This window comes from Cervus canadensis, chromosome 11 (genome assembly GCF_019320065.1).
Source record: "Cervus canadensis isolate Bull #8, Minnesota chromosome 11, ASM1932006v1, whole genome shotgun sequence".
Lineage (NCBI taxonomy): Eukaryota > Metazoa > Chordata > Mammalia > Artiodactyla > Cervidae > Cervus > Cervus canadensis.
In genome coordinates this window covers 46,980,758-47,097,376 of record NC_057396.1, presented here as the reverse complement: position 1 = coordinate 47,097,376, position 116,619 = coordinate 46,980,758, and the positions used below count along the sequence as shown (strand labels likewise).

General features: G+C 47.1%; 6 protein-coding genes, 1 long non-coding RNA gene and 1 other non-coding gene across 18 annotated transcripts in view; 3 read left to right on the top strand and 5 right to left on the bottom strand.

The window, feature by feature from the left end:
* Window positions 1–16,391, top strand: part of CLPB (caseinolytic mitochondrial matrix peptidase chaperone subunit B) — a 152,811-nt gene extending 136,420 nt beyond the window's left edge. For both annotated transcript variants that reach the window (XM_043480973.1, XM_043480974.1), the window contains 5 exons: window positions 8,006–8,162; window positions 8,961–9,034; window positions 9,203–9,322; window positions 9,413–9,517; window positions 9,899–16,391. In XM_043480973.1, coding sequence (XP_043336908.1) covers window positions 8,006–8,162; window positions 8,961–9,034; window positions 9,203–9,322; window positions 9,413–9,517; window positions 9,899–10,147 — 705 coding nt within the window. In that variant the 3' untranslated portion in view covers window positions 10,148–16,391. The remainder of the gene's footprint in view (window positions 1–8,005; window positions 8,163–8,960; window positions 9,035–9,202; window positions 9,323–9,412; window positions 9,518–9,898) is intronic.
* Window positions 16,392–40,719: 24,328 nt separating this feature from the next.
* PHOX2A (paired like homeobox 2A) lies at window positions 40,720–46,138 on the top strand. Its single transcript, XM_043481614.1, has 3 exons — window positions 40,720–41,318; window positions 43,499–43,686; window positions 44,606–46,138. Exons 1-3 carry the CDS (start codon window positions 41,102–41,104, stop codon window positions 45,053–45,055), a joined length of 855 nt encoding a protein of 284 aa, XP_043337549.1. The 5' UTR covers window positions 40,720–41,101; the 3' UTR covers window positions 45,056–46,138.
* On the bottom strand, window positions 45,714–60,713 carry INPPL1 (inositol polyphosphate phosphatase like 1). 2 transcript variants are annotated; one of them, XM_043481612.1, is made up of 29 exons: window positions 60,575–60,713; window positions 59,358–59,759; window positions 56,581–56,644; window positions 56,338–56,488; window positions 55,981–56,101; window positions 55,611–55,751; window positions 55,272–55,365; window positions 55,075–55,164; window positions 54,806–54,904; window positions 54,543–54,693; window positions 54,346–54,452; window positions 53,926–54,028; window positions 53,647–53,843; window positions 53,221–53,338; window positions 52,579–52,675; window positions 52,145–52,283; window positions 51,930–52,029; window positions 51,742–51,830; window positions 51,427–51,508; window positions 51,205–51,294; window positions 50,529–50,642; window positions 50,303–50,391; window positions 49,799–49,886; window positions 49,551–49,706; window positions 49,229–49,307; window positions 48,994–49,134; window positions 47,030–47,702; window positions 46,629–46,762; window positions 45,714–46,523 (listed from the first exon to the last, which is right to left on the bottom strand). In XM_043481612.1, exons 2-29 carry the CDS (start codon window positions 59,552–59,554, stop codon window positions 46,433–46,435), a joined length of 3,795 nt encoding a protein of 1,264 aa, XP_043337547.1. In that variant the 5' UTR covers window positions 59,555–59,759; window positions 60,575–60,713; the 3' UTR covers window positions 45,714–46,432. The 2 variants fall into 2 exon arrangements, with proteins under 2 accessions (XP_043337547.1, XP_043337548.1); XM_043481613.1 differs by lacking the exon at window positions 60,575–60,713 and adding an exon at window positions 60,536–60,554.
* A 3,300-nt stretch (window positions 60,714–64,013) lies between these two features.
* LOC122450155 (folate receptor beta-like) lies at window positions 64,014–68,007 on the bottom strand. Of its 6 annotated transcripts, none has more exons than XM_043482349.1 (5): window positions 67,901–68,007; window positions 66,127–66,300; window positions 64,865–65,053; window positions 64,617–64,752; window positions 64,014–64,468 (listed from the first exon to the last, which is right to left on the bottom strand). In XM_043482349.1, the coding sequence occupies exons 2-5, from the start codon at window positions 66,274–66,276 to the stop codon at window positions 64,182–64,184; spliced, it is 762 nt and encodes a 253-aa protein (XP_043338284.1). In that variant the 5' UTR covers window positions 66,277–66,300; window positions 67,901–68,007; the 3' UTR covers window positions 64,014–64,181. The 6 variants fall into 6 exon arrangements, with proteins under 6 accessions (XP_043338284.1, XP_043338288.1, XP_043338286.1 ...); XM_043482353.1 differs by lacking the exon at window positions 67,901–68,007 and adding an exon at window positions 67,279–67,332; XM_043482351.1 differs by lacking the exon at window positions 67,901–68,007 and adding an exon at window positions 67,100–67,148.
* LOC122450157 lies at window positions 67,878–101,369 on the top strand. The gene is made up of 3 exons (XR_006272072.1): window positions 67,878–68,013; window positions 78,811–78,980; window positions 99,148–101,369. It is a non-coding gene; the product is annotated as an uncharacterized LOC122450157 (long non-coding RNA).
* LOC122450156 (folate receptor alpha-like) lies at window positions 85,480–106,125 on the bottom strand. Its single transcript, XM_043482356.1, has 5 exons — window positions 106,005–106,125; window positions 89,528–89,739; window positions 88,365–88,553; window positions 85,997–86,132; window positions 85,480–85,862 (listed from the first exon to the last, which is right to left on the bottom strand). Exons 2-5 carry the CDS (start codon window positions 89,675–89,677, stop codon window positions 85,582–85,584), a joined length of 756 nt encoding a protein of 251 aa, XP_043338291.1. The 5' UTR covers window positions 89,678–89,739; window positions 106,005–106,125; the 3' UTR covers window positions 85,480–85,581.
* Window positions 90,236–90,307, bottom strand: TRNAC-ACA. Its single transcript has one exon. It is a non-coding gene; the product is annotated as a tRNA-Cys (tRNA).
* Window positions 106,126–111,003: 4,878 nt separating the features above from the next.
* LOC122449724 (folate receptor alpha) lies at window positions 111,004–116,155 on the bottom strand. Of its 4 annotated transcripts, XM_043481658.1 has the most exons (6): window positions 116,080–116,155; window positions 115,126–115,207; window positions 114,872–115,048; window positions 111,949–112,137; window positions 111,613–111,748; window positions 111,004–111,479 (listed from the first exon to the last, which is right to left on the bottom strand). In XM_043481658.1, the coding sequence occupies exons 3-6, from the start codon at window positions 115,034–115,036 to the stop codon at window positions 111,193–111,195; spliced, it is 777 nt and encodes a 258-aa protein (XP_043337593.1). In that variant the 5' UTR covers window positions 115,037–115,048; window positions 115,126–115,207; window positions 116,080–116,155; the 3' UTR covers window positions 111,004–111,192. The 4 variants fall into 4 exon arrangements, with proteins under 4 accessions (XP_043337593.1, XP_043337591.1, XP_043337592.1 ...); XM_043481656.1 differs by lacking the exon at window positions 115,126–115,207 and having other exon boundaries at window positions 116,080–116,150; XM_043481657.1 differs by lacking the exon at window positions 116,080–116,155 and having other exon boundaries at window positions 115,135–115,390.
* Between the last annotated feature and the right edge of the window lie 464 nt (window positions 116,156–116,619).

The window sequence follows — 116,619 nt, the reverse complement described above, 5'->3', positions numbered from 1 at the left end:
GAGATCTAATCTTACTGCATTGTGGTCAGAAAAGATGACTGGAATGATTTCAATTTTTTGAATTTACCAAGGCTAGATTTATGGCCCAGGATGTGATCTATTCTGGAGAAGGTTCTGTGTGCACTTGAGAAAAAGGTGAAGTTGATTGTTTTGGGGTGAAATGTCCTATAGATATCAATTAGGTCTAGCTGGTCCATTGTGTCATTTAAGGTTTGTGTTTCCTTGTTAATTTTCTGTTTAGTTGATCTCTCCATGGCTGTGAGTGGGGTATTAAAATCTTCCACTATTACTGTGTTACTATTAATTTCCTCTTTCATACTCGTTAGCGTTTGCCATACATATTGCGGTGCTCCTATGTTGGGTGCATATATATTTATAATTGTTATATCTTCTTCTTGGATTGATCCTTTGATCATTATGTAGTGTCCTTCTTTGTCTCTTTTCACATCCTTTATTTGAAAGTCTATTTTATCTGATATGAGTATTGCAACTCCTGCTTTCTTTTGGTCTCCATTTGCGTGAAATATTTTTTTCCAGCCCTTCACTTTTAGTCTGTATGTGTCTCTTGTTTTGAGGTGGGTCTCTTGTAGACAGCATGTATAGGGGTCTTGTTTTTTTATCCATTCAGCCAATCTTTGTCTTTTGGTTGGGGCATTCAACCCATTTACATTTAAGGTAATTATTGATAGGTATGGTCCCATTAAAATTTACTTTGTTGTTTTGGGTTCACGTTTATACAACCTTTCTGCATTTCCTGTCTAGAGAAGATCCTTTAGCATTTGTTGAAGAGCTGGTTTGGTGGTGCCGAATTCTCTCAGCTTTTGCTTGTCTGTAAAGCTTTTGAATTCTCCTTCATATCTGAAATGAGATCCTGTTGGTACAGTAATCTAGGTTGTAGGTTGGTCTTTTCATTACTTTCAAGTATGTCCTGCCATTCCCTTCTGGCCTGGAGGGTTTCTATTGATAGATCAGCTGTTATCCTTATGGGAATCCCTTTGTGTGTTATTTGTTGTTTTTCCCTTGCTGCTTTTAATATTTGTTCTTTGTGTTTGATCTTTGTTAATTTGATTAATATGTGTCTTGGGGTGTTTCGCCTTGGGTTTATCCTGTTTGGGACTCTCTGGGTTTCTTGGACTTGGGTGGCTATTTCCTTCCCCATTTTAGGGAAGTTTTCAGCTATTATCTCCTCGAGTATTTTCTCATGGCCTTTCTTTTTGTCTTCTTCTTCTGGGACTCCTATGATTCGAATGTTGGGGCGTTTCACATTGTCCCAGAGGTCCCTGAGGTTGTCCTCATTTCTTTTGATTCTTTTTTCTTTTTTCCTCTCTGCTTCATTTATTTCCAACATTTTATCTTCTACCTCACTTATCCTATCTTCTGTCTCCGTTATTCTACTCTTGGTTCCCTCCAGAGTGTTTTTGATCTCATTCATTGCATTATTCATTTTTAATTGACTCTTTTTTATTTCTTCTAGGTCTTTATTAAAAATTTCTTGCATCTTTTCAATCTTTGTTTCCAGGCTATTTATCTGTAACTCCATTTTGTTTTCAAGATTTTGGATCATTTTTATTATCATTATTCTAAATTCTTTTTCAGGTAGATTCCCTATCTCCTCCTCTTTTGTTTGACTTGGTGGGCATTTTTCATGTTCCTTTACCTGTTGGGTATTTCTCTGCCTTTTCATCTTGTTTAGATTGCTGTGTCTGGAGTGGGCTTTCTGTATTCTGGAGGTCTGTGGTTCCTTTTTATTGTGGAGGTTTTACCCAGTGGGTGGGGTTGGACAATTGGCTTGTCAAGGTTTCCTGGTTAGGGAAGCTTGCGTCGGTATTCTGGTGCGTGGAACTGGATTTCTTCTCTCTGGAGTGCAATGGAGTGTCCAGTAATGAATTTTGAGATGGGTCTATGTGTTAGGTGTGACCCTGGGCAGCCTGTATGTTGACGTTCAGGTCAACCTGAACGTTCATAGGTCCCCTATGTTCCTGCTTTGCTGGAGAATTTGCGTGGTATGTCTTGCTCTAAAACTTATTGGCTCTTGGGTGGTGGTTGGTTTCAGTGTAGGTATGGAGGCTTTTAGACGGTCTCTTATTACTTAAAGTTCCATGTAGTCAGGAGTTTTCTGGTGTTCTCAGGTTTTGGGCTTAAGTCTCCTGCCTCTGGATTTCAGTTTTATTCTTCCAGTAGTCTCAAGACTTCTCCAACTATACAGCACTGATAATAAAACTTCTAGGTTAATGGCAAAAAAATTCTGTCCCGTGAGGGACACCCAGAGAGGTTCACAGAGTTACATGAAGAAGAGGAGAGGGAGGAGGGAGATAGAGATGAGCAGGAGGAGAAAAGGGGGGACTCGAGGAGAGAGACAGATCCACGCAGTTGTCTGTTCCCAGAGTGTTCTCCGTAGCCCAGACACCCACAGAGATTCAGAGAATTGGATTGGGAAGAGAAGGGGAAAGGAGGAAATAGAGGTGTTCTGAGGTAGAAAACGGAGAGTCAAGATTGGGAGAGAGTAATCAACACACTCCTGAATAAAAATGGGAACTGAATATTGGATTCTTAAATGTCCACAATTTATATCATATACTGAAAAACAAAGATTAAAAATCTAGAGTAGATGTTAGACTCTTAAAAATACAATATTAAAAACAAAAACCAAAACACAGAAAAAAAATTTTAGAAATATATATGAAGTTCGGTTTAAAAATAGGGCTTCTCTTTTTTTTTGTAAGGTTATAGTGTAATGAAAATGAAAATTAAGGAGTAGTAGAGGAGTAATAGAGGGCTTTAAAAGGAAATAAGAGAAAAAGAAAAATAGAAAATAGAAGAGAAAAAGAAAAAAAAAAACAAGAAAAAAAATTTTTCCTAATTAAAAAAATCGTAAAAATCTATGAAAATGAAAGTTAAGGAGTAATGGGGGAGTAATAGGGAATTTTAAAAAGAAAATAAAAGAAAAAAGAAAAAAAAATTTTTTTTTTTTTAACTTAAAAAAAAAAAAAAAGTAATATATCTAGGAATTTCTCTGGAGCTGTTGCGGTCAGTGTGGGTTCGGTTCAGTTTCAGATAGCTCCTCGTTCCAGCTTACGCTTCTCGATATCTACAGGCCCCTTCCAGTGTAGTTGGTGTTATCTACAGGGATTTTAATCTGTTGCACCGGTCCCTTCTGAAGCGGTTCCCTTTGTCTATTTGGCTTCTGTTTGCCGGTCTCTTCAGTGCCTAATTTCCGCCCTGACACAGGCGGTCGGAGGTGGACTCTTATTCAGGTAGCTAGTTCCGTCGCGCTGCGGGGAGGGGCTGGCGCTGCTTTCCCCGTCTACGCTGCTCAGGCTCCCGGATGTTATATATGGAGCGGGCCCTGCGCTGTGCGAGGTTCCAGCCCTCAGGTGTTCCACAAAAGCGCGGAATAAAAAGCTGCACCTGCTTTTTGTGCCTGTCCTCAGGCAGCCAGGAGCTTGACGGGCGCACTCTCCCCAGGTGCAGCGCGCCTTCTCCCCTCTGCGGTCCCAGTCTCAGTTTCCGCCCGCGCCAGTCGGGTGCGTGCGCCTTCTGCCCTCTGCGTCCCCAGCCCCAGTCCCCGCCTGCGCCAGTCGGGTGCCTGCGCCCTGTGTCTCACCGCGACCCTCCCGGAGGATGTCGACCATCCAGAATCTCAGGAGGTCTTTGATTAGAAACTGGAGGCCTGTTTGCAGTGCAGTAGGGGATGCGGTCCTTGGGGCCGAGGCTGCCCCTTTCCCCTCCCCCCTGCCTCCTGCGGGGCTGGGCCTGCGAGCTCTTCTCTGGACTTGCTCGGTCCCTTTGTTCTGCGAATGGCCGGCAGTGTGTTCGGGTCGGTTAATTATCTCTCTCTCTCTTGCCATCCCACAGTTTAAGTTGGTAACTCACAAAAGCTCCCTCCAATTGTCCTCAGGGCACTCAGGCCCAGTCCTTAACCCTAAGCAATGCCGCTGGCTCCTCTCCATTCTGCCCCCACTTGCTGGTGGCGGATGCAGGCGTCTGGGGTACTTTTCTGCTGGGAGTTGCTTTTAGGCACGTAATCTGTGGGTTTTATTTATTCTTCCCCTCCCAGTCAGGTTGCCCTCCGAGATTCAAAAACTTCCCCCAGACCCGCCAGTGCGAGGGTTTCCTGGTGTTTGGAAACTTCCTCTATTAAGACTCCCTTCCCCAGATGGATCTCCGTCCTTAGCTCTTTTGTCTCTCTTTTTATCTTTTATATTTTTTCCTACATCCTTTCGAAGACAATGGGTTGCTTTTCTGGGCGCCTGATGACCTCAGCTAGCGATCAGAAGTTGTTTTGTGAAGTTTGCTCTGCGTTCAATTACTCTTTTGATGAATTTGTAGGAGAGAAAGTGGTCTCCCCTTCCTATTCCTCCGCCATCTTGGCTCCTCCGAGCCCACAGCTTAAATAAAACTCCCAGACACCTAGTCTCTCCAGGCATTCTCAGAGCCCACAGCACCAGGGGAAACACCCCATCGACTAACTTAATTCAGTATGTTAGGGTTGGCAGTAGACACCTCGTGTGCAGGCGCAGAGAGGTGTGAGGCAGCCTGCTCCATCCAGAGGACTACAGCCTTTCAGTAACTGCAGAGGGAAGGTGAGAACAGAATGGTGGAGGTAGGTGGGTGAGATAGACAGGGGCAGGTTAGAATGCCAGGCAAAGGAGTGTGGATTTATTTGCTGGAGAGTAAGAAGCCTTCAAAGACTTTAGGCAAGAGAAAAGCATGATCAAGTTTTCCTTTTATAAAGCTCCTGTAGGCAGCAGTGAGCAAATGGACTAGAAGGAAGAAGAAGGACCAGCGATGAGACTGTTAAAAGAGTCCAAGTGAGGGCTGGGGAGACCTGCTCTACAGCAGGGCCATTGGATAGAGAGAACTACCAAGTGCGGAGACAGGGAGGGGACAAGGGTGACCAGCGGAAGCGTCTCTGGTCTGGTGACCCATGGGTTCTTCTGCTATCAGCTGAGGCAGGGAACACAGTGGGGTGAGCAACAGATTGAGGAAGGTGAGGAGCTAAGTTTTGGAAGTATTGAAAATGAAATGCCTGGGATACAGCCAGATGGAGATGTCCAGGAAGTTGCTTGTCGTAAGTGCAAGAGAGGTCTGCGCCCGAAGTAGGCTCAGGAGTGCTTCAGCACAGAGACAGTAACAGAAGCCACAGGAATGGACGAGATCTCTCCCTGATGAGAGTCTGGTAAGCAGAGAAGAGCCTTGGAACCTCTCCGCAAAGACTCAGAGAGGGAGTTGCCAGAGAGTAGGAGGCAAACAAGGAGAGTGGTTCAGTGAAGGAAGGGCAGAGGGGACACAGGCGGAACAGACACAGCCCCTGCCTCAGTGCTCGGGAGTGAGGGGGAGACGGGCAGCAAAAAACAGTTCGGCCACTGTGGTGAGTGCTGCCCTAGGATCAGTAGGACTAAGGGGCAAAGAGAAGCGTGCCCCCCCACCCCAGATCCACCCATTCCAGATCTCCCAAGCTTAGGCCCAGAAAAACGGGAGCCCTGGCAAAGCTCTCACCAAGCAGAGCTAATGTAGGTCAATTCCCAGTTGACCCCAGACCTATAGCACAAGGCAGAAGTCCCAGGAAGCCCACCCTCTGCTCCTCCCTTCAAGGAAAGAAACAGGGGGCCTGTGGGGGAGCAGCCCCTGTGACTCCGCAGTGAGCATTCACGTCTCACCCGCGTGCGTGCACTCCAGTTGGGAGGCGGGTCAGCCACAGCTCCCTCTTTGGGACACATTTTATTGCCAAGAACTCTGAGAAGGAGGTGCAAACATTGAAAGTCACCCTTGGGTCAGTCATGCACTGCACCTGCTCCCCTCGCCCATCCGGGACCCATCCTCAGGCCCCGTTATGAGCAGAGCTTTGATCTCTCAGAACGAAATGGCCGCTGGTTATTGCTCTGGCCAGTACAGCCGTGTGTGCGTTCAGTCCTCAGGGATGAGCACTGCGAACACAACGGGGTCATCCGCGCGCACTTGGGCACATCACGCACACACGCAGACCTGGTCCCCAAACTAGAATTGTCCTCAGTGGATCTGTCGTGTTGTAACCCGTAAGCAGGGGGTGAAGTGGCGAGCTAATGGCCAAGCTCAGGGACATCTGCTTGTACCCTTCCTTCTCCTCTTCCCACTCAAGGCTGGGACGGGGGAGTGACCAGGACTGGATCTCAAGGCCCCCTTTGAATAGACGCCCTTGGAGCTAACACTTCCTGAGAGGCCTGTGCCACAGGCCAGCATAAAGTGAGGCAGAAAAGCACTTGGTACCATGCCCAGAACACAGTAGGTGCTCAGTTAATGCACATGCCTTTCTTTTTTAGCTGTGAGAGCTAGGGCTAGTCTGCCTTTGCACCTGCTTTAGAAGCAAGGGCTGACCTTGAGTGAGGGCCTCACCACCAGGGAAAGGAATATACTTAAGAAGGAATGGTTACCTGAGGCTGCGGCAGGGCCCAGCATCGCTGGCTTGGGCAGGCCCCTACAGGCTGTCAGTGACCTTTCCCTAGAGCCATGTTCTCAGAATTGGCAGGAGCTATGCTTTATCTGCAACCCAGGTGAATTCCCAAGAAGGTCTACCTGTCCCCACACCTGACCCCAGTAGCTTAGCTTCTCTCCAGTCAGGATCAAAGGATGTAAACTGAATGTAGAAGAACTCTGAGAAGTTTTTATTTAGGAAAGAAAATTTCATGAAGCCTCCTTTATCCCACACTGTTGGTATGGCCCCAGGAGCCTGGTGTACAGTGAAAGGGGTGCTGGGGTCAGACCATTCAGTAGAGTCTCAGCTGGACTGTGTTCCAGCTGTGAGACCTTGTACAAACTAAGCTCTCGGAGCCTCAGTTTCTTTGTAGGGGTGGTGAGGATTCAAACAGTCTGCAGGCAAGTGCTGAGGACTGCTCTATGCCAGGCACTGTTCTAAGACCCAGTGAGAACAAGAACCAGACCCTGCCCTCACAGAAGGCAGTGAGCAGGGCACTGGGGGTGGACGTGGATGTGCCCATCACATCAGACTCCACCAGTTCCTCTCAGCAGGGCACTGATTATTGCTTTTATATGTCACTGTTGTTCTTTAGTTGCTAAGTCATGTCCAACACTTTTGCAGCCCTGTGGACTGTAGCCCACCAGGCTCTCTGTCCATGGGATTTCCCAGGCAAGAATACTTGAGTGGGTTGCCATTTTCTTTCCAAGGGATCTTCCCAACCCAGATCAAACTCACATCTCCTGTGTTGGCAGGCGGATTCTTTACCACTGAGCCACCAGGAAAGCCCCTATGCTTCTTTACAAGTGACTGCAAAGTGCTGTTGTACCATGAGAGCCTTGAGGTTTGCTGAGTGGGCGGAGTTCCTCACCCTTAAACTGAACGGCCCCGGACAACTACACTTTTCTAGTTCTTCTGTCTCTTCCCTCTACTGTTGCCCCTTTTCTTTTTCCTTGGTGCATTTGCCTCTAGTAAAGATGCTTTCTTCTAAGTCACTTCTAGAAAAAAAATGAAAGATTCCAAGGCAACTTCCCACGTTGATTAAAGGAAGGACATTATTTTTTATCCTAGGCCAGAGGATGGCTCCAAAGATGCAGAGATTATACCTGTTTCAATTCATTTATCTGGTCTTCAGAGTGGCCCCGTAGAATACGCTCTGACCTCCTGTAGCAGCCTGCCTTCCCTTTGTCATAATGCCTAACCCACTGAATTCTGACTGCTTGTTTCCTGGCCTCACTCCTCTAGACTGGAGCGTGTCAGTCTCTGCGAGTCCCCAGTGCCCCAGAGCTCCACCCGCAGCAGGCCTCCAGGAGAGTGTGCTGGATGGCTGCTCGTACAGTCAGGCTGGCTTCTGGGTGCCCTGAGAGATGCCAGGCAGTACATGCAGTCTCACCTGGTGGCTCTTGAGCACTGAAACCGAGGTGTGAGAACAGTGCTCAGAGACCCCAGAGGAGGGAGCGCTGACTGCCAGGGGGAGAGGGTTCTGGAGAGACCTCCTGGAAGAGGTGCCCAGCCTTACCACTCCCTGACCACGCAGCCGCTGCTCCTTCCCAGGGCCGGCTGACAGATGGAAAAGGCAAGACCATTGACTGCAAGGACGCCATCTTCATCATGACCTCAAACGTGGCCAGCGACGAGATAGCACAGCATGCACTGCAGCTGAGGCAGGAAGCTTTAGAGATGAGCCGTAACCGGATCGCCGAGAACCTTGGTATGACACGTGGCCCACACTCTCTGGGCAGACAGTCAAGTGACACAGCTGCCACACCACTCTGGGGAGAAGGATTGCATTGCGGTCCCAGGGCAAGATGAGGGTCCTGGCTGGCATCTGTCCCTCACTAGCCCTGACCAGACACCAAGCACCCAACTGGGTAGTGGAGGGAGGCCAACAGACAGTGTCCCTACTTCCTCAAGAAAGCCCCAGGCCTCTCGGGTGACAGGAGGTCTCCAGACAGAGGGAGGGACAGAGCCACCCAAATGTGTGGGGCCAGGAAGAGGCCAGGGTCTCAGGGGACTGAAGGGATGTGCACTTAACAGGGAGGGACACTTCAGTGCAGCAAGGGGATGGCAGGTCAGAAACCTGGAGGTGAGCACGGCCTTTTTCAGCCAGGGAGGCTTCCTGCATAGCTGGGCCCTGGAAAGTGCTGGAAAGGGGAGTGTGTCAGGGTGGACACTGTGTCTGTCAGCCTTCTGTCTAGGATTGAACTCTCAAGCCCCCTTCTTACAAGTTGGGGGTCAAGTCTCGGTCCTGACTCTTCTCCTCTCCGCTCCCCTCCTTCATACAATTCCTACCGAACGTGAGCACTGGAAGGGCCTGGAAAGTACGCAGTCCAGCCCTCTGATTGTGCAGGTGATGAGAAGGCCGAAGCCCAGAGGGCCTGAGATGTTGACCAGGATCACACAGACTGTCAGGGGCAAGACCAGGCTCTTTTTATGGAGCCAAGGTGCAGCACAGCTCCCAAAGGTCCCAGGTGTAGGGAGCAGGCAGTTTATGTTTCTCTCTCCACAGGGGACGTCCAGATCAGTGACAAGATCACCATCTCAAAGAACTTCAAGGAAAACGTGATTCGCCCCATCCTAAAAGTAAGAGTTCCTTGTCCTTCTTGCTGGAGCCTCGAGTTGGAGAGGATCACCTTAGCCATCGGGAAGATGTGGAAGCCCTCCCACCCCTTTCTTACCCAGTAGGGTCTACTAATTCCTTTACCCACTCTGGGTCACTAAGCTCACCTTATCCCTAACCTGGCCCTGCAGGCTCACTTCCGGAGAGATGAGTTTCTGGGACGAATCAATGAGATCGTCTACTTCCTCCCCTTCTGCCACTCGGAGCTCATCCAACTCGTCAACAAGGAGTTGAATTTCTGGGCCAAGAGAGTAAGAGCAGGGACTGCCCATGGGTTGGGGGCGGAACATCTGGAAAGCCCTGGGCCACATGCAGACATGCTGCTGTCTGACCTGTCCCAGGCCAAGCAAAGGCACAACATCACACTACTCTGGGACCGCGAGGTGGCGGACGTGTTGGTCGAAGGCTACAACGTGCACTATGGCGCCCGCTCCATCAAGCATGAGGTGAGTCCTGAGAGAAGTGAGGCACCTCCACACCTCTCTCCCTGGTGCCCCTAGACCCATTCGCTGGGCTCCCAGCCTGTCCAGGCAGGCTGGGGTTGTCCTTACCAGAGCAGACGCCCCTTCAGAACCAAAAACAATATAATCAAGTAAAACCCCTGTCCAAGAGGGTAAATGAGATTGAATCCTTACCAGCGTCAGGGAACCGGGGCTGGGAACCTCAGAACTGACAGTACTGACTTGTTAGTACTGTCCTGCAAGCTCGTGTTGTTAGCCCTTTGCAGATGAAAAAACTGAAGCTTTGAGTAAGTACTTGCCAAGGCAGGTGACAGAGCTGGGCCTCCAGGCTTTGGCAATGACGACAGCTTCCCCTACCGCCTGCAGGTGGAGCGCCGTGTGGTGAACCAGTTGGCGGCTGCCTATGAGCAGGACCTGCTGCCAGGGGGCTGCACCCTGCGCATCACTGTGGAGGACTCGGATAAGCATCTGCTCAAGAGTCCTGAACTGCCCTCACCCCAGGCCGAGAGGCGTTCCCCCAAGCTGCGGCTGGAGATCATCGATAAGGACAGCAAGACCCACAAATTGGACATCCAGGCACCACTCCACCCTGAGAAAGTGTGCCACACCCTCTAGCGTCTACCTACCTGCCCATACATGCCCTCAACACCTAATAAAGCCCCCTTGGCTGTGGCATGGTGACCGACCTACCTTCCCCTCCTGCTTCTCACCCCTCTCCATCTAGCCTAAGGCCTGTTACCTCCTCACAGCCCCTGGAAGATGCCTTCTCAGCCCCACCCTCGCCCCTTCGTTGTGGGCCGCACGTGTGCTCTCAGGTCTCTGGGAGGGGAGCTGCTCCTCTGTCTGCTTTATGGCAGGGAGAAGAGGGAGGTCCCTCATCTCTGTCCTTCAGCGTGATCCTCATGTCCCAGAGCCTCTGGAACTTTATCATGTTTTCTGGAAACTCAGAAGTATGGCAGCTGAGAACAGATCTGGCTGGAAGAAGACAGGGGCCAGGCTGTGACCTGCTACCCTCTGCTGGCTCTCATGCTACTGAGTCCCCAGAATGTCTCCACAGGGAGCAGAGAAGTCAGAGGCCCAGACACAGAGCTTCTGCATTTAAGCCATTGCTTCCTCTTTCCCATGCCCTAGAATTCCAAGGGGAAGGGACTCTCGGAACCCTTCCCCCTTCCACTGCCGTGTCATGGCTACTATTCCTCCCTGCCCCACGTTCAGGGGTCAGACCAGACCACGTCTCTCCAGCCTTAGAACTAGGCCAGCATAGGGCATCTTTAGGAAGAAGGCTGGGTCCTACCCAACCCTACACAGGGCCTGGACAGAAGAACCAAATGACCAAACAAGCTTAACTCTGTGAGGCCTCCTGCAGGAGACCAACAAAATAGACAGTGGAGAACTGTAGGGGGAGGGATCCTGGGGTCAGGCTGTACGCAGATGGCCATGGAGTCTGCCTCAGCCCCATGTCCTCAGTACCATGGTCCTAGCTAAGTGAACATGGGATGGACAGCTGCCTCATGCAGTCTGCAAGTTAGTCACTAAACAGAGGGACTGCACACCATCCCCCAAGGCTCTCCACACACCAGGCGTGTTCAGCCCCAGCTTAATTAGCAGGGCACAGCAAGGCTTGGTACATACATCCTTGAGAACCATCTGCAGTAGCCACCATTGAGGACCATGCCATCAGCCTCCCCTGAAGGGTCGCTTTGGAAACCCTCCTTTGGAGTCAGAAAGTCTCTTCCAGGAAGCAGAAAATGGGGACAGGAATCACAGTCCCTCGGGTGACGGAGGAATGTCGTGATATGGCAGGTGGGGGGCAGCCGGAAGCTGGAACTTGGGCTCCAGCAGATGCTGCAGCAGGCATCATCCAGCCCCTCAAGGAGCTGTCTGCCGCTTTGTACCTCAGTGACTGCCACTCTTTGTTTATTTATTAGCAGCAGTTTTTTTTTTTTTTACTTCTTGTTCTGAAATAATTTTAGACTTACAGGAAATTACCACAATAGTAGAGTTCCATGCACCCTTCACCAACTTCACCAACCATCTGTTAAAAATTATTAAATTATTAAAACCAGGAAATTAACATGATATGGTACTACCAGCTAATCTCTAGGCATTCAGATTTTGCCATTTTCCCCACTGATGTCCTTTTCCTGGTCCAGAATCCAGTTGAGGATCCCGTGTTCCATCTTGTTGTGTTTCCTTTATCTCCTTCAACCTGTGACAGTTCCTCCATCCTTCTTTGCCTTTTATGACCTTGACACTTTTGAAACCTCCAAGTCAGTTAAATTTGTAGAATGTCCCTTAATTTGGGTGTCTGCTGTTTTCACATGCTTAGATTGAGGGTCACCATTTTAGGTAAAACTAGCCCTCAAGTGATGCTGTGCCCATCCTTATAACCTAGAGCAGGTGATACATGCTGAGGTGGTGTATACCAGTTTCTCCACTGTAAGATTACTAATTTTCCCTTTGAAATGAATAAGAATCTCATGGAAAGATAGAAACTATACAGATGTCTTATTTATCCATAGAATTTTGCCTGTTGATTTTAGCATCCATCATGTAAATGTAAACATGTTAGTCACTCAGTCGTGTCCAACTCTTTGTGACTAGCCCGCCAGGCTCCTATGTCCTTGGGAATCTCCAAGCAAGAATACTGGAGTGGGTTGCCATTTCCTTCTCCAAGGGATCTTCCCAACCGGCTCTTGCTTTTAACAAACATTAATACTATATTTGCCTAATGATGACATTGTTTTCTTATTCCATCTATATGTATTAATTGGTATTCTTCTGTAAGAAACAGCTGTCTCTTTTCTCCCATTTATTTATTCAATAATTTACCTGTAAGTAAAACTAATGAATATTTGTTTTGGTCTATGGGTTGTAGCCTATCAATAATACTAATAGAGTTTATTTCGTTGCTCATATGGCCTAGATTTGGCCATTGGGAGCTCTTAAGTTGGCTCCTGTGTTGTCTCAGTGTTGCCCCATCATTTTTTTAGTATTACCCTATTTTCTGGCACCACAAGGTGTTCCAAGGTTACTTACACTTTTCTTGTACCAGCCCTGACTTCAGCCATTTCTCTAAGCAATTCCTGATTCCTCTTATTTGAGAATGGTACTTAGAAACTAAGGTGGTATATTCAGTGCTTCTGGAGTGTCATTGCTTCTAGGCCTTTTCAGCACACAAAGCTAGGAAATAAATATATGTGTATATGTTAACACATGTATCACACACAACTGAACTTATTACTGTATCTGTCCATCTGTATATTATTAAAAACCATGAGTCCATGTTGATGCCTACAGTTCTAACCCAATACCACAGGGAGGGCCTGTGACTTGCTGTTATTATTAGCACTTTACTATTCATTCTCTGCTTCTTCCTCTCCTGCTATCTCTGTTTCTTCTCTCCTTCTGTTTTCTGTTCAGACTCCCATAGAGGCTCTAATTAAGTCAGCCAGTGACCATCCTATATGGAGCACTCCTGTTGGTTAAAGTTCTTATGCCCGACTGTCAGTCTCTTGGTTTAGTCAGCTGTGGCCAGGACCAGCAGACATGTAACTGAAAACCAGATAGCTTTTATACAGGAAAACCCAGTGCCACCTTTCTGAGAAGAGAATAAGGGACAGAGTAGACCCTCCGATTCTGAGAAGCTTGAGGATCACTTCTAGAGACTCAGCTAGACCTTGTAGGTGATGTTGGACCCCTGCCTTATACTTTCATAGCATCCTCGACAGTATTCAGCTCAGTTGTGTTACTTGTTCTGTGTTTGCCTTTGTCATTAGAGTGTAAGATCCAGAAGGGCAGATACCCAATTCTACTCACTGTCCTGTTCATAGAAGTTGGCACAGAGCAATCACATGATGGCTGCTACAGGTGTTTGGATGGATGGGTGGGCCCTGGAGCAAGCACAGATCTTCACAGTCAGGCCCAGGACACAACAGTATCCTGTGTTCATGGAGCGAACATTTGTCATGTGCTTGTGGCCAGGCAGCAGAACTTGAGTGGATAGGGCAAAGTAAGACCCCAGATACCTTACTAAGTATCTAGAAATACATGAGGCTGGACTTGGAAGTGAAATATCTTCATTGTTCAAAAGGAAAAATTCAAAGGTACATAGTGATTGTTTTAGGAATTTAGGAAAAAAAAAAATTAAACCATAGGAGAAAAGATAAAACCTGAAGTTAAGTAGGAATGCAAAAAAAAAAAAAGGATAAGTAGAAAATGATTCTTTTTCTATATATCTATAAAATAGATAAAATCTTCTCAGCCTGATAAAGGGGAAAAGCGGAGGGGGACGAGATCAGACATAATCACATATGTGGAAGAGTTTTAAATAAATTTAGGATAAGTCTGTAGCCACAATTTTAAAAACAGCAGATAGATCATTTCCTAGAAAATACTGACCCAAGATATAGTTTGAATAAGCCAATTAATTACCAAAAGAACCCGATAAACTGCCAAAAAAGAATGCCATAGCTAGCGTATTCTCATCTATGACTATAGGTGCAAAAATTCCAGATAAAATTAAGTTGAACTTTACAACATGATTACATAAGGCTTATTTCAGCAATACAAGCTTCTATGTCAGGAAATTTACTAATACAATCCAATATATTAATCTAAAGAACATGAATATTATTTAAATGTAGATTAACATTTTCTTATTTTGATAATATTTCTTAAGATATCCTTGTTTTTAGAAAATATAACATTGAAATATTTAAAGATAAAGACAATTGGCAAATGTTTCAAGAAACTAAATTATACACATACACATGCACTTATGTATGTATACAAGTGTGTGTGCTAAGTTGTTCAGTCGTTTCCAACTCTTTGGAAACAACTAGAGCCTGCCGGGCTCCTCTGTCCATGGAATTTTCCAGGCACGAATACTAGAATGGGTTGCCATTCCCTTCACCGGGGGATCTTCCTGATCCAAGGATCAAACCCGAGTCTCCTGCATGGGCAGCCAGATTCTTTTACCACAGAGCCACCTACACTCATAAAAAAATTACAGAATGATTAAACACAAGTCTTGTCATTGAGGAAATCTGAGTGAAGGGTATACAGGAATTCTTTGTATTGTTTCTGCAACTTTTCTGTAAGTCTAAAATTATTTCAGAATGAAATTTTTTTTAATGAAAAACATTTTATCGATATGTACTGAAAAAACATTTGACAAAATTTTACAGCTTTAAGTATGATTTGATAAACCTCCAAGTAAAAGGAAAAGAAACTGTTCATCGAAAACCAATAGTAAAGTCTGAAATAAGAGTCAACATTTGAAAACTGATGTGAAAATTCAGTTGAAAATAATTAGGCAAGAAAAGTAAATAATTGATATATGTATTGGAAAATAATAAATTGTTTTGCTGATATGTGACTGTGTGTTTAGGAAATCTAAGAGGCTCTAAGTAAAACCTATTAGCATTATTGTGGAAATTTGGTAAGTGTCTGAATAAAAGATAAATGTACAAAAATCAATAGCTTTTTTCTATTCCAGCAGTAATCAACTAGGAACAACAACAAAAGTATTCCATTAACAGTTGAAATAAATAGGTATATGTATTTGCTCATATACACATAAAGTAACTCTGGAAGAGAGAATAATTGGATAGAGAGGAAACAGCAATGGAAGGGTAAATTAACTGTATTTTTTTTATAATTTTAAATTAAATTTTGAACCTTATTAATGTATTACCTGTTCACAGTTATAAAATACTAAGAATAAATTTAACAAAAAAGGAAAATCATATTGAAGGGCATAGAACATGATCTGACAAATGAAAAGACAAATCAGATTCTTGGAAAGAACCTATATAATTAATATACAATTCAGAACTACTGTTTTCTGGGTCTAGGAGATACGAGTAGTAGCCTGTCAATTACTTCAGTTTCACCTGGCGAGTGTGCAAACTAGAGGATAAGTAAATATAACTACTATCACTGTATACCCTAAATAGAATTATAAGAGAATGGAAAGAGATGCATTGGTATCTGTTTCTGGACTGCAGAGCCTGTATGTAACTGGAGAAAAGGAGAAAGTGGTGGGAAATGCTAGAGAGGCAAGTATCCTGACTTTGCAGTGCCTTGAATGCCATACTAAGGGAATGAAACAGCCATATTGGTATTTTTAAAAGAATCTTTTCATTGCAGTATGCAGAATGTTTTGGGGTGACTTCTAACCAATAGACAACAGAGTAGTCCCAGGCAAACTTCCTTCCCACATCAAATATAGAAATATTGAATATTATGTAGCCAAAAAAATTTTTGACACACAACTGAACTTGAAACTGAAAATGGGAAGTCCCAAGGTGCCAGAAATGAACGGGAACCCAAAAGTCAGAGGATGTGTGAGAGTCAAGGTCAAAGAGTTCATCGAGACTGGGGACCCACCTATTGGCTGAGTGCTGGGCCTTCACCACTGAAACAGGAGTCTCAAAGGACCACTTCCTTGTGAAATGAAGACCAGAAAAACACTGCTCCTTAACCTGGAGATCAGTACTGAAATACAAGAAAGTCTAACATCACTCAGGGTTATAAGTAGAAAGACTTATCTACAAACAAACTAATATATTTGCCATTTGTGAGAATGGTCCAAATTCACAGTACCCAAGTGTTACTACAATGTCAAGATGAAAAATTAACAAAAATGCAGTCCTGGGCTATAGTAGGATCCTTTGGAAGCAAACACAAAACTGTTCAGTAAGGATATTCTTGTAACCAAGTTTTCACAAAGGAACCTTTGGGAAGACAAGTCCTGTTGAAATGAGCATACAGGGAAAACACCCTCAAACAAAGGAGCAGAAGAGAAAGGAAAAAAAAAAAAAAAAAAGCAAACCACCATGAAGGAGAAGAAACTTAACAGATGCAACCAGTAGAAGAATCTGTGATTAGTGATTTTTGGGCTCCAAAATCACTGCAGATGGTGATTGCAGCCATGAAATTAAAAAGACGCTTACTCCTTGGAAGGAAAGTTATGACCAACCTAGACAGCATATTAAAAAGCAGAGACATTACTTTGACCACAAAGGTCTGTCTAGTCAAGGCTATGGTTTTTCCAGTAGTCATGTATGGATGTGAGAGTTGGACTATAAAGAAAGCTGAGCACCGAAGAATTGATGCTTTTGAACTGTGGTGTTGGAGAAGACTCTTGAGAGTCCCTTGGACTGCAAGGAGATCCAACCAGTCCATCCTAGAGGAGATCAGTCCTGGGTGTTCATTGGAAGGACTAATGTTGAAGCTGAAACTCCAATATTTTGGCCCCCTGATGGGAAGAGCCGACTCACTTGAAAAGACCCTGATGTTGGGAAAGATTGAAGGCAGGAGGAGAAGGGACAACAGAGGATGAGATGATTAGATGGCATCACTGACTCAATGGACATGAGTTTGGGTAAACTCCGGGAGTTGGTGATGGACAGAGAGGCCTGGTGTGCTGTGGTTCATGGGGTTGCAAAGAGTTGGACACGACTGAGTGACTGAACTAACTGTGTGATCCTAATTGATTTAGATATGAAATAACAGAACCATTAAGTACTGAATCTCTAAAGATCTGGGTCACCTGCTGGGCTCTAAGGAACTGCCCTTGGACAGGGGGAACACCCCTTCAGTGTGGGGTAAGAGGGCAGGTGCCAGTATATCACCTCCAGGGCCACAATCAGAAATAAGGAACGCACCCTCCATCACATTCCTGAAACTGCCCACCATCCTCCAAGAGTCATTCCATTCCAACCCCAGTATGCCTCACAGGTTTGTCACAGTAATTTCAAGAGTTCTGAACCTCAATGGTCATCTGTACCATCACCTCATCACATAGTGTTCCCTTTCCCAACACTTCCCTGTGCCCCCCCAGCTCTTCCTGCGATCAATAACTTTTTTTTATGTAAGCGTTTTGTTGGAATGTTTGTGCCATCTCTTCACCATTTCGTCGTCATTGTTACTGAAGTATAGTTGATTTACAATATTGTATTAGTTTCAGGTGAGCAGCAAAGTGATCTGTTTATACCTGTGTATACATTTTTTTCCAATTCTTTTCCATTATAGTCTATTACAGGATATTGAATATAGTTCCCTGTGCTATACAGTAAATCCTTGTTGTTTATTTTATACATGGTAATTTGCAATTGTTAATCCTGTACTCCCAATTTATCCCTTCCCATGCTTCCACTTTGGTAATCATAAGTTAATCATAAGTTATTTTCTATGTCTGTGAGTCTGTTTTTATTTTGTAAATAAGTTCGTTTGTACTTCTTATACTCCACATATGAGTGGTATAATATTTATCTCTGCCTGACTTACTTCACTTAGTGAGGTAATCTGTAGGTCCATCCATGTTACTGCGAATGACATCACTTCATTCTTTTTTATGGCCGAGTAATATTCAGTTGTATTTATATACCACATCTTCTTTATCCATTTCTCTGTTGATGGGCACTTAGGTTTCTTCCATGTCTTGGCTATTGTAGACAATACTGCTATGAACATTGGGGTGCGTATATCTTTTGAAATTAGAGTATGTCTTTTTCAGATGTATGGCCAAGAGTGGGATTGCTGGATCATATGGTAGTTCTATTTTTAGTATTTAAAGAACCCTCCATACTGTTCTTAGTGGCAGTATCAGTTTACCTTCCCACTAACAGTATAGAAGCGTTCCCATTCTAATAATTAGCAGTGTTGAGTACCTTGTCATGTGCCTGTTGGCCATCTGTATATCTTCTTTGGAGAAATGTCTGTCTGGATCTTCTGCCCATTATTTTTTATGATTTGTGTGTGTGTGTGTGTGTGTTATTGAGTTGTATGAGCTGTTTGTATATTTTGGAAATTAAGCCCCTGTCTGTCACATCATTTGCAAATACCTTCTTCCAATCCGTAGGTTGTCTTTTCATTTTGTTTATGGTTTCCTTTGCTATGCAAAAGCTAATAAGTTTGATTAAGTCTGATTTGTTTACTTTTGCTTTTATTTCTATTGCCTGGGAGACCTAAGCAAACACTGCTGTGATTTATGTCAGAGAATGTTTTTCACCTTGACTGTCCCCTGAAGATATTGTTTACTCTGGCTGTCCCTTAAGATGCTTCTTCCCCTGTCGCCCTCTTAGACAGAAGCTGCTTTGATGATCAGACAGGCAGCAAGTGAGCCCCCTCTGCTCCTCTGTGATTATTGCTCGTCCTTCTTCCTAGCTTTTTTTAATTCAGCAGGTGACTGTTCAAGCCCTTCTGTAATTGCCCTGTCTACTGATCTCTCAACAGCTGTCCCTCATACAAGGAAGATCTTGGGCCCCATATCACTTTCTCCCTTCCTCAACACATGCCATCATTCTTGGTGGCTTCAGCTTCCCATGAATGATTTATCCAAAACCCTACTTTACTCACATTTAGTGATTTTTTTATGCCCCTGCCCACCTCAGTCACTTGTATCATGGTCACATCTGAATTTTATCAACAGTAACTGTATTTCCTCCAAAGCCCCCATCCTTCTCCAGCCAATCTAGTATCCTAAGTAAATAAAGAACTCTTACAACTCAACAATAAAATGACAATTTAAAAATAGGAAAACAGACATCTGAATAGACATTTCTCCAAAGAAGGTACACAAATGGCCAATAAGCACATCATTAGCCATCAAGGAAATGCAAACCAAAACCATGAGAGATTTCTACATGCCGACTAGAATGGGTATAATCAAAAAGATAGACAATGACAGGTATTGGTGAGGAAATGTCTAGATAGACAAAAGAGACAGAAAGTAGACTAGTGGTCGCCTGGGGCTGAGGGAACAGGGGAAGGGGAATAACTGATAATGGGTACAGGATTTCTTTTGAAATAATGAAAATGTTAGGGAATTATATACTGGTGATGGTTGTACAACTTTGTGCAATCGCTGAATCATACGCTTTTTCAAAGGGTAAATTTTATGATGTGAGTTATCTCAATTTTTATATCAAAAGATTATACATTGATTTTTAAAAAGTCTTTTAAAATAATTTTGTTGTTTGTTTTTTGGCTGCGCTGGGCCTTTGTTGCTGCACACTGGCTTTTGCTAGTGGTGATGAGCAGGGGCTGCTCTTCACTGCAGTGCATGGGCTTCTCATTGCAATGGCTTCTCGTTGCGGAGCATGGGCCCTAGAGCACATGGGCTTAGTTGCTCCCTGGCATGTGGGATCTTTCCAGAACAGGATTGAACATGTGTCCCCTACATTGGCAGATAGATTCTTAACCACTGGACTACCAAGGAAGCCCCTAAAATAAGTATCTATAATGTATCAAAGTTAAAGGTCAAGAGAATGAGAAGACAAGCCAGAGACTGAAAGAAATATTTGCAAAACATATCTCTGATAAAGGACTGGTGTCAAAAATATACAAAGAACTCCTAAAAATCAACAGTAAGAAAATGAACAACCAGGTTACAAAATGGGCAGAAGATCTGAACAGATACCTCTCCAAAGAAGATATGTTAATGGCAAATAAAAATATAAAAAGATGCTTAACATCATATGTCATCAGGGAAATGCAAGTTAACCAGTGAGATACCACCACACACCTCTTAGAATGGCCAAAATCCAGAACACTGACAATACCAACTGCTGACGACAGGGGAGCAAAAGGAACTTTCACTCATTGCTGGTGGGAATCACAGGTGTACAGCCACTTTGGAAGACAGTGGCAGTTTCTTACAAAGCTTTACTTTTACCATACAATCCTATAATCATACTCATTGGTATTTGCCCAAAGGAGTTGAAAACTTTATAAAAACCTGCACACAAAGGTGTATAAAGCTTTATTCATAATTGCCAGAACTTGGAAACAGCCAAGATATTTTCAGTTGGCAGATGCATAAGCAAACTGTGGTACATCCAGACAGTGAAATATTATTTAGCACTACAAAGAAATGAGTTGTCAGAGGAGAGGGATAGATTGGGAGTTTGGGATTGACATGTATGCATTGTTTTATTTAAAAATACTTCTCCATGAAAAAAAAATTTATAGAAAATAAGCTATCAAGCCAGAAAAAGACATGGATTCATAAAACCCTAAATTCATATCACTAAGTGAAAGAAACCAATCTGAAACAGCTACATACTGTATAATTCCATTCTGGAAAAGGCAAAGCTACTGAGAGAGTAAAAAAACTTTAGGGTTGCCTGAAACTTGAGTGGGGAGCAGCGATGAACATGTAAACCCAGGGAGTTTTTAAAACAGTGAAATTATTCTGTATGATAATAATGGGTACTTGACATTAAACATTTATTTGTCAAAACCCGTGGAATGGACAAGAGTGAACCCTAATGTAAACTATGAAATTTGGTTGATAATGATGTGTCCATACTGGTTCATCAGTTGTAACAAATGTACCATTTTGATGGTGGTGTTGATAGTGGGGAGACTTTGGGGCAGGGCTGGGCAGGTGTGAAGTGTGGGAATTCTGTATTTTCCAGTCAGTTTTGCTGTGAATCTAAAGCTACTCTAAAAAGTAAAGTCTATTAATTTTGAAAAGCAAAACCACATGTTAATAGAGCTGTATCAAAGAAGTCAGGATTGATATTTTAAAACATCAAAATTACAAAACTGTCTTAGGGTCATCCTCCACTTGATTTCTGCGGCTTCTCTGGGCATACTTAGACACAGAATAGATGCTTACCTAGTGCTTGCTGGAACAGCAAATCACTCAATAAGCTTTCTATGGCATAATTTCATGATTTGAGATTTTATCTTTGGTAGCTTCTTCCCGTTATAATAACTACTTATTCAGTGGCCTTTTTCTGGCAATTAAATATGTAAAAGAAATATAATCTCCTGATGACTAAAGCATACAGCTTAGTCCTCACAGTGTGGCATTTAGCATCCTCAGAGCAGTCTGAGAGGCAGAAGCAGCACTGTCTTGTGTGACCTAGGTCTCAGAGGTACCACACCATTGTTTCTACCATAGTCTTGCCATTAAAAGTGAGCTTTCTATGGAAAACAGGATGGAGGGGCCTCAAAAAATTAAAAATAGAACTACCATATGACCCAGCAGTTCCACTTCAGGGTATTGATATTGAAAAGATATATGCATCTCCATGTTCACTGCAACATTATTTACAGTAGCCAAGGTTAGGAGATAACCTTCCTGAGTCTACTGATGGACAAATGAATAAAGAAAATGTGAGCTATAACCACACCCTGGAATATTAGTCAGCCATTTTTAAAAAATGAAATCTTGCCATCTGGGACATGAATGGACCTTGAGGATCTCACTTATATGTGGAATCTTTAAAAAACAATAACAACAACAACAAAAGTTATGGATACAATGGAACAATTTGGTGATTGCCAGAGGCATGCAAGATATGGGAGGTGGGTGAAATGAGTTAATGGGGTCAAAAGGTACAAAATTAGTTTCCAGTTAAAAAATAAGCCATGGGGATATAATATGAAAAAAAAATGTAACTCTTTATGGTGATGGATGTTAACTAGATATTATGATCACTTTTGCAATATATACAATTGAATCATTATGTTACACACCTGAAACTAACAATGTTATATGTCAATTAAACTTCAGTACAAAAAAAGCAAAAGAAAAAATTTTGAATTGCATCTTGTACCCAGAAAAGAAAGTAACATACCTCTACTTCTCTCCTGAACTTGAGAGGAGGGGAATTAAACTCCATCTTCTAAAACAGCAAAGAATTTCTATGCATATCTTTAAACTATTGTGCATGCCTGTCTGACTCTTTGTGACCCCATGAACCAGGCTTCTCTGTCCGTGGGATTCTCCAGACAAGAATACTGGAGTGGGTTGCTATTTTCTTCTCCAGGGGATCTTCCCAACCCAGGCATCAAACTCAGGTCTCCTGCTTGGCAGGCAGATTCTTTACCACTACGCCACCTTGGAAGCCCAGAAGGCAATAGAGTGACACCTTTATAAAGTGCTAAAAAAAGAAACTGTCAACTCAGCATTCTATACACAGTGAAAATGTCTCAACAATGAAAATTAAATACTTTTTCAGATAAATGCAGGTTAAGAGAATTCATTACCATTAGACTTGGATTACAAAAATATTACAGAAAGTTCTTCAGGAAGATGGAGTGTGATATCAGAGAGAAGCTTGGATCTACATAAAGAAATGTAGATCTCTGTAAGTGGTTAAAATGTCGGCAAGGTCTGGCCTTGTTTGGACAATAATTCCTACTGCTTTCCACTTTACTTGGAAGGACCACACAGCTTTGGAAGCCGAAACAGATGAGTGTGCTAATGGTCTCCAAACAGGTAAATGCATCTTTGATTGGGTAGGATCTCTTCTCTGTGACCCAGGGAACCTTTGGCATGGTAATTATAAAACCTCACTAGGGACTTGAATTCTCTTGGAATGATGGCGTCACTGAAATCATACCCCTTCCAAGAAGTCTCATCAAAGAATTAGAAGTTTCAGTAATGGCAGATCCCTAGGTGAAGCAGAAACAATATAGAAAACAATAGGAAAACTTTCCCCCCAATCTATGATATCTCGAGAGAGAAAAGAGAATATAGCCATGAAATGAAAACAAGATCCTTCTTTTAAAAGTAATAACAGAAGAGAATAACTTCTGGAATTTTAATTTTTTTAGTCCATAAAATAATTGGAAGATAAACTTGAGAAAATCTCCCAAAAAGTAAAACAAAAAGAAATGGAAAATGTGACAGGACATATAAAGTTAGAAAAAGCAATTAAGAATGCCCAATATCCGTCTAATAGGAGTTTTAAAAAGAAAGAAGAGATTAAGTGAGGCAGAGAATATTATCAAATAAATAGCACAAGAAACTGTCCATCGCTAAAGGGCATGAATTTTTAGGCTGAAAGGACCCACCAAGTGACCAATGGTTGAAAACAGATTCCTACACAAGCATATCACCATGAAATATCAAAACCCTTAGAGCATGAAGATTCTAAAAGATTCCAAAAGAAAAATAAATTCACATACAAAGAATAAGGAGCCATACTGACATCCCTCAAAAGCAACATAGGAAGCTAAAAGACAGTGGTGAAATTATGAGAGAAAATTATTTTCAACTTAGAAATACAAACCTAGCCAAATTATTAATCAAATGTAATGGTCCTGTAAACATGTTCAGATATGCATGGGTCTCAAAAAATATTCCTACCTTGCACCCATTCTCAGGAAGCTACTTGAGGAAGTGCTCCATTAAAACAAGGAAATAAGATAAAGAAAGTCAGAGAATTCAAAAAGCGGGGGAGCTGGCCCAATAGATACACAAAGGCATATCGCAGGACAAAGCTCTATAGAACAACAGCTAGTCCAGATTCATGCAGGAGGACAGAAGGTATATTAGCTTTTTCTATGTAATAAAACCTCTAAACCTCAGGGGTTTACAACAATATTTTTCATGTTCATGGCTCTGCATATTGGCTAGGGTTCAATCAATACAGCTGTGCTCAGGTGGGCTTACCTCTAGATTGAGGTTTAGGTTCAAATCTTCTCCCCATGTTTTCTCGTTCTCCTTGAACCAACAGCTATCCAAACCATGTCCTTTTCATGATGGTTTGCGAAAACTCAAGAAGCAAGCCACATTACACAAGCACGTTGAACTTTTCTGTTCCCCTCATGTCTATTAAAATTTGTGAGCTAAAGCAAGTCACAGGGCCAAGCTCAACATCAATGGGACAGGAAAAGATATTCCTCCTACTTTGCGAAAGATACTGCAAAGTCACATGGCAAAAGCAGAGGTGTATAATTCTCTAACTGGAAGGAAGTGAGGGACTGGGAACAGTAATCCAGTCTGCCCCAGAAAGCTCCAGGAGAGAGCTCTCCAGGAAAAATAATAATAATAATAATGGGATTGATAGAAGACTTGACATGTCTGACTGTGTGGAAAAGAGGATCTCCAAGAATTTGACAGTTTCTTAGGAGAGTGATAGTGATAGAGGCTTAGGAAGCTAAGCAAAAGAAAAACAGGTTATTATTGGGATTTCCCTGATGGTTCAGTGGCTAAGGTTTTGTACTTCCAGGGCAGGGGGCCCAGATTCCATCCCTGTAGATCTCACATGCACAACTAAGAGTTCACATGCAGCAGCTAAGATCCTGCATGTTGTAATGAAGAGCGAAGGTCCTGCATGCTGCAACTAACACCCAGAACAGCCAAATAAATAAAAATAAAATTTTTTTAAGTAGGCAATTATTACTTCTTGGAAAAGCGAAAATTCATACAAGGAAATTAATCATGGTACATATTTTATGCATACATAACAGATAAAAAGTTTAACCAGATGTTGACATAACTAAAATTTGTGTGCAAATGCATTTTTTTCAACTACAGTTTTTCATGTACTTCAAGACACATATGTTATAAAAACTGGAATCTGAAAATCTGAAATCAAGATCCTTCAAAATCACTACCAGCCAGGGAATGGTTGTGACATAGATGTTATTGCCATGTGCAAACATGGTAGCTGTTTCTAGTGGCATGACTGGATAGCTGCCACTCCTGGAGATTTCAGTCCACACAGCATGTCAGTATTATCTGAGGAAAGAATGTAAGTCCGAGTTTTCATTTATACTTTCTGGAAAAATCAAGAAAGCGCCAATATCAGAACTTGCAGAATGAAATGTCAATGGTTTGGAAGAAAATTACTGATGATTGTAGATCCCTCTCTTTAAAAATCCTATATCACCAATACTCTTGAATTTTCAGAGTATAATATTGTGTTAAAGTAATTGCATGTGGGCATTGACATATTTAAAGCAAAAAATGATTCAAGAAATGGGACTCTGACATAAAGAAGTGTTAGAAATACTTAAGCCAATTATTTTCTTATATTTTTCTTTTTATTGCTCGCAAGCACCAAAGTATATAATAAATTATACATCTAAAATGTAAAAGATCTCTTTCAATAAACATAAAAATTCTAAGGGGTAAGAAAACATTGTGGTTATTTTGGTTATTCTTTTTCTTTTTAGTGGTATATAAAGGTGTAACTTACAGTCAGTGGTGTCCTAGATTCCGTGAAATATGCCATATTGGAATGTTAGAGAGAGACTGGGGCCTTCGGTGGTGTAAGTTATAATTATTCATAGTAGGAAGCCAGTAGTCTAAAATCAAGACATCACAGAGTAAACATTATACTGGAAGAACGCACTGTCTGAGATAAAATCCCAGCTCTGGCATTTACTAACCATGTGACTTTATGTAATTACCGAATCCCTCTGTGACTCAATTTTTCTCATCTCTAAAATAGGAATAGAAATAGTGCCTACCATATAAGGTGATTATAAGGATTAGACAGTGCATGCAAAGCACTTAGGATCCAGCCCGACCCATTGCAAATGTTAGCTAAAATTGTTATTTATCTAAATGTATGGAGATCAATACCAAAAGATACAGCTAAAATGATTTAGACAGTGGGTTCTGGGTTCTGAGACTAGAAGTGGGGAGAGAAGAGAAGTTTTTCATTGTGTCTTGATTGGTTTTTAATTCTGTACTTTTAATTTGATTAAAATTTTTTTCTTTGTTTCAGTTTTTATAAAATAATTATTAAGAATACACATGTAAGTCGGTCACAGACCTAAATGTAAAATACAAAACTATATAACTCATAGAAGATAACATAGGAGAAAACTGAGGTGATCTGGAGTTTGGCAGTGACTATTTTTGTTTGTTTGATTGATTTTGGCCATTCTGTGCCACTTGCAGCATCTTAGTTCCCCAACCAGGGATTGAACATGGGCCCCTGAGTGAAAGTGCTGAGTCCTTACCACTGAGCCACCAGGGAGCTCTCAAATGACTTTTTGGATACAACACCAAAAGCACAATCCATGAAAAAAAAGAGGAAGGTAGACTTCATTAAAATTAGAAACTTATGCTCTGCAAAAGAATGGAAGAACAAGCCACAGCCTGGGAGAAAATATTTGCAAAACACATATCTGACCAGTATTTAAAATATGCAAATAACCCTTAATAATAATTTTTTAAAGCCTCATTTTAAAATAGGCAAAGGGTCTGAACAGACATCTCACCAAAGATGATGTATCAAATATCAAACACATGAAAAAATGCTCAACATCATGTTACTAGAGAATTGCAAAGTAAAACCATGAGTTACCACTACCCATGTACCAGAGTGACTAAAATCCCAAACACGGACACACCAACTCTCTAAGACATGCAGGGTACCTAATACTTCCTGCTGCCTAGATTCTGTCTGCATTTTATCATAACCATAGTGGACTGGTGTAATGTCTCATGGCATGCTAAGGTAATCAAAGTCTCTGTGGACTGAACTGTGGCCCAGAGGCAAAGTTAAGGTGGTCCTGAAGCAAAATGGTGAAGAGGTACTTCTGCCCTTGCCAGGTTGAAACTACTCTTCGCCTTCTTAGCTTATTGAAATAGGGGAAAAACATTTACAAGTTAATAACTTGTTTACAGGTGACAGAGGCTTTATTGCTAGGCTCTTTGCTCTAGTAAAGAAATCATACCTGGGACAGCAGTACAACTGGAGTCATCACGTGTCTTAACAGTTCAGTAACCCACTGTCAAGCGAGTTAGGTAGGAAGTAGGTAAGTAACAGAGATCACCACCTATGAATTTTCAGGTCTTGGATGGTTACTGAGTCTTGCATTTCCCCCAACAATGCATCATTACTTTTTGCTTATAGTTTTGATAGGAAGCCCCTTCTTTTTAATATTTATTTATTTGGTTGCCTAAGGTCTTAGTTGTGGCACACGGAATTTTTGTGGTGGTGTGAGGACTCTGTAGCTGTGGTGCCAGGGCACAGTAAGTTCAGTGTGTAGGCTTAGTTGCTGCATGGAATGTAAGATCTTAGATCTGTGACGAGGGATGGAGCTCACATCTCCTGCATTGCAAGGCAGATTCTTAACCACTGGACCATCAGGGAAGTCCGCCAGCCCTTTCAACCATAATAGCCATATTTAAAAAAAAAATAGCCATACTCCCTGAACTAGAGAGACATATTCTACCAACTTCTGTCCTTAGTCTATACACCCTGGAACTAGAGAAATCATGGGGCTTAAGGGCTTTACAGACTGAACAGATGGTGAAGTAAATGAGAATCAAGTCAATTTACCACTTGTCTCCACTCTGCACGGTAGGCCAGGGTGCCAACTACAGTCCCAAATAGCATTACAGCCAGCGTCAACAATCCCAGTGTCACAGTTTTTCTATTCATTTCCTAAGGCTGCCCTAATAAAGTAACACAAGCTCAGTGACTTAAAACAACAGAAATTTATTCTCCCACAGTTCTGGAGGACAGAAGTCCAAAGTCAAAGTGTCGGGAGGGCTGGTTCCTTCTGAGGCTCTGAGGGGCGTCTATTCCATGCCTCTCTCCTAGCTTCTGGGGGTCACCAGCAGTCCCTGATATTCCTGGGCTCACAGTTGCATCACTCCAACCTCTGCCTCCATCCTCACATGGTGTCCTCTCTGTGTGTCTCCAGAAGGACATCAGTCCTACAGATGTCCTCTTCCTAAAAGGACATCAGTCATTGAATTAGGGCCCACACTAATTCTATACGACCTCATCTTAACTTGATTACGTCTGGAAAGAACATATTTCCAAATAAAGTCACCTATTCCGAAGGTACCTGGGTGAAGTCTTCAACATACCTTTTTGGTGTGTTTTTTTTTTTTTTTTTTTAAGGAAAACTGTCTTTTACTGAATTGTCAGTCTTTGGGGTTTTTTTAATTTTTATTTATTTATTTGGCTGTGTCACGTCTTCTTTGTGGCAGGCAGGATCATCCTTGAGTCCAGTGGGATCTTTTGATGAAGCACATGGACTCTCCAGCTGTGGTGCCCGGGCTCAGTAGTGGCAGCACACAGGTGGGCTTAGTCCCTCTGCAGAATGCATGGTCTTACTTCCCCAACCAGGAATTGAACCCGAGTCCCCTGTGTTGCAAGGCAGATTCTTTACTACTGGACCACCAGGGAAGTCCCACGGTACATCTTTTTACCAGACATAGTTCAACCCATAATTTACCCGGAGAAATGATTACAGGTCCCACTAGGGAAATCTACAGGAATATATAGACAGATATTTATACATCTCACCTAAGCATATTTGCTTTCATTTCATTCAAGGGACTCTAAGGCTGTGAACTAACCCAGGCCTGGAAACTGGGTAAGAGATCATAACTCTCCATCTTGTCTTAAGCTGTCCCTCTGTTCACCAGTTCCACAGGACTTTTGGCTTTACAAATCAGAATATTAGTGAACTACCCATATTCTTTGGTCCTATATGTAGTGTCTCCCTCGAGCATCACAGGCCTGCAGAACCAGTTGTTGCAGCACTTTCCAAAGATGCCAACACTCTCATAAATGTATTTCTCAATACCTTGGTGAAGAGAATATCATCTGGGCCCTCCAGGGGATGGAATTGGGGGTAGATAACTTATAAACCTAGAAGCAGAGGATTATAAACCAACATTCCCGTCTCCCAAAGTGTTTGAATTCTTTCTTCTTCACTATATCAAAAGATTCCCAATTTCATTTAACTTCATCAGTGAATCCAGGTGTCAGTCAACCAACTAAAAAAAAAAAAAAAACACTACAACACCACAATTAAATCCATTATACATCCACCAGGATGGAAAATATTAAAAAAGACTAAGACTATCTGACTTTCAAGAGTATGTGGGGAAAAAAAAAAAAAAGTATGTGGTGCAACTGGGATTCTCATACACTATCAGTAAAAGTATAAAATGGCACAACTCCTTTAGGAAAAGCTTTGGCAGTTTCTTAGAAAACTAAATATACATCTACCCTATGACTCAACATTTCCATTTCAAGAGGAATGAAAAAATAGATCCACAAAAAAAAAACTGTACATAAATATTCATAGCAACATGATTGATAATAGTCCCAGACTATAAATAACCTATATGTCCATCAAAAGAGAATGGCTATACACAGTGCAGTATTATATTAGTTGGCTGCTGCTGTGTAACAAATAACCCCACCACTTAGCAGCTCAAAATAACATTCATTTCAGCTCACAAGTCTGTATTTCAAAGTCTGGCACAGTTCTCATCTGCCAGAATGTGGCTGGACTATCATTGGCTTTGGATTTCAGGGTGTCAGCTGAGTTGCATTCCTTTCGGGGGGCTCTGAGGAAGAATGCACTCTCAAGATTATTCAGGTTCTTACTGAATTCAGATTCTTGGGACTGAAGGACTGAGGTCCTGTTTTCTTACTGGCTGTCCGCTGGAAATCACTCTCAGCCCCTAGAGATCACTCACATTCTTTGCTATATGGTCCCTCCATCCATAAATGAAGAATCTTCCTCCTGTTATTAAGGGTCTCTCATGCTTCAAATCTCTCTGACTTCACTGTTTAAGACTTCTTGACCCAAGTGTAAAAGGTTCATGTCATTAGGTCAGATCCATCCATATAATCTCCCTTTTAAGAGTCAAATGTGCTGGGACTTCTCTGGTGGCCCAGTGGTTAAGAATCTGCTGAGCAATGCAGGCGATATGGGTTGGATCCCTGGCTGGGGAACTAAGATCCCACGTGCTGTGAAACAGCTAAGCACAAGTGCTGCATACAGTGAACCACACGCGCGGCAGCCCGTGTGCCACGACTGGAGTCCATGTGCTGAAACGAAAGATCCCCCGTGCCACAACTAAGACCCGACACAGCCAGACAACTCAATGTAAATATTTTTTAAGAAAAGGAAAGTAGGACATTCCTGGTGGTCCAGTGGTAAAGAACCTGCCTACCAATGCAGGGGACACAGAGTCGATCCCTGGTCCTGTGACATTCCACGTGCTGTGGGGCAACTAACCCACACACCACAACTACTAAAGTCACGGCTCTCTAGAGCCTGCACTCTACAACGAGAGGCCACCACGAGGAGAAACCCACTCACCGTGACTGAAGAGGCGCCTCTGCTCACTGCAACTAGAGAGAAGCCCACACAAAGCAACAAAGACCGAGTGCAGTCAAAAATAAATAAATAGCTTTTTTAAAAAAGTCAAATGTAAAAAAAAAAAGTCAAATGTGCTCTATGACAACCTAATCTTGGGGGTGCTATCGCATCATCTTCACCATACTAGAGACTGTACCAGGAGGCAGGAATCTTGGGAGACATCTTAGAATTCTACTTACACAGGAATTACACTACTCAGCAATGAACTGTCGATACACACAATGTGGATGAATCTCAAAAATACTATGCTGAGTAGAAGAAGATTTACACAAAGAGTACTCAGAGGAATTCAAGAACAAGCAACATTAATCTATAGTGGGAAAGAATCAGAAGAGTGACTGCCTCTGAGGGAGTGGGCTTGGGGTTGATTGGAAAGAGGCATGAAGTTTTCTGTGATGATGGTAAGGGATTGGGCTACACAGATGGATGCATGGGTCAAGCTCATTGAATGGTACACTTAGCTTTATGCATTTCATTATGTATGAAAATTTTATCAGAAAAATTAACAATATTTTATCTACTTAATGACACGCATGCTGAAGTGTTAAGGGCCAAATGTACAAATGTCTGTAACTTACTGTGAATGTATCAGAAAAATACAACAGATTGACAGATGGATAGAAGAATGGAGAGATGGGTGGACAGGTGATGTAATAAGATGTTGCTGCTGCTGCTGCTAAGTCACTTCAGTCGTGTCCGACTCTGTGCGACCCCATAGACGGCAGCCCACCAGGCTCCCCTGTCCCTGGGATTCTCCAGGCAAGAATACTGGAGTGGGTTGCCATTTCCTTCTCCAAATAAGATGTTAGACTCTAAGAAAAGATAAACTCATCTTTAAAAAAAGAAAAAAGGCAATTAGAGCTCCCAGCTGTTATAATCAGCCCATGGAATCCAGGCTCTCTGGTAAGTGCACTCATATTGGTCAGTTCAGCCTAATCTTAAATTAGGTTCACCCTTGGTCCTGTACTCTCAGAATCCATTCCTACATATATTCGCCAGATTTTATTGAAAAATCTTTAAATTCTTTTGGTGGGAAGGACTTCTTCCCACTAAATTTGACCTCATATGTGACTCTGATGCATGTCAGATCTGATTCTGATCATGAGTGTGGAGACAGTTAAGTCAGTGGGATGGGGCATGAGGAGACTTGGCTTCCTCTTACACATGATTCCCCACAGGGAAGTCTACATAGTCTTCAAACAAGTCAAATGATCCCATTAGACAGGGAGAGGGTGCTATAGTCTCTGGCTATCTTCAGCGGGAAGTTGGGGTTGTAACAGAGATCACTAGCTGCCTGCTGTGGCAGACGGCTTCGGACATGACTCCCTGAGATCCCTGCCTCCTGATGCTCAGGCCCTTGGGTAATCCCCACTCCTCACGTGTGAGCAGTAACTTGCATCTTAGGAAGAGAAATGGCCAAAGTGACAGTATGTCATTTCCAAGGGTAGGTTCTAAAAGGCTGGCTTCAGTCTTGCTGGCATTTCTCTGACTCTTACACGTTTGCCCGATGGAGAGGCTCACATGGCAAGGAAACAAGGGCAACTTCTGGCCAACACAAGTAAGGCCTCAGCTCTTCAGACCAGCATCCCTGGAGGAAATGGGTCCTGGTGACAACCATGTGAGTGAGCCTGGGAGAAATCATTCCTTAGTCAAATCTTCATTTGAGATTGCGAATCTGGCACTTAGATTGCAGCCGTGGAGGTGGCTCTGAAGCTGAAGACTCAGGTAAGCCATGCCCAGATCCCTGACCCACAGGAACTGTGACTTAATAAGTGTGTGTTGTTTTAAGCTAATAAGTTTGGCGTGATTTTTTAGGCAGCAATGGATAACTAATACAGTTGCCTAATACCCATTCTATCCTTACTTCTCAGCAATAAAGACTCTATTTTTATTTGTAATACTAATATACATAGCTAATATCATGCCTTTCCTAAATTCTCAGTAAGTATGATGTGACCATATGGCTGAGTTCAGGCAGAAAAGAAGCAGAAGTTTTGCATGGAACTTCTGGAAGGTTCCTTATAGGGAGATATCTCACTGAGAGATGTACTTTTTGCTTTCCTTCTTCCTCATTTTTTTTTTTTAAGAACAGCAGCCACTCATAATCCTGGGCAGGGGGATGTCTGGTATTTCTGTGGCTAGCAGAGTGCTCTTGGGGTTTTTTTGTTTGGTTTGTTGTTCTTTATCAATGAATTAATTTTTTGGTTGTGCTGGTCTTTGTTGCTTAGTGGGCTTTCTCTAGTTGCTGCAAGTGGGGGCTACTCTTCGTTGCTGTGCATGGGCTCTAGGCATGCAAGCTTCAGTAGTTGTGGCACACAGGCTTAGTTGCTCCACAGCATATGGATTCTTCCCGGACCAGGAATCAAACCCATGTCCCCTGCAATGACAGGTGAATTTTTTACCACTGTACCACCAGGGAAGTCCCTTCTTCCTCATTCTTGCTGCCTAGAAAGTGGATGTGATGACTGGAACTCCAGCAGCTATCTTAGAACATTTGAGGTTAGAAATCACACTCTAGGAAACAGAAAGGAAGGAGGAATATGAGTCCCTCATGCCCACTGAGCAACCACACCAGCAATGGCCCCACTGCACCTAGAACTAGATCTTGCTGCAACCCCATTTCCCCTGGAGAGGATTCTTATGGTCGCTGAGTCCTCAGTTCCTTAGCTACAGACTCTTTAGCTAAGTCTATGATCAATGTACAAGACTGGCTGAGCACAGTCAGGTGTCTGTAATCTGGTTTTTATTTATTTATTTTTAACTGAAGGATAATTGCTTTACAGAATTTTGTTGGTTTCTGTCAAACATCAACATGAATCAGCAATAGGTATACATATGTCCCCTCCTCTTGAACTTCCCTTTCATCTCCCTTCCCATCCCACCCCTCTACGTTGTTACAGAGACCCTGTTTGAGTTCCCATTGCTTATCTATGCAATCTTGTTTTCAAGGGAAGTTCAAAGAGTAAGTATCTGGGATCTATTAGGTGGGGAATTCCCCTAACTTAGACCGTGGCTTCAGAAGCTGGATATGGGGAAAAAGGCCAACTCTTTCCTACTGTCAGGACAGGGTGCCTAGAAGAACTGGGAGAATCATACTTCTCTAATTCCTCCGTGTGCTGTCACTTCAGTTGTGTTCAACTCTGCAACCCCATGAGCTGTAGCCCACCAGGCTCCTCTGTCCATGGGATTCTCCAGGCAAGAATACTAGAGTGGGTTGCCATGTCCTTCTCCAGAGGATATTCCTGATCCAGAGATCGAACCCGCATCTCTTATGTCTCCTGCACTGGCAAGTGGGTTCTTTACCACTAACCCCACCTAGGAAGCCCAATTCCCCTAGATCTTCCCAAATATTCCCATTTCATCTGTCAGTCACTGTTTCCTAACCAAATGCATTCACTCTAGAGTGTGGCAGAAAACTTGAGTATGGCCAATCTGCAGGTCACGTGATTATCCTGCTGTGGCAGCCTCAGACTGCTGGCCACAGAAGCTTCCTTATGAATTAGAATCATCCTGCTGTTCTTCATCTGTTTGTCTTCTCTCTCTCTCTCTCTTTTTTTAAATAATTTCATTTATTTATTTTTGGCTCTGCTGGGTCTTTGTTGCTGCTCGGGCTCTCTCTAGTTGCAGTGAGTGAGGGCTAATCTTCATTGCAGCGCACAGGCTTCTCATTGCAATGGCTTCTCTTGTTGTGGAGCATGGGCTCCAGAGCACAGGCTCAATAGTTGTGCCTCACAGGCTTACTTGCTCTGAGGCAGGTGGGATCTTCCCAGATCAAAGACCGAACCCTTGTCAACCGAACCCATGTCTCCTGAAGTGGCAGGTGGATTATTTACCACTGAGCCACTGGAGAAGACCCACTTGTCCTCTTAAAGCACCTTTTCGGTTGCCAAATACCATTTTTTAAATTTAATCCTCTGAAGTTGCAACCATAGGGCAATGGGGAAAGTTGAGATTAAGTTCTAAGAGAAAACATGCAGTAGTTTTCCCAGTTACTTCATTAATACCTAACAAGGACATCTCATTTCCAGGCTCAAAGTGGAGGGATTTCTCACTGCATCCCGCTCTGTATCAAACAAGGCTGGTTCCAGTTTTTAGGGTCTGCCGTTGGCCTCACTGCATACCTTATATCAATTGTTTTATTTGAATCTCTTTGTTTGGAAATGACAGAAATCCAACTTGAAATAGATTAAACATAAAGAAGACTGTATTGGATAACAAAATTCAATAAAAGGCTGAACAACTAATTTGCAAAAAAAAGTAAGGATGTCTCCAGAATAACTGGAACTAAGCTCTTAAATTCTAACATGAGCCTCAATAGCTTTTGTCTCAACTTTTTATTTATTCTCTCTTCACTGCAACCACTTTCCTTCCCTTCATGGGCGAATATGGCTGGAAACATTCCCTGAGCTTTATATCTATAGTGTTCATCATTCAAAAGAGAACGACTTAGGATTTCCTGGTGGCACAGTGAATAGGAATCCCCCTGCCAGTGCAGGGGACACGGGTTCAATCTCTGGTCCAGAAAGATTACACATGCCGCGGAATAACTAAGCCCATGTGCCACAACTACTGAGCCCTCACTCTAGAGCCTGCAAGCCACAATTACTGAGCCCACATGCTGCAGATACTGAAGCCTGAGTGCCAAGAACCTGTGCTCCACAAGAGAAGCCACTGCAATGAGAAGCCCGTACACCACAACTAGAGAGTAACCTCTGCTCACCACGACTAGAGAAAAACCTTCGTGCAGCAACAAAGACCCAGTGCAACTAAAAATAAATAAATAAGCAAAAAAAAAATTTTTTTTTAAAGAGAATGACTTGTTTCTCGATTCAAATAAGAAAAAATGATGAGAAAGGGTTTTATTGACCCATCTTCAAACAGGTAACCACACCTAGGATGTGGTTATGGCTGAGGGTTATGGCTGAGGGTAGGACTGTATGAGAACAATGGTTCCTTGGGTAGCCTTGTGGATAGAGGAGACAGGTCCCACGAGAAGAGTCATGCTGGGCTGACCACACCACAGATGACCACTATGGCAGTCCTCAGGCAGGTCCCTTCCCACATGCAAAAGTTTGAATAAGTTTGGCAAGGTATGGCATGTTTGATAAAATCAAACCCTTTTCTTCCCCCTTCCCTTTTTTAAAAAAAGAACCAACTCAGCTCAGCCTCTATGTGTCATTTTCTTGCCTAGACAACTAAGACATTTTAAGAAGAACCTCCCCATAAATAAGTGCCTTTGTGCCCACCAAATCAGAAGATCCCTAAAGAAAGCATCTAAGGGGATTCCCTAATAGTTCAGTAGTTAAGACTTGCTTCCACTGCAGGGGGTGCAGGTTTGATCCCTGGTCATGGAACTAAGGTCCTGCATGCTGCATGGCACAACCAAATAAATAAAAAAAAATTTTTTAAGTCTATCTGAAAAAAAACAAAGCATCCAAGATTAACTTATCCCCATGTGTCTCTCTAGTGCCCTCTGTTTCCATGGTAGATCAGATACTTGAGAAATATTTGTAGAACTGAGTTAAGATCTTTTCTCATTCTTCAGAGATCTCTGAAGGCTAAACATTTTGGATGTTTAGGATCCCTGGAAAGGCCTAATGCTAGAAGTTACAAATAAAAATGGAAATTAATAAAAGACTGGGTAGCCCATGGTACTAGTGAGAAAAAATAAATAGTCAATAAGGGAAAGGTTGTCCCCATTACAGAGAGATGAACAAGAAACTACAGGTTTTCTTTTTTTTTGTTTGGTTTTTTTTTGGCGGCGGGGCCGGGGGCGGGGGGCGGGGGGCGGGGGGTGGCAGGGAGGGGGCATGTTGCTTGGCTTGTGGGATCTTAGTTCCCCGACCAGGGGTGGAACCCAGGCCATTTCTGTTAAAGTGCCAAGTCCTAACCACTGAACTGCCAGGGAATTCTCAAGACTATAAGTCAGGTCCTGATAGACAGATTGGGAATATACAGTTAATATGTTTGCCTCCAACCTTCCCTGGACCAGAATTTATAGCAGGAGAGAACAGCAATTTGGAAGAAGGTTACTAATGGAGTTGATATTGATAAATGCTAGTGAAAGGAGTTCTAAGGTCCTTAAGCAGGACCAAAAATGTACTAACTTTTCACTAATAGATAAGCTCCGTCCCTTACTAGAAGGTAGACATGGAGGTCTGATCAAGCTTGGCTTCCAGTCACAGTTGTTCAGCAATGACACTGAGGCATTGCTTCAGAGGGTGAGCAGATGCGTGTCTAAGGTAGGAGGAGCCAGCGCTCTGTGCTCTCCCCCTAGAGGAGAGAAGGACTGACAGGAGTGCACTGTTGAATTAGCCTGCTGCCCACACTCTGAGCCCCGCAGAGCCTTGCTCAGAGTTCTGACGGAAGGTCAAGATCTGTGTTCGCTTGTAGAAGTAGCCTGGGAGTTCTCCAAATGACCACAGGCAGCAAGAGTTCTCCAGGGCATGGGTCGTTTCTGCTTTGCTCTCAAGGTAATTCCACTGTCCAAGCTCACAGAACTGGGATCAGAGCAGCAGAGAAGACAGTCCCCACTGTACCCTCTGATCAGGTTCCTTTTTGCATGCAGCTCTCTCTGTGGAGGGAATCCCCCATCACAACACATGCCCACTGTTTTCACTTTTCCTCCAGGACCCCTCACTAGGCATCAGTTGCCTCACCGGCAAAAAATTAAGGGATCCCGGCTAACTCCGCAGTGCCCTGGTGTCTTCTGAAATCTCAAAGGTAGAGGTGATGCTGTGGTGCAAAGACAGGGGTCCATGTCTGGATTACATGTCTAGGTATCAGGTGTAACAGATCAGAGATCAACCAGAGTGTGGTCTGGGTCTATCAGTCACGGGCCTTAGTCACTTGGTGAGAGAGAGAAGGGGTGGTGGTGGTGAGGCTAACTTATTTAATGTTTACTGTGTGCCAGGCACTATTCAAACACTTCAGATATTTTAATTCATTTAATCATTAAAGTAAACCAGGTTATAAATGAGAAAGGTAAGGCACAGAGAGGCTGAGTAACTCACCCTGTCATCCAGCTGGAAAGTGGCAGCGCCAGAGCTGGAACCCAGTGATCAGGCTTCAGAATCCATCATCAGTTATGGAAGTGAAGACATGCTCAGCAAGGAGGCTTTGTGGGGGGGTTGCTGGGACAATGTTTTCATTTCAGAGCATTTTTATTTCCCCAAGAGAGCACGCATTGGGGGGAGCGGAGTCTCAGTTAGGATGAGCGTCCACATCAGACCACAACCACTAGCCTCTCTGGTTTGAGGCCCTTGCAGAGCCCAGCCTGTCTCCTTCTTTTATGCTGAGTTCTCAGAAAGCCCTCGTGGATGTCCCCATATCTCACACACACACAGCCTGGCCTCCAAAGTCGCCCCACATACACCATCTGAAACACCTGAACCCAACAACAGGCAGGATTCAAACATTTTCTTGGACTTCACCTCAGGGTCAGTGCCACTCTCAGCACAAACAGCTCCTTGCAGAGAGAGGAGCCTCCAACTCCAGAGTCCTGAGTCTGGAGAAGGGCAGCTTCTGCCCAGTTAAGCCAGCAACAGGCACGTTACCACAAAACTTCCAATCATCACAGCCATTTCTTTGATTCCCTGTAAAGATGTCAAGCATTTGTGGATTATACTGGTCAGAGCTCTTGGCTGTGTCAGAAGCCCAACTTAAATCGGTTTAGAGGGGAAAAGGAACTTAATGGCTCCATGACCAAAGTGTAGACATGACAGGGATGGATCATGGAAACGGAGACAGATGGAACCAGGGCCTCACATCCCTGCTGGTCCCTGCACACAAGCCCCAGTTGCCCCTTTACTTCCGCTTGTGAAGGGGATATGGCCCCTTGAAAATTCCTCAGATGAGGAATTCTCCCAAGCAGAAGGCTGGCCCAGAGGGAGGGAGTTTCCTGTCCTTGGGGAGTGAGGGGATGAAGAAGGGAGGGTGATCCCTTTTCAAAGAGTGGGGAGTGGGAGTCCAGGATGGGATTCCTTCCCTGGACACAAGGCAGGATTCCCCAACACAAAGAGTTCAGCCTCGCCTTCAGGAATCATTCAACGAACAGATATGGGAAGACCTCCGATAGTACTGTGATGTGCTAGCCACTGTGGGAGGGAGGGCTCCAGAGACAGTGATCAACATGAAGACACAGTTCTGCCCTACACTGTACTGCAAATGCTTCAACAAGGTGAGTAACCAAGAGAAGGAGGTACACCCAACCTCGTCTAGGGGTATAAGGGAAGGCTTCCAGGAAGCAGTGACATCTAAGTTGAGACCTAATGACAAACAAGTGTCTCCCAGATTTCAGCTTTTTTTTTTTTTTTTTGGTGAGGGTAAGGGAGGGGGAGGGGTATGTGGTAGAGAGGAGACTGGAATGAACATTCCAACCACAGACAACAACTCTGAGCTAAAAGATCAATGTGTGAGGGCTGCAAAGAAAACCACGGTGAGGGGGAAGCAGGCTGCAGCACTGGCATGGAGGACCTTGTGGGCCAGAGTGAGAGCTTGGATTTGATCCTGAGGACAGTGGAGAGCCACGGGAGTTCTAAGGAAGAGAGCAGTGGCACTGTCTGATTTCTGATTCTGAGATCCTTTGGTTCTCAGAATCCTTGGGTCAAGGTGCACCTCCCACATGGGTGGAGAGAACATTCTGAGTCAGTTTTAGTTTAGACCTCCTAAAAAGTAATTAGAGAAAACACCTCAAGACCCCTACAAGCAGTAGTTACAGAAATGGGGGATAGGTGTTAAACAAAGAATGAGTGGCCGGGGAAGTGGATGATGAGGGTGGGCATGCTCCCCACTGTGTAACTAAGCTAGGGGGGAGGGAACTAGGGAGCCCTTCTTTCATTCCCCTAGGACTCTGGCTGGTACCGAGGGGTTGCCACTTCCTTGCCTTCTTGCTGGGTCTCCACTTTTTCATTGGCAGGATCTGCCAACACTGGGTGCAGGAGGCTAGGGGCTGGGTGAGGAAGCTGCTAGATCCTCCTCAGGTGAGCTGCAGGGGTTGAAGAGTTCTCTGTTCTGTTCTCCTGGGAAGAATTCTGTATCCTGTGGCCCCACAGTGTGGAGGCCAATGGCTAAGTCCGTGGAGCACACTGTGGCCAGGTCCAGACTGAATCTAGGTGGTTTTCCTGAAAAAGAAAAAGGCCTCTGGAGGAGGGGGTAGCAGCTGAGAGTGAAGGGGTTGTTTGGTTACTGCCCGGTCTTGACCTTCAACACACACGCACACACATGTACCCACATACACACATACTCTGTGCCCAGGGTTCTGGGAACCAGAGGTTCACACCCACAGTAATACGGGGAGGGACTGAGCTATGGGACCTGGGGGAGAGGAGAGGCAGGCTGGGCCTTGAAGGTGCAGGGCAGGGCTTTGTGGCCTTCAGGACAAGTCAGGATAGAGGCAGCCCTCCCCCTCAGTAGCTTCAGGTGGCGCCTTCACAGCAATCCTTCTGCTCACCAGGCGCTCCAGCCGGTGGGTCTCCGCTCTCCAAAGGCTCTTTCTCTCCGCCCCTTAGCTTCTGCTCCTCCGCGGTGTCTGTCCCTGGCCTTGTCTCAATAAGACTCACCCTCTGTGTGTCTGTCTCACTATCACGGCCCTGTTTTGTCTCATCTCTCTCTTGATCTCCATTGCAATCCTTGTTTCCGACCGTGTCTCCTCCATATGGCTTCTGTCTCCATGCCTGCCTCACTCGCTTTCTCCATCCCCGCTCTGTCTCTCTGTTATCTTTGTCTCCTCTGTCTCTCTGCCTTGTCCCCACCTCCATCCTCACCTTCCTGTTGTACATGTTTCACCCTGGTCGCCACCTCTGTTCCTGTCTCCCTTTTGCTTCCCCCGCCCCCCACCCCCAATCTAGCTCTCTCCTCCATGTCTCATCCTTGTCTCTGTGAACCCTTATCTCTTATTCCTTTCTCCATCTTTCTCCATCACTGTTTCTGTCCCTTTCTCTTCCTGCCTCCGACTGTCTCCACTCTTCATCCACATCCTCTATCCCCATCTCAGGTCCCATCTCTTTCTCGTTCTTGTCGCCATTCGCCCTCCTGAGCCGCCTCCGTGGTCCCCTCCGGGATAGGACCTCGATGGGGGCGGGGCCGAGGGACTGAATCAGAATAACTCGGTTAACTGGACGAATTGAATTAACTTCTTCACACGAGCGCCGCCAGGCCTGTTTCCCCTCCCTTCTGCGGGGCCGCAGGTGGGGAGGCCAGGGAGAGGGGTCGGGACCCTACGGCCTGGCACGATGCATAGACTGAAGGTCTGTTCCGGACTGGGGCGGGATGGGGACTCTAGGGATGGGGCCCCGGGCAGCCTGCCCTGCATCATCCGAGCCCTAAGAAGGCGGCGGCGACCCTTTGGGTGGGGGGGGGGAGGGGGTCGGGGAGACTGGGGCGGGGTCTTGGCCGTCTAGGCCCCGCCCCGACGAGCTCGCCCCGCCCCGCCCCCCTCCGCGGGGTCCTGCGCGTTAAAAGGCGCGCGGGCCGGGCTGGGCTGCACTTGCGTTGCACCAAAGCGGAGCGCGGCCGCGACGGGGCGGGCGGTCTCGCGGGCGCTCAGAACTGGCCTCGGGTCCTCAGCGCCCGGCGCTCCAAACCCCATCTTGACCCCAACCCGGCCTGGGACCCAGACTCCGACCCGGCCAGGCCCGGCCCCCGCCCCCGCCCCCCGGGCCGATGGACTACTCCTACCTCAATTCGTACGACTCGTGCGTGGCGGCCATGGAGGCGTCCGCCTACGGCGACTTCGGCGCCTGCAGCCAGCCCGGCGGCTTCCAGTACAGTCCCCTGCGACCCGCCTTCCCCGCGGCCGGGCCTCCCTGCCCCGCGCTCGGCTCCTCCAACTGCGCGCTTGGCGCTCTACGGGACCATCAGCCTGCGCCTTACTCGGCAGGTGAGCCCAGCCCCGGTCCAACCCTCCCTGCAAATCCTACGGCACCCCCAACCCCTGCCCACTCGGCAAGTGGTTGCGACGGTCCCCTACAGCCGCCACAATCTCTGCCCTAGCCAGATCCTCCAACTTCCCGCGGGACCTACAGCCTCCGGAGTAAGACGAGGTTCCCTAGGCAGAGTTGAGCCCCACCCTCTCATCCTTCCTGTTCCTCTTTCTCGCTGCTGTATTCCTATCCCGTGTTCTTCAGGTCAAGGAAATAAATAGATCCCCGGTCTAGCCCCAGACTCTTCATCAGGCCCTCCCCTGCCCACATGCAACGATTGACCACCAAACCTCTCCATACCCTGTATCCTTGGAAGATTTCTCCCGGCTCAGGCCAATCAGACCGCCCATCCTTATCATCACCACCCCACTTCATGCCTGGCCCCAGCATGGGCCCCGGCGGCAGATGAGCTGCCCAGCTGGGAGTCTTCCTAGAGTTCCAGCACCATCAAGCCCCTACTGCCTGGTTTCGAACCCATCCTACCTGTGCCCAAACCCTCTTGCACCACTGAAACCCATTCTGTGGCCAGAAGAAAAGGATGCTCAGGTCATTAAGCCACTTTCATTTCCCCATTCCCCTGGAGATTTTCCCAGCTAGAGTCCTGCAGAACCCAGAAGCAGCCCCATGAGATGCCCAAGCCTCCTTCATCCAAGTCTCTAACTGAACCTTCAACCTCATGAAGGCTCTTAGCCACCCTCATCTCTCCAGTTAAGAGTCCAAGCTGCCCCACCCAATCTCCTTATTTCCTTCCTTCCTGGGACCACAGGACCCAAGTAGAAGATTGGAACCTGTGTGATGGGGAGGGATAGTGAGAGAGACCTGAGCTTGGAGAAATGAGAACCAGGAAGATGGAGTCAGAAACTGGAATGGGGACAGGGAGATTGGGTACTCGGGGTCATATGCACATGGGGACTGTGGAGGTAGAAACAGAAAACGGGGAGATGGGCCCCAGAAAGATGGAAGTCTGAGATGAGGAAGATGGGGACAGATCCACAAAGACTGAGCAGAGATGGAAAGATCGGGGTCCCTGGGAGAAATGGGGACCCAGGGCTGGGGAGATGAAATAAATACCAGATGATGTGGACAGGAATTATGGGAGATGGGGACCAGGGAAGACTGAAAACAGAGATGAGGAAGATGGGGATAGGCATGAGGTGTTGGAGACAGGATTAGGGGAGATAGAGACTAGGGAGATATGACAAAGATAAGGATAATGGAGATCTCTGAAGAATGGGGAGAGCTTAACAGGGGCTGGAGACAAGAATGGGGAGGTAGTGTCAGAAATGCTGTCTGTGGAGCAATGGGAAGGGGAAGGGGTAGATGGGAGACTGGACAGAAAGAGTGAGGGGTAGGGTTGGGGCTGGTTTTTGGAGGAGTTGGTAGACAGAGGTTCCTGGGAGGAAGAAGAAGGGCGAAGAGAAGATGGAGGAAGCTGGGGAGGGAGAAATAACCCTTCACTATGGGCACAAAGAGAAGAATGTCCAGAAGGGGAAAGTTGCAGATCGATGAGGATGGAGAGAGATGAGGAAGAGGAGAGGGGGACACCTGGAGGAGAATGGGATGTGAAATGGGGCTGAAGAAATGAGGCCTGGGGAGAAGAAGGATGCAGGATGAAGATGGCCAAATTTTTAAATGTCCGAGAGTCCGTGGCAGGACTGAAGGTAGACCTAGGCAGGAGAGTGTCAGTCACCCAGCTGCAGTCTATGACTGCTTATTGGAGAGACAGGATTTTGATGAGACCTCACAGAAAGCCCAGGCTAGGAAGGATAGAACAGGATCAGAAGTCAGGTCGACAGGGAGAGACACGCTGAGGGTCGCAGGGGTGGGTAGACTGATGGGAGGTGGAAGGAACACTACGGAGGGCAAGGACAGGTCAAGAGTCTTGACCAGGGGATCAGATTTTGGTTCCCTCGCTGCAGCTTTTAGGTCCCAGGTCTCCCCGCGCCCTGTCCACCTTCATCCCTGCCGGCTCCATCCAGCGGTTGGGAAGCGATCTGAGATTGAGAGGGCCAAGCCCAGGGGCCAGGTCAGGGGCAGGGAACCGTAAGCGATCCCCCAGGGGCAGAACACAGCGGGCCGGGCTCGGCTCCTCACGTCCCCACCCTCGTTGATTCCCCCCTCCCGCACACATCTGTAGTGCCCTACAAGTTCTTCCCGGAGCCGTCGGGCCTGCACGAGAAGCGCAAGCAGCGGCGCATCCGCACCACGTTCACCAGCGCGCAGCTGAAGGAGCTGGAACGCGTCTTCGCCGAGACTCACTACCCCGACATTTACACGCGCGAGGAGCTGGCCCTCAAGATCGACCTCACGGAGGCTCGGGTGCAGGTGTGTTTTCGCGGATGTGTGCGGGGAGCGTGCGCGCGCGCAGCGGGGCGGGAAGTTAGTGTCTGACACCTGGGGGTCCGCGGGACAGAGGGGCCACACTCGGGCAGCCGGGGGGGTGCAGCCTGCTGGCAGAGAGCCAGGGCCAGGGGCCAGGGCGCAGGCTGGCGGTGAGAGGACCGGCAGCCCCGGGAGGCAGGCGGCGGGCAAACGGGGCCTGAGGCCTTCGGAAGAACTGAGCTATTCAGCGTCACTGTTTCCCCTCAGTCTCCCGCGTAGGGCTGAGCACGGCAGAGTGATGCTTGGGAAGCCAGGATGGAGGACGAGTGGGTAAAGGGTCAACTCCAGGTGGCCTCGGGGCCACACAAGACCGAACAGGGGGAAAGCCTGTCAGCGCCTCCAGGCCCCCTCAGCAGTTCTGCAGCTGTGAAACCTCTGAGCCTGGAACGCCCTGGGTTCAGGGTAGGCGCAGGAGCTGGGTCGGAGCAGACTTTTGTCGATCTTATAAATCTGAGTACAGATGTTCAGCTGGAGCGCATTTACTGAAGACCCTGAACAAAAGGTTTCCCAAGTGCCCTAACCCGCTCTCGACAGCCCTGGGCTTCTGGTGGGGAGGAACTGGGGCAAGGGCTTTGGGAGACGAGGAGAGCGAAGTCCGAGTCCGGTCCAAGAGACAGAACACCTGGAGGCGGCGGGGTCCGCGGGTGGGCAGATCCCAAGGGGAAGACGCTGAGGACCTGGGGGAAGGGACCAGTGGAGCAGGGGAGAGAGGCGAGAGATGAGGAGGACAGCGGGCAGTGGTGGAGGGCCGAGGGGCCAAGACTCGGAAGGCTGGTCGGTAGTAATCGTGACCCGGTCCCTTCCGGCCGGAGGTCTCACTCGCGCCTGGCGGCCCCGGGCTGATCGGTCCCTGTGCCCGCAGGTCTGGTTCCAGAACCGCCGGGCCAAGTTCCGCAAACAGGAGCGTGCGGCCAGCGCCAAGGGTGCGGCGGGCGCGGCGGGAGCCAAAAAGGGTGAGGCGCGCTGCTCGTCCGAGGACGACGACTCCAAGGAGTCCACGTGCAGCCCCACGCCCGACAGCACCGCGTCGCTGCCGCCGCCGCCCGCCCCCGGCCTGGCCAGCCCGCGCCTGAGCCCCAGCCCGCTGCCCGCCGCCCTGGGCTCCGGGCCCGGACCTGGGCCGGGGCCACAGCAGCTCAAGGGCCCGTTGTGGGCCGGCGTGGCGGGCGGTGGGGGCGGCGGGCCAGGCGCGGGCGCGGCGGAGCTGCTTAAGGCCTGGCAGCCGGCGGAACCCGGGCCCGGGCCCTTCTCGGGGGTTCTGTCCTCCTTCCACCGGAAGCCCGGCCCCGCCCTTAAGACCAATCTCTTCTAGCCGCCGGCCTCCAGAGGCTCCGGGCCTGCCTACCCCTGCCCCTCCAGGGCCTGACAGCCCCTCCCCATCCCAGGTCTGCCTGATGGCCCCACTCCCACTGTGTCTGACCCCTCCGTGTGCCCTCCCCAGCTTCGGAGACCAAGCCAGGGCTACTCTCGTCTCACCCACCCCCATTCCGCACCGTGGGGGTGGGGACGGGGGCGGATACTTTTCACTAGGATGCCCTCCAGGAGAGCTCAGAGCCACCGCATTTTAGCCTAGCTCTCTTTGAAAAAGGGATCAAACAATGCCTGCCCCAACAGTGCTCAAAGGTGAATCCTCAAATGGGAACAGCCCGGCTTCCTCCCCTGCCTCTGCAGCTGGTTGGGTCTTTCCTCAGCTTGGTGACCAGCCTGCTGCCCAGCCCTCGGGCCCACCCACACCGACCCCACCCGTGCAAAGGCTGGTCATCATTGGGATAATTAGCGGCGCAAAGGGTCCCACCTCCCTTTTGTCCCTCGCTCCTCCCTGCCCATCCTCAGCCGGTCTGGCACAGAGGGGAGGCCCTGAGATGAGTAGAGCTGCCAGGGCATCGGGACAGAGGGGCTTCCCCTTTCCTGTCTTTTTTGTTGTTGTTGCTTTTCTTTTCTTTGAAAAACTTGTAATTTATTGAGGTGAGTTTTGCTCAATCCAAATAAAACTTAATTTATTGACATCACACTGGAGCCCTTCGGTACCCATGAAGGGGACAGGCTGCCTGCAAGAGCCCAGTTCCCCTTATGACCAGCGAGGAACCCCCAGCTGCCACACAGCTGCAGCGCAGGTGGTATAGACCAGGAGACAAAACTAAGCAAACTGGCGCTTTGTGGCCAAGATTCTTTGCCCCCACCCAAACCAGCCCCAATAACATTAAAGTGCAAGCCCTCCCTAAACCCACACAGAAAAGCTTAAATAAACCCCAGCCCAGTTCTCGGGCTATTCCTTCATTTCCGGACGGACACCCCTGACCAGGGGTTGGGAGAGGTCCCAGCTGAGCCCCTCCACCAGTGGTTCAAGCTGGGTGGAGGGCAGCAGGAACAACGGTGAAAATGGGGACCCAAGACGTACCCATGTGGACCCCATGGCCCCCCTGGGGCTGGAGGAATGGCCCAGAAAGGGAGGACAGCACCAGAATAACCGAGGTCCTCGGTAACCATGGTAACTGACCTCCGCAGCCCTGGCTCTAAAAGGTAAGGGGTAGGATGTCCTAATTAGGACAATGATTGGGCAAATGATTGGGCAGTAGGGAACACAGGTCCCCAATAAATAGGCAGAGAAGTACTGCCCCGACCAGGGCTCTGGCTGGGCCTTCAAGGGCGGGTTTGGCGCTCAGTTCGCAGCTTCAAAATACCACCGCGGTCACTTGCTGAGCTGCAGGGTGTCCAGGAGGAGGCGCTTGTGAGCTGGGTCCTGCACCCCAGCTTCCTCCAGGTCTTCTTCAGTGATGTCGCTGTAAGGGTAAGAGACGCTTGGAGAAGGGCCAGGTGGTCCAGAGCGCCCCTAGCCCCGCCCCCAAGGCCAGCCCCACCCCATCCACCTCCAGCCCCGCCCCCACCTGAGAAACTCCAGGTCGTCCCAGCCATTGTGCACCAGTCCCTCCTCATAGCGTTCCAAGCCGATGGCCCTCAGCCAGGCTCCCATGCCTGCCTCACCCAGCCCACCAGCCCGCCCGACCTGCGGGCACGGAGCCTGAGGGAATAGAGCAGGTTAGAGGGAGCACTGAGGGGGGGCCTGCACACACAGGAGAACCTGCAGACAGCCATATTCTGCCACGTGCTCTGGGGTGGGGAGAGAGGCAGAGCAAGGGGTTGATTCCTGCGACCTTCACCTCCCCAGTGCCCAGCTCAGGGCAGAGGGGACACCTCTGAGTGCTGAACTGGTGAAGTAAAAGGATACCCCCATTCGTGGGCATGCACACACTGCAGACACACAGCCAGCCACCCGTGGCCCACCCACCTCCTCTGCCAGGTCCTCCTGGATGCTCTCTCGGATGCGAGGTGGAGGGAAGCTGAGAGGCCGGCCATAGTCCGAGGGCAGCCCCCGGGGTGGCTGTAGCTCCAGGGGGCCTGGCAGGAGCATGGAGCGGCCAGGCCCAGCAGGAGCATAGTCCACCTCACTCAGCGTCTTGGCCATCTGTAGCACGGAGCAGGAGCGATCATCCCCACTGGCTACCTCCCCCAGGAAAGCGCTGGTGGGCGAGGGGCCTGGCGGGAGTGGGGGTCTTGGATGGGCCTTGGGAGGTGGTGGGCCACGGGCCTCAGCCCCACTGCGGCCCCGGGTCACTGGCCCTGGCAGAGGATCCAGACTAGGGGGCAGGAAGATGGCTGAGTCCGGCAGTGGTGGTGGTGGAAAGTCTGGAGGGGGCAGTGTGCCCCCAGAGTCCTCATCTGATGAGCTCCCCTCCCCGGCACGAGGAGGCCGGTGACGCCCAAGCTGTGGGGCAGGCACTGTGATGGCCACTTTGTTCTTGGTGGCAGGTGGGACGGGAGCCCTGGCAGGTGAGGGTGGCTCCGGGGGCAGCAACTGGTGTGGTACCCCTTCAAGGACGTAGTAGGCAGGGTTATTGAAGCTGTTCTTGGGTGGGGGGGCCACCACCCCTTCCGGCTCTGGAGCCCCCTCTGGCTTCAACCTGGGTTTGGGAGCAGAATAAAATCAGGGCCCAGAATCAAGGGGAGAAGGGCAGTGGGTGCAGTGAAAGAAGCACTGGGCAGGCAGTCAGGAGTTGTAAGCCCCCACCCCTAGACTTGCATGTGACTGTGGGCATGTCACTTTCCCTCTCTGCCCCTTTGTGTCCTCATCTCTAAAACTGGCAAGACAACTGCATAACCCCCAATCTTCCTTGCCTCACTCACTAAGAGTCTCTGATCTTTTTTGATTTTGTAACTGTAAAAGCTGAGTGTAAAATGGGTGAAAACAGAGGCCAGAAGGCAGGGCAATAAAAGCCGTCAATGAGAATGACCAGCCAGATGTGGAAAGCCCTGGAGGCATCTGAAGTCAGTCTACTGAGGAATCTTACTCAAGGATTCAGGTTAGTTTTACTCAAGGCTGAAGATAAAACCAAGGTGACTGATAACAGCTGAAGATGACTGAAAATGCACCAGGAGTTTTTATTTATGTTCAAATGACAACTGGATATAATTAAAAAGCAAGCCTCACTTTCCCAAAGTATGATCCACAGAACACTATACTTGACCTTGACCCTTAAACAACATGGGCTTGAACTGCTCAGGTCCAACTCTATGCGGATTTTTTTTCACTACTACAGTACTGCACGATATATGAGCCACATTTGTTGAACCTCAGATACACAGGAACTGGGGATCCAGAGGGATGACTATGAGTTATACACCCCTAACCCCTGCCATGTTCAAGGGTCAACTGTAGTTCCCCAGGATATTAATAGTTACTGCATGGAAAAGTTTCCTGGCCCATTAAGTTTGGGAAACTATATTCAACACAGCTGAAAAAGGATTTCCTTCCTGTCCACAAGCTCAGAGCTTTTGCTGATACTATTGTGCACTGGGAATATCTAAGAAAAGAATCTAGCAACAACCATTTCCCAAACTCATTTGACAGCAAACCGGTTTCCAGTGGGGCATCTTGTAGGACAGTATTCCATAGAACGCCCCAGGGAAATCTGTGCTGAGACACAGGCCTTCTCCAAACAGAAGGCTCAAGTTAAGTGTCTAAGGGAGCTGTTGCAGAAACCATTTCTAAGTCTATTTTTTAAGACAGAAGTGAGAGGAGAGGCTGACCATGCTCCCTTTGACTCAGAGCCACACCTTCAGGAGGCCTGGCTGGCCACTGGCCACGGGTGTAGGGCCCCACAGAGACCCAAGCAGTAGATGATCCCCAGGCCAACCCTGAGAGCCGTGCACAGTGATGGATCAAGGATGGGAATGACAGTTTCCTTCTCTCACCTGGGAGTCAAGGGCTCCTCCCGGGGAGCAGCTCGGGGTGGGGCTGGTGGCCTCCCAGTTGGTGGTGGCTTCTCTGGTTCTTCAAATAACTTGGACAGTGGGCAGGAGGCCTCTGTGGAGGCTGGCTTGCGGCTCCCTGACCTGTCAGGGTGCACAGGGGAGGGACATGAAGCAGGGGCTGGCCACGAGTCCCCAGGCACCCCTTCATGTGACTCCCCACAGAGCCCCAGCTCACCTGGGATCCTGGCTGCCTCGGGACACAGAGGGGGCTTTGCTCTTTGCTCCTGCCTCATCCTTATCAATGCTGATCCACTCTGGGAGAGGAAGGGAAAGGAGACTTAGAAGGGACCTGGGGTCCTGCACCTCACAGACACCCACGGGCTAGCTAGCCCCTTCCCAGCTACTCCCCAGGGCAGGCCCACCCCCCAGACCTGGCTGTACAACTGCCAAATGTTCCAGGGATTCCAACGCCCGCCCCGCAGCCCTGGCCCTCCTCTCCTAGACCTGCCCGCACCGCCCCACTGTATGCCCCACACCCCTCCCAATGGAGCCCCCACCATAGAGTCGCTCACGGGTGCCCAGGCGCTCTGTGGGCACCCGCACCTTCATGGAGCCACGGATGTTGCCTGTCTCCTCGCCGCGGTGGGACAGGAAGGTCAAGAACTGCTGGGCTGTGCTGCCAATCATTGACTTGAGCGCCACCACGCACTCCCCTGAAGGGCAGATGGAGCAGACCAGCAAATTGCCAAGCCTTCCGAGGGCCCTGCCCGGCTTCCTGTGCCCCGCAGCCCCCCTCCACCCTCACCATAGGATTCGTAGCCGTCCATGGACTTGACTGTGAGCAGGAGGTGCTGGTCTTGCAGGTACTCGATGTCAGCCAGAATGGGGTTGAGCTGGGAGCAGAGAGGCCCAGTGAGGAATAAAGCACCCCCCCCCCCACTTCCTGCCGTGACTGTGGCTCATCCACCCTCAAGCTTGTCCGTGCTCACTCCCGTCCACCTGAAGGAAAGATTCCCATGGGCCTTTCAGAGCAGTCAAGAGCCCTGTAACTAATTAATTTTCTGCATCAACAACGGCCAACATAGCATCTGATGTTTAGTGAAGCCTTGAGAAGTATTTACGGAATGAATGAATGAACTGCAACCTGGTCTCCCACCTGCTCCCCCACTGCAAATAAAGCACATGCCCTCGTGCTCACTCATGCCCACTCCGCACACAAGCCCAGGCCGTGGGCTCTTCCCACCGCCCCCCCAGGCAGGCTCCAGGTGGCGCTCGGCTGCACTTCTGTGCCCTCACCCCCAAGCCTCACCGTGGGCAGCTGGCGTGAGGACCACTGCACCTTGAGGAAGTTGATGTTGTCACTGCTCTGGGCATCATTTTCAAAGCTCTTCTTATACTCTGGTGGGGGTAGGGGACACCCAACTGAGTGCCACCTCTCAGCTTCCCTCCCCCCTAACTAGGGGGCTGACCACTCTGGGCACCTCAGGCCTCCCATCCCCCATGGCCCACACCCAGCCCTGGGCCCCGCCTCAGACCCTCCAGACAGGTGGAGTAGAACTCGATGAAGAACTTGGTGCGGCTGGCCGTCTTCACAATGGCCTCAATGCTCTCAAACTCAATGTAGGCCTGGTCTGAGGTCTTTGAGAGCCCTGAGGGGCAAAGGGAGGAATGCAGACAGGAGGGCTGAGAGGGTGGCAGGAGGAACAGGACACAGAGACAGCACTGCAGCAGGGAATCTGGAGCCCTGGCAGAGCAGGAGGGAAGGCCAGGAGGGGCCTCCTCCATCCCCAGCACCCCAGGGAGACCCCAAAGCCTGGACCTGGGACTGGGACAGACAGCCAACCCAAGAATGAGCGACCATCTGAGAAGGGGCTGGGAACCAGAGTGCCTGCAGGATATGCCCGCCAACAATCCACCATGCCACTAGGCACACAGGTACACGAGGAACCCCAGGCAGGCAGAAACATGTACTTGATTACCTTCACACACACACCTGCTCACGGGCATATACCTCCCACAATGACTCAGGAACACAGACACCTCTACACATCACATATTCAGACACATTCCTGCACATGCATGTATGTACCCGCCCCTACACACCCACCCACACACACACGCAGATATATTCAAAGCTATGCACACCCCCCAGGCTAGCACCTGCACCCACCCAGATGGATGCCACACCCACAGCACAGCCAGAATAGCCACCTTTCTTGGAGATGAACTGAGAGGTAACTCCAACCTCAAATGTCCCAAACACGGGGGAGTGGTCACTGGTGACAATGTCATCCGTGCAACCTGGGGGAGGGGAGTAGGAATGGGGGCTCAGGGGAAAGCTCCTTACTCTCTGTTCCCGATTCCCAAAGCCAAGGAAGAGTCAGGTGAGGGACCACCCGGGATAGCCCATCACCCTGTCCGGGAGGCTCTGACCATAAGAGTTGCAGATGATGTGGGTCTCGGGATAGGATTTCCAAAGAATCCGGTCACACCATGAAGGCACGTTGGTCCGGACCTAGGGCAGGGGATGGCAGCGTGGTCAGGGGTCAGCTGGGGGTTGCTCAGCTGAGGCCCATGCCCCTACCACACTGGGTCCAACATCCACCTCCAACATCCAGGATCACCCCCAAGGCCTCAAGGGGCCATAGAGGCTGGAAAAGTAAGTGCAGAGGCTTGACCCCACACACACTCTTGATTCACCACAGTCCTGGGGGGTCTCCCCTGGCCTAACCCATTCTCCTCACTCACCCCAGTTGGCTTCTGCTTGTGCCAGGCATACGTGTCCCGGGAACCCCGCTCATAGCGGTAAGTCGGTGGGAAGGAGATCTCCTCCTCACCTAGGAAAGGCAGGGATGGAGGGGTCAGGGCCCTGAAGACCCGGGGATACCACAAGGACCCTGGCCCCCAGGGACTGCCGCTACCACACCCACACTCACTGAATCGAAGGAAGACCTTGTGCTTTTCCCGCTCCAAGTTGAGCTGGTCCACCCTGAGCAGGGGCTCAAACTCCTTCCTGCTGATGTAGTTCAGGATCTCCTGAGGAGAGCGGGGACATAAAAGCTGGGGCCTTGCCCTCTCAAGCCAGAGGTCAGAGCCCACCTGGGCCCCAGCCCAGCCTCCCTACCCGCCACCCACCGGGCCCTGCTCACACCTGTATATCCATGTCCAGGCGGTAGTTGAGGTCCCCAAACCAGAAGAGGTGAGTGAAACGCAGAGATATGTCAAAGGCACTGAGCTGCCGATCGCCCAGCGTGAGTAGCCGCAGGATGTCCAGGTAGTTCTGGTTCCGCCTATGGTGGGGGTAGGGGGAACTCCAGGGTCAGATGTCAGGGACAGACATGGAGATAAGAAGTCTCTGGCTGGGGTTGGGGACAGGGCAGGGATCAGGGTCCCTGGGGACAGAGGAAGGAGCTGGGGACAAGGTCAAAATCAGGGACAGACATAGGGGTCTCGAGTTCAGGTAAGGAAGGAGGCCTTGGGGGACAGGGATGTAGGAAGGTTGTGGACTAGAATACCAGAGAGGGAATAGGTCTCAGGGGAATAGAGGATAAGGCTGAAGAGATGACTGGGAAGGCACCCCCTCACCGGGCAGTCTTCTCATTTCCCGAGGTGAGGTGACAATTCACAAAGCCAAATGAGGTGCCATTGAACATGAAGGAGACACCCACGGCCCCCTTGTTTCCTGTCAGGGCAACAGAAGAATGCCTGGGTTACAGCAGTGGAAAGATCCTTCCGACTCCCCCACATGCCATAAGGCAGGCAGGCAGTTCCCTGCATACACAACCACGCCTTCTCTGGGGTCCACACCAGGCACCTGCAGCCCCATCTGGATGGTCTGAGTCTGTCTGCACGTGAGAGCAGAGTCCCCGGAGATCACTGGGACCCCAGTGGTGAAGGGGCAAGGCTTTGCAGTTTCTGAGCAATCTATCCTGAGGTAGCACTGGACTGCAAACAGGGAGACCTGGGCACTATGCTGGTGTCAGGCTCTATCACGTACTAGCCTGTGTGACCTTAGACAGGTCACTTGACCAGTCTGGGCTTGAGTTTTATCATCTATGAAATGGAGATAATTATCCTGGCCATGCCTCCTGGTGGGGCTGGAAGAGATTTAGAATATGAACATGCTTTGCAAAGTTCAAAGAGTTCTATAGATGGGAGGAGACCCTGGACCCTGGCTGGAAAGGAAGCAGGAGGAATGGACAGAAGGACCCCACCCTCTTTCCTCACCCAGGGTGTTGGCAATGCCGGTCTTCACACTGGACGTACTGACGTGGCTGATGCGGTTCTCGTGCTCTGGCTTGACCAGCACAGCCACCTTGATGTTCCACAGTGACTGCATAGCAATCTGGGGAGAGGGTGCAGGGTCACCCCTGCCCCAGGCTGGGCCACTGTCCACATCTCCCTCACCCTCACCCTGCCCAGCCCACACTATACACGGTTCTGGAAATCACGAGGTAAGAAGGCCTGCCACACCTTTTCCTGAGGGACCAGAAAGAGTGGCCTTCCCACAGCATAAAGGACTCAGGGTAGACTTCCTAAAGGATATTTCCAGGGACCAGAAGAAGAGCCAGTCAAGCTGTGGGGAGCCAGTCAAGCTGTGGGGAGCCAGCCAGTGTGTGGGGAGAGGGGCTGTACAAGATAAGATCCCCTCACCGGGCGGTAATCCAAATCTGTGAGCTCCTTGAGGCCCCCGCGGAGCAGGTCCAGCCACTCGCGGTCACCCACTGAGTTCTCCTGGGTCCCAAAAACATAGATGTCATGGGGTATGGTCACCGTGACCTCATCCAGGGTCTTCCCCAGACCCTTTGATGTGAACCAAGATGTCACATTTTTCGGAGGCGGCACACTTCCTGGAGGTGGAGGGGACGGGACAGTCAGGCCCCTGCCTGGGGCCCCTCCTCTCTCCCACCCCAGTCCCTCCACAGGCCTGACCCATGTTCCAGGTGCCTATGAAGATGGAGATCATGTCAGGCTCGTCCTGCTTGGAGTGCTTGTTCTTCATGAGCTGCAGGAGCTGGCAGAAAGCCTCACGCTTCTGCGGGAGACAGCAGTCAGTCAGGCACAGGTGGGCAGCCAGGAAACCCCTTTCCATGGGCCTACCCTGCTAGGTGGCCTGTCCCTCGAGGACAGGGACACGCCTCTGGTTCACCACCACACACCCACTCCTCAAGCATACAAGTGCTCAGTAAATGTTCACTGAATGATTGTCAGCCCACCTTCAGGCTGCCCACTCTCAGCACACATGCTCTCTACCCCATCATAACCGCGTGCCCCGTGAGGGATGACATCTCCTTCCTCCCATCTGGCAGGGACCCCTGCAGCCCCCGGCAGCCAGGCCCATGCGCTGCTCACCCGGGCGCTGACGAAGATGAAGTCCTTGCGCTGCGTCCGGTCCTTTTCCTTCTCAAACACAACACCCAGCTTGTTCTGGACCCGCTGGGACTTAATGAGCTGGCGGACTAGGGGATGGAGAATGGGTCATACCAGCCTGTGCCCACAGACCCAGGGGGCCCACCCTGCTGCCCATCCTGGGTTGGTCCCTGGCTCACTGCGGTCATGCGTGAAGGTTGTCCAGTCCTCCTGCGAGTCCCGCTGTCTCCGTAGCAGCACCAGCCGCCCACCCTCCACGTCCACACTCAGCGTGAACTTCTGTGACTTCCCGATCTTGGTCAGGTCACCCAAGGTCACATCCAGCTTCACCTGCAAGCCAGAAAGTGGGGGTGCTGCTGAAAAGACCTGGGTAGCAGGTAACACCCTCTTCACCTCCACCCACTCTCTGCCCTGGAAGGTCCCCCCACCCCCCGCTATGTACCTCAAAGGCCTGCACGGGGATGGTCTTGGCCTTACGTGTGGATGGCTGCAGTGGGGCCGGAGGGGCTGTGGAACTCATGTCCTGTAGGGCCTTCAGGGCCTGGAGGGGGCAAGGGCAGGGCCAGGTCAGGAGCCTTGCTGAGGGCAGGGGCAGGAAGGGGCACCGCTCATGTTGGTGTCAGTGCCGAACTATAGATTCAGGGTTCAGATCAGGACAAGGCAAGTGGCCAGGTGAGGGGGTCAGGGGTCAGAGGTCAAGAGTCAGGGCACCTTCTTCTGGATGCCTGACAGGAAGTCCTTTAGCACTGACAGCTTCAGCACCAGGCTCTCTAATTCCTGCTCCCCGGTCTGTGGTGGGTTCTGCAGGGAGAACGAATGAGGTTTGTCCATAAGACCACCTAGCAGGAGGCCCCCCGCCCAGTCCCAGAACACAAACCCACTCCCCAGAGGTCTCTCCACAGTCCCACCTGCTGCTGCAAAAGGCGGGTCACCATGGGTGAGCTCTGCTGGTCAAACACCTTGGACAGGATCTCCAGACCTGACAGGACCTTGTCCACCTCACTATGGAGACACTAGGTCAGAACTCCCCACTCTGACCCAGGTACAAGGAAAAGGGGCTGAGTGTGTAGGAGTTTCAGCTGCCACCATGAGGATACAAGGGTTCAGGTGAGGAAAAGTCAGGAGGCAACAGCAGGCTCTCTGTATTGAGCCAGAGGTCAAAGGTCAGGGCATCTGTGTAACAAGGGAGCAGGAGTGGACAGGTATGACGTAAGGGTGTGGTGTGTGGCGTTTGGTGCCCCAGGTACCTGTGCAGCCTCCGGCATGAGGTGGCGAGGGTGCGGGTGAGGTGTGGCAGGTTGCTGGCTCCGCCCCGCACGGCCTCCAGGTCCAGCCCGTAGCTACCTTTCAGGTACTCGTGCGAGACAGTGCTCAGTCCGTTGGGAGCACTTGGGGGAGGGGTTAAGAGGTCAGTGGGGGCCCCGCTGATATGTCCTAGCACCCCCACCCCATCCCTAGAGGAGACGGTACAAGTGGCAATCCAAGTGCAACAGACCAGAGTGTCTGCCTCTTGGGAGTCAGGAAAGGGGTGCCTTAAAGGTCTTCCCACCTTTGTTGAGGACACGGTTCTCAGAAAAGACAAGGACTGCCTGCTCAGGAGGGGTTGGGGGATCTCACCTCTCAGCAGCTGGAGTTGTGGGGGTCTCAGGGGCTGGTGGGGGGCTGCTGGGCCCCAGGGGGGCAGAAATGCTGGTAGAGCCAGAGCGCGGGGGCAGTGGGGGCTTCTCGTCCTCCCCATCTGTGGACAGGGGCCAGGAGGCAGCAGTGTGAGCCTCCTGCTCTCCGTGAAGTGGGGGGTGGGGGTGGGGGGGTGGGTACCATGTCTATTGGGGACTTCCATGGAAGGGAATAAATGGCCCAGGCACCAGAAGAGTGGCAGGGGGCTTCAGAGGAGGCAGGTTGAGAAGATGGGGTGGGAAGTCACGGGGGGTGTCCGGTGAGGGGCAGGGAAGGTACATGGCACCCAGGCAGCACCTGAGGCGTCACGGTCGTCCGGCGGGTCTGGCTCTCGCTCCCGCTCCACGGGCAGCAGCAGGGCACATACCAGGCCCTGGTTGGGCTGGGCATACAGGCTGATGAGCTCCCCCAGGGTCTGAAAGCGCCGCACCGGCACACCCTGCGAGGTCTGCAGGCCCGGCGAGAGTGGGGGAAGGGTCAGTCACCTGGTCCCCAACCTCAGGCTAGAATCCAGGCCAGGGTCAGGGTCCAAGCTCCCACCTGCACAGCCAGGAAATCTTCTCCGTCAGGTAGAATCCGGTACGTGTGCACATGCTTCTGATACCTGACGGCAAAGCAGGGGGTCCAGATCTATCTCCCCCGGGATGGCATCTAAGCCCTAAGGCACCCCTTCCTCCAGCCAACCAGCGGGCCCAGCCCCTGGGGCCCCTTGGCTAGGTTTCCCTAAAACTGTTTACCCAGGCTGCACAGGGTTAATGATGGGGCCTGTCCACTCTATCCTGCTGGTGCTAAGCAGAGCAGGAATGACCAGACCCCACCCCAGACCTACATATGCTCCACACCCACTGCAAGGCTGGGGAAGCAACAGGCAGCTCTTTTGTGGCTTCTGCAGCTGTCTAAACAGACCCTCTGGGCTGTGGTACCAGTCTGGGCCCCCCGCCAGAGTAAGAGTCCTCAGAAGCCTGGGTAACTCGTCTGCGTGCATGGGTGATGTGCTACCACACGTGTGTCTGCTGTCTGTGTTTACGCTGGTTGTCTAGTCCTGCTGGAGTCAGGTATGTCTGGAGCAGTCTTGCTGAGGGGATGTGGGGATACCTCGCTAGGGCTTTCCTTCCCTTTCCTCAGACACCAGGAAATTGGGAGGACACATGGGGGCCCCCTGTGGGGGACCTGGGCCTCCAGGAGCCCCAAGCTGAGGAGGGGCACGAGGGGTGCTGACAGACGGGAGCAACAGCTGAGCAGGTGACAGCTGAGCCCGGCCTGAATGGTACAGCCCCCACTCGGTGGGGGCGGAGGATCTCTCTACAGCCGTGCCTCCAGGCAGGCTTGCCCAAGGGAGTCACCTGGGCCGTGTGTCGGGCAGCAGGTGGGTACCAGCACGAGAGAGGATCAAAGGCCTACTTGAGGAGACCTATACCCTGGGCACAGGGCCACCCTCTCCTCTCAGGTAAACTCTCCTTATGGGGACTCTCCTGACTACTGGGCACAAACTGTGTGGGTATCTGTATGTGACTGGGTGTGTTGGTTTGTGGACTGTGGGTCTGTGTTTATAACAATAACAGCATCCCATTAACTGTGTCCTGTCTCTGTGACAAGCCAGGTACTCAATGTCCTACAGACAAGGTCTCATTTAATCCTCACACTTTAAGGAAGTATTATTATTATTATCATCTCCATTTTCCAGAAAAGGAAACTGAGGCTCAAAGAAGAAAAGTGATTTGCCTAAGGCCACAAAGGAAGAGGCCGAGCTAGCATTTAGAGTCAGAACAGAGGCCAGGACCTGTATCCTGGCCTGCGTGTTGGTTGCCTGTGACTACAGGGGCAGGGGTATGTCTTTGTTTCCCCTGTACACATAGGTGTCTTGTACAGGTAAGCAAGTATGTTTCTGATCATCCACCTCTAGGTTCCTGAGATGCAGGGAGTAACCAGAGTCAGCTGGTAAAGCTGAAGCCCCCACACACAGACAGACCCCCACCCCACCCAGCCCCTCCCTGGCAATGGAGCCAGAATTTTTCCCTCCTGGGACATAGGCCCAGCTGTCCCCCTCCCACTCAACAGCTGACCTAGCACCTGCCTCCCTCCCCTCCCTAATTAGGGGGTATGCCTCACAGGGGGCTGGTATGCAGGACTCTTTAAGATATTCATCTGCCCAGTCTCCCCTCTTGGGCCTCAGACGTGGAGACATAAGCCCCTTCCTCTTCAGGTCCACTGCCTAGGCCAGGGTTTCTTGACCTCAGCACCGCTGACATTATGGACCACATTCTTCTGTTGTGAGGGACGGTCCTGTGTGCTGTTGAACAGCATCCCTGGCTTCTGCGTACTAGAAGCAGGTAGCATGATGCCAGTTGTGACAATCAGAAATATCTCTGCCAACTGTCCCGAAGGGTAAAATCAACCCTAACTAAAAACTCCTGGCCTAGGCCAGGGTACCCCCAAAGATGTGAGAACAGAGGGGAAAGAGACACAAGGATAGGGACTTGGGAGGGCTCACGGGGCTGAGGAACATAACGAGAGTTAACAAAGCAGCGTCACAGCTTCCCACTCACTACCTCCCACTCCAGGGGCCTACAGAAGCCCACCCAGTGGCTTATCTGGGGGGTGGGCTGCAGCTCAGGAAGATTCCAAAACCGAAAGTGCAAACCCACCCAACACCACCGCCACACATGGCTGATGGGTAGAAGCATAAAACTAGGCCCACTCGGAGAGCTGCCAAGTCTAGCCCCACACTCAGCGCCCACAGCTCAGGCCTAGGGCAGCCGCATCCCAGAGCTAGAGCACACACACTCACTCACTAATTCATGAAATAATGACATGGCCCCATACAGCCGCCCCGTCCCTTCTCCTCCACACTACCCTGCCCCCCAGGACCGAATCATACATATCCAGGCAGGCCCCAGTCTCAGACCTGGGATTCAGAAAGTCCCCCTAAGGAAGCTGTTGGGCATCCCCCCAAACAGGCCATCAGTTCCTCTGGCCCCGGCTCCTAGTCAGATACCGGATCTCTACATAAACACAAGTGCACACAACCGTGGAATGCACATCCTCAAGCCTGCCTGGAGGATGCCTGACTTGGTCTACCAGAGACTCCTTGCATTTTCCCCAATTACAGCCACCCTGGGCAGCAGGACCCCACATACTCTGCCCCCAGATACACAGCAGGAAGGAAGTGCTCCCTGCATCCTTCCTTAAGTCCGGCAGAAAGCCAAGGTCCTCACTCTGGGGGGCGCTGGCGTCCCACCGTCCCAGGCCCTCCCCCCACAACTCTCAAGGAAGCCCGGGCCGTGCCCCCGCCCGCTCGGAGCCCCGGCCCCACTCACAGGACGCAGAGAGCAAAGGCTCCCGCCACGCTCTCGCTGTCTCGGACCAGGAAGCTGCCATCGCGGCCTGCCCGGGCCAGCAGCTCCTCGGCGGCGGCGCGGCTCAGGTCGCGGTGGTACCAGGCGGGGGCCGGGCTGCCCAAAGCGGCCCCCGGCCCGGCGCCCCCCGGGCCCGGCGCCCCGCACGCGGAGGCCATGGCCCGCGCAGGGCTCAGCGCCGCCCGCGCCCACCTCCCCGCGCCATCCGCCCTGGGACGCTTGGGGTTGAGGCTGGGACCGGGCCCGGGTCCCGGGGCTAAGGATCCGCCGGCGAGGCCGACCCGGAGATCGGAGCTCCGCGTTCCGCCGCGCTTGCCGCCGGGTTTGCCGCGCAGCCGACGCCGCCAGCAGCGCCGGCCTCAACTTGAAGAGAAAGAAAAGTTTGTTCAGAGGCGGCGGGGGAGGGGCAGGAGAGGAGCGCCGTGCCGGGCTGCCGGCCCCCACCCCCACCGCTCGGCCCGAGGCCCGGCCCGCCCCTGCCCCCACCCTCTTCCCCATGGGGAAGTTGCCCTCTGCATCCCGCAGGACCCAGGACCCCCCAAATCCCAGGGCCTCTCAAACCCCACGTGATCCTGCCCCGCCATCACCAGAGGAGATCCAGTTCCTAACCCCTGCATCGAAGCCCAAGTCCCCTGAGTCCTGCGCCCCGACACTTCGGGATCCCGACCCCTTCCTTCTACACTGGCAATTATACGACCCCCCAACTCCCATAAACGTTTGATACCACCCTCAAATCCTTTCCATTCGGACTCCCTACAGACTCGTAGGATCGAGTTACCAAAATCTGCAAAGGATCCCATGATGAACCTCCTGCCGTCCCCTCTCCCCATCACCCCCAACTACCTTGAAATCCAGCCCCCTCTTAGACCTGAACCCCCAAACTCTACTGGCTCCAAATCCCGTGGTGGGGGGATCCCTCACAACCCCCCAGAACAGCTCCAGTGTCCTCGAATCCCCAAGCACCGTCCCTGGCAGCCCCTCAGCCCAGGCAGAGCCCTTCCCCCTCTCGGCCAAGTTCCCTGGCACCATCCCCCATACCCACAGGCCCCGGCCTTGAGGGGTTCAGCAGTCAAGAGAGCAGGCCTCCCTTTGCCCACACAGAAGAAAGTTCCCTCAGCCCCCCCGCCCGGGGTCCCGACCTCTCCCTAGAGCCTCGGCTGCCGTGCTCAGACTCCCACCTCCTGGGCTGCTCCGAAGCCCCCTTCCCTGGGGAAGCGGCCCTGGACTCTCAGCGGCCACTTAAGATGGCCATCCTCCGCCGCCGCACCCCCCTCGCCTTCCGCCCCGCCCGCCGCTCCGCCCCCGCGGCTCTCCGCGGAGCCGGGGGTAGCACCCGCGCGCCCCGCCTCGCCCGGGCCCAGCGCCTTGATCCCAGAGCTGCTGATCGGCCGATTGACCTCGGGCAGGTCACGGGCGCCTCTCCGAGCCTCGCCTTCCGGCTCTGTAAAATGGGGATAACGTTTTGAGGGCAGAGTCCACGAGACTGTGCTTGTAAAGCTCTCGGCACGGGGCCCGGCATCCAGTGGGCGCTCCCGAAAGGCGGCTATTTTTATTATTAATTAAGGAGTAACGAAGGTGACAGCTGTGTAAACTGTAAAGCGCGGCGGCGGAACGAACGGGTATTATTAGCACCCGCCCCCGCCCCAGCTACTCCCTCCAAGTCAACAAACTTGAGCCTCTGTGGGCGGGACGCGGAGCCTGGAGCTCCCTAGACCGGGTTCGCTCGGTCGTCCCCAGGCCTCTTCCCCTCCCACCAGGAGTGGTAGGGTCCCTGGGCCGCCCGGAAAGGGGCGGGAGTCTTAGGAGGGTCTGGCCCGCCCCTCCCCAAAAAAAGACTTAGCCGGTGGCGGCGTCTCCTGGGAGTCCGCTTCCTGCCCCGCCCCTCTGCCCCCTGGATCCTTAAAGGCACAGGCCTCCAGCCTGGTTCCCATTGCTGCCAACTCAGGCCGCTGTTAGAGGATCCCCTTTAACCTGGGAACTTTCACTTTGCTGAATAGAATCTGTGTCTGGGTCAGTTTCAACGAGCTCCTTTTTCCGTTTCAAATATACAGTGACTTTACCCAGCTGGAGCAAAACCAGGGACGTGGAGAGGGGTCTATAGGGCCTTCCAGTCTAGATAAACGTAATGACTGAGACCCATCCACACGGGAAACAGTGTCTCAAGACCTCTCCAATAACCCAATTACTCGTCCTCCAATCTGTGGCCAACTTCCCCCTTCAGTCACCTCTTGCTATGAAGAGGTAAGAGAGACCTAGACTGAGTCTTCATTCCTAGCTTCTAGTTTCAAGTTGATGACACCACCTGCCTGGAGTCCTCATTCAGGTACCTGCGCCTCTCTGAGGATAACTGTGGTTGGGATGTGGAGACAAAGGCTTCCCCAAGGGGAAGCCGGAGACCCTGAGATGAACTGAGGCCCAGTTCCTGGGGGCTGTGTAACGACAGAGCAGTCCTCCAGGAGAGGCACACCTGGAGGGGACAAAGGTGTCGGGGATAGTCCCCGCCTCTGGGAAGCCCTAAGAGTTTTCGCCCCTCTTCCAGCCACACCTCCAGGACTCAGCAGGGCAGAACTAGGGTTAGGATCTGCAGTGTTTGCTCTGCAGGAACCTCACAGACTGCCCTCTTCTCTGAGGTGCCAAGCCCCAACTCTGCCCCTTCAGTCGGTATCATGGGTGAATTTGTTTACACACACACACCCCGCAGCCTTCCCTGGGTGAATTTGTTTACACACACACACACCCCCCCCCCCGCAGCCTTCCCTGGGTGAATTTGTTTACACACACACACACACACACACACCACACACAACACCACCACCCGCAGCCTTCCCTGGGTGAATTGTTTACAACAACACACACACACACACACACACACATACCCCGCAGCCTTCCCTGGGGTGAATTTGCTTTACACCAACACACACACACCCCGCAAGCTTCCCTGGGTGAATTTGTTTTACACAACACACACACACACACCACCTCAAGGCCTTCCTGGGTGAATTTGTTTACCACACACACACACACACACACCCCGCAGCCTTTCCCTGGAGTTGAATGTCACAACACACACACACACACAGACACACACCCGCAGCACTTCCCTGAGTGAATTTTGTTTACACCACACACCACACACACACACCCCGCAGCCTTCCCTGGGTGAATTTGTTTACACACACACACACACCCCGCAGCCTTCCCTGGGTGAATTTGTTTACACACACACACACACACACACACCCCGCAGCCTTCCCTGGGTGAATTTGTTTACACACACACACACACACACACACCCCGCAGGCCTTCCCTGGGTGAATTTGTTTTACACACACAACACACACCACACACACACACATACCCCGCAGCCCTTCCCTGGGTGAATTTGTTATACACACACACACACACACACACCCCGCAGCCTTTCCCTGGGGTGAATTTGTTTTACACACACACACACACACACACCACACACCCCCCGCAAGCTCCCTGGGTGAATTATGTTACACACACCACACACACACCCCGCAGCCTTCCCTGGGGAATTTGTTTACACACACACACAACACACACACACAACACACATACCCCGCAGCCTATCCCCTGGGCTTGAATTTGTTAACACCCACACACACACACACCCGCAGCCTTCCGGGTGAAATTTGTTTACACACACAACACACACACACACACACACACAAACCCGCCAGCCTTTCCCTGCGGTTCCCTGGGTGAATTTGTTTACACACACACACACACACCCCGCAGCCTTCCCTGGGTGAATTTGTTTACACACACACACACACACACACACACACACACCCGCAGCCTTCCCTGGGTGAATTTGTTTACACACACACACACACACACACCCCGCAGCCTTCCCTGGGTGAATTTGTTCACACACACACACACACACACACAGCACACACCCCGCAGCCTTCCCTGGGTGAATTTGTTTACACACACACACACACACACCCCCCGCAGCCTTCCCTGGGTGAATTTGTTTACACACACACACACACACACACACACACACACACCCCGCAGCCTTCCCTGGGTGAATTTGTTCACACACACACACACACACACCCCGCAGCCTTCCCTGGGTGAATTTGTTCACACACACACACACACACACACCCGCAGCCTTCCCTGGGTGAATTTGTTCACACACACACACACACACACACCCGCAGCCTTCCCTGGACTCCAATCCCCAGTTTTCCCATATCAGCAGAAGGGAGCACAGAGCCTGGGGAAAAGGCCTTCCTTTGGGACCCAGTATAAATAATGAAGTCCTGGACTTGGCTCTCTCATTTGGGTCTATGAGGGCCACAGGATCCCTGAGGACTAATAATGTGCAGGCACTGGGCACACATGCTTTCTAGGCAACATTTCACAACTATGAGAGAAGGAAAGATTATTATCTTCATTTTATTGAGAAGGAAACTGGTTTAAGAAAAGTCAAGCAACTGATTAATTTTCACATAATGAGTAGCAGAACTGGTATTCAAGCTCATGTCTTGTTTCTCTAATCTGAAGGAATCCAAAAACTATGGAATCTGCCCTCTACTGCACACAAACTCAGAACCAAAATAATTCATCAGACTCAGATGTGCTGGTCTATTTATTAGAACTGGCTGTCAGAGAAACCCCAAGCCCCACCCTGGAGCAGGAACTGGATGACAAAGGGATGGATAATGAATGGAAGCATGCTGATGGCTCCCTCATTTGTGGGAGCTGAACTGAGCCCAGGTCATCAAACCTGGGGACAGGCTGGACTCAGTCATGGAGCCAGAGTGACAGCATCAGGGCCAGGCAGAGCAAGAGAGGTCTAATACCCTGGGGCCTGGCCTCAGCAGTCAAGGCCAAGGCATAGAATCTCGCAACCTCCTCGTTGGGGTTGCCCAGGGCAGGGTCGAACCACATCTGGATGCAGCGGCCGCTGCCCCGGCTGTAGTTGCTGAGCTTGTAGGAGTGACTCCAGAGGCCCTCACACAAGGCTGCAGGTGTGGGGAAGTAGGTCTCAAATGTGCGGCAGGTGGTCCCATTTGGACACTTATTAGATCCTGCAGGGGGAGAAAAGGTGGGCACGGACATTCTGTCCCTAGGCCCAAAGCTTAACTCTGGCCGCCCCTAGGAATCCTTGCTCAACCCCAATCCTCAGACCCCCTTTCTCCCCCCCCCCCCCCCCCCCCCCCCGCCCCCAGCCCTCACCTGAGGTCCAGTCCCAGCCCCTGTGCCAGTTGCTCTTGCAAGTGTAGGAGGTGCGGCAGTCTTCCCACCAGCTCTGACAGTCCTCTTTGCACAGGGGCACATTCAGGAACCGTTCTTTGCGCCACTTCTGGTTCACCTGGGGGAGAGGGTAGGGGCAAAGAGGCTCAGTCAGCCAGGGATGTTGGTAGGAACAGCTATGACTGAGTTGGGGGCAGCCTGCTGGGGTGGAAGGAGGGAGACCTCAGTACCTCCTGGATCCAGGGCCCCAGATTGGGTGAGCACTCATACAAACAGTTGTCCTGAATGAAGTGGCGCTGGCAGGCGGGTTCCATCTTGCCACAGTGGTCCCAGGTAAAATTATACAAGGAGGAGGTGTCCTTGTGCAGCTCCTGACTGACTCTGGCAGAGCAGCAGGCGTTCTTCTTCCAGGGGGTGCACTGGGTGGGGAAGACATGAGACTAATTGCCTCCAGGCCACCAACTCTGCCACCTCCAGCCTCTTCCCATTTGTCTCTTCTTGCTCTCCTGTCTCAGGCAGGTTGTCCTAAGAATGCTCACTATTTAAAAAAAAAAAAAGAATGCTCACTATTCGGACCCTTCTGTCCTTGGCCTCCAGAAACTCCTGTCTTGGGGGAGACACAGTTACAAGACTGATGGGGGCAGTGAAAGCCTGGGAGAAGCCCTGTCTTGGGAAGACAATAGCTATCATTTATACAGTGCTTGACACTTCATACAAAGTAATTTATTTATTCCCTAAAAAATAGTTACTGAGTACTTATTTTATGCCAGTTACTGTTGGAGATGCTGGGAATACAGAAGAGAACAAAACAGGCAGAAATATGTGTTCTGGTCAAGGGAGACAGTAAGAAGCTAAAAGAGAAAAAAATCAGGATCTGATCAATTATATGGATAAAATAACAGCAGGGAATAGAAATATGGAATGATTGTTGAAATTTGAAAGAGGGTGGTTGGTTGTATTAAGCCTCATTGGAAGATGGCTTTTTGAGCAAAGGAGGAAAGGTGTACTGCATTACAGCATGCAGTAATATATGTCAAAGTCTCTCACCCTTTAAACCCCTGGGAGTGCCCACCTCAATCCTACCCCCACCGCATCACAGGGGCAAGTCCTGTCCAAATCCTCTGGGTGTCCATGTGCTTCTCTGGGCCTCAGTTTCCTCATTTGTATCAAGTGGAGGAGAACATCATCTACCCATATCACAGGACCTCTGGGAATATGAAATCGTGCGCAGAAAACACATGACACCTGGTAGGTGCTCAATAAGTGTTTATTCCACATTATTGCCAACATGGTATCCTATTCTGAGCAGTCCACCTCTAGAATCACATCAACTGCACACCCATCCTGCCTTCATCTTCTCCCACAATAGTAACTCAGGATGTGTGTGTGTAATGGAAGGGCTGACCCTCCTCCCCCCTCCCCCACCACCCTGACTTCCTCTTCCTTGTCTGAACAAGCCCCCTCTCAACCCAGAGCCACACTCCATCCTCACCTGGTTGTGTAGCTTGTCCTCAGGGCCGGGTTCTGCCTTGTGGTGCTTGGCATCCATGCAGACGTTAAGCAGGTCTGTCCGGGCCCGGGCACTGCACGCAGAAGTCATCCAGCCCAGAAACAGCAGAAGTGGTGTCAGTTTCCAGGGCATGTCTGTCCCTTCCTGCAGAGGCAACTGTGGAGGAGACCAAAGTCTGAAGGGAGAGAGCCCCTTGCAGGGTTCCCCCTTTGCCTCCTGCCTCAGTCTCCCCAACTCCACAGTGTAGGATGGGGTCAGACCCTGTTCCTTCTGTGCTGGGGCCCTGAGGCTCCTTGAGGCTGGAGTAGAGAAGATTGGCAAGGGCAGCAGCTCCCTCACCGTAGGTCTGGGGGGCTCAAAGGGGATCTGGGGTTAGGTTCCCTGGGGGAATCTTCCCAAGTTGGAGGAGACTCCTTGTGCCCCTACCTTCTCTCTGGACTGACTCAAGAAAAGTAACTAAATAATTCGGGTCCGTGCTCTGCTCTCCAGAAGAGAACACAGCCCTCATCCTGTGTCCAGCAAGTGCTCTGCCTTCACTCCCTTGATCACCCAGGTTTCCATGCCAGCTTAGAAACCCTGTTACCCTGGCATGGCAGTGACCTAGCTCTGCTGAGTTCTCCAGTTCAGCATGAGGATCAAGCGAGGTAGCACACAGGATGGTGATGGTTAAGTGATACAGAAATGATGAGGGGGGTTGTTTCTAAACAGCTTTGTGCTCTCAGACTTTTTCCTTCCCTATTTTCTGAAAATCACGTCCTTCCATCGTGACTCTGGTCTCCTCAGCAACTTCTGGGCAAATTAACCAGATCCCTGCCTTTATCCTTAAAAGAACAAATGCAGGATCCTAGGACAAGGTGTTTTGCCCGATGTCCGAATCCCCGGGAATCCCCGGGCGGGAAGAGAGAAGGCTTCCAAGACAATGCAATTCTCAAAAAAAGGGAAGTTTATTACTGACTCGAGCCAGGGCTTTCTGCCGCAACCATCACAGTGGTGCAGGGTCAGAAAGCCCTGAGCAGAGGGGGTTACCCAAATTTATAAGGTATGCATAAGCGGTTAGTAGCTGGCTTAAGCGGATTGGTTACATGTTTGCAAAGCAATTTTATTGGTACAAACTTTTGCAGGCTTTTTTCAAACCTGGGCGGTTCCTGGGCTTTTCAGCTCTCCCTTTGTTTCTTACTGGGCGCATATTGATTGGCTGGCTCCAGGTTACCTGATGGGGGTAGGGAATCTTACCATTTCGGGGGAAGCTAAAACTTAGGTCCAGGCCGCCTGTCATGGTATTAACCCTGGCAGCCTCACAAAGGGACAGCAGAAAAGTCCCCCACATTGGAGTTGCTAACCAGAAAAGAACTTAAAGTCATGGGAGACACCCAGCAAAAGCAACAGCCCCCTACTCTGTTCATGACTGCCCCTCACCTTCCACCCCCTCACCCATCTGCTGCAGATCTGTTCCTTTAGATTCTGTTACCGAGGGACCTAAGAATTGATAATGGAGACCTCCCCCTCCCTCACCATCCCCCCTGTTGTTGATCCCCAAGCCCGGGTAAGGGACTCTCCAAAAATTCTTTCTGGAATTCACTTCCGTTGGCTCTGTGTTTGGAGTAAGGTCTTCCCTCCTCCAGTGTCTTCCCCTTTAAGTCGCCTTCCCCACAGGAGCCAGAGTCCTCTCTCTAAAGAGAGATATGTCTCTCCCCTGTGTGCCAACCTGCCAACTCCCCTGAGTGCCCGCCACACTTCCCTCCTTAGGGCAACTTGCCTGAGCCTCCTTTGCTACCAGTTTCACACACAGCTCTGGCTGGATTGGCCTTTCTCCAGGCTGTCCTCTGTGGTCTCCGTCCTCAGCGCAGAATAGACTGACTAAGAGCTCTGGTAAGCATAGATACAATTTCCTCTTTCAGTTCTTCTCCTGCTCTTCCTTCTTTTTGGATCCCACCCTCTCCAAGATTCCTTTAGGCTGTCAAGTGAACCATTCTTGTTTACACTCATCTCTCCTTTTGTTAACTTAGTCATTCCAGGGTCCCCACATTCAACATTCATCAGAATCTAGAGTGGGCTTCCCTGGTGGCTCAGTGGTAAAGGATCTGCCTGCCAATGTAGGAGACACGGCTTCAATCCCTGATCCAGGAAGATCCCACGTGCCTCGGAGCAATTAAGCCCGGGCACCACAGCTACTGGAGTCTGCCCTCTAGAACCTGGGAACCGCAATTCCTGAGGCCCACGCACCCTAGGGCCTGTGCCCCTCAACAAAAGAAGCCACCACAATGAGAAGCCTATGCACTGCAACTAGAGAGTAGCCCCCACTCTCCACAACTAGAGAAGAGTCTGAGCAGTGATGAAGACCCAGCACAGCCAGAATAAATAAAAATTAAATTTAAATTTTAAAAAATCTAGATGATTGCTCATCTCCAAGAGGGGCTCTGAATTTTTGACCCCAAGTGCTGACTTGAGGGAAATGGGACCTAGTGAGGAAGAACACAGGCTTTGTGACCAGGATGGAACCCAGTGATAGCTCCATCTCTCCCACAGCTATAGGAAATATTACTGAATCTTTCTCAGCTTCAGTTTGCTCACAAGAAAACTGTTAAGAATTATATGTAGAAAAGTCTCTCATATACTGAGTAGGCTTAAATTTTTTTTCTTTAACTATGTGTGTGTGTATGTGTGTGTTTTCACTCAATCGTGTCCAACTCTTTGAGACCCAATAGACTATAGCCCCCCCAGGCTCCTCTGTCCATGGAATCCTTCAGGCGAGAATACTGGAGTGGGTTGCCATGCCCTTCTCCAGGGGATCTTCCTGACCTCGGGATCAAACCCAGGTCTCCTGCACTGGAGGCAGATTCTTTACTGTCTGAGCCACCAGAGAAGCCCAATTCAACTATAGTTGATTTATAATATTGTGTTAGCTTCAGATATACATCTTCATATTCTTTTCCATTGTAGGTTATTACAAGTGTGTAACTGTTATTCCCATACTCCTAATTTATTCTTCTCTATCCCCTTTCCCATTTGGTAACCATAAGTTTGTTTTCTATGTCTGTGAGTCTGTTTCTATTTTGTAAACAAGTTGATTTGTATTATTATTATGTTAGCCACACCACACAGTAATGTATTTTTTTTTAGATTCCATAGACAAGTGATATGATATTTGTCTTTTTCTACCTGACTTATTTTACTTAGTATGACAATCTGTACATCCATTCATATGCTGCAAATGGCAATAGTTCATTCTTTTTTATGGCTGAGTAGTATTTTATTGTGTGTGCATCAGTTCCTCAGTGTTGCTCAGTCATGCCCAACTCTGCGCCCATGGACTGCAGCCCACCAGGCTTCTCTGTCCATGGGATTTTCCAGGTAAGGATACTGGAGTGGGTTGCCATTTCCTTCTCCAGGGGATCTCCCCAACCCAAGGGTCAAGCCTGGGCCTCCTGCACTGCAGGCAGATTATTTACTGACCAAGTTACCAGGGAAGCCCCTGTGTGTGCATATGTGTGTGTGTAAAAACATATGTATGCACACCACATCTTCTTTATTCATTCATCTGTTGATGGACATGTAGGTTGCTTGAGAAGGCTTGAATGGCAGAAATCAGATTAATTTATGAGCAGCCAGATAAACCAGGTAGAAGTTGAGGTATAGAAGTCAAGGGTCACAGAGAAAAATTGTCTCAACTCTTGATAAATGATAATATCTTAACATCTACCATTTCTGTAAACACAATTAAGCAATTTTTTAGCCTTTTAAACAAATGTGGTAAAATATAGACTACTTAAAATTTCCTGTCTTAACTGTTTTAAGCCTGTAGTTCAGTGGTGTTAAGTATATTCATATTGTTGTGCAACACATCTCTAGGCCATTTTCATTCTATAAAACAGAAACTCTGTTTCCATTATGTCAACAGTCCCCCATTTGCTCTTCTCTCCAGTCCCTGGAAATGGCCATTCAACTTTGTATGTCTATGAATTTGGCTACTCTTTTTGTTGCTGTTGTTCATTCGCTCAGTCGTGTCCGACTGCTTACAATTCCATGGCTGCAGCATGCAAGCCTTCCCTGTCCATCAACTCCTGTAGCTTGCTCATATTTATATCCATTGAGTCGGTGATGCCATCCAAACATCTTGCCCTCCATCATCCCCTTCTCCTCCTGCCTTCAATCTTTCCCAGCATCAGGGTCTTTTCCAATGACTCAGTTCTTTGCATCAGGTGGCCAAAGTTTTGGAGCTTCAACCTCAGCCTCAGTCTTTCCAATGAATATTCAGGATTGATTTCCTTTAGGATTGACTGGTTTGATCTCCTTGCAGTTCAAGGGACTCTGAAGAGTCTTCTCCAACACCACAGTTCAAAAGCATCAATTCTTCAGCCCTCAGCTTGCTTTATCGTCCAACTCTCACATCCATACATGACTACTGGAACAACCATAGCTTTGACTAGATGGACCTTTGTCAGCAAAGTAATGTCTCTGCTTTTTAATATGTTCTCTAGGTTTGCCACAACTTTTCTTCCAAGGAGCAAGTGTCTTTTACTTTCATGGCTGCAGTCACCATCTGCAGTGATTTTCCCTCATATAATTGGGGTCACACATTATTTGTCCTTTTGTGTCTGTCTTATTTCACTTAGCATAATGTCCTCAAGGTTCATCCACATGTCAGAATTTCATTCCTTTTTATAGCTGAAGGGGACGACAGAGGATGAGATGGCTGGATGGCATCACTGACTCGATGGGCATGAGTTTGAGTAAACTCTGGGAGTTTGTAATGGACAGGGAGGCCTGGCGTGCTGCGATTCATGGGGTCGCAAAGAGTCAGACACGACTGAGCAACTGAACTGAACTGAATATTCCATTGTATGTATACTACAATGGATAATATTTTATCCATTCATCCATCCTTGGACATTTGAACTGCTTCCACATTTTGCTATTGTAAAGAATGCTACCATGACATTTTCTTTTTTTTTTTTGGCCATGCCACGTGGCATGTGGGATCATAGTTTCCCTACCAGGGATTGAATGTGCACCCTGTGCGTTGGACGTGCAGAGTCTTAACCACTAGACCACCAGGAATGTATCCTGAAGAATGCTACTATGAACACAGGTATACAAGTATCTCTTTGGGACACTGCTTTTGATTCTTTTGGATATATAACCAGAAGTGGAATAGCTGGATTGTTTGGTAATTCTATTTTTAATTTTTTAAATTGTAGCATGCAGGGTCTTTTAGTCGCAGCCTGCAAACTTTTAGTTGTGACATGTGAGATCTAGCTCTCTGATCAGGGGTCAAACCCAGGCCCCCTGCCTTGGGAGCTTGGCATCTTAGCCACTGGATCACTAGGGAAGTCCCTCTATTTTTAATTTTGAAGAACTATCATACTGTTTTCCAAAATGGATGCACAATTTTATATTTCTACCAACAGTGTACAAGAATTTCAATTTCTCCACATTCTGGCCAAAACTTATTAATATCTTCTGTTTGCTTGTTTGTTTCTTTAATAGTAGCCACCCTAGTGGGTATGAGGTGATATGTAACTGTGGTTTTAATTTGCATTTCTCTAATGATTAGTAATGTGGAACATTTTTTCATATGCTTGTTGGTCATTTGTATATCTTCTTTGGAGAAATGTCTATTTGTGTTATTTGCCCATTTTTAAATCAGTTTACACTTCTTTTGCTGTTAAATTACAGAAGTTCTCAATATATATTCTGGGCTAACTTATTATCAGACATATGTTCCGATTCTGTATTCTGTATGTTGCCTTTTTATTCTTTTGTCTTTTGCTGCACAGAAGTTTTAAATTTGATGTAACCCAATTTATCTTTATTTTTTTGGTTACTTTTGCTATCATATCTAAGAAATTATTGAAGCTCTTTCTCTAAGTTCTCTTATGGAGTTTTATAGTTATAGCTCTTATGTTTAGGTCTTTGATCCATTTTTGAGTTAATTTGTATGTGGTGTAAAATAAGGTTTCAACCTAATTTTTCTGCATGTGAATATTGAGTTGTGCCCCAGCACCATCTCTTGAAAAGATTATTCTTTCCCCTATTGCATTGTCTTGGCACTGTTGTCAAAAATCTGGGCTCTAGGTTCTATCCTATCTATCTATCTATCCTTCTGCTACTCCTGCATTGTCTTATTGTTTGTAGTAAGTTTTAAAATCAGGAAGTGTGAGTCTCCTCAAATTTGCTGAACTCACTTGTTAATAATCATGTGTTTGAGGATTCCTTAGGATTTTCTATACAGAATGTCATGTTATCTGTGAATAAAAATAGTTTTACTTCTTGCTTTCCAATTTGTGTGTTTCTTATCTCTTTTTCTTCACTAATAGCCCTAGCTACAACCTTTATACAGCATTGAATAGACAAGATGTGAGTTATAATTGTCTTATTGCTGACGTTAGGGGTAAAGCCCTTTGGCTTAGAACAGGATGTTAGCTGTGGGTTTTTCATAGAAGTCCTTTATCACATTGGGGAAAATCACTTCTATTCCTAGTTGGTTCAGTGTTTTATTTTGTTTTTTTAATTAAAGGATTTTGTCAAATGGTGTTCCTGCGTCCACTGAGATGATCATGTGGTTTGTATTTTATTCTAGTAATATGGTGTATTAAACCAATTGATTTTGAGATGCTAAACCAAGTTACATTCTTTAGATTCTCCCAGTTTGTAATGGTGTATAATCCTTTTCTATATGCTGCTGAATTCTTTGATGTTTTGTTGAGAAGATTCACATCTTTATTCATAAAAGATATTGGCCTGTAGTTTTCTTTTCTTTATTTTGTTTAATTTTATACCAGGGTAATACTGGTCTCATAGAATGAGTTGGGGGGGTGTTCTCTCCTTTTTTTTTTTTTTAAGAATTTGCAAAGAATTGGTATTCATTATGCTTCAAACATTTGGTAGAATGCATCACTGAGGCCATCTGGGTCTGAACTTTTCTTTGAGGAAGTTTTAAAATTACTAATTCAGGGACTTTCCTGGTGGTCCAGTGGTTAAGATTCTGAGCTTCCATGGCAGGGGGTGCAGGTTCTGATCAGAATACTGAAATCCCACATGCCGAGGCATGGTCAAAATTAATTAACTAACTGATTTTTAAAAAACGAATTCAGTCTCTTTACTTTTTATGCCTGTTAAGTCACTTCAGTTGTGTCCAACTCTTTGCGACCATATGAACCATAGCCTGACAGGCTCCTCTGTCCATAGGATTCTCTAAGCAAGAATACTGGACTGAGTTGCCATTTCCTCCTCCAGGGGATCTTTCCTGCCCAGGGACTGAACCCAGGTCTCCTGCATTGCAGGCAGATTCTTTACTGCCTGAGCCACCAGGGAAGCCCCTTTATTCGTTATGGGTATATTTAAATGTTTTACTTATTTGTGTGTCATCTTTGATAGTTTGTGCTTTTCTAGGAATTTGTCCATTTCATTTGTGTTGTTATCTATTGACTTACAGTTGTTCATAATATTCTGTTACAATGCTTTTTATTTCTGTGAGAATAATAGTAATATCCCCTCTTTTATTCCTGATTTTAATAATTTGATTCTTCTCTCTTTTTTTCTTGAAATCAATGTAGCTAAAGACATATCAATTTTGTTGACTTTTTCAGAGAACCAATTTTTGGTTTTCCTCATTTTCTCTGTTGTTTTTGTACCCTCTGTTCCATTTATTTTTGCTTCACTCGTTATTTTTTTGTTCTGATGGCTTTGAGTTTATTTTGTTTTATTTTATTTAGTCTGTTTTTATTTTTTTAAGGTAATAGGTTAGGTTACTGATTTAAAATCTTTTTTTTTTTAAATATAGGCTTTTATAGCACTAGATTTCCTTCTAAACAATTCTTTAGCTGTATCCAATAAGTTTTGATCTTTTAAAAATTTTTATTTATTTATTTTATTTTTGGCTGTGTTGTGTCTTCATTGCTGCCTGTGGGCTTTCTCTAGTTGTGAAGAGTAGGAGCTACTTTCTAGTTGCCATGTGCACGCTTCTCATTGCAGTGATATCTTTTGTTTCAGAGCACATGCTATAGGCCTGAGGGTTTCAATAGTTGTAGTGCCAGGGCTTAATTGCTCTGTGGCCTGTGAGATTTTCCAGACCAGGGATCAAACTTGTGTCCCCTGGCAGGCAGATTCTTAACCACTGGACCACTGGGGAAGTCCCATAACATAATATATATATATATATATATATATATATATATATATATATATATATATTTTATCATTTATTTGTATTAGTTGGAGGCTAATTACTTTACAATAAATATATTTTTTAAATTTTGAATTATAACTGTTCATTGGGCTTCCTTCGTGGCTTAGCTGGTAAAGAATCTACCTGTACTGTGGGAGACCTGGGTTCGATCCCTGGGTTGGGAAGATCCCCTGGAGAAGGGAAAGGCTACCCACTCCAGTATTCTGACCTGGAGAATTCCATGGACCGTATAGTCAATGGGGTCACAAAAGTTGAACCCGAACTGTTCATTGCTAGTATGTGGGAAGGCTAGATTGACTTTTGCTTATTGACCTTATGTCCTCCAAACTTGTTATAATCACTTATTAGCTCCAGGAGTTTTTTGGTCAGTTCTTGCGGATTTTCTACATAGGCGAACATGTCATCTACTAGCAAAGACACTTTTTCTCCCTCCCCAACTTGTATAGCTTTAATTTCTTTTCTCATCCTAAGCGTTGGTTAGAACTTCCAGTATCCTATTGAAAAGGAGTGGTGAGGAGAGACATCCTTCTTGGGAAAGCCTCAAGTTTCTCACTATGACATGTTAGCTCTAGGGCTTTTTGTAGATATTCTTTATCAAGTTGAGGAAGTTCTAGTAAATTTTTGATTTCGATTATTGTACTGTTCTGCTCCAGAATTTTCTATTTCCTTTTTAAATAATTTATATCTCATGGCTATTCTGTATTTGGTGAGATGTCATTTTCATATTTTCCTTGAATTCCTTAGACCCAATTTCCTCTAGTTCTTATTTATAATACCTGATTTAAAGGTATTATATCTTAATACCTTATCTTTGTCTAATAAGTCCAACATCTGGGCTTCCTCAGGGGTAGTTTTTATTGACTACTTTTTTCTCTTTGCTTGGGATGTGCTTTCCTATTTCTTTGTATGTCCAACATTTTTTGCTGAAAACTGGATATTTTAGATAATATACATGACAACTTCAGAAATCATATCTTTTCAACCAGAGCTTGCTGTTAGTGCTGTTTATTTGTTTATTGATTTTCATGGACTACTTCTATAAAGTCTGTTCTGGTACATGGTAGTCACTGAAGTTTCTGCCTGGTTAGCTCAGTTGTCAGCCAATGACTGGACAGAGCTTTCCTTAAATGCCTTGAAGAAATGTCTCCTACTGTTTGCTAAGGGATTCTGTATGTTGGTTCAGGCAAGCTTCAAATGCTCTAGCAGTTTACTCTGCCTTATTCATCACTACCTGCATGAGCAAGCCCTCAAGGTCACCAGAGTTAAGGGACTGGTGCCTTCTCAGGTATTTCCTGGACATATCAGTTCTGCAAATGCACATAAATTTTAGGATTCCCAGGTAGATGTCAGAACTTTTCAAAGCTCTCTCTTGGTTTCTCATTCCCTAATATTACTTTTAAGTTTTTTTTTTTTAAATCATGCCTCTTGTTTGCCACAACTGGTAGGAAGCTGCGATGTCAAATAATTAGCTGTGGATTTTTTAGACAAACACCTGGGGATGGGGTTTCTCACTGCGTGGGCTCTGAGTCAGACAAGCCCTGTGAATGGAGCTCTTCACAGAGCTTCTAGACAGATCAAGCAGCGACAGTTCTCTTGTAACAGAGCATTTTGGGGAGTTTCACACCCACTCTGCCCCCTCTAGTGGCTGCTAGGTCACTGGTTTTTGTAGTTACTCGAGATGTGAGACTGCCGATTTTGGATACTACTGTGGCGTTGCGGAGAGGAGGATGGGAAAAAGCAAATAAAAATGCCACAAAGTTCACTGTTGCTAGTGATATTTGGCCATTTTTCTTGAATAAATTCTCCTTAGATTTTTGAAAGCTTTGATTAATTTCCAGAGTTCTGGAAAAGTTGGTTTTGACAAGTTTTTCCAGTGTTACTACTTTTATGGAGGAGTGGATTTTCAGATGTTCTGACTCTGTCATTCCAGAAGTTCTTCTTCAGATTCCTTCTATTTAAAGAAGCAGAAAGCTTTAAATAATATTGGTCACTTGTAAGTAAAATGGTCTTTGAGTATACAGTCTACTGTTAAAATGAATAATGTTTTTCCTATATGTTTTGCACATATAGCAAAGTTGTCCTTACCAACCTAAATTTGAACTTACTTAAATATATATATATATATATTTTATATTTATTTGGCTGTGTTGGGTCTTAGTTGCAGTGCGTGGGCTCTAGAGCACATGGGCTCAGTAGCTCCAGAATGCGATTTAGTTGCCCCACTGCACGTGAAATCTTGGTTCCACAACCAGGGCTTGAACCGGGTCCACTGTGTTGGAAGGTGGATTCTTAACCACTGGACCACCAGGGAAGTCCCTGAATTTGAACTTTCACTTTTCAAAAAACATGTTAATTTTGAGGGCCTTATACTAACTTGCATCATGCTCTTAGGTCATGATATAACATAAAACAGTAGGATCCCTCATTTCTAGAGAAGTTAAACTCTTAGTGACAGGTTGTTACAAAATATGGTTGTCATATTAATAATACAGCCAAAAGTGGGGCTATTTCCTGACAACACTTTTTTTGTTTGCTTGTTTCCCTTCTCCAAGATCAGGTCCTAAATTCAGAATAATAAACCTATCAAGACATATTTTATACCAAAATCATCTTGGAACTTACCAGACAGCTGCTAGAATACATAAAAAATTTGCTCCCTCTTGGCACAGCACTCATAAGTAAAGAAGGAGACAAGGGAGACAAGGAGGGATGCTAAAAATAGGTATAATTGGTATGCTCCATGTTTTAAAATCCAGCTTATCAGTATTATGAGAGCTTCCCTGTACATCGTGTTCACGTTGTGGAGAAAGATGTTAGAGCAAAGAAAAGAACTCATCCTTTCTAGAGGATTTTTATACGAGGTAATGGATTATGACTGTGAATGTTTAGTGATTGCGGACTTTCCCAGAAGAGTAAAAAGCACACTCATTTTCATAAGTAAGGGTTTGCATGATGAATGTCAACAAATCTATTTTCAGGATGATTTTATTCTTTATTTTAAGATAATATTCTATTATTGATAGGAATTTTTATGTACAACTTTCAAAATGGCCTGTAAGGTCCTCAAGATTTCTAAATACATCCACTGCCCATCATTTACAGAGCTGAGGCAAATAGAGAGGACAAATGGAATTATGAAAAACAGGTTGGTTAAATTGGCTGAGAAGACAGACTCTCCTTGTCCACCTCTCCCTCTCCAGGTACTAATAATATGTTCTCCTCAAAACAGCCATCAACTGAGACCTCATGGAATACAGCAGTCAGCAGTAGGTTCATGCTCTGTTGGTGCAAAAGAAATTGCAGTTTAAATCATTGTAACTATGCCTAAACACACCTTTATTAATCAAAACAGGAGTGATCACAATCAACATATTTTTGCCAGTGAGAAATAAGCTTGTTTATTCCTGTAGCATAAAATTTGTGCTTCAGGATTCAGTGAACTCCTAGAAGCATTTTCTGCCTTCTGCTGGTTGTGGAAGCATTTTCCCTGCAAAAGTTGTCAAGATGCTTGAAGAAGTGGTGGTTCGTCGGCGAGAGGTCAGGTGAAAATGGCGGACGAGGCAAAACTTCATAGCCCAGTTCGTTCAACTTTTGAAGCATGGTTGTACGATGTGTGGTTGGGCATTGTCCTGGACTAGAATTGGGTCCTTTCTGTTGAACAGTGCTGGCTGCAGGTGCTGCAGTTTTCAATGCCTCTTAGCAATTTGCTAAGCATACTTCTCAGATGTCATGATTTTGCCAGGATTCAGAAAACGGTAGTGGATCAGACAGGCGGCAGCCGACCACCAAACAGTAACCATGTTTGGAACTTCTCAGTCCAGCCACTGAGTTGGTCATCTCCGGTTGTCATATAAAATCCACTTTGCTTCGCATGTCACAATCCAATTGAGAAATGGTTCATTGTTGTTGCATAGAATAAGAGAAGATGACACTTCAAAACAATGATTTTTTGATTTGCGGTCAGCTCATGAGGCACCCACTTATTGAGCTTTTTCATCTTTCCAATTTGCTTCAAATGCCAGATGACTGTAGAATGGTCGATGTTGAGTTCTTCAGCAACTTCTCATGTCATTGTGAGAGGATCAGCTTTGATGATGCTCTCAGTTGGTTGTTGTCAACTTCAGGTGGCCAGCGACTGTACTCATCTTCAAGGCTCTCATCTCCTTTGCAAAACTTCTTGAACCACCACTGCACTGTATGTTCATTAGCCATTCCTGGGCCAAATGTGTTGTTGATGTTGTGAGTTCTCTCTGCTGCTTTATGACCTGTTTTGAACTCGAATAAAAAAATTGCTTAAATTTGCATTTTGTCTAACATCATTTCCAATGCAAAAAATGCAATTAGTTTTGCACCAACTTGAAATTACACCCCAGTGAACATTCTTCTCTCTTTTATTCTGATATTAGAAATTAATAGATTGACCAAATCTTGGTTCCTGCTAACAAGGGTTTCTCTTCTCTCCTCTTGTTTTTCTAAAGATCCTACCGTAATTGACTGACTGGAAAATAGACTCATGAATCTGATGTCACCACCATAAACTAGCACTTGAATGATTTACCCTGTCAGAGCCTTGGAATTTGAAATTTCCAGAAAAATTCTAGCCCCAAAGAAGGAGACGTCTATGGAGACAGATTCAAGACACAAACAGGTAATCAAAATTATTTTTAAAGAATTAGGGAAGTTGATGAAGGCTATATGATTGTGGTCATTGTGTTGGTATTTTTGGTAATGTGCTTCATGTTCTTTTTTTGATTAGTCATATGATACAGCCCTTTTTCTTTCTCCTGGCTGTGGTCTCTAACCCTCAATTTAGTAGACCATACTTGTGCCAACCACAATAAACATTCTCCCTAAAAAAATTCTTGGTCAATGGGCCACTCTCCTAAGCATCCACATTGGTATCGTCTACAACTATTCCAAGAACTGACTTCCTCCTTTATTGCCACGTTGGTCCAACAAATCTCTCAAAGTTCATGATGGAATAGAGTTTGGCTCAGATGATAGATTTTTATGGAGCCAGTCACTAAATTCCTTAGTATATATCCCCTCATGAATACACTAAACAGAAATTCAAAAATGTGTAAAATTCCTTATATACTACCATTGCAAGGGAGTGTATTCTATAGGCAATCATTCATTTATTCATCCATGTATTTATTCATTTTGCATATCATAAAAATTACACATTTAACGCTTACAATGATTTTCCAGAGTGGTGCAACCTCAACATAAATGAGCTTTAGCACATTTTCATCCCTGCTTATGCCCATTTATAGTTAATCCCTGTTCCTAAATCCAGCCCCAGGCAAACACTAGTCTACTTTCTGTCTCTATAAGTTTGCCTTTTCTGGGACTAATGGACTTTCACCTAGCATAAGGTTTTTACACTTCACACATAACGTAGCATGTACCAATAGTTCATTACTTTTTATTGCTAAATAGCATTTTGTTGTATGGCTACAACACATTTTGTCTGTCTACTCACTAGTTCATGGACATTGAAGTTATTTTCGGTTTGGGGCTTTTATGAATAATGCTGCTATGAACATCCACATTTGTGGATTTGTATTTTCATTTCTCTTGAGTAATTGCTTAGAAGTAGAATCAATGGGCTTTGCTTAACTTTTTGAGAAACTACCACATTGTTTTCCAAAGGACTGTGCTATTTCACATTCCCATTAGCAATACAGGCTGGTTCTAGTTTCCCTTCATCTTGGTGAACATTTGTCATTGCCTGTCTTTTTTTTCCTAAGTATTTATTTATTTGGCTGTACTGGGTCTTAGTTGTGGCCCACAGGATCTTTGTTGCAGATGTGGGATTTTTAGTTTCAGCACGTGACCTCTTAGCTATGGGATCTAGTTCCCTGACCACGGATCAAACCTGGGCCCTCTGCATTGGAGGCGCAGAGTCTTAACCACTGGACCACCAGGGAAGTACCTGCCTGTTTTATTTATTGTAACTATTCTAGTGGGTATGAAGTGGTACCTCATTGTCATTTTAATTTTACATTGTAATTTTAATTTTAAACAACAGAATGATCTGTTTCGAAGGCAAACCATTCAATATCATAGTAATCCCAGTCTATGCCCCAACCAGGAATGCTGAAGAAGCTGAAGTTGAACCATTCTATGAAGACCTACAAGACCTTCTAGAACTAACACCCTAAAAAGGTGTCCTTTTCATTATAGGGGACTGGAATGCAAAAGTAGGCAGTCAAGGATACCTGGATTAACAGGCAAATTAGGCCTTGGATTACAAAACAAAGCAGGTCAGAGGCTAACAGACTGTTGCCAAGAGAATGCACTGGTCATAGCAAACACCCTCTTCCAACAACACAGGAGAAGACTACCCACGAACATCACCAGATGGTCAATACTGAAATCAGATTGATTATATTCTTTGCAGCCAAAGATGAAGAATATAGTCAGGAAAAACAAGATCGGGAGCTGACTGTGGCTCAGATCATGAACTCCTTATTGCAAAATTCAGACTTAAATTGAAGAAAGTAGGGAAAACCACTAGACCATTCAGTTCAGTTCAGTTTAGTCGCTCAGTCATGCCCGACTCTTTGCGACCCCATGAACTGCAGCACACCAGGCCTCCCTGTCCATCACCAACTCCCAGAGTCCACCCAAACCCATGTTCATTGAGTCGATGATGCCATCCAACCATTTCATCCTCTGTCGTCCCCTTCTCCTCCTGCCCTCAATCTTTCCCAGCATCAGGGTCTTTTCCAGTGAGTCAGCTCTTCACATCACGTGGCCAAAGTATTGGAGTTTCAGCTTCAGCATCAGTCCTTCCGATGAAGACTCAGGACTGATCTCCTTTAGGATGGACTGGTTGGATCTCCTTGCAGTCAAAGGGACTCTCAAGAGTCTTCTCCAACACCACAGTTCAAAAGCATCGGTTCTTTGGCACTCAGCTTTCTTCATAGTCCAACTCTCACACTCATACATGACTACAGGAAAAACCATAGCCTTGACTAGATAGACCTTTATTGGCAAAGTAATGTATCTGCTTTTTAATATGCTGTCTAGGTTGTCATAACTTTCCTTCCAAGGAGTAAGCATCTTTTAATTTCATGTCTGCAATCACCATCTGCAGTGATTTTGGAGCCCAGAAAAATAAAGTCAGCCACTATTTCCACTGATTGGGGGCAGACAAACTGAAACTACAGTCACGGACTAGTAGCCAATCTGATTACATGACCACAGCCTTGTCTAACTCAATGAAACTAAGCCATGCCTTATGGGGCCAACCAAGACGGAAAGGTCATGGTGGAGAAGTCTGACAGAATGTGGTCCACTGGAGAAGGGAATGGCAAACCACTTCAGTATTCTTGCCTTGAGAACCCCATGAACAGTATGAAAAGGCAAAAAGATAGGACACTGAAAGACCATTCAGGTATGACCTAAATCAAATCCCTTACAATTATACAGTGGAAGTGACAAATAGATTCAAGGGATTAGATCTGATAGAGTGCCTGATGAACTATGGACAGAAGTTTGTGACATTGTACAGGAGGCCGTGATCAAGACCATCCCCAAAAAGACGAAATGCAAAAAGGCAAAATGGTTGTCTGAGGAGTCCTTACAAATAGCTGAGAAAAGAAGAGAAGTGAAAGGCAAAGGAGAAAAGGAATGATATACCCATTTGAATGCAGAGTTCCAAAGAATAGCAAGGAGAGATAAGAAAGCCTTCCTTAGTGATCAGTACAAAGAAATAGAGGAAAAAAACAGAATGGGAAAGACTAGAGATCTCTTCAAGAAAATTAGAGATACCAAGAGAACATTTCATGCAAAGATGGACTCAATAAAGGACAGAAATGCTGGGACCTAAGAGAAGCAGAAGATATTAAGAAGAGGTGGCAAGAATACACAGAAGAACTGTACAAAAAAGATCTTCATGACCCAGATAACCACAATGGTGTGATCACTCACCTAGAGCCAGACATCCTAGAATGCAAAATCAAGTGGGCCTTAGGAAGCATCACTATGAACACAGCTAGTGGAGGTGATGGAATTCCAGCTGAGCTATTTCAAATCCTAACAGATGATGCTGTGAAAGTGCTGCACTCAATATGCCAACAAATCTGGAAAACTCAGCAGTGGCCACAGGACCAGAAAAGGTGAGTTTTCATCCCAATCCCAAAGAAAGGCAATGTCAAAGACTGCTCAAACTACCACAGATTGCACTCATTCACACGCTAGCAAGGTAATGCTCAAAATTCTCCAAGCCAGGCTTCAACAGGACATGAACCATGAACTTCCAGATGTTCAAGCTGGATTTAGAGAAGGCAGAGGAACCAGAGATCAAATTGCCAACATCCATTGGCTCATCGAAAAAGCAAGAGACTTCCAGAAAAACATCTACTTCTGCTTTATTGACTATGTTAAAGCCTTTGACTGTGTGGATCTCAACAAATGGTGGAAAATTCTTCAAGAGATGGGAATACTAGACCACCTGACCTGCCTCCTGAGAAATCTATATGCAGGTCAAGAAGCAACAGTTAGAACTGGACACGGAACAACAGACTGGTTCCAAATCAGGGAAGGACTATGTCAAAGCTGTATATTGTCACCTTGCTTATTTAACTTATATGCAGAATATATCATGAGAAATGCTGGGCTGGATGAAGCACAAGCTGGAATCAAGATTGCTGGGAGAAATCAATAACCTCAGATATGCAGATGATACCACCCTTATGGCAGAAAGCAAAGAAGAACTAAAGAGCCTCTTGATGAAAGGGAAAGAGGAGAGTGAAAAAGTAGGCTTAAAACTCAACATTCAGAAAACTAAGATCATGGCATCTGGTCCCATCACTTCATGGGAAATAGATGGGGAAACAGTGGAAACAGTGTCAGACTTTATTTTGGGGGGGCTCCAAAATCACTGCAGATGGTGACTGAAGCCATAAAATTCAAAGATGCTTGCTCCTTGGAAGAAAAGTTATGACCAACCTAGACAGCATATTAAAAAGTAGAGACATTACTTTGCCAACAAAGGTCCATCTAGTCAAAGCTATGGTTTTTCCAGTAGTCATGTATGGGTGTGAGAGTTGGACTATAGAGAAAGCTGAGTGCCAAAGAATTGACGCTTTTGAGCTGTGGTGTTGGAGAAGACTCTTGAGAGTCCCTTTGACTGCAAGGAGATCCAACCAGTCCATCCTAAAGGAGATCAGTCCTGGATGTTCATTGGAAGGACTGATGTTGAAGCTGAAACTCCAATACTTTGGCCACCTAATGTGAAGAGCTGACTCATTTGAAAAGACCCTGATGCTGGGAAAGATTGAGGGCAGAAGGAGAAGGGGATGACAGAGGATGAAATGGTTGGATGGCATCACCAACTCACTGGACATGGGTTTGGGTAGACTCTGGGAGTTGGTGACGGACAGGGAGGCCTGGTGTGCTGCAGTTCATGGGGTTGCAAAGAGTCGGACACGACTGAGCGACTGAACTGAACTGGACCATAAAGAAGGCTGAGTGCCAAAGAATTGATGCTTTTGAATTGTGGTGCTGGAGAAGACTTAGAATCCCTTCAGTTCAGTTTAGTCACTCAGTCATATCCAACCCTGCAATCCCATGGACTGCAGCAGACCAGGCTTCCCTGTCCATCACCAACTCCCTAAGCTTGCTCAAACTCATGCCTATTGAGTTGGTGATGCCATCTAACTATCTCATTCTCTGTGGTCCCCTTCTCCTCCTACCTTCAATCTTCCCCATCATCAGGGTCTTTTCCAATGAGTCAGTTTTTCACATCAGGTGGCCAAAGCATTGGAGCTTCAGCTTCAGCATCAGTCCTTCCAATGTATATTCAGGATTGATTTCCTTTAGGATTGACTGGTTTGATCTCCTTGAAACCCAAGGGACTCTCAAGGGTCTTCAACACCACGGTTCAAAAGCAACAGTTCTTCAGTGCTCAGCTTGCTTTATGGTCCAGCTTTCACATCCATACATGACTACTGGAAAAAACCATAGCTTTCCCTATGCGGACCTTTGTTGGCAAAGTAATGTCTTTGCTTTTTAATATGCTGTCTAGATTGGTCAGAGTTTTTCTTCCAAGGAGCAAGCATCTTTTAATTTCATGGCTGCAGTCACCATCTGCAGTGATTTTGGAGCCCAAGAAAATGAAACCTGTCACTGTTTCCATTGATTCCATATCTATTTGCCATGAAGTGATGGGACCCGATGCCATGATCTTCATTTTTTGAATGTTGAGTTTTAAGCCAGCTTTTTCACTCTCCTCTTTCATCCTCATCAAGAGGCTCTTTAGTTCCTCTTTGCTTTCTGCATCAGGGTGGTGTTATCTGCATATCTGAGGTTATTGATATTTCTCCTGGCAATCTTGATTGCCTTGGACAGCAGTGAAAAGATCAAACCAGTCAATCCTAAAGGAAATCAACCCTGAATATTCATTGAAAGGACTGTTGCTAAAGCTGAAGTTCCAATACTTAGGCCAACTGATGTGAAGAGCCAACTCATCAGAAAAGACCCTGATTCTGGGAAAGACTGAGGGCAAGAGGAGAAGGGGGCAACAGAGGATGCGATGGTTGGATGGCATCACCAACTCAATGGACATGAATTTGATCAAACTCCCGGAATTAGTAAAGGACAGAGAAGCCTGGCATGCTGCAGTCCGTGGGTCACAAAGATTCAGACATGACTGAGTGACTGGACAACAGAATATAGGCAAAGCATCTATACCTTATAGGAATAAAATATGTATAAAGAATTGGGGACGGTGCCCAGCAGATAGTGCTGTATTAGATGGTCTAGATATCTCTTGGTCACCCTTCACCTCTTCCCAGCCAGCCGTCCAGAACATGCTGTCCTTGCTGGACACTTCCATTCTCCTCTCTTCTGTTGCAAAGCTGAGAAAAGGACAGAACAAGTATTCCAGTTAGCCCTGGAATACTTGGGTCCAATTCAAATGATTAAGTCCTCTGCCTGGCTCTAGATTAAAGCTGCAGTGAAAAATGAAGTTGAGAGCTATGAATATCCCCTAGATTGGAAGAATAGAGTTATTTGGCAAGATCATAGCAAGTATCAGAACTGAAAACTGGCCAAGTCTAACTAGTTTCAGTCAGTGGTATTGGAAAGCAAAAGTCACATTTCCATTCACATTCAAATAACTTACGTGACACATGTAGGGTGACTGAATTTTTATTCAAACAGTTTCCACCAAGGAACAAACTGACTGTGGAGCTTAACGGGGCAGGGATTGCCAGGTGTCAGAAAATAAAAGGAGCTCAACTGAGCAGCCAGAGCAACACTAGGAGCAGGCAGAAATGCAGAGGCCAGGCCTCATGGAGCCCAGCCCCATTCATGCTCTCAGCATAGAATCTCGCCACCTCCTCATTGGGGTTGCCCTGGAAGGGGTCGAACCACATCTGGATGCAGCGGCCGCTGCCCCGGCTGTAGTTGCTGGCCTTGTAGGAGTGACTCCAGATTTCATTGCACAGAGCAGCAGGCGTGGGGAAGTAGAAGTCGAAGCGGTGGCAGGCAGCTTTCACCGGGCACTGGTTGTACCCTGTGGGGAGGATAGAAGCCTGTAGCCACTGGGTCCAGAAACACCTCTTGCTCCCCCAGCCCCACAACTCCAAGTCTCCATAAACCCTCCCACACCCCACTCCCCCTGCCCCCCGCCCCGCCCCCAGCCCTCACCTGAGGTCCAGTCCCAGCCCCTGTGCCAGTTGCTCTTGCAAGTGTAGGAGGTGCGGCAGTCTTCCCACCAGCTCTGACAGTCCTCTTTGCACAGGGGCACATTCAGGATCCGTTCTTTGCGCCAGCTCTGATTCACCTGGGTCAGGAACCAGGGAAGGAGGGCGCTAGTCAGCCAGGGATCTCAGCTGCTATAGCCCTGATGGAGCCCAGGGCTGAGAGAGAGGCAGTGACTCCACTGTTAACCAAACTCAGTTTTAGCTGCTCTCTGCTCAAAAGCCAGTAATCAATGGGACTTCCCTGGTGGTACAGTGGGTAAGATCCACCCGCCTGTGCAGGGGACGTGCACACAGCCCCTGGTTGGGGAAGATCCCACGTGCCGTGGAGCAACTAATCCTGTGCGCCACAACTATTGAGCCTGTGCTCTAGAGTCAGAGAACTGTAATGGAGCCCAAGCGCCACAACTACTGAAGCCCTCACACCCTAGAGCCCGTGCTCCACAATGAGAGAAGCCACTGTAATGAGAAGTCCATATGCTGCAACCAGAGAAAAGGCCACGCAGTAATCAAGACCCATCACAACCATAAATAAATAAATAAAATAATAAATAAAAATTAAAATATAAATTTTAAAAAAGAAAAAGAAAAGCCAGCAACCTGGAGAGAAGTTAATTCATGTCCTGAGGCCAACTCCACATTATGTTCAGCCATGCCCGTTTTTAAAGGAGAAAAGGAAAAGAACCTCAGGGAATCATTAAGGCAGGAGGTTAGATTATTATCATTCTCCATTGTGCACCAACTGGCTGACTTCAGATACTATATTGCCGAGTGACTAAGGGAGCTGTTGGAGGTACAGAGCTAATCACTTTTTAGCTACTTAAGTAGTTCTTCATCCTTACTTTTTTAATCTAGGAAAAGAATCAACAGGTTAGGCAAGGCATGGTATCTATTCCGGAGAGCATAAGTCAGGAGTTAGGTTAAATTGCCTGGTGATTTCATCCCTATAATTAGGTTGTTTTAATATTAGAGGAACCAGAGATCAAATTGCCAACATCCATTGGCTCATCGAAAAAGCGAGAGAGTTCCAGAAAAACATCTACTTTGGCTTTATTGACTATGCCAAAGCCTTTGACTGTGTAGATCACAACAAACGGTGGAAAATACTTCAAGAGATGGGAATACCAGACCACCTCACCTGCCTCCTGAGAAATCTGTATGTAGGTCAAGAAGCAACAGTTAGAACTGGACATGGAACAACAGACTGGTTCCAAATTGGGAAAGGAGTACATCAAGGCTGTATATTGTCACACTGTTTATTTAACTTATATGCTGAGTACATCATGAGAAATGCTGGGCTGGATGAAGCACAAGCTGGAATCAAGATTGCTGGGAGAAATAGCAATAACCTCAGATATCCAGATGACACCACCCTTACGGCAGAAAGAAAAGAACTAAAGAGCTTCTTGATGAGGGTGAAAGAGGAGAGTGAAAAAGCTGGCTTAAAACTCAACCTTCAGAAAACTAAGATCATGGCATCGGATCCCATCACCTCATGGCAAGTAGATGGGGAAACAATGGAAACAGTGACAGACTATTTTTTTGGGCTCCAAAATCACTGCAGATGGTGACTGAAGCCGTGAAATTAAAAGATGCTTGCTCCTTGGAAGAAAAGTTATGACCAACCTAGACAGCATATTAAAAAGCAGATACATTAAAAAATAAATAATAAAAAGCAGATACATTACTTTGCCAATAAAGGTCTGTCTAGTCAAAGCTATGGTTTTTCCAGTAGTCATGTATGGATGTGAGATGAGAGTTGGACTATAAAGCTGAAGCATTGATGCTTTTGAACTGTGGTGTTGGAGAAGACTCTTGAGAATCGCTTGGACTGCAAGGAGATCACACCAGTCCATCCTAAAAGAAATCAGTCCTGAATATTCATTGGAAGGACTGATGCTGAAGCTGAAGCTCCAATAACTTGGCCACCTGATGGGAAGAACTGACTCATTTGAAAAGACCCTGATGCTGGGAATGACTGAAAGCACGAGGAGAAGGGGATGACAGAGGATGAGATGGTTGGATGGCATCACCGACTCAATGAACATGAGTTTGAGTAAGCTTCGGGAGTTGGTGATGGACGGGGAAGCCTGGTGTGCTGCAGTCCATGGGGTCATAAAGAGTCAGACACGACTGAGTGACTGAGCTGAACTGATGGTTAGAGGGGAACAGAAATGGGCAAACAGGAAAGGGGCAAAAGAGGTGTTCCCACGACCCTCCTCAGACCAGAATTCCTGGAGGGTCCCTGCAAGTGGCTGGGGGTGGGTCAGCTAGGGGACTGTCCTCTGCTGAGGCTGCAGGGCTGGTGCCCATACCTCCTGGATCCAGGGCCCCAGGTTAGGTGAGCACTCGTAGAGACAGGTGTCCTGAATAAAATGGCGCTTGCATGCAGGCTCCATCATGCCACAGTGGTCCCAGTCGAATCTGTACAGGCTGGAAATATCCTTATGGGCTTCTATGCTGGTGTTGACAAAGCAGCAGGCATTCTTTTTCCAAGGGCTGCACTGTTGGGGTGGGGGGAGGGGAGAGGGACTCTCTCACACTCTCTGGGTGTGAGAGAGGGTGAGCTCTCACACCCAGCACAACCAGAATATTCCCGCCTCTCCCCTTCAGTCCTTGATTCCTCACAGTCTTCAGAGAAACATCGTGTGGAGGGACCCTTTTTGGGGGACAGGGTTCTCCAAGACTGTGGGATCCCAGGGGTAGCAGTCATCACAACATTCATTAATTCAAATTTTTATTGAGCTCCTATTTCTAACCCAGGCATTTTTCTAGGAACTGGGCACACAATGAAAACTTAGCACTGGATAATTGCTTTGGGCAAAAACAGCAGGAGAGGAACAGGAAATTTTAGTTTTCTGGAATGACCAGATTAAGCCTCTTTGGGAAGGTGATAAAGAACTGAAGGTGAGGAAGCAAGTTAAATGAACCACAACCCCAGTAGAGTTCTAATTACAGAAATACACAATGATCTTGTGAATGAATGAAAACCCATGGCCTAGAATTTAGTATAAAAGCAGAATATTAAGGGGACGTCCCTGCTTGTCCAGTGGTTAAGAATCTGTCTGGCAATGCAGGGGACATGGGTTTGATCCCTGATAGGGGAACTAAGATTTCCACATGCCACGGAGAAACTAAGCCCGCCCAGAGCAGCAAAGAGCCTGTGGGCCGCAATGAAGACCCAACACAGCCAAATATAAACTTTTTAAAAAAGAATTAAAAAAAGAAAATTAACCCCGTCCTTTCCCCCAAAAGGTCTCTCTAGGCCTGCTTCCTGATTGTGAGTAACACGGAAACTCAACAACCAAGAAGCTGAGCTCTAGGCATTGTTCTGACCACACTGGGCACACAGTATGTGTAAAAGAGTCATTGCAACTGAAGAAAGAGCTGTTCAGGGAACCTCCCTGCCTCCACCAAGGATGGGGGTAGACGTTCCCTGAGGCAGCTCTTCCCCATCCCAGATGACCCCTCTGCCTACCTGTCCGTGTAACTTGTCCTCGGGACCTGGTTTTTCCTTATGGTACCTGGCATTCATGCAGACGTTGAGAAGCTGAGTCCTGGGCTGGGCTGCCCCCCCAGCAGCCACACACACCAAAAGGCACAGCAGTGGTGTGATCTTCCAGGCCATGCTTGTCCCTGAAGAACCAATTTCCTCAAAGGCAGCAAGGAAAGTCGAGGTGGGTCCTCAAGCTGTTAATAATAAATGAGGAGGGTGGGTGGAGCCTAGGGCGGGATTGAGCCCTACTAACCCTAATCTTCCTAGTCTCAGGAAGATTGGGATCAGACACAGCCCTTTCAGACAATACCTTCCTGGCTTTCCTACAGGATCGTGAGGATCAAGTGGTACAACTGGCGGGTGGAGTTTGGGCAAAATTCAGAAATAGCCAGAAGGTTGCCAGAGGTGCACAACCTCTCCTTTGAAATCCTTGAGGGCAAATATTTCGGAGTTTAAACTTTTAAGATTTGTTGACTGAAAAAACACATAGTGTAAGAGCTATGAGTTGAGTGAACCACACATCTCGGTAGAAGATTGCTTCTAGTCATAAGGTGACAGTAATAGTGAAGTCGCTCAGTCGTGTCCGACTGTTTTGGACCCCATGGACTGTAGCCCACCAGGCTACTCAGTCCATTGGATTTTCCAGGCAAGAGTACTGGAGTGGGTTGCCATTTCCTTCTCCAGGGAATCTTCCCAACCCAGGGATTGAACCTGGGTCTCCCGCATTGTAGGCAGACGCTTTACCATCTGAGCCACCAGGGAATTGGAAGATAATTGCTTTACAATGAACCAACTCATTGGAAAAGACCCTGATCCTGGGAGATTGAAAGCAAAAGGAGAAAGGAGTGGTGGAAGATGAAATGGTTAGATAGCATCGATGATCCAAGGGACATGAGTCTGAGCAAATTCCAGGAGATGGTGAAGGACCAGGAATCCTGGCAAGTTGCAGTCCATGGGGTCGCAAAGAGTCAGACGACTTAGTGACTAACAATAACAATTGCTTCACGGTGTTGTGGAGGTCTCTGCTGTAAATCAACACAAATCAGTCATACCCTCTTTCTCTTGAGCACCCCTTACCAGTCCACTCCCCTAGGTTGTGTCACTGAGCATTGGCAAGAGCCAAGAGCATTGGCAGTGACTGAACAAGGGCATTTGCCACCTGCCTCTGTGGAGATTGAACCCTGTGCTGCTGCAGTTGTTGACATTCCACACCCCCTGAGGAAGTTCAAAGTGGAATGTGCTCCAAGGAATCTGGTGGGACAGGTCTTTAGATAGTTAGACATTTTCAGGAGTTGATTTTATGATTCCAGTCCTTGCATCTCCTCATATCTAGAGAAGCAATAAATCCCTTCATGGTGACATCAGATCCTCATGACTCACCTCTTGTAAAGTAAGCAATTGATTGCATTAAACTCCTCCTTCACCAAAACCTTATATATTGACCTTCCCCGACTGCCTCTTTGGAGTAGTCTCTCAGAGCTATCTGAGGTGCTGCCTCCTGGGTTGCAGTCCTCATTTTGCCCCAAATAAAGTTTAACTTTCAATTCTCAAGTTGTACATCTTTTTTTTTTTAATGTCTTTTTTAATTGAAGGATAATTGTTTTACAGAATGTTGTTGTTTTCTGTCAAACTTCAACATGAATCAGCCATAGGTATACATATATCCCCTCCCTTCAAGTTGTGCATCTTTTTTAGTTGGCAGTTATCACAGAGTGCCAGGCTGGCTCCCTGTGATATACAGAAGCTTCCTGCTAGTTCTCTATTTTACACATGAGAGTGCATGTAGGTCAGTGCTAGTGTATCAATTTGTCCTACCCTTTCCTTCTCCCACTGTGTCCACCAGTCCATTTTCTACATCTGCATCTCCATGTCTTCTCTGTAAATAGGTTCATCAGTACCATTTTTCTAGACTCCATATATATGTGTTAATATACAATATTTGTTTTTCTCTTTCTGATTTTGTTCTGCCTAATAGACTCTAAGTTCATCCTTCTCACTACAGCTGACTCAAATTTGTTCCTTTTTTTGTCTGAGTAATATTCCATTGTATATATGTACCACAACTTCTTTATCCATTCATCTGTCTATAGATGTCTAGGTTGCTTCCAAGTTCTGTGTGTGTGAAAGTCACTCAACCGTGTCTGACTCTTTGCAACCCCATAGACTATACAGTCCATGGAATTCTCTAGGCCAGAATACTGGAGTGGGTAGTCTTTCCCTTCTCCAGGAGATCTTCCCAACCCAGGGATTGAACCCAGGTCTCCCGCATTGCAGGCAGATTCTTTACCAGCTGAGTCACAAGGGAAGCCCATGCTTCAATGTCCTAGCTATTCTAAATAGTGCTGCAGTAAACACTGGGGTACAAGTGTTTGTTTTTTGTTTTTTGTTTTTAGTTCTACCACTTTATTGCTACCAACCCATCTCCGTCCAACCTTGTGCACACATGCTCAGTCATGTAACCCCATGGACTGCAGCCCACCAGGCTTCTCTGTCCATGGACTTTTCCAGGCAAGAATACTGGAGTGGGTTGCCATTTCCTTCTGCAACAAGTGTTTTTTTGAGTTGTGGTTTTCTCAGGGTATATGCCCAGTATGGAACTATCACATGGCAGTTTTATTCTTATTTTGTTAAAGAATCTCCATATTCTTCTCTATAGTGGCTGAAATTAGAATCAATTTATAGTCCCACCAACAGCGCAAAAAAGTTCCCTTTTCTCCACATCCTCCCCAGCATTTATTGTTTGTAGTTTGTTTTTTTTTTTTTTTGATGATGGCCATTCTGATTGGTGTGAGGTGGTAGCTCATTGTAGTTTTGATTTGCATTTCTCTGATACTGAGCAATGTTGAGCATCTTTTCATGTGTTTATTGACCCTCTGTATGTCTTCTTTGGAGAAATGTTTTAGTCTTCTGCCCATTTTTTGATTGGGCTGTTTGTTTTTTTTATATTGAGCTGTATGAGCTCCTTATGTATTTTGGAGATTAATCCTTCATCAGTTGCTTGTTTGTAATTTTCTCCCATTCTGAGGGTTGTACTTTAATCTTGTTTATTTTTTCCTTTGCTATGCAAAAGCTTTTAATTTTAATTAGGTCCCATTCATTTATATTTGCTTTTATTTCTATTACTCTAGGAGACAGGTCAGAGAAGATTTTGCTGTCATTTATGTCAAAGACTGCTAAGCCTGTTTTCCTCTAAGAGCTTTATAGTTTCCAGCCTTACATTTAAGTCTTTAATCCATTTTGAGTTTATTTTTATGTATGGTGTTAGGAGGACTCCGCAGGTGGGTAGTGGTAAAGAACTCACCTGCCAGTACAGAAGATTTAAGAGACATGGGTTCAATCCCTGGGTCAGAAAGATCCCTTGAAGGAGGGCATGGAAACCCACTCCAGTATTCTTGCCTGGAGAATCCCATGGACAGAGTGGGATTCCCTGGTGGGCTACAGTCCATAGGGTCGCAAAGAGTTGGACAAGACAGCAGTGACAGCACACACGCACGGTGTTGGGAAGTGTTCTACTTTCATCCTTTTACATGTTGTGCTTATTGTGCTCACTCAGTCATGTCTAACTATGCAACCCCATGGACTGTAGCCTCCTCTGCCCATGGTATTTTACAGGCAAGAATACTGGAGTGGGGTGCTACTTCCTACTCTGGGAATCTTCCCAACTCAGGGATCGAACCCACATCTCTTGCATCACCTGCATTGGCAGGTTAGTTCTTTACCACCAGCGTCACCTGGGAAGCCCTTATTTTACAGGTAGCTCTTCAGTTTCCCCAGCACCATTTATTGAAGAAGTTGTCTTTTTTCCATTGTATATTCTTGCCTCTTTAGTCAAAGATAAGGAGTTCCTTGTACAGCAAGGAGATCAAACCAGTCAATCCTAAAGGAAATCAACCTGAATATTCATCGGCAGGGCTGATGCTACCCTTTTGTGGGTTGCCGGGAGCCAACATACGAGACCCTACCCATGACAAGGCCATAAGGGAGAAAACCTGACGGGCAAGGTGGATCAGGTTTTCAGGGGTTTCAAAAGGGTCAGCTCACGAGATCCCACCCATGACAAGGTCACAAGGAGAAAGCCTGACAGGCAAGGTAGATCAGGTTTTCAGGGATTTCGAATAGCTGCCCCTGGCGCTCACCTTAAAGATGATATCTGTCTTTCTGATGCCTGCCTCAATAGACTACTCCCTAATTTCTGTGACACAGACAGAAGGCCTTCCCCGATCTCTTCCCAAATAAGAATCAATTTAGAACTTTAATCAATAAGTTTCCCAGGTGGTGGTATTTTATGAGATTATTCAGGGTGAAAGGAGTGTTTTAATTTAAACTCCTTTGCTGGTAGTTTGTTAGCCAAATGCATTTATGCCCTTGGTACTAATATGCATGATAGCTTATATTATCCTAATCATAAAATAGCATAAAGAACCTGTTTATATAAAGGCCCTAGTAGACATAGAGCCCTTCGGGAAGTGAGGAAGTCCTATTAGAAAACATAAGAAAAATTATTCTAAAGGTGGTTATTGGGTTGACGTTTGCTTGCTGTGTTTTGCTTGCTGTGTTTTTGCTTTTAATGTGCTAAGGTTGTGTTATAGAAACCATTGTTAATATAGCTAAAGATTTAGAGAAATAAGAGCCTAGAGAAATACCACCATAGTGTGGTAACAATGAGATGGTTGTTAATTGTCAGCCAGGAGTGCTAGGCAGAAGCTGCCTCACCAAAGTCACAGAGTCAGTATGGGATAAACTTCTTAGATAAACGCAACTGATAACTTTTGCAGAAGGATTAATTTTTGTATTAACAAAGATATAATTCTACTCTGTACTATTGCCCTATGAGACTGCTACCTTTCAGTTAAGGTCACCATAGAAACAGAAAATAGGTTTACATTCACCTGACCTGCATAAAATGTTAATAGGCCCCAAGGCCAGAAGATAATGTCCAAGACCCTCATAAACAAAGAAGTATGCAGAAAACACCCTGGTTTCGTGAAGGACAAGCTGACGTAATGTTAAACTATCTTCCCCTTAGAAATGTACTAACTTAGGGTATGAAAGCTGCTGTAAAAAATAAAGCATTGCCAGACTCTGCCAGACTCTGCCAGACCCTGCAAACACCCTGTCTGGTCATTCTCTCTCTCTCTCTCTCTCTCTCTCTCTCTCTCTCGCTCTCCCTCGCGGACTTGGCCCTATCAAGGCTGGTCTCACGTGTCTTCTCTCTCTTGCCGACGCCGTTCATCCTGAGGGTACCCCTGGATCCTGCCGGGGCTGGACCCCAGCAAGTGGCGCCCAAACAGGGACCCGAAGGTAATCCCCCCCCATTTTTCAGTCTTCAGGACGGCTAGGACCCCACTAGGGCGCTGCAGGCCCCCCTGCATAAGATAGGTAGGGTGAGGAAAGTGGGTAAGTTTTAGGTTTCTTCTTTAAAACCCCACTAGGGCGCTACAGGCCCCCCTGCATAAGAAAGGTAGGGTAAGAAAAGTGGGTACGTTTCAGTTTCCTTCTTCTCTAAATTAAGCCTCTTCCTTTTTTCTCTTTTTTTCTTCTTCTAATTAGTAACAAAAATGGGTAACAGTGAGTCAAAAGAAAGACAGCTTTTTATTGGAATCATAATGCAACTCCTTAACCGCAGAGGAATTAAAGTTAAAAAGACCAGTGTTCAGTCCTTTTCTACCTTTGTCCAAGAGCAATGTCCTTGTTTTCCAGAAGAGAGCAGTTCTCCTGGGTTCCCTTACCCTCCTGCCCTCCACCCCGGTGCTCTTTCCAATGAGATCTCTTGCTTTTTCAGCACATGTGTCTCCTCCGACAATTCATTTATAAGAGCTCAGTTACGGGCCCTAAAAGGGGTCCCCCTTCCTGCAACTGGTGGGGACTCTTCTTCGCTGAGACTGACATCCTGACCACTCGGGGTACTCAGAGGCCAGCTTGCCTGCCAATGGACCAGACCCAGCGGCCGCAACTGGGACCCTTTTGTCCCTGGTCTCCTCCTGACGCAGACAACTGGCCAGAGTGCCCCGATCGGTAAGGAACAGGAGACTTTATTGACCTCTCTCCCCTTCCCTCTCTCTGTCCTCTCCTTAGCCCTTCCTATTCTTCCCGTTTTTCTAATCCCCTGGTCCTGGATGCAGGAATTTGGTCAAAGGGCCTCAGCTTGAGCTGAGGATTGGAGACTGATCACCTCCTCTTGGCAGAGAACTCAAATTCCTGTAGGGCCGAGTTCCAGTCCTCCCTTCTCTGGAAGCCCAGGGAAAAGTCCCGTAACGCCTGGGTGTCTGCAGGTGGCAGGAGACGTCTGTAAGGCCACCCTTTTTGCCCCCCTTTCCCACCTCCTCCTCCTTCTTTTCCTTTCCTCCTCTTAAAACCTTTGAAGACATCTAAAGTTCTGTGTCACTATAGAAGGTTTTCTGAGAGACTGTATTCTTGTATTTAAGGGAGTGTCTGATGAGGACTGCCAGGTTTATATGTGTGTGTTTTAACTCTGTGTTCTGTGTTGTGATTTTTGATGGCCATTTTGCTTTTTGTTAGAACTTGATTTTCTTTCCCTGTGCTCTCAGGACCAGGGCTCTCAGGAACACTTATCTAGACCATCTCTAACTCCTGAGACTGAGGGAAAAAGGGAAAAAGCCTTTAAAATTTTTATTTATTTCAATTTTTTTATAAACTAGTAAATTTTATATTGTAATATCTAATTCATGACCAAACTTAGAAAATGAAGCTAGATCTTGCACTGTGTCTGTCTAAATATGTCTTGGTATGTCTTTGTCTCTGGGTAATATTTTTTAGGTTAATTTGTAAATGAGCTCTATTTAATTGGCTTAAAAAAAAAAGGTAAGTGCTTACAAATCAAATAATTCTAAATTAAACAATAAATTCCAGGTTCAGGTAAACTGGGAAATATTCAGTATTAAATACCTGATATTAATGTTTGTTTGTTGACCTATCTAATATAGACATGTCTTAGAGTAATTAACATCAAGTAAAATATTTTCATTATGCCTAGGTTTATTATAAGTTAAATATTGTTATATTGTAATATCTGTTACAAGTTTGTCAGCAAGGAAAGTACCTCAAGTAAAGAAACTTCAAAAAAAAAAAAAAAGGTAAATGAGATATGAGCTTTTGAACTTTATTAAGATTAAAAATGTCTGTCTAAAACAGTTTCTCTAGATTTTGGTAACCTAAATTTCTAAAGTTGTGCTAAACTAATAACAGAAGTTTATTAAATAGCTAGGTCATTTCCAAATAAAATAAGATTCTGAAACATTCATTACTGAATACTAACTTACAGAGAAACTAAAGATTTTAGACTATTAATAAATAATGTTTGATGCCATCCTGAGATGTTCATTAGAATTTTTTTAGAAATTATCACTGGTATTTATGTTCACCAATCTATAGAATGCTAATATAAAGGTAAATTCTTGGTTGCTTAAAGAAAGTAGGATGTGTGTATTCAGTAAAAAAGGTATGAGGAATGAAGTTACATTTTATGAAGGGAAAAGGAAGTAGGTCTGACTTACAGGTGGCTGTTTCAGAATGGGAGAACAAAGTAATGGGTACAGAAAGTGTTAAGAAGGTTTGATGGAAAGTGCACTCCAAGGGAAGAGTTTTGTGCATAAATACAAGTTTTCTTGAGACGTTGAACTGCCTTTGATAATGGATTTTAAGTTTCTTTACCTCTGAAGTGATCTGTTCTATGTTTACCTTTAAAATCTTTTTTACTTTGGCTAAGTAAATATATTATTTCACAGTGATCTATATGATTCTACCTGACAGAGTACTATAAACCCTTTTGATATTTATTGACAAAACTGCCTAAATGGCTTGACTTCTAGCTGACTTTGGGATGCTTCAGAGGGCCCCTGAGACATCCCAAAGAGCTATTAAACTACCTGAGTTCATTTGACATGTTAAATTGCATGGGAATTATTGTTGGAGGAGTGATAAATCTTCTCAGGTTATATTGTATGGTTGATGTTACTTATATAGATATCCTAGAAATTATGTGAAATTCATGAAAATCTGATATGTCCTGGTAAAATGTTGTCAGTTATAATTTTAGTTATCACGTTAAAGTGTTACAAGTCACATCGATGACCAGGCTACTTTGTCAATTACAATTTAATTAGATTTTAAACATGCCTCGTATGGTTTCACTCTCATGCCTTTTAAAAAAAATACTGCTAATTCTTCAAGATTTATAAAAAGACTTTTCTAAGATTAACTGAAAAATTTTGTTTGTTTGCTATCCAGTAAATTGGTAACAGACTGGAATTTAGTATACTCTCTATGTTAAGAGAACAAAGTTTTCTTAGAATGAATCTTTCAATAACAAATTATAAATTTCTTTGCCTTTAAGTGATTTATATTTGTTTTTAAAATCTTTTGATACTTTAGTAAAGTAAATAAGTGTTATTTAAGATTATGGTACATATAAAAGCTCATTCTGCTTCTACCAAAAATAACCCTTCACTGTTAGACTTGTGCTATCTTAATGTCTTAAAACTGACAACGCCCCTGCTTACACTTCTAAACCTTTTCAAGCTTAAATACTGGGGAAACGTCAGCCCAGAAAACAGAATTAACAGCCGTGATAGAGGTGTTCAAAGAGTTTTCGGACCAGGCTTTTAATTTATTTTCTGACTCGCAGTATGTAGTTAGGTTGTTTCCTCAAATTGAAACGGCTGTTTTGCTGAAAAATAAAACCACAATTTTTAAATTGTTATCTACCCTTCAACAGCAAATTTGGAAAAGGTCAAAGCAATTCTATATTGGACATATAAGAGCTCATTCTAATTTACCTGGACCCCTCCATACGTTTAACCAAGAGGCAGATTTGCTAACCTGAACCATAGTGGCCAGTGCTTTTGAGGATGCTAAAGCCTCACATGCTATGCATCATCAAAATGCAACTGCCCTTCGATATCAATTCCATATTCCTAGGGAATCTGCATGCGAGATCGTTAGGACATGTCAACTTTGCCCTACTTCAGTTCCCACTTTGCCTTTTGGGGTAAATCCCCATGGCTTACTACCTAATGTGCTTTGGCAGATGGATGTAATACATGTTCCTTCTTTTAGAAAACTACCCTTTGTGCATGTTACTGTAGATACCTTCTCCCATGTCATTGTGGCTACTGCCAGAACGGGAAAAGCCTATAAAGATGTAGTTCAACATCTTTTTGCCTGTTTTTCCTATTTAGAAATGCCAAAATCAATTAAGACAGACAATGCTCCAGCTTATATATCTAAGTCCTTTAAAAATTTCTGTGTCCAATTCGGTATATCCCACTCTACAGGAATTCCTTACAATCCCCAGGGACAAACAATTGTAGAAAGGGCACATCAAACACTCAAAACACAAATCTCTAAATTACAGGAAGGGCAGTTCAAATAGTTCTCCACTCCACATTTTGCAACATGCCCTCTTTGTGCTCAATAACCTTAATGCTGATCAAGCCGGTTTAACAGCTATGTTCCATCCCTGGAACCCAGAACAAAAAGATATGAAACCTTTAGTAAAGTGGAAAGACCTCCTTTCCGGACTATGGATGGGACCTGATCCCTTGCTAACCAGTGGGCGAGAGTATGCTTATATTTTCCCACAGGGTGCTGACTCGACAATTTAGATCCCAGACAGACTGATTCGCCATGTCACAGTCCCCCAGACCTCCGGCTCCCTCGCAGCCTCAACCATAAAGGAGGAAGAGCACTCCTCTGCCCTTACCTTGGCCTAGAAGGTCCAGCAGACTCTGAAACAACCGGCAATGGAGATCCCAGAAGAACAAATGGAAACCACCAGGACGTCCTGCGCAGGCAACTCAACAAGCCTCCATACCCACATGGGGGCAAATTAAGTCACTCTGTCATCAAGCACAGGGAATAGCTTCCATGCAGGGATCTTCAGCCTCTTCCGAAAGGGTTTTTATTGCCATGCTTGTTTTACTGTCTTGTCAGGCAAGTGCTACCTCTTCTACTTCAAAAAAATACTGGACATATTTCCCTGATCCCCCGACCTTCCAAGTAGTTACTTGGAACATCGACCCTATACGGGTCAACACAGACCAGCCTCATCTCTTGGGAGGATCCTAGACTTCTTATGATAAAGATCACTACCCCATCAATTTTAACTATACTTTTAGGGGATTAACGGATGATCTTCCCCTTTGCTTTAACTTCCCCCATAGTCATACAAGTGATCTCATCACTCCCTCTAAGGAGGGGTGTGTTGGAGCCTCCAAGAAAGCAATTCTGACAGATTCTCCAACATCAAAATTTTCAGAAAAAACAGGAGATCTGCTGGTTTGGATATTACAGGCCCATATGCCTGGGGTCCGTGACCCCTATAAATCCTTGTTCCTTAATGCTCCACCAAAATATCCAAATTGTATTGATGTTGCTCCATCAGATGTCATATGGAAAACTATAGACAACCGCCTTGGATATCTGGTATGAAAATCTTGTACTTATAATTCAAAAATAGATTATAGAATATGGGGAGGTGGAAACTATTCGGTACAAGACTGGAGCAATCCAAATCCAAGTCAGAATCTAAGATCTGTTTCTGACCATGTCAGTAGGTTTAGCAATTGGAAGAATGATTCCCTCCCTTGGCCATTGGTGCACAGTAGATGGTATTATAATCAATTTGCTCCCCCCATGTTGTCCTATACAACTAAGGACAAAACCTTTTGGCAACCAGAAATTTAGAGAGCCCTTGCTCCCACCTCCATTGTTACTTTAACTCAGCCAGAAAACAATTCCACCTATTCTGTGCTGGCTTGTTTACCCTCCCCTTACGTTTTTTGTTTGTTTGTTTGTTTACTAAGGATTCAAAAAGACTTCATATACAAATGAATTATTCAGGTGGACCAAATATAGTCTACTGTGAACCATGCATGCTCTCATCCTGTTTAACCCCTCAATATAATATTTGTTCCTTTGTGGTGCTGCAACGTCCACCTTATCTTATGGTGCCCGTCACAGTGAATGCCTATTGGTATGACAATTATGGTTTAGCCGTTCTGCAACAACTACAAGATTTAATGCATTCCCAGCGGTTTGTAGGACTACTTATTCTAGGGATTTCAGCTTTAATAACAGCAATTACCTCTGTCACTGTGGTGGCGATATCCTTGACTCAACAAGTACATACTGCTCAATATGTCAATGATATGTCAAAAAATGTTTCTTTAGCTCTAGCTATGCAAGAGATTATAGATAGGAAATTAGAAGGAAAAATAGATGCCCTAGAAGAAGCAGTCATGCATATTGGAACTGAGTTGCAGGCTTTAAGGGTAAAGTTAGCGTTATCCTGTCATGCCGACTATCAGTGGATCTGTGTAACACCCCTAAAAGTAAATGATACAGATTACAATTGGGAAAAGATGAAAAATCATATTTCAGGTGTATGGAATAGCTCCAGCATTAGTTTAGATCTTGGAAAGCTTCACGGTCAGATAAAAACCTTAGAACATTCCCGCCTGGACTTTACTGCTGCAGGAGCTGCTAATGATTTTTTTCATACCTTTTCTAACTTTATTACTGGAAAAAATATCCTATCAACTATTTTCAGTTACGCTGCTATAGCAGCCCTAGTTTTACTTCTCATTATAATCCTTCCTTGCATTGTCAGAACTCTCCGGCAGAGCACTCAGAAGCTTGCGACTGAGATCCATCTGGCTGTCATAAAAGTAAAAAAAGGGAGAGATGCCGGGAGCCAACATACGAGACCCTACCCATGACAAGGCCATAAGGGAGAAAACCTGACGGGCAAGGCGGATCAGGTTTTCAGGGGTTTCAAAAGGGTCAGCTCACGAGACCCTACCCCTAACAAGGCCATGAGGGAGAAAACCCGATGGGCAAGGCGGATCAGGTTTTCAGGGATTTCGAATAACTGCCCCTGGCGCTCACCTTAAAGATGATATCTGTCTTTCTGATGCCTGCCTCAATAGACTACTCCCTAATTTCTGTGACACAGACAGAAGGCCTTCCCCGATCTCTTCCCAAATAAGAATCAATTTAGAACTTTAATCAATAAGTTTCCCAGGTGGTGGTATTTTATGAGATTATTCAGGGTGAAAGGAGTGTTTTAATTTAAACTCCTTTGCTGGTAGTTTGTTAGCCAAATGCATTTATGCCCTTGGTACTAATATGCATGATTGCTTATATTATCCTAATCATAAAATAGCATAAAGAACCTGTTTATATAAAGGCCCTAGTAGACATAGAGCCCTTCAGGAAGTGAGGAAGTCCTATTAGAAAACATAAGAAAAATTATTCTAAAGGTGGTTATTGGGTTGACGTTTGCTTGCTGTGTTTTGCTTGCTGTGTTTTTGCTTTTAATGTGCTAAGGTTGTGTTATAGAAACCATTGTTAATATAGCTAAAGATTTAGAGAAATAAGAGCCTAGAGAAATACCACCATAGTGTGGTAACAATGAGATGGTTGTTAATTGTCAGCCAGGAGTGCTAGGCAGAAGCTGCCTCACCAAAGTCACAGAGTCAGTATGGGATAAACTTCTTAGATAAACGCAACTGATAACTTTTGCAGAAGGATTAATTTTTGTATTAACAAAGATATAATTCTACTCTGTACTATTGCCCTATGAGACTGCTACCTTTCAGTTAAGGTCACCATAGAAACAGAAAATAGGTTTACATTCACCTGACCTGCATAAAATGTTAATAGGCCCCAAGGCCAGAAGATAATGTCCAAGACCCTCATAAACAAAGAAGTATGCAGAAAACACCCTGGTTTCGTGAAGGACAAGCTGATGTAATGTTAAACTATCTTCTCCTTAGAAATGTACTAACTTAGGGTATGAAAGCTGCTGTAAAAAATAAAGCATTGCCAGACTCTGCCAGACCCTGCACACACCCCCATCTGGTCATTCTCTCTCTCTCTCTCTCTCTTTCTCTCTCTCTCTCCCTCGCGGACTTGGCCCTATCAAGGCTGGTCTCACGTGTCTTCTCTCTCTCACCGACGCCGTTCATCCTGAGGGTACCCCTGGATCCTGCCGGGGCTGGACCCCGGCAGTGGATCACTGCCTTGTTGTGGCAAAGGGGCTTGTGTAACCTGATAAAGCTATGAGCCATGCCACGTATTGCCACCCAAGATGGATGGGTCATAGAGGAGAGTTCTGACAAAACATGATCCACTGGAAGAGGGAATGGGAAATCACCCCAGTATACTTGCTGTGAGAACCTCATGAACTGTATAAAATGACAAAAAAATATGACATCGACAGATGAGTCCTCCAGGTCTGAAGATGTCCAGTATTAAAATAAATTAAAAAAAAAAAACACCTAAGAACATGGCATCTGGCCCCATTACTTCATAGCAAATAGAGGGGGAAAAGGTGGAAGTAGTGACAGATTTCCTCTTCTTGGGCTCTAAAATCACTGAAGATGGTGACTGTAGCTATGAAATCAGAAGACATTTGCTTCTTGGCAGGAAGGCTATGACAAACCTAGACAGTGTGTTGAAAAGCAGCGATATTACTCTTCAACAAAGGTCAGTATAGTCAAGGCTATATCTTCCCAGAGGTCACATACTGTTATGAAACCTGTACTGTAAAGAAGGTGGAGCACGGAAGAATTGATGCCTTCAAACTGTGGTGCTGGAGAAGACACCTGAGAGTCCCTTGGACAGCAAGGAGATCAAACCAGTCAATCTTAATGGAAATCAACCCTGAATACTTGTTGGAAGGACTGATACTGAAGCTGAAGCTCCAGTATTTTGGTCATCTGATGTGACAAGCCGACTGATTGGAAAAGTCCCTGATGCTGGGAAAGATTGAGGGCAGGAGAAGAGGACATCAGAGGATCAGATGGCCAGGTGGCATCACCAATGCAATGGACATGAACTTGGGCAAACTTCAGGAGATGGTGAGGGACAGGGAGGCCTGGCGCACTGCAGTCCATGGGGTCACAAAGAGTCAGACATGACTGGGTGACTGAACAACAACAAGAAATGATGTTGAAGCTGAAGCTCCAATCCTTTGGCCACTTGATGCAAAGAGCTGACTCATTGGAAAAGACCCTGATTCTGGGAAAGATTGAGGGCAGGAACAGAAGGGGGCAACAGAGGATGAGATGGTTGGATGACATCACCAACTCAATGGCCATGAGTTTGAGCAAACTCTGGGAGATAGCGGAGGACAAGGAAGCCTGGCATGCGGCAGTCCATGGGGTCACAAAGAGTAAGACAGGGCTTGACTGAACAACAAAAGGTCAGTGACTGAAGTCGCTAATGACTTAATCCCTATAGATGGCAGAACGACATTCATTTGTTGGCAATTTTATCAAAGGTAATGCAAAGTAAGAACACAATTGTATGCACTCAGTGATCAAGCACATGTTCTGTGGGGAAATAGCTACACTAGTGAGATAATTAAAATAATAACTTCACATTCATTTTCAGATGAGATTTTGACAACAAATGACTGTGCAAAAGTTTACAACAGTATCTTAATTTTGGAGCTCCAAATGCAGATCTATGTTTAAAAAAAAAAAAAAAATCTCTTGGAAATGGCAACCCACTCCAGTATTCTTGCCTGGAAAAATCCATGGACAGAGGAGCCTGGCGGGCTGAAGTCCATGGGATTACATGACTGAGCATGTGTGCATGAGGGTGGAAGGAGATGGGTTGGTAGCAATAAAGTGATAGAACTAAAAAAAAAAAAAAAAAAAGCCCTGCTTCCAGCTCTTTCCAGTTTCATTATTTAGCCACTCCCAGAGACCCTGTGACTTGGGGCAATGTCAGAGAACAAAGGCTTGGAGGTGGACATGGGCAACCAAACAGTTCACCTAGGGGGCCCAGGAAGGCTCCTAAACCCTGCCCCAGAGCTGGCCTCTCAGCCTTCATAGCATCTCAATCTCCTGACCTCTCACACTGAGATTTGGGAGGTGCCTGCTCCCTCATTCCGCTGCTCACCAGGTGCCTGGTTCTCCTAAAACACCCAGAATTCATTTCCCACGGCTCCTAAAGATTACGCATCCTCCCTGCTCACAAAGTTGCCCTGCCCTCACATTGCCCCCCATCTCCTGCAGAACTCCAGCATCTTGCCTGGGCCTCCTGGATGGGGATTGAGCTGAGTGGCCTCCAGGCTGACTCTGCCCTAAGGGCTCAGGGAAAGTGAAAGTGAAGTCCCTCAGTCAAGTCCAACTCTTCGCGACCCCATGGACTGCAGCCTACCAGGCTCCTCCGTCCATGGGATTTTCCAGGCAAGAGTACTGGAGTGGGTTGCCATTTCCTTCTCCAGGGGATCTTCCCGACCCAAGGGTTGAAGCCGGGTCTCCAGCGTTGTAGGCAGACGCTTTACCGTCTGAGCCACCGGGGCTTGGGGAAACCTGGAATTAAATTCCCACATAGCTCTCCTCATCCTCCTTGTGTTCTCACTTTTCACCCTTCCACAATCCAGTATCCTGCTACACATATTTATTGCTCACTGTTTAGGTGTTCATTCATTTACTAATTCATTCATTCCAGGATCCAATAATCTCTCCATGGACCCTGTCACTCCCTGATCTCCAAGAACACAGGAGACATCTATACTCTCGGAAATGCCGAGAGTATGGTTCACAATCAGGTTCCTTTGGGAGCACAGAGTCTAACAGTTTAGAGCGCAGGGTTCCGGATCCCAGCTCTCACACTCCCCCCACCCCCACTTGACCTTGGGGGAAAATAACTCACATTATCTTGAGGCTTAGTTTCTTTACCTGAGGATTAAATGTAGGGGGGAAGCCTTAACAATCACTAGCCAACTGGGCATGGACTGAGAAATCACTTGGGAATGGGGAACACGCCCCAAGTCACACAGTTCAGTTCAGCTCAGTTCAGTTGCTCAGTTGTCTCCGACTCTTTACGACCCCATGAACCGCAGCACACAGCAGGGACCACCCAAGTCCGACTCTGAACCCTCAAATCCAGGGCTCCTTCAGCTTTTGCCCCCTGTACCTTCACTGTGCAGAGGCTCCCATGGGGTGACTGACAGACTCCTGGGGGAGTACTGGGAGGGCTGAGAAAGACCTTTCTCCATTCAGTCAGTTGGTGATTCTTTTTTTGCTATGGCCTCTTTCTAGAGCCAGTGCTTTCTTCCCCTCCATGCCACATACATCAGCCTGCAAACCCCTCCCCATCTTCCTAGTCTCAGCTCAGATCTTGGTCCAGCTCGCCCCTCCCCTCTCCCCTCCCACCCCCACACCAATCATGACCCAGACACCACCACCCCTCCCCACATGGTCCCAGACTTAAAGCTCTGAGAACTCAGTGCAGTGCTGAAAGGCAAAGTCCTGGGTTTTACTAACTTGTAGTTTAACCTTGGGCAGGCCCCGACTCTGCTTCTGGATTCTCTGCTTTTAGGGATCCTGCCAGAGTGGATCCTCCCAGTTCAGATCCTTTAGTGCTTGCTGGGAGTGCCCTAGGGTGTGTAGCTCAGACAGGTGGGTGGAGAGTAGCATACCTGGGAGGAACGCTGGCTCTTCGTCTGGCTCAGGCTTCTGTTCTGCGCTGCAGTCCCCCTTGCCTCACTCTAGGGGACAGAATGGCTTAGTGGCCTAGGAGACGGGCCGTGGGAATGTGGCCCAGGAGAGGCTCTTAGGATAGGGCGAAGGCCACCCAGGAGTTAATTATTGTATGTGGGCTCCAGCCAGGCCTCCATGGGAGGGTGGTGGGTAGGAGCGAGTGGATTAATAGTGCAGGCCCAAGGTCAATTACCAAGCCCCACTTACTCCATTTTCTCTCCTAAACTCAGGACTGAGAAAACCTTGCAGCCTGAGTTGCTGGGATCCTTTAAAATAATCTGCTCCACTTCTAACCCCCTCATCCTGTTTTACAGATAAAGAGAATAAGACCCAGGGAATCAGGACAGAGCTCATTGCAGGGCAAGGGCTGGAGCGCAGGCTTCCAAACTCCGGGACACCTGAACAGCAGTCACGTCTGACTCTTTGTGACCCCATGGACTGCAGCACATCAGGCTTCCCTGTCCTTCACTGTTTCCCTGAGTTTGGTCATACTCATGTCCATTGAGTCAATGATGCCATCCAACCATCTCATCCTCTGTCATCCCCTTCTCTTTCTGCCCTCAATCTTTCCCAGCATCAGGGTCTTTTCCAATGAGTCAGTTCTTCGAATTAGGTGGCCAAAGGATTGGCGCTTTAGCGTCAGTCCTTCTAGTGAATATTCAGGGTTGATTTCCTTTAGGATTGACTGGTTTGACCTCCTTGCTGCCCAAGGGACTCTCAAGAGTCTTCTCCAGCATCATAATATGAAAGCATCAATTCTTCAGCGCTCAGCATACAGAGTGCAGAGTTCCTGTATCCCCAGCTTATAGAGCCACTGACTCTTCCAATCTTATCAGCCTCAGGCATCACCCACTTCCAGCTGTAAAATCATAGATGTTCAGTTTACCAGAGCCTTGGTTGTTCCAAGACCCCAGCTCCCCTCCCTTCCCCCATCCTCTCACACAAGTCTACTTTCTCCAGCAGCCAATAGTCTGCTCTAGTGTAGATTCCTCCCCGCCCCCACTCCTACCCCAGCCAGGAACAGAGCCTTCCTTTTTACACCCTCTGGCCATGTTGCTACCACTGTGGAGAAAAAGAAGAGGAGGAAGAAATAAGTTCAGGAGAGAACGTTGAGCTCTCTTGTGTTGAGATGCTGTGTGCAACCTGGTGTGAGGTTATGGTAAAAGAGAAAACCCAGGGAAGGGTCCATGTTGGATATGGAAGCCATCAGCCTACACATAGCAGCAGAAGTTTAAAGAATATGGGGCCTCAATACTGTGGGAGGACTTCCCTGGTGGTCCAGTGGTTAAGAATCTGCCTGCCAATGCAGGGGACATGGGTTTGACCCTTGGTCCAGGAAGATTTCACATGCCTCAGAGCAACTAAGCCCTTGCCCCCAGCTACTGAGCTTGAGTCCTGCAACTACTAAGCCAAAGCACCCTAGAGCCCACGCTCCACAAGAGAAGCCATCACAATGAGAAGCCTGGACACCACAACCACAGAATAGGCCCTGCTCGCCGCAACTAGAGAAAGCCTGAGCGCAGCAACAAAGACCTACTGCAGCCAAAAAATTAATAAAAAAATTTTTAAAGATCCCAGTTAAAAAAAGGTATGCTTGGAAAGGGCACAGGTCTGGGCCCTTGGAGCAAGGAAGTGGGGGGAGGTGTGCAGCTGGGAGCCAGAAGAGGCAGCTGGGTTACTGGAGGAGAATCAGCTAAGGAGAGCCCTATAGACCTGCAAAGAAATTGACTCCAATGTGGAGAGGAGGGAAGAAATTGACTCCCAGGAGACTGCCAGCTTGTGCCCTGCTTTCCCTCTCCCTCAGAGTGAGCCATTTCTGAATCTTGTGACAGACAACCTGGGAGGGTTAAGCCCTCTGAACACCTGAGCAGGTAGAAGGCGGCTACAAACCCCCAGACATCCCTCCTGGCTTTATAAGTCCAACGAAGCCTTCTCCTGATTGGAGAAGCATGGCCATGTGTCTAGGAATGCCCCAAAGCATTCTCCTATACATTCATCTAAGGGCTTCCCAGGTGGAGCCGTGGTAAAGAATATGCCCGCCAATGCAGGACATGCAGGAGACACCGGTTCGATCCCTGGGTTGGGAAGATCCCCTGGAGCAGGAAATGGCAACCCACCCCAGTGTTCTTGCCTGGGAATTCCCATGGACAGAAGAACCTGGCAGGCTCTAGGCCAGGGGTTCACAAAAGAGACGGACAGGACTGAGCACACATGCTCACGTATGTGTTCATCAAAATGGACTTTCCCTGTCCCCCATTCTCTGCCCGTGCACCCGAAGTTGATTATAAATTGGACTTTATAGTCCATCCACTCGGGAGTGATGTTTGGCTCCTGAGACCTCAGGGGTTCAGAAGAAGAGACTGGCAAGTGGTTGGACCCATGGGTTCTAACCCATGAGGAGTCCCTGCCCTTGTTGAACCTCGTGCCGGGCTCTGAATCCGAGGCCCCAGTGCTCAGACCACCTGGCCAACGGGCAGGGACACGGTCCAACAGTCACTGTGGAGCCGATCCTGAGAGTATCCACCTGGATTAGAAGCTCAATACCAGCCAAGTTAGCCGTCAGCATCCTTGTGGACCCCAAACTGAAGGCTACTCTGTGACTAGACAAAGAGAACAGGAAGGTCTTTGGCCCTGTGTGGGTAGGGGCTCTGGGCTGCAGGGAGTCGGGGTGGGAGAAGCTGGAGCTTTTCCTGAGTGCAAGCCAGCAGCATATGCAGTTGCTTACCACCCATCCTCATAGATGAGAAAAATATAGTTCCCAGGCAGCAAAGAGGGGCTAGGATTCAGAACTGAGTCTGATTCCAAGCCTGGTTTCTTTCACGAAGAAAGGAGAGCCCTGTGAGGGCATTAGAGTTTAAGGACTGCAGATCCGGTGTTTCTTCTCTGGCCTCATTTCCTGCCCTTGTCCTCTTAACTTCTATCTTAGCCACCTAGAAATTCTCCTTGCGCTTCTATCACCTCCAAGCCTTTGTACTTCTTGAACCTTCTCCATGAAATGTCATTCCTCCTGCCTCATCTGCTTGGTCAACACTACGCTCTGTCTGGAAACCTTCCCTCACGTTTCTGGGCTTCCACAGAACTGCACCACACTCTGTGCTCCCCTGGAGCAAACCTTCAGCTAAGTGTGCGAAGAGCTATCAGCTCTCACGTCTGTCTGTCTGCCCCCACCAGAGAGTACAAGGTACTCAGTTCCCTGCCTGTCGGCCGACACAGCCAAAAGGTGGCTGTTGACTGATAGACTGAGTGCATGGATTCCTTCACTTCCTAAGCACCTGCTCTGTGCTAGGCACTGACCCAGGGCCAGGGGATCTGACACAAAATGACATAGACATGGCCTCTGCTTTCAGATGTGTATGTTTTGTAGGGAAAGTCAGACAATAAGCACAGCGAATTGATATCTATGCAAGAGGGCCAGTGATGTGATGAGAAAGTACCCAGGTGAGAAGTAAGATCTTTTGGTTGGGTTGTCAGAAGTCATTTTGTTGTGCTAAGTCGTGTCTGACTCTTTTTGAGGAATTAATCATAGGATGAAATCTAAGTGGCTACAAGAAGTCAGCCTGTAGAGTATAAAAACATTCTGGGAAGCTCAACTGAACACAGGGAGTCAGCCTGCAGAATATATAAGGACATTCTAGGAACTCAGAGAGGACGGGACTTCCGGGCTGCTGAAGAAGTTTGGTTTTTCCAGCAGATACCATGGGAAAGCATTTAAAGGGGGTGTCTCAAAAAGAAAACATTTTTTCAGTATTCGTTTTCACTTTTTAAAAAGCGTCCATCAGATAGTAAAACTCCAGGGTGAAAGTTTGATGATGAATAGGATATTTGCCATCCTCAAAATATCTACCTACAACATATTTATTAATTACAAAAGGGCGAAAATTAACGGAGAAACCTGGCAGACCCAATCCCAATCAAAAGATCAGTTAACATCCTCAGGAATGGGCCAGCCTGATACCCATGCCCCCCTCCACCATGATGCAGCAAGAGCACACAGAATTGCTTTCAGGATATTCGTGTCCAAAATGTAGAGCCTCAGTCAGATAAACCCAAATTGAGAGTTATTCTACAAAATAACTGGTCTGTGTCTTTCAAAAATGTCAAGGCCATAAAAGAACGAACCTCCCTCCCTCAAAGGTCCATCAGTAAGTGACTGAATTAAATGTGATCTATACATAGAATGGACTATTGCCCAGCAATGAAAAAGAATGAACTAGTCTCTGTAGATCAATATGGAAAGATCTCAGAAACCTTGTTCTTGTGGTAAAAAACATGGCCAGTGAAAAACTCTACTGAGACTCCCTTTATCCTACCTAACAGTTTAGAAGAAAATCAGCTTTAGTAGAACATTCAAAGTTTGATGCTCTACTATGTCGACCAAATGATGGGGAAATAAGTCACTCATACATTGCTGGTGGGGGCCACATTGATACAACCCCTGTAGCATTATAACTATCAAAATTATAAATCCAAATGCTCCTTGACCCAGCAATCCCTCTTCTGGAATCCAACAGTATAGCATTCTACTATGTATATGGTTATTCACTGTAGTATTGTCATTAGAAAGCAAAACAAAAACAAAACGGAGACGATGCAAGCCTTCCTCATGGGGGTCTGCCCACCAATATCTTCTTCCCCAGCCCACATTTAGTAAGGGAAGGAAAGGGAAAAAAACTTCAGGAGCCAATAACTCATCTGCCAGTCTCTCCCCAGCTTCCCTCCACCAATTCTCTTGTTCTCCTGTGGTATAGGAGGGGGCATGCGGGGGAAGGCTGGTGCAGAAGTAAGAGCCCCAGGCTAAGGATCAACTTTCACCCTCTGCTTGCTGATGAACTTCAAGCTAGCCCAGTCCCTTTTTGGGCCTCTCAACAGGAAGGAGAGAGCAATAAGGCATGCCTGCCACCTCCCAACCCACTCATCCCCAAATTATTTATAAAATATAGTACACACATGGATATATTTATTAGAATAAGCTCTCAGAGGATCCCCATAGGATTTTGGATCAGGAAACAATGACCAAGGTATTACGAGTCCTCCTCATCTGAGAGAGTGGAGCTGGGCTGAACTGAGATAATCACACAGGTTGGGTGCAGGCAAGGAAGGTGCCCAGGTGTCAGCAGTGGGAACAGCTTAGTTAAGGAGCCAGAGTGGCAGCATCTGGGTCAAGTTGAGCAGGAGGGGTCCAATCCCCTGGGGTGTGGACCCAGAAGTGGGGTTCTCAGCGTAAAATCTCGCCACCTCCTCATTGGGGTTGCCCTGGAAGGGGTCGAACCACATCTGGATGCAGCGGCCGCTGCCCCGGCCGTAGTTGCTGACCTTGAAGGAGTGACTCCAGATTTCATTGCACAGAGCAGCAGGCGTGGGGAAGTAGAAGTCAAAGCGGTGGCAGGCAGCTTTCACCGGGCACTGGTTGTACCCTGTGGGGAGGATGGAAGACCTGTAGCCACTGGGTCCAGAACCATCTCTTGCTCCACCAGCCCCACAGTTGCAAATCTCCATAAACCCTCCCACACCCCCACTTCCCCCTCCCTCCCCGCCCCCAGCCCTCACCTGAGGTCCAGTCCCAGCCCCTGTGCCAATTGCTCTTGCAAGTGTAGGAGGTGCGGCAGTCTTCCCACCAGATCTGACAGTCCTCTTTGCACAGGGGCACATTCAGGATCCGTTCTTTGCGCCAGCTCTGGTTAACCTGGAGGGGTCGGGGGAGGGAGGGAGCCAGTCTGTCAGGGATCTCAGCTGCTATAGCCTTGATGGGGTCCAGGGCTGGGGAGGTGGGGGCGATGCCTCTGTCACCCTCAGACCAGAATTTGTGAACCACACCCTCCCTGCAAGTGACCAGTGGACTCTGCCCTCTGCTGAAGCGTCTGTCTGAGGGGCTGGTGCCCATACCTCCCGGATCCAGGGCCCCAGATTAGGTGAGCACTCATAGAGACAGGTGTCCTGAATAAAGTGGCGCTTGCATGCAGGCTCCATCTTGCCGCAGTGGTCCCAGTTGAATCTGTACAGGTAGGAAATGTCCTTATGGGCTTCTATGCTGGTGTTGACAGAGCAGCAGGCATTCTTCCTCCAGGGGCTGCACTGTGAAGGGGGGGGGAGACATGGGGCTAAGTTCTTGAGCCACCGTGGCCATCTCCTCTATATTCTGGCTCCTCTGCCTCGGGTAGATCATCCAGAGGCTCACTCGCTGGGAAGGTTGCCCCTAAGCCTGGACTTGAGAGCCCTCATTTTGGGGTAGAGGCAGTAATAATACTGACTTCTAACAGAAAGTAACACAGGGGACGTGGGAGATTTGGGGAATCATCATCTGGGGGGACATTATTATTTGTACATCTCTAAACTGTTCACAAAGTTATTTCACGTTATCTGGGTTATTTATATTATTCATTTTGTACCGAACTGGTATTAACTGAGTGCAGGCACTATGCTGGCTGCTGAGTATACTGTAATGAACAAAATAGATCAAATCTCTGCCCTCCTTGAGCTTATGGTTTTAGTGAAGGGCAGGGAGGGGGGATACAGAGAACACTGGGGGCACAGAAAATAGCAGATGCAAAGTCCCTGAGATTTTTGCACTTTATCTTCTGTTACTGAAGATAATGGTCCCAGTCGAAAGACCATTACTCCTGTTTTACAGAGTTGAAGGAAGCTGCACCCTTTGTGGAATGTAAGGTTAAGGTTTTAACTCAGGACAGAGAGGAGAGGGGGAATCCTGGCCTCAGGTTGTGGTGGGGGGTGGAGGGAAAGGGGGCTGGTCTGGCTCTTTCAGGGTCTGGAAGCCCAGGAGAGTGAACTCCTGGTAGGTCTTGAAAGAAGAAGGGCGCAGAGTGGCAGTGACCCACACAAGGCCCGGACATGGGCCATGGGACTAGATGTGGGAAGCAATTCTGGAGAGGTAAAATCAAGGCAGGTAAGATTGTAGAAGGGGTTCCCAAGTGGTGGCTAGTGGGAAAGAACCCCCCTGCCAATGCAGGAGATGTAAGAGACACAGGTTCAATCCCTGAGTTGGGAAGATCCCCCGGAGGAGGGCATAGCAACCCACTCCAGTATTCTTGCCTGGAGAGTCCCACGGACACAGGAGCCTGGTGGGCTACAGTTCAATGGGTCGCACAGAGTTGGACATGACTGAAGCGACTTAGCACACATGCACAAAATGGTAGAAGTGATTGTGGCTTCCCTTCAGGAATTGCCGTAGGCTGGGAGTCAGAAACTGAGTGATCATGAGCCAAATTGCTTAAAATGTCTGAGATGAACTCTAGCGCCCAGGCTCAAGTGAGGGGGGAAGCTGTGACAGGTCCGGACACTCAGGAGAAACTAAGGAAAGTCCTTGACGGCGGAGCCAAACCAATCCCTCTCCAATAACCCAGTCCATGCCCAGAGCTGCTGCCGCAGAGCCTGCTTCCAGGCTTCCCTAGGTTTTTGTGCATACTGTTCCTCAGATGCCCAACTCTTGGTCAGCTTGCAAGACCCCATCCACTGCATCCCTGAACTGCCAGCCAGGGTCAGTGGTTTCCTCCTCCGAAAGGATTAATACATGTAATGAAAAACACCTCCTGGCCCATTTCGGAGAGGCTCCAGAAAACCAGCCACTCCCACATAGCCTACACCCCTCTGAATTGCAGTCACCTGTCTTCCTCAAAGATCTGCACACCATTTCTTGGCAAAGAGCAAGTGCTACTAAAGGTTCTTTAAAGCCCCCTTTAAAACTTAAAAAATTCTAAAAATGCAGTGGTGCATATGGACTTTCAGTTTTGGAAGATGAAAACATTCTGGAGGTGGATGGTGGTGATGGTGGTGATGTTCACATGTGAACCTACCTAATGCCACAGCATTGCATGCTTAGAAATGCTTAAATGGAAAATTTTATGTTATGGGTATTCTACTAGCAAATGAACTGTTGGAAATGACTCAGAAGTCATGGACAGCTGAACTTCCCTCTCTTCACTTGAAGACCCTGGAGACAGTTCATGCCAGCCTTTCCCTGGGGACACCACAGCCCCCCAGCAGTGTGAAGGCTTGTAGGGAGCCAAGGGAGAGACCAGAGGGAATAAGATACTGGCATTTCTCATGAGCCTGGAGTTCAACTTCAAGCTCAGAGCCCCTGAGCTGCTTTAGGGACCTTCCCTATGAGGCCGGCCTCACCTCCCCTTCTCTGTGGGCAGAAGCATTCTTGGCTCTGGCCACACTAGACTTGGCACCTGTCACCCTCCAACCTGTGTACACACCGTCCTCTGCTAGGCTGCCTTTTCCTGCTTTGTCTTCCTGGAAAACTCTTACTCAACCTCCAAGGCCAAGCCAATGGCCTCTTTGCTTGGAAGTCTTCCCGGCATATCTGATTTGCCAGTTTCTCATCAGGACCTAATGGAGGTGAGGACCTGGCCTATTTGCAGTTCTTTGTTACATGGTGACCATGAGGGACCTGTCTTTCCTACCTTGACTTTGAGCTCCATGGGCTGGCACATAATGAAGGTTGGGAAAGTTACCACCAGTCCCTCTCCTGGCTGGATTCTTAGTTCCCATGTCTACCTGTGCCTTCTCTGGGCCTATTTCCTCATTTGCATAAATAGAGACCACCTACCACCTACCAAGTAAGTATTCACTGACAAGGTGTGAGGAAAACACTTGACCCATAGAGGGCGCTAGATAAACAGTCCTCCCCGTGTTGTAGTGACCTCCTAGGAGAGGTCCACCAGGATCACCTCCCTGCCAACCTCCTGCCTCCATCACTCCCAAAGCTGATCTTCCCATCACCCTAACTTCTCCCTTTTTGGGGGGTCAGCCCTCTCCCCTACCCCAGACCCCACCCCATCCTCACCTGCTCGTGTAGACTGTCCTCAGGGCCCGGTTCTGCCTTGTGGTGCTTGGCATCCATGCAGACGTTGAGCAGGTTGGTCCTGGCCCGTGGAGTCCCGGGGACCTGGGCACCCCATGCAGCGGCCACCAAAACCAGAAGCAGCAACTGTGTCATCTGCCAGGCCATGACCACTCACTCCTGCCAGGAAGCCACCATAAGACTCTTGGTCAGATTTCCTGTCTCCCTCCCAAACCCAGATCTTCTGGCCTCCTCACCTGGCTTACCCCACTTCACCGATGAGCTGAGCGATGAAAGGCCTGTAGAGGTCTGGACCAAGTGGTAGGAATCCACCCCCACCTGAGGACATTTCAATACTAGCTCTGTGACGTGCGCGGAGGGAGCCACCACCCCTCTCTAGACATCCCCTTCCGGTTTTGCCAGACGGTATTTCACCCACAATCAGAGGGTCCTCCCTTAGAGGAAGCATGGGGCATAATTTGCTGATGGGGTTTACAAGTGAGAAGAGGGGCGCCAGCCAGCCTCTGCTTCTACTTCCTCAGCCCATCCCAACTAGCCTGAAGCAAGCTAAGTTTAGGAGCCAAGAGATTGCCAGCAGAGTAAACAGGGAAGCTGACCAGTGGCCAGATGAAGGCCATTGAGCCAATCTTGCTTAAGGTTCTGGAGCCTGTGCCAAGGGAGCTGGGAGTAGTGGGAAGGCTATATGGAAAGCTGTGCTGTGCTGCGCTTAGTTGCTCAGTCATGTCCAATTCTTTGCACCCCATGGACTGTAGCCCTCCAGGCTCCTCTGTCCATGGGGATTCTCCAGGTGAGAATACTGGAGTGGGTTGCCTAATCCTTCTCCAGGAAATCTTCCTGACCCAGAGATGGAACCGGGGTCTCCTGCATGGCAGGCGGATTCTTTACCAATTGAGCTACCAGGGAAGCCCTAATAAGAGCTAAACCTCAGGTCCTTACACCTCAACAACCCTCTGCAACCCCCACTGAGAGGTCTTGGGAAGTTCCCTGGGCAGAGTCAGGACTAGACCTTGGGGAAGGCCAAGAAGTAAGGAGAATGTGGAGGAGAAACTGAGCCAGAGCAGTGGGTGGTGGAGGCACCAGAGGAAAAGTCCTCCCAGGATGCCAGGGGAGCCCCTACCTTGCCTCTCACCTCCTACCTCCCATCTCTACTTTTCCTCCCTGTCCTGCCTTTACCTCTGCCCTCAGCCTACCTGGGATAGGAGAGTGTCTCCCCTCTCTTTTATAAGCCTGTGCTGACTGCTTGGTCAGCCGCTCAGTCAGCGAAGTCTGGAGGCTTTGTCTAGGAAACAGCTCAATTGTCTTTCAGTTCAGAGCTAGTTAAATTATGGTATACACACCCAATGGGATTAAACCTGTTGAAAAAGATTGAGAGAACTCTTGACGTATGAATATGGAAAGCTTTCCAAGTACATTGTTAAGTGACAGAAGAAAGGTGTATACACTTATGGTCAATTAAACTACAACAAAGGAGTCAAGAGTATACAATGGAGAAGAGACAGTCTCTTCAATAAGTGGTGCTGGGAAAACTGGACACCTACATGTAAAGGAATGAACCTAGAACAATCTCTAACACCATATACAAAAAGAAACTCAAAATGGATTAAAGACCTAAATGTAGACTGGAAATCATAAAACTCCTAGAAGAAAATGTAGGTTTAGCACTCTTGGACATAAATCACAGCAATATTTTTTGGCTCTGTCTCCTAAAGCAAAAGAAATAAAAGCAAAAA

Bases quoted from the DNA above. Each gene is read 5' to 3' on its own strand.
- LOC122449724 (XM_043481658.1), bottom strand. From the start codon at position 115,036: ATGGCCTGGCAGATGACACAGTTGCTGCTTCTGGTTTTGGTGGCCGCT. The intron at 112,138-114,871 runs GTGAGGATGGGG...CCCCCTTCACAG, and splicing joins AGGACAGTCTACACGAGCAG to TGCAGCCCCTGGAGGAAGAA. The intron at 111,749-111,948 runs GTATGGGCACCA...CGACCCCTCCAG, and splicing joins TGGGGCCCTGGATCCGGGAG to GTTAACCAGAGCTGGCGCAA.
- INPPL1 (XM_043481612.1), bottom strand. From the start codon at position 59,554: ATGGCCTCCGCGTGCGGGGCGCCGGGCCCGGGGGGCGCCGGGCCGGGG. The intron at 54,694-54,805 runs GTACATAGCGGG...TCTGGCTTGCAG, and splicing joins TCCCCGTGCAGGCCTTTGAG to GTGAAGCTGGATGTGACCTT. The intron at 53,339-53,646 runs GTGAGGGGATCT...CCCTCTCCCCAG, and splicing joins CAGATTTGGATTACCGCCCG to ATTGCTATGCAGTCACTGTG.
- PHOX2A (XM_043481614.1), top strand. From the start codon at position 41,102: ATGGACTACTCCTACCTCAATTCGTACGACTCGTGCGTGGCGGCCATG. The intron at 41,319-43,498 runs GTGAGCCCAGCC...ACACATCTGTAG, and splicing joins GCCTGCGCCTTACTCGGCAG to TGCCCTACAAGTTCTTCCCG. The intron at 43,687-44,605 runs GTGTGTTTTCGC...CTGTGCCCGCAG, and splicing joins TCACGGAGGCTCGGGTGCAG to GTCTGGTTCCAGAACCGCCG.
- LOC122450155 (XM_043482349.1), bottom strand. From the start codon at position 66,276: ATGCCCTGGAAACTGACACCACTTCTGCTGTTTCTGGGCTGGATGACT. The intron at 65,054-66,126 runs GTGAGGATGGAG...TTCCCCACCCAG, and splicing joins AGGACAAGCTACACAACCAG to TGCACCCCCTGGAAGAAGAA. The intron at 64,469-64,616 runs GTGAGGGCTGGG...CTCCCCCTGCAG, and splicing joins GGGCTGGGACTGGACCTCAG to GATCTAATAAGTGTCCAAAT.
- LOC122450156 (XM_043482356.1), bottom strand. From the start codon at position 89,677: ATGGCCTGGAAGATCACACCACTGCTGTGCCTTTTGGTGTGTGTGGCT. The intron at 88,554-89,527 runs GTAGGCAGAGGG...CCACCCCAACAG, and splicing joins AGGACAAGTTACACGGACAG to TGCAGCCCTTGGAAAAAGAA. The intron at 85,863-85,996 runs GTGAGGGCTGGG...TCCTCCCCACAG, and splicing joins GGGCTGGGACTGGACCTCAG to GGTACAACCAGTGCCCGGTG.